Here is a 144,179-nt window from a genome sequence, read left to right as displayed (position 1 = left end):
GTTGTTACAAGTAATCCATTTCTTTTCCTGCAGCACGAAGAAAGTTAGATCAGGTTGAGAATGGAAGCTGTGATAAAGAAATCAGCAGCATGGGAAGTCGTTCTAGTTCATCAGGTAAAAACTAATGCTTTTATAGTTGTTTTTCAGTGATTGATTATCAAAAGAAATAGCATCTTTTGTTTTACAAGGTATCGATATGTTTTTCTGTCATTTTGAATTATATAAAACAGTGGTTATACACAATTACATTGTAAAAAATATTTCCAGTTAAAACATTTAAGTTCTAATCATTACACAGGATTTTAAATTTGTCATGGGGTTCTATGCCATCTGTCTCCTTACCTCCTTTTCCTTACCTGCTTTTTCATTCTGTGCAACAATTTCTTCTTCCATTTTTCAGTTCAGATTTGTATCCATCTCTATAGAAAGATATGGTATAGCACGTCTTCCATTTTCTTTTAATTTTATATTGCTTCTAACACCTGAGACCTGATGAGATGGGGTCATCATTATATTTCAGATTATATATATATGTATGTATTTCTGAATGTTTTTGCTTCTTCATGGTAAGTCTGCCTCTTGTTGTTGAGTCGCTCAGTCATGTCCAACTCTATTTGCGACCCCATGGACTGCAGCCCCTCCAGGCTCCTCTGTCTATGGAATTCTCGAGGCAAGAATACTGGTGTGGATTGCCATTTCTTTTTCTAAAATATGCCTCTAGTTTAAAGCAAAAATTAATAGTCTATAAAATTGATTGATAGCATTGTGAAAATGATAATTAGCAAAATATCAGCATATTTATCATATTTGGAATGCCAGGAACCATGCGGAATGCTTTAAACATATCATCTACTCACAGAATAGTCATGTGAGATAAGTGTTGTAATTCCCATTTTATAAATGGGGAAACTTAAAATTCAAAGTGGTTCCATCAGTTCAGTTCAGTCACTCAGTTGTGTCCAGCTCTTTGTGACCCCATGGACTGCAGCACGCCAGGCCTCCCTGTCCATCACCAACTCCCGGAATTTACTCAAATTTGTCCATTGAGTCGGTGATGCCATCCAACCATCTCATCCTCTGTCGTCCCCTTCTCCTCCCACCTTCACTCTTTCCCAGCATCAGGGTCTTTTCCAATGACTCAGTTCTTTGCATCAGGTGGCCAAAGTATTGGAGTTTCAGCTTCAGCATCAGTCCTTCCAATGACTATTCAGGACTGATTTCCTTTAGGATGGACTGGTTGACTGCAGCCATGAAATTAAAAGACATTTGCTTCTTGGAAGAAAAGCTAATGACCAGCTTAGACAGCATATTAGAAAACAGAGACATTACTTTGCCAACAAAGTTCTGTCTAGTCAAAGCTATGGTTTTTCCAGTAGTCATGTGTGAATGTGAGAGTTAGACTATAAAGAAAGCTGAGCGCCGAAGAATTGATACTTTTGAACTGTGGTGTTGGAGAAGACTCAGTCCTGACTTTCCCCAAATCCATAGTGACAGAACTCAAACTCTAGAAGCTGCATGCCAACGACATTTTCACTGCCTCCTAGGAGTTACACAGTAGGGGAAAAACATCATTAATTCTTATAATAGTGGAAAAATGGTATAGTAGAAAGAACATGGGTTTGAGATTACACATAGGTATTTAGATCTCAGCTCTACTATTTACTAATGTATAACCTTGGATAAGATAATATTACTTAAATCTATAAAATGAGATTGGAAAAAAAATGTCTTTGTAGTATTAAAAGAGATTAAAAATTCTTCTCTATGGATATTGGTAAAAAGAAATAGCTACCATTTACTTATTGCTTACTGTATGATGTATTAACTCATTTAAATGAGGATAGCAGTCCAATGAGGCAGATCATATTATGGTTCCCAGTTTTAAATGATGTGACTGTGATAGAGTCCAAAGTCACAAAGCTACTAGGAGGGCTAGCTCCAGAGCTTAACCTACTGGTTATATTCTGTCTTGTGACTTTTTTCTCTTTCTGTGTGTCTCTGTTTAATTTTGGTGTCTTGAGTTTCTCATTTCTCCATTGCCACTTCCTATGTCTGTTTTTAGAAACATACTAGACCCTTTATTCTATCATCAGTCTATTCAAAAACAAGAACTCAGGTTAGATATGGTCAGGTATGACTTGAGTTCTGTGCCCAACACTGTTAGATTGAATATTTGGAAATGATAGAAGAAATAATGCCTGAAATTAGAGTTGACTCCAGACTAAGTACAATAAGTTGTGTTTTTTCTTTTTTTTGGTCTTAAGGGTCCCTCAATGCTCGAAGCAGTGCAGAAGATCGATCTCCAGAAAATACTGGGTCGTCAGTAGCTGTAGATAACTTCCCAGAAGTAGACAAGGCCATGCTGATTGAGAGGATAGTAAGGCTGCAGAAGGCACATGCCCGGAAAAATGAGAAGATAGAATTTATGGAGGATCACATCAAACAGCTGGTGGAAGAAATTAGGAAAAAAACAAAGTATGTATTTTCTTTTCATTTCTGTTCCTTTGTTTATGGCTGTGCTGGGTTTTTGTTGTTGCGTGCCAGCTTTCTCTAGCTGGGGTGAGCCGCGGCTACTCTGGTTGTGGTACTTCGGCCCCTCATTGTGGAGGCTTCTCTTGTTGCAGACCACAGGCTCTAGGGCGCGCAGGCTTAGTTGCCCCTTGGCACGTGAAATCCTCCCAGACCAGGGATTGAACCTAGGTCCTCTACAGTTGGCAGGTGGATTCCGAACCACTGAACCACCAGGGAAGTCCCGAAGTGTGCGTTATGGTACTGGGATCTGTGTTCAAAATACCATTATTCATATGATAAAGTTACTGAGTTCAAATTTAATTATTTCAAGAGCCTTTCTTTCAAAAAAAATTTTTTTAACTATGATCATATAGTTCTCAATCTTATGGGTCACGTATTTTTGTTCTAGGTTTTGGAAATGAAAGAAAGCATAGGTTTTTCCTTTAAGGTGATACAGAGTTCTGTAGGTGGTGATTTTTTTTACTAGAATAACTTTGAACTTAAAAACAGATTGTGCTCTTCTTAGCTTCTTATTTTCAAGATGGTGGTTCTAAGAGATAATGGGGTTGTGGATTATCATTCCTGTTGAGCAGGACACAGTGAGGTATTTATTATAGATTTAGGGAAAAATTTGCCCATGAGTTTTATTTAAAATTTTTTTTTTTAAGTTACCAAAGCCATTCTTCTTTTTCCACACATTTATTTGTATTTCTTTATGTTTTTCTATGCTGGGTCTCTGTTGCAGCGTGTGGGATCTAGTTCCTTTACCAGGGATTGAACCTGTGCCCCCTACGTTGGGAGCATTGAATCTTAGCCACTGGACCACCAGGGACATCCCTGCTCATGACTTTTAAAAGAAGAAGAGGACAACACAAGTTTTAAGTTTAGTGACAAGAAAATAGAAAATATTAACTGAAACTGGAACAATAAATTGTTCACATATTTTGATTTACATAAGGAAAAATATAGAGCCATGTTTATATATCTTAAATCTAAATACCATGTTTTAACAAAAATGGGATCATTTGAGAAGCCATCTGAAGAAGAAAAATTCCCTTATTTTGTAATACTTGCTGAGTTGCTTCAGTCATGTCTGACTCTTTGCGACACTGTCAACTGTATGTAGCCCCCCAGGCTCCTCTGTCTACAGGATTCTCTAGGCAAGAATATTGGAGTGGGTTGCCATGCCCTTCTCCAGAGGATCTTCCCAACCCAGGGATTGAACCCGAGTCTTTTATGTCTCATTGACAGGCTGGTTCTTTACCACTAGCCCCACCTGAGAAGCCCCTGTGTTCTAATATAGTTCTGTTATTAACCTAATATGTAATTATTTCATGCATCATCTTTACACTTAGGATTAGTTCACTCTTGAAAATTGCAGTGTTTATAAATTCTGCGGGGACGTAATTGTAATAGTGTTTTATTTTACAGAATAATTCAGAGTTACATTTTACGAGAAGAATCAGGCACACTTTCTTCAGAGGCATCTGATTTTAACAAAGTGCATTTAAGTAGGCGGGGTGGCATCATGGCGTCTTTGTACACGTCCCATCCAGCCGATACTGGATTAACATTGGAACTCTCTTTGGAGATCAACCGGAAACTACAGGCTGTTTTGGAGGATACATTGCTGAAAAATATTACTTTGAAGGTATTTGTATTTCTCATTCACTTACCAACCAGGAAACATGGCAGAAATGGTACCTCTTATTCAGTCAAACACATGGATGGGCTGTTTCTGTAAGGAAGGGTAGCCATTGTTTCCATAGATGAAATTTTATGTTTTTCTCTTGTTGAAAAATGTAATTTTTAAAATTAACAAGGAAAGAAAGAAGCAAAAAAAAAAAATTAGTATAGCTATTGGATAGACTCCCTAAGATGAGTCATTTACTTTGCAATGGAAAGTCTTTAACATATATTACAATAGTTATAATTGATTACTGAGGCATTAAGATTGAGGTATTTTTTTTCTAATGTATTTTCCAGCTATATTTTATTTTTTGCAGCTGTTATCTGACCCACCTATTCTGTTTGTGCTGTTTGGGCATTAATGGTTAGTAATGGGTTAAAAAAAAATTTTGTTTTAATCTGATAATACTTTTGTGCACTAAAATTTGCTATAGCTTTAGTAAAAAGATTAAGTATGATTCTGAAGTATACACGATTGCTGCACTGAAAACATGTATATGCAAAGTTTATCTCACATGGCAGATATGACTGTGTATCAGTTTAGTTCAAAATTTAGGGAAAAACAGTTCAAATCGCATCTTTTTACTTATTACACTTAGTAGTTCTGTTTTCTTTTCCCTCTTTTTCCAACTGTTAAAGGAAAATCTGCAAACACTTGGAACAGAAATAGAACGTCTTATTAAACACCAGCATGAACTAGAACAGAGGACGAAGAAAACCTAACACAAAGCTCTTCCTCAGTGAACAGACGAAAGCTGCACCAAGCAGGTGCCACTGCCCAGCACTGCTGGAAACTCCTCCCTGTGTGTGTCAGCCAGTAAACAGTTTGTTTTGCTCCATCTGTATAAAAAAGTATCTTTTTACAATACAGATGCATTGCTGTGCATACTGTAAGAATGTAAGCTCTGATGAAACTTGTTCTTGTACAGTGACAGCCTGTCATTGAATCTGAACAACCGAATTTAATTCGCTGATAGTCATATGAAGTGCTGAACATTACAACAAGGGCTTTTGAAAACCCCTTCTCCGTATTTCTTCCCTTTAAAATATATAATGTCAAAAATGATTTCACTTTCTAAAATTATGCGTGAAAGGACAGGTGTTAATCATTCAGTAATACGCTATTTCTCCAACATGAATAAAACTAAAGAAATGAAAAAAGCTTTGGTTTTGACATTCTGATACAGCGTTTGCTTGTGTGTTAGGGACGCCAGTGAGTTCTTGAATCCTTTGGTCTTCATGGAAGCAGATAGGAAAGCTGCTCTTGGTGATTAGCAGGGACCGGCACTGTATGCTTCTTTCAGGTTTCCTTATTTGTGCCAGGAACATTGTTTTCAGGTTTGAATTGGGTTAATTGTTACGTTTTTAAAAATCTCTAGTTACATAAACTATGATTTGAAAATTCTTGTGGACTTCAGCTATATTTTAAAATGTGAAGTGAATTAGTCATTAGAACCAAGAGATGAGTAATGAATTCTTTGAAACAGAAATACTTTAGTTTTACTGACATCAAGTATAAAGATAAATATAAGATACTTATGAAGAACCAGTTCCCAAGAGAATCCAGCATAGGGCACTGTTAACCATTTTATCTGTGCACCATTCTTTACTGTTGGTTTAATTATATGTTATATTGGCGTGATCTTACAGCCTCTAAATGTGCTGTGTTTCGGTAAATAATTACATCCTTATAACCAAAGGAGTTTTAGAGCCAAATTTATGTATCCTGTTGGATTTTTACAATATTTATTTAAGATATGCACTCGTGTCACTGGTCATAGTATCAGTATTTCTGTCACTGAACTTTTTTCTCGTCTCTCATAATTTCTCACTGTGATTTTCTGCATTTCATTATATTCAGATCATTTCTGTAATGATACCTTGGCATATACACAGATGTTGCAGCAAACTTCATTTTTGTTTTGAATTTTTGCATCCTTCTTTTCCTCTCAAGAGAAGTAAGCATTGAGGTGATGGATTAAAAGCCTTTAAAGAATTGTATGGCTTTACCAGTTGGGCTAGGCTTTTGATGGCAATGTCCCTTTAATGTATTTTACCTTTTTTTTTAATTGACTTAGCATTGTGTGAAAAGATCATTTACTAAAGGTTAGATGACTCATTGTAGCAGTGTGTTTTTTCTGTATATTGAGTTAATAGGTTTCATCCAAAAACAAAATCTTTTCACTTCAAAATGGAAACATAAGTTCAGAAACACTTTATATTTAAAATAGCTGTAAGTTTTAGTCTTACCGAAATGTGTCTTTTTACCAGTAATAATTTATCAAAATAAAGAAATGAGGGTAAGTGCAATCACATCTGAATTATTTTCCTAGTTGTTTTTGATAATAGTATTGATGCTCCCAAAGACTGTTTAGTCGATGTAACTAAATTTTTACAGCCTCTTATGTGATATAGATTCATACACTACAGTATTTGTTTTTTTCCTTCCAAGACACATAATATGTTAATGGAGACCAAATAGTGGTCAGATCTACAGTATTCTATGTCTGTACACTTTAAAAATATATATGTACATACACACACACGTTTTTGCATACATATATTGCATATGAAAATGAAACATTCCAATATTAACATTTGTTCCAGCATTCATTCAAAGACATATAGTGTTTAAACAGTTTTAGAAGACTGCAATTATAAACCATATATTGACTTATTATTACTCCCCCCATAAACGTAAGGAACTGTGAAAAATTTGAAGAAAATGCTTTATTTTCCTTTTGTTCTTTAGTTTCTCCTATATCCTTTTGTATATAGATCATGACTGAGCAAAAGTGTGTACAGCAAGGTACATCTATCAGATCTCTGTCTAGACTGACCCACAGATCCTGATTAAGCATTTAGGAGGAAGTATATGGAAAGAAGAATGTGGTGTCCAGGAAAGGAAAATGGTGTGGATAAATGATAAACTTGACTTCTGGGAGAAATTTTGGTTTGTCTGTTTATTATTAATTAAACACATCAAAGGCTGTTTTTGTTAGCACTATTTTGATTTCTTTGAGGAGGAAATTATTTTTGTGTGTATGTATACATACATATGCACTTTACTAGGTTTTAATTTTAAAACAGGCTAACTTTTACAAGGCTAAAGTCTGAAGTGGTATGGGAAAAAGGCAGTCACAGTAAGTATACAATTTTTACTAGGTTTTAATTTTAAAGTGAATACTTAGTGACTGCCTTTTTCCCATACCACTTCAGACTTTATCCTGTTAAGCTCTAAGGATTGAAAATGGTGGATGTGAACAGTAGAATGAGTTTAAACTTCAGTTTGTTTTTTAAACTTTCTATTCATAACCATTTAAAGCAATTTATCTTGAAATTAAATTTTGTGAGGCTACCAACAAATGTTATTTATTCATATAATAAACACATTTATTGAAAACCCCTTTATTGCCAGGCACCATACAGGGTGTCAACATTATACTGTAGACAGGCTAGACAGGGCAGTTCGTGTCGGCATGGAGCTTATGGTCTAGTGAAAACCGCTGGGAGGCAGCCTTTGAGTCTCTGCAGCCCACAGCCAGCCCTTGTCAGTAAGAGGTTAATGGGCTTGCGCAAGTGGTGATCCAGAAGTCTCACTCTGGCATGAAGCTTTGGGAAATGAATCCTTGCTGAGGTACACTGAGAGCAGATCATTGTTTTTGTGGTGGTTCTGCACATTTCCTAACTTTTTTCCCAGTTTGATGTTTAATCATTGTTTTAAGAAGGGGAAAAAAAAATCCAATGACCATAAAATGGCACTTAATTTTTGCCATTTTAGTAAATTATTAATGTCCACTTGATGCTCATAAAGATGAATCTAATCATGGTGTCATATTTGTTTCTAAATTGTTTTGCAGTATATTATTTTCTAGATTTTGACATATAATTTCAGATGAGGATGTATCAGTAGAAGAAAAAAAGCACTAGAAACCATTAGTACTGTAAATGTTGTATATGTTACCCTGATGAAAATATTTTTATCATTCATGGTATTCCATTTGGTTAATTTGCCTTATGAATGCTGGATTCAGTGGTCTGTCTTCCAATAACCTTATTTTTAAAACGAAAGATTTCTTTTTTGACACTAAGATTGTTCATGTTTAATCCCGGTTGGTGGCACTAGAATCCTGAAAAATTTTCAAGACTGAACAGGAGAAGATAATCAAAAGAGAATCCAAATAGAATTTTTCAGGAAAATAAATGAAAAATATAATTGTATATTAAAGATGTATTTTCTTCTGAAATGAAATTCTTTTTTAAAATGCATATAGCTGTCCATTTTGACAATGATGAAACTTGTTTATCTTCCAAAGTTCATATATATATATGTGTGTATTGTACAGATAATCTTTAGTTTGATTACACTGTTCATTTTGTAAATATCTTTCTGTATAAAATGAAGCTTTTCAAGAGAATTTTATGTATATATTGTACTTATTAAATAGGAAATGCCTGTTTACCAGGTTGTATTTTACTGGCATCTTTGGTTATTTACACATACCACTACTAACAGACTGATTCTCCAGACTTCACAAGACTGAGTTGCTTTAATGTTCCTTTTTAAACCAGATTAATAGGAACTCTTGCTTTCCATCTTTGTCTTTATTCTACTAATTACAAGTCAGTGAACAATAGTAAACTAATTGAATGCCACGTTGTATTTTAAATTTTTGTCTAAATTATTGATAGCAAAATCTCGCCTTTTGTAAAAGGCTGCCTATGTGAAAATTTCTCATTGAACTTGACAAGCCAGGAATAAATTCAGATTTTCCACAAAACTGTGGAACTTACTTGCCCAAATTATCTAGGTTTAATAATAAAGATCTAATCGGTTCAATAAAAAGATATTGAAATGGCATGAGCTTCATACAGGTAACCTGTATAATGGATATTTCACATCATGATGTGTTGTTTTCCATTTCTCATAACAGTTCAGGTACACACAGATTATGCCACATTCCTTAAAGAGTTCAGTATTGGAAAGAATCCCCTGAAATCAGGATCCTTAAAATAAAGGTACAATTAATAGGACTGAGGAAGCTTTGCTGACTTACTTAGTAATCTGTTTTCAGCAGCTTATAGATGTGTTTGCAAGAGAAGTATATAAAGGAAGAGTGAATTTTTGGAAGAGAATAGCTTATGGTTCTTAACTGGTCAGTGTGACCTGCAGTTATGAAAGACCATTCCAATGAACTTAAATCCAAGTCTGCTTTTTTTTTTTTATTTCTTTTTTAAAGCCTTATGTCTCGGCTGCACTGGGTCTTGTTGCTGCCTGCAGGCATTCTCTGGTTGCAGTGGGCAGGTCCTACTCTTGATTGCGGTGCACGGCCTTCCCGGTGCACGGCCTTCCCACGGTGGCTTCTCTCGTTGCCGAGCACCGGCTGTAGTAGGTGCAGTACGCTGGCTCGGTAGCTCTGGTGCACGGGGTTAGTTGCTTCTTGGCCTGTGGAACCTTCCTGGACCAGGGATGGAACCTGTGTCCTCTGCGCTAGCAGGCGAATCCTTATCCACTGTGCCACCAGGGAAGTCCTGCTTTTTCTTACGAAAGTCTGCTTCAATCAGTGAGTATAGGATGAGTGCACACTTCTTCAAGAGGACCAGCTACTTGGGAGGATGTCTCTGGCTGACAAGGGCTAATGCTGAGAACAGTGTGACCAGACTAAATGTCCCTGCCCCTGCAGAGACGCACTATTCCTAAATTACATTTAGGAGACTTGATTCCAGTTTTTTAAAAGAAGCACCCACTTAAGTCATATTCTATTTCTGAGGGATTTTCAGCCTTTTGAATTGTCCGAAGGCTGTGCTGCTAGCCAGTCAGATGATCTACCCATAATTGCATTTCAGAAAAAAGGAGAAGAGGTAGGATGTTATATCTGAAAGAGGAATCTGCCATTTAACCCAATGCAAAAAGAGTTCTATTGAAATTTTAGAATTCACTGAAATAAAGAGTTAGCCAACTTTTAGTTACATTTACTTGGAAACTAAATACTGGAATGGCTTTCCATATCATCCATTTCACTGTTTTTATTTTTAATAATTAAAGACCCAAGGGCAAGATGTGTTTTCAGCATCCTTACATGTTACTTGTCCCAAAGCAGTTAAGTCTGCCATGGTATTTCTTAGGTTCTTTTTTTATGAAGTCTGACCAAATGCTGCCGTTGATCTAGTGTGCCCGCCAACACGACAGAAACAACTACCCCCCTAAAACCCAGCTCCCTAGGAGTTCATGCTAAAGGGCTGGCTATTGCTTTGGGCTCCAAACCAGCTTCTCCCTGGATTTTATGTTTTTGTGTTGTTTGTCATTATTGTGTTATCCAGGCAAGCCTGGAAGGATGGAGGGAGAACCTGCTTGGGACTCGCAGGCCAAGAACAGTCTCTTGCTTGCTGCCTAACTGGAATCCAGAATCCACTTTCTTACAGAAATGGTATTTTCAAACAGTGACTAACTCGCATCAAAATTTATGGGCCAGAAGGCTATGTTTGCCTGTAACATTTATTACATTTTTTTCTTTACTTTTATGTGGTTAAATGCTTTCTAAGCTCCAAGGCACCAACTTTCAAAAAAAAGTTAAAGCAGAGGCTTGGAAGCTTCAAGGCAGAATGGTGCTCCGCACACTCAAGCCCCAGATACCTCCTGAGAAATTTGATGATCCAATATTGGAGTCTCACAAAGGTGTCCTGAAGTCTCAGAAGTCAGTCCGAGTCACTTGTTTGCAAAGTCCGTCCTCTAAAGTGCAAATGTGGCTGATGATTTTTAAAGATGGCATTCTACCTACAGGCACAGTGTAGTTTCATTTCAGTAACAACTTTAGGATAAAGCGGAAGAGAATTTTTCCTTTTGTCTCTGTCCACACTCCCATCTCCCACACACAACTTCACACACACCCAAAACAACAACCAGAACACTACTTGCCCAGAGCTGGTTTGGCTGTCTCTTGAGTTTCCAACCTTCATCACTTCCTTCAAATTCTGCTTGGATAGGCTTTTTTTACAAGTCAGTCAAGTGAGGAAGAGATATAAGGGAAAAATGAGAAAGTTCAGCAAGATTCCTTGTCACATTCAGCTCCTTGTCAAATTGCTATTTTGATGGTGGAAGTGCTCTGTATCATGTTTGCCTGTGCTGTGGATGGTATGCCACAGGAGGCAGGACCCACATAACGTGACTGTTCGTAGAGGATGTTCCATAGTGATTCCTGATGTCATTTTGCACATTTTTGTAAGTTCAACTAGAGATGTACAGCTTAATATATATGTATTATTTTTTTAAAGGAGAGGATTTCCAGAATGAATAGAAAACACTGAACACTAGAAGAAATTACTTTGTCTGATTGTTGAGGGGGGATGGAGGAGGGGGTGCCGGGTTTAAGGACTGTTCCAGTTTTTTAAAGGATGGAAGTGAAAGTGAAAATCTGTCATGTCTGACTCTTTGAGACCCCTTGGATGTCCATGGAGTTCTCTAAGCCAGAATACTGGAGTGGGTAGCCTTTCCCTTCTCCAGGGGATCTTCCCAACCCAGCGATCGAACTCGGGTTTCCCGCATTGCAGGTGGACTCTACCAGCTGCGCCACGAGGGAAGCCCAAGAATGCGGGAGTGGGTAGCCTGTTGTTTCTTGAGCGAACCTTCCTGACCCAGGAATCAAACTGGGATCTCCTGCACTGCAGGTGGATTCTTTACCAACTGAGCTATCAGGGAAGCCCCTTTTAAAAGGATAAATTCATGTATTATATAATTTAAAGTTGATTCTATTAAAACTTCCCCTCTAAAAAGAAAAAAAGCCGATCAATCCTAAGAAACAATTAGAGTACACTGAAATGTTTTTCTAGATTAATTTTCTGCCTTAAATGCTCATTAACATATCAATAGGTGTCATAGAGTAGTGGGAATGAGAAGCAGAGACCTTATCAGGTTTTGGGGTGGGTAGGGTAGAGGTAAGGACCAAGTTCAAGTGAAGGTGAGGTCTGCAGAGATGGCTTGAGGGCCCTGAGTCTCACATTCTGACACAGCTGGTTGCATGATCCCTCCAACAATGAAGTTAAAAGCCCCTCTGATTGGTTTTGGACACTTGTCAGCATAAGAAAATAGTTTCCTATATGAGCATGGTTTGTCACGCAAGGTGTTCTTACGTCTTCTAGGGGTTTACCCAGTGCTGTACTTACTTAGCCCGATAGCATTTAGGACCTAGTGTCTCTGGTCAGAAATAAATATAATGTACTATATTGCTTTTGCATGTTAAGAATGTGTATTTTCCTTTTGAAATGATAAGGAACACAGTTAAAGCACAAATATATCCATGAGTGGGTTGAAGTCATAATTAGATTCTTTTTCTTTGTATTAATATGGTTTAAACAAAAAGACCAATCAACTGTTAAAGAAGATGGATGTGCGAGCTCAGGTGATTTAGCAAACTCTTAGCTGGAGACTTGGCACCCCTCTTTTCTTCCTCTTTCTGATTGTCTTTTGACTAAGCTCTTCTTCTAACTGCAATCAGAGAAGTAGAAAAATCAGTCATTTTGTTCTCTGAAACCTCAGTAATGGTTTTGCAGAGGACTCAATTAATGGATGATACTATAATTGTTTCAGTACTTTGGGTTCCTTAAGCTTCTGAATTACCTGTGGGTATATCTTTTCCTGCTGCCCTGTTGGTGACTGTAATGGAGCCTCCCTTTCCGGCCCCATCTTCATCTAAGGCAGCTGGAGAACACTGAGGGATGTACAATGATCTGGACACGGACTTGCATGACCCTGCCCTACCACTGATTGTGAAACCTTAAACACATGACTTAACCTCTTTGAGCTTCAGTTTTCTCACCTGTAAAATGGGGATGATAAAACGCACTTTGCAGAGCTGTTCTGAGGATTAAATTGGGCACTGAATGCGGAAGAACTGTGTAAACTGTGAAGCTCTGAGATGTGGCCAGATAAGCTAAATCTTTAAAAAGAAAGGGATAATTCCTGTTTTTGCAAATACTATTATTAAAACGTTGAAGGATGTATATATAATTGTATTATAAAGATTATTGCTTTAATAGAATAGCCTTTACAACAAAGTGAAAAAGCACTGTTAAATATACAACTATGTGTGTGTGTAAAGGCAAAGTTCTGATCAGATACATAGACTCAAGAGTGGCTTCCCCTGAGGCTTGCTACACTTTCTTTTAAAAAGACTTTTTTAATGTAAATGCTTCCCTGAGATTGCCATGTACACAGTGCTGTATTATTTGTTTCTTTATGGCAGTGCTGGGTCTCCATGGCTGTATGTGGGCTTTCTCTAGTTGCAGATAGTGGGGGCTACTCTCTCGTTGGAGTGCACGGGTTTCTCGTGGACCTGGCTCCTTTGTTGTGGAGCGTGCCTCTAAACACACAGGCTTCTGTCATCGCAGCACAGGGCTCATTAATTGTGACTCCTCGGCTCTAGAGCCATGCAGGCTTCAGAAGGCATGTAGAACCTTCCTGGACCAGGGCTCAAGCCCATGTCTCCTGTATTGACAGGTGGATTCTTAGCCACTGGACATGGACTTGCAAGCGTACCACCTGGGAAGTCCCTGGTATACTTTCATATTTCGCTTTAAATTCTTGTTTCCAAGATATTTTTCAATGTGTGCTCTTTTGCTATAGGTGGCTTGTAGAATTGTATTCTAAGAATCATATCACATGCCAGGCACCATAGGAGGTGCATAGTAAGAGAAGGGGGGCAGGGGTGGAGATTATATACATACACACACATACTTATTATCTAGAAAGACCATATTGTTCAATTTTCTAGTTCTCCTGAAAGAGATTGTTCAGCTTCCTCATATCGTTGGAAAGAGGTAAGAGAAGGTGATGTATTGCCAGTGTTCGTTTGAGCAGCCTTCCCTGAGAAGATCTATAATTCAAGCCTAGCTTCAGACCTCATGCTACCTGGAGACACCTGCAGCCTGATGCTGTTTCTGAAGGTGGAACAGCAGGTGCAGTGGCTGCAGGATGAGAATAAATAACAAGAAGGAGGCAGGTGCCTTTGAACTTACTCATTTTCCAGCCAAGCCCATCCTCTCATGCACAGCCGCTGAGGTGTCAGCAGGGAGAGTGCTTAGACGGCTGGACCTTTGAGATGTTTTTGACATGGTCACAGACTCTGTGCTAAAGGGCAGTTTCTACTGTGGACGTACTGTGGGTGTTTCACCTTTGCTAGGAAGGAGGAAGAAAAGGGAGGAAAAGCACTACAGGGCTTGGAATTTCACTAATACCAGCCCAAGGAAGGTGTTGGCAGCACTTGCCTGCTTTAGTCCTTGGGTCAGGGGGTTTAATCAGGGCTCCAATTTCAGCCACCCCAGCTTAACACCAGGCAATGGTGTGCCGTTGAAGACAGGAAGGCAGACAGGTGCTGGCAACTGACCATGTGCCCACCCCTGCCACAAGGTTGACATTCATTCTCTGAGTTTAAGAAAGCTCCATCATCAATATTTCATTTAGGTTCTGTAGTGCTTTTCAAAGCAATCTAGATAACTCAACCATGGCTCCTGAGTCAGTGCGTGTATGTTTAAACATTTTACAGTTTATTTTTTAATTAATCATTTAGGCGGTGCTGGGTTTTTGTTGCAGAGTAAGGGCTTTTCCTTTTCTCTAGTTGCCAGGCTTAGTAGTTGCTGCTCACAGGCTTAGTTGGGATGTGGGATCTTGGTTCCTCGACCAGGGATGGAAACTGCATCCCCTGCTGGGTGAATTCTTAACCCCTGGACCACCAGGGAAGTCCCTCAAGGTGTGTTTTGATAGAACTCAGGTTGTGTTTGCAGCCACTAAGATTCAATCCTTAAGCTAAGCCAGATACACATGTAAAATAAATTCTCCATCCTTTTCTAGATTTTCTGCCTGCTTTTGTAATATTTTGTACAATTCAATTATATCTCCATTATTGGCTTAAGAGTTAATCCTCTTTGTAAAATGTCTTAGTGGCTGCCCTGGGGTTTACAAAATATCTTAAAAATACAAAATGCTTTACTTATTCACGAGTCATCACTGTAGGGGCCACATGAATTCTGTGATGGGCCCAAAGTTATTATACGTGCTGCTGGAGAAAGCACCTTTGTTAGATTTTATTCTGCCCATTTTAGAGTTGGATGATGAGAAGCAAAGACTGCGAGGCCATGTGGACCACAGCTCTCAGAGATGGAGAAAGGCTTGAGAGAGCATCTAGGCTTAGGGTGTACAGACTTTCAGGTCTCACAGGCTAATAACATTTCAGAAACAAAATTCTGAGCTTGCAGACTTTTATTCTGCTAAGCAAGGGTCAAAAAGAATTGCCATTTATCACCATAATTTCATGAAAGAGGAAGCTTTAACACTTTTCAAAAGAGGCTGAAAGATTTAACTTTTAAATTGCATGAGTTTAGTACTGTGAAAAGCTCTATTTATTTTTCTCCCCTCAGTGGAGTCTGGTATTTGAAAATCAGAGATCCACTCCAGCCACTCAGTATAAGATGAGGGGAAAGGCCCATGGGAGGAAGTGATCTGCCTGAGATCACAGTTTGCCAGGTTTTCCTTGCTCCAGAGGCACTGATGACCCTGAAAGTGCCTGAATCACAGTTGATACCAATGCTTTATGTTTCTACATATTCAGTTCCAAGCACCAAATAAACTAAGGAAGCTCTGAAGATGGAAAGTATGTGGGTTATTGAATTATTGCCTCTCAGGTCCAAATGTAATGTGAAATATCTGCCCTGTGACCAACAGGAGAATTCCTTTAACCATTTCTCCTTCAAATTGAGCATGGTGTTAAGCTTCCTTAGCAGAGGGCAATGGAAGCACATTACAGGAGGAAGAACCTTCTAGAAATTGCTGGAAGGGACTGAGTAGCAGCCTTGTGAGTGAGAGGACATTTAGTGAGTCTGCCCCAGCCATTCCTCTGTAACTCTGCAGCACCTGATGACCTTTCCATAGCCTTCTCAGCATGGAAGGCAAAGCCCCTCCAGGGATACACACAGTTAACACGTGGTCCAGAGAGTTGTACAAAGGAGCCACTGCAGGGCCGTGCCGCTGATTGCTGACCACCTGCCGCTGATTGCTGACCACCTGCCCCCTCGCTGGCACTCCTACCTATTGTTTGCCAAACAATCCGGACCATCTCCCTGCTGGCCAAACCAGCCAACACCTCTGCTGCCCAGTGGGCTAGACCATACCTTCTGCAACGAGGTCTGAACCCCTGCCAAGTTTGTGTTTTCTTGGGTTCTCTCCATCAGCCAAAGGTACCATATAGAATTTCCTCATATCTTACAGTAAGTCTTTTCTCATAGTTAGTAATTCTTTGTATTTAAAATTTGTTTAACCTATTGCATTGTTTCTCTCTCCTGACTAGACCCAGACTACTGCTGAAAGTAAGAGTGAAGTACATCAGATGACCCGAAAAAGACTTCTTTCTTTTTTAATGTTGAATAACATTCCATTGAATATAAGCGCTACATTTTTTAATCCATTCATCTGTTGATGGATATTTAGGTCCCTTCCATATCTCAGCTTTGTGACTATTGCTGCAGTGAACATGGAATGCCGATTTCATTTCCTTTGGCTATGTACCTGGAAATGGGATTGCTGGATCCTATGGTAGGTCTACTTCTAATTTTTTAAGGAACTTCCATACTGTTTTCCATAGTAGCTGCACCAATTTACATGCTCACCAACAGTGTAAAATGGGTCCCTTTCATGCAGTACATCGTTGCCAACACTTCTCCTTTTCATAAAAGCCCTTCTAACAGGTGTGAGTTGATAGCTCATTGTTGTTTTGATTTGCATTTCCCTGATGATCAGTGAGGTTGAGCACCTTTTCACGTACCCACTGGCCGTTTGTATGGCTCCTCAAAGCCGTGATGTTCTTTCATTATGCCTGGTTCCTAAAAGTCTGGAGGCGGAACCTAACACCCACTGTGCGTGCTCATCCACTACAGTCGTGTCCAACTCTTTGTGACCCGATGGACCATAACCCTCCAGGCTCCTCTGTCCATGGGATTCTCCAGGCAAGAATACTGGAGTGGGTTGCCATGCCCTCCTCCAGGGATCTTCCCCACCCTGGCATCTAACCTGCATCTCCTGCATTGCAAGAAGATTCTTTACTGCTGAGACACCAGGGAAGCCCAACACCCAATGTAGGCTGTAGATAATAGACATTTCATTTGGAAAAATAAGTCTGGAAATCATTATAAATTACTTTGGGGGAAACTGGTGGTATTCAGACTAGATGACTATAGAGCTTTGCTCTCAGCAAGGACACCAGAGTCCTAGTTGCCAGAATCCTCAGCCTTAGCATAGCCCAGCACTGAGAGAATGCACAGTCACCACTTATCAAATAAGTGAATGAATTATAAATTATTCAGCGTTCTCTTAACTACCATTTATCTAAGCAGTTGCAAAACCAAATTACACAATGTCAAAGAAAAATTAACACAGGCATATAAACAATATCTCAATAGATCTCTGTACTGTCACATTTTCCTTGGATAATTCAGATTAATTTGTGCAGCCCAAGGTACAATTTGCTCTGCAGGTCATTGAGAAAGAGTATGGCATTCTTGGATTGTTATAATTTACAAAAATGGCATGTATTTCTTGCCAATGGGATAGAATATCTAGGAAAGATACACACTCTTTGCCAACTTTCTCTAGCAGGATATGCGAGAAGACGCTGACTTCAGGAAAGACAAAGAAGTGTCCTGGCCGTGGACTGTCTTTGGTATCTGGCCACATTTTAGTTGCAAGGAAGCAGAGCTTTGCCATTGCATTTTAACGTGTAGTAGACAACAACACATTTTTTGTTCTGGGACTGCTTCAAATTATACATATATTCGGCCACGCTGCATGGCTTGTGGGATCTTAGTTTAACAACCAGGAATGGAACCTGGCAGTGAAAGCCCGAGTCCTACCCACTGAATTGCCAGGGAATCCCTCACCTTATATTTTAAAATATATCTTCTACTTATAAATATGTATTTATATTCTAAAAATATTTGTTTTCTGTACTGAAAAGTTTCCTTGGTAGACATTTTGCCAAAAATCCAACAATGTATTAAAAAATGCTTTTGCCTTAATTACTTTGGTTGATTTGCCAACAGCCAAGGTAAAACTGTTGGAGTTCAGCGTTATTGGACGCGAAAGGGTTACAATATGTAAAATTCTATCATATATTGTAAAATAAAGCTATGGCCCAAATAGACCCAAGATTTCAAGGCCAAGTACAGCTGGTTGCCAGTTTCTGACTTATTGACATTTCTTTACTTTCTTTTTCTGTTTTTTGGTCAGGTAGCTTGCAGGATCTTAGTTCCCCACCCAGGGATCGAGCCTAGGTCCCAGCAGTGAAAGCACAGAGTCTTAACCACCGGATTCCGTTATTGACATTTCTTACATTAATTGACATATTATTAATTGTTAATTATTATTTAAATATTAAATTAAACTTAACATTTAATTTAATAAAAATGTAACTCAGTTCAGTTCAGTTCAGTTGCTCAGTCGTGTCCGACTCTGCGACCCCATGAATCACAGCACGCCAGGCCTCCCTGTCCATCACCAACTCCCGGAGTTCACTCAGACTCACATCCATCGAGTCAGTGATGCCATCCAGCCATCTCATCCTCTGTCGTACCTGTCTCCTCCTGCCCCCAATCTCTCCCAGCATCAGAGTTTTTTCCAATGACTCAACTCTTTGTATGAGGTGGCCAAAGTACTGGAGTTTCAGCTTTAGCATCATTCCTTCCAAAGAAATCCCAGGGCTGATCTCCTTCAGAATGGATTGGTTGATTTAACTAAAATAATTAAATGTCATTATTAATTGATTATTAATATATTAACAACAAGATTATTAATTGATCTTATAATTGGCATGAGTCAAATGCCTGTTGTAAAAGATGCAGCAAAGGTAGAAATACACAATAGAGATCAACAAAATTAATCATATAGGTGCAATCAGTTACTGCCCTGTACATCATTGTTCAAAAGGAAAATTGAAAAAAAAAAAAAAAACTTTAAACAACCTCAAATGACATGAGTATCAGTTTTTCTGGAGTCTGTTCCCTTTAATATTACTAATTTTGACTCTTCTCATTGCTCTATCCTCAGCAGAGTACCCTTTCTCTAAATGAAAATGAATTTTAAAAGATTTAGGAGCACCCTGAGGCAACAAGACCATCTAACAGAGTTAGCGACACTTGGCCTTAAAACCTCAAGTGGCTTTAAAAATTGAAAAGCACAAAACTGAATGATTTCATTCATGTCAAAGCACTAAAGACACTCTATGCTTGCCTGAAAGTGTGGAAACTGAAGCATGTTTTTTTCCGCTGTCATGTTTTATTTGAGATTTTAAATTTCAATGTTTATTTTCCTTTTTAGCTTTGTCAAAAGAATGATTTTTAGCAATTGATGAAAGTAGGTTCTGAATTCATTTGACTGCATAGGAGGCCTCGGCGTCTGACTTTGGATCTGGGCTCATTTCATTCCTTCACACCATCTACAAGGTCTTCCTTTGAAATGGCTCCGGGAAATCTTCCCTGAGATTTGCTAGTCTGAAATATGCTACAAATTTTTCACATGTGTAATTCACTTCCAGGCCTCTGCTTCAGTGCTAAGAAGTCCTTGATATAATGTGATATGCATTGCCAATATGGCACCCACCTCCTGGAATCAGGCTGTGGTTTTTTATGCTGCATACTAAGTAGCTTCAGTCGTGTCCAACTCTTTGTGATCCAATGGATCATAGCCCTCCAGGCTCCTCTGTCCATGAGATTCTCCAGGCAAGAATACTGGAGTGGGTTGCTGTGCCCTCCTCCAGGGGATCTTCCTGACCCAGGGATCGAACCCAGGTCTCTTATGTCTCCTGCTGAGACCTTATATTTTGCACAGTGATGAGCTTGGACTATTAATCAAGCAATTTGATCAACTTGAAAAATTCTGTGTTTCATATCATCAAAAAGTCCAACAGTGGAGATATGATAGGAACATGAAGGCAGTTTTGGCAAAATAGCAAAAGAATGTACATTTTGGAATCTGACCAAATGGGTTGGATCAGTTGATCAAACCTCTATATCATTTTTTAACAATTTATTTATTTTTACATTGAAGGATAATTGCTTTACAGAATTTTTTGTTTTATGTCAAACAACCTCTGCACCTTTTCATGCTTCAGTTTCCTCGTAGGTACAATGATGGTGAGGGTAGGTACCTTCCTTCCAGTATTGCTGTGAGATTCAAATGAGATGACGAGTCTATACTACATACTCTGTCACGCAGCATGAGCACTGAATAAGTGTTAGCCATTGTCATGGCTGAGAGTTCAGAACACCAGGACTGAACATGGCTCTTCCAGGCTTAGAACAATGCAAGGTCACAGGCCCCAGGCAAAGACTACAGGCATGTAAATGGCATGATGTCATTAAAAATTGGCCTGATCCTTATAAAAGAATCCCCAAAGCAGTACGTATGGTAGAGGCTAGTCAAGGAATTATGGTGGACCTCCTTGTCTCCAGTGATGAAGAGAGCAAGGACTGTGTGTGTGTGTGTGTGCGCGTGCGCGCACGCATGCGTGCACACATGCACGTGTGTATGTAGCTTTTGTGCTGTGGATCACATTATTATGATGGAAAAAGTTGTCACTTGGTACAAGTTCTCAGGCAAAGCGTCCACATGGCAAAGTGGTCATCACCCCACACAGCAACATAGACCCGAAGTCAATTCTCATTGATCACCTCTCTGATAAGCCCCAGGAAGGATGTTTTGAAAACTGATTGAGTAAAATAAAGCTAATTCATAAAAGTCTTGCAGTTAATCCTCCCTGACATAGGAATCCCTAGAAAGTTCTGTGGAATTTACATGTAGACTCTGCCACTAGGTGGCAGAGGAACGTTATGAAACCCGCCAATCATCACAGACTAGGAAAAGTAGGCGTCTCCCTTTCCTGATCTCCTGGAGGGAGCCCTGTCGGAAGGAAGGATCCTGAGAGACCTTTCCTGTCACTTGGACTTTTAGTCCTTGTGGTTCCACATACTCACCCGCCTCCCTGCCCAGAGGAGTCTGTGGCCCTGGATGGCTGGTACTAGCATAACCTAGTGTGTGTGTTGCCCAAATCCCTAAAAAGAAAATACCAAAAGTTTTCCAACATTTGAAAAATTGTCGAGTCTCCTAGAGCTGGACATTTGGAAGAAAAGCAACATTCCTGCAGCGCTCTGCAGACACTTTTTAGAGAGAATGAGCCCAATACACTGCCCAGCTGTCTCGCTCCCTTTCTGTGGTCAGATCCATTTCTCAACCTGCCCACTCCCAGGAGGAGCCAGCAACACTACTGCTGTGAAAACCTTTAACTTTTTAATCTCAGAAATCATTCATTTTGGCTGCTGAGCATAGTTTCTAACACTCCAAAGTTTGAGAGGCTGCTGCTGCTGCTGTCACTTCAGTCGTGTCTGACTGTGCGACCCCATAGGCGGCAGCCCACCAGGCTCCTCTGTCCTTGGTTCATCAATGGGCCTTTCTTTTTTAAATTTTCTTTCTTTTCTTTTTCTTCCTTTAAAAATAAGGTTCTGAGTCTGAGCTAGCAAGCACTGTTTTTATTTCTGAGCGCTGGCTCAGTTATATTCTATCTGGAGAGAGTTCAGGATGGGATTGATCAAGCAACGTTGTAAGCAGAGAAGAAATGCTTTCTTGGAGAATGTTCTGCTTTAATGTCATGTCACCACCCTGTGAAGAAAAAATCCAGCAGCCTCTGCTTTATGACTCAGAATTTTATTATATTCAACATAGATTGCTAAGAGTTACAAAACTTTCTCCTATCATTTATAACCATTCAATTAATTGTTCCAATTTCTGGAGGAAAGCCAAAGGATAGCTGAGGCCCTTGGTTTAGGAATCAAGTCCTCCTCTTCTATTTCCACACGACAGATGTGACTGGGGGTTGGCACAGGGCCAGCTGAGATGGCAGCAGAGTATGTGATAAAGAGACAGAATGGAGACCTCACAGTGTGAAAGGACGCCTTGTCCAGGTGATAGTGGCGGGGGGGGGGGGTTTGGAGGTGGCTCCCAGGAGTGTGCCCGCTCTCCTCTGTCTGTGCCCTACTTGTGCTAAGAGGACTGCTTCAGTCATGTCCGACTCTGTGACCCCATGGACTGTAGGCCACCAGGCTCCTCTGTCCATGGGATTCTCCAGGCAAGAGTACTGCAGTGGACAGCCATTCCCTTCTCCATGGGATCTTCCCAATCCTGGGATCGAACCCGTGACTCTCACATCCCCTGGATTGGCAGGTGGGTTCTTTAGCACTAGTGCCACCTGGGAAGCCCACCTGTGCCCTAAGCCACCATCAATTAAAGCCTCAGTGTGTCCCGGATCTGTTCAGGGCCTCCGCGTCCTGCTTGGGCAGTGCTTTCTTACTGAGGAGCTCCTAGCTTCTGGTGTCAGCTGAGATATTGCCAGAGCATTTTTTTTCTACCCATCGTGCCCTTCCTCCTGCAAGTGATTGCTGCGGCGGCCATAGGCTCCCTCCTGGGCTGGAGCTTTCCAGCAAAAGGATTTGTTTCTCAGCTTTGGGAAGAAAGTAAGAGAGAAATCCAGCTTTCAAATTAAGGGCACATGAAGTTCAGGGGCTTCCAAGTTAAGTCAAGACAATCATTCCCTTCTTTGAAGGAACCCTACTGCCCTTGCCCGTGCGAGCCAAGCCGGGGGCTGGAAGTTCCCCTCCTCTCGCTGTCTATCAAGGTTATTGGAAGCTCAGCCAGCTGTGAATTGAAGGAAGCCCAGGGAGGGAGCAGAGTGCCCATCCATGGTCAGGGGCGGCTGGAGGTGGAAGGCATTGTAGAGGGGAGAAGCCTCAGGCAGCCTCATTTCTAAGCTGGCTCATCTGTTGGCAGGTGTCTGGAAAGAGCTTTGAAAAATGCCCTGGGGGTGGGGAGCGAACTGGAAACTGCCCCCCTTCCAGACACTTTGCTCACCACTGTAGGTCCCCATTCACTTCCCAAATCCTCATCACTTGAGGATTTCCCATGGCTCGAAACCATGGCCCAGGCCTTCTTTTCTTTCCAGAGCCCCAGCCCCACCTCCAGCAGTGCATCTGCTGCCCCCCTCCCCACCCCCCAATCTGGGTGTATGGCTGGTTTCTCCGCCTTTTGCATAGGGTCCCTCACAGCCCACGGGGAGGCTGATCCCTGCTGCCAGTAACCTTCTCTGTGGTTTTCAACCTAGGAAGGAAAACCGTACTCATTTCGTCTTTCTCGTTCTAAGTGGTTCCTGGCTTGACCTGCAGGGAATTTTTTTTTTCAGGGAGCTATTTTCATTTAATGTAGGATCATATTTGCTTTAGTAGTGGGGTGCGTTTCTTGAGCTTTGGTCATAATGCTGAAGTATTCTTAGACATTTCCAAACTGGCTTTAATGGGGAATGTAAAATACGGTTTTCCTCAATAAAGTCTTGAATAAAGGACTGTTGTGCTGCATTGGGAACCAGCAGTACATCCTCCGTGGTGGCTGTTTAGGTGAACAATTACCCACCGCCTGGGGCTTCCTGTGCCTCATTTTATCGTGCTTGGGGACCAGTAGGCTTAGTTTTGCCTTTACTTCAAAGGCCACTGGAAGAGAGGAGGGCGCTGCGTTACTTAGAGCCTACAGGGTCTAAAAATTCACCCATTTCCCAATCCTTGTTGTCACCCCTATGTCACAGCCTGGGTGGGATGCCAACTTCCCCACTCTTCATGAAGATCAGAGATTTTGAGATTGGCCTTTACTGGCATGACTGGCGTCTTTGCCAGTTGTGCATATATTGATAACGATCTAATGACCATCCCGAAAGCTACAAAGATGATACTGAAGACAGAGGCACATTTTTAAGGAATCCAGTTAATGTTTTTGTTTTTCAGTCGCTAAGTTGTGTGCGACTCTTTGCGGCCCCAAGGACTGCAGCACACAAATTGATGTTTAGCACTTACCTTAAAGAACAGGAATGCAAATTCTCAAAGCACTTAGGTTTTAGTCCTGGAGCCGGGCAGGATACAAAATGATCCAGGGCGGTCCTCAGCCAGAATGCGGCTGGAGAACTCGGATGGTGCCTGCTGCACGCATGGATTATGTCACTGTCACTCTCAGCAGTTACTATTTTAACCAGGTCGCACCTGATCTCTGCCTCCTGGGAAAGTCAGCTGTGTCCTTCCTTGGGCCCCCCTCCTGCCGCAGCATAACACAGGCCTTTCTAGCCCTTTCGGCAGGGGGCATGTCCTGCCCAGAATAGAGCTTGTCTCCTGGGCCACCTTGGGCTTCCCTTGTGGCTCAGCTGGTAAAGAATCCTCCTGGAATGCAGGAGACTTGGGCTCAATCCCTGAGTTGGGAAGATCCCCTGGAGAAGGGAAAGGCTACCCACTCCAGTATTCTGGCTTGGAGAATTCCATGGACTATATAGTCCATGGGGTCGCAAAGAGTCAGACACAACTGAGCGATTTGCACTCACTCACTTACCTGGGCCACCTGCTACAGAGCTGTCTTAGGGACTGAGGGGGCCTCTTGGCTTCAGAAAGCCAACCCCAGAGGTCAGACCCACGTGAAACGGTGAGCCTTCCTCCAGAGGGTGGGAGGAAAAGGGGAAATGGGTTTCTAATGTAAATCATTGCTCACACCCAAGTTTCAGTTTCATTTCAGAATGCAAAGGGGGCTTCCCAGGCAGGTGCAAAGAACATGCCTGCCAATGCTGGATACGTGAGAGACACAGGTTCAATACCTGGGTCGGGAAGATCCCCTGGAGAAGGAAATGGCAACCCACTCCAGTTTTCTTGCCTAGGAAATCCTATAAATCTCATGGACAGAGGAGCCTGGCGGGCTACAGTCCATGGGATTGCACAAAGTCGGACACGACTGAAGCGACTTTGCACACACGCCTGCAAAGAGTTCTGCTCTGCTCTACTTCTGAGAAAGTAAGCTGGAGACAGGGAAAGTGTTGACATAGAGTTAAAACGCTGGGCCCTTCACAGTGACCAGCCACTTCTGGCCTGAGGGGAGGAGCTGTGCACTCCACATTTCCCCAAAGAAGACAAGTCAGGATGCAAAAGCTGGTTTATTATTATTATTATTATTGGAGCTTAATTGCTTTACAATTTTGTGTTAGCTTCTGCTGTACCATGCAGTGTATGAGCTATATGTATACATATTTCCCTTCCTTCTTGGACCTCCTCCTCCTTCCCCCCACCCCCATCCCCCCTCTCTAGGTCATCACAGAGCCCAGGGCCCAGCTTCCTGCGCTGTACAGCAGCTTCCCACTAGCTATCTCTTTCACATATAGCAGTGTGTATGTGTCAATCCTCGTCTCCAAATTCCTTTCACCCTCCCCTTCCCCACCGTGTCCACAGTCCAAGGGCTGCTTTAATTGGAATTAGGCCTCCCTGAAGAAGTCTATTTTTTCTCAAGATCTTTGTGATTCTCTGTGTGTTGCTCAAGTAGGAAATGTGAATATTGGATAAATAGGGAATATAGGAGGGAGGTTTTAGCTTTCCTGTGGGGGAAGCGGGGCCGGTGGCCTGAGTTATTTTCCAGCACTGCTAAATACTAATTGAATTTTAGCTCTAAATACTAATTGAACGAAAAGTCACCTGAAATGAAAGGAACATTGGAATTGGTGTCTGTGTGTGTACAACCCCTCAGGGAATTAAACACTGAGAAAGCAGTGAGTAAATTAGAGACCCATGACTCATTAGCAGCCATGAAGCAAGGGTTTTCCCCTTAAGTCAATTGTTTTATTTGATGAAGAATTTTCGAATTGGGGCACATGTTCATGTCTTTGAGCCTGTGCTAGTCTGTTAGGGCTGCCGTAACAAAAGACCACAGACTGGGTGACTTAAACAACAGACATTTATTTTCTCACAGTCCCAGAGGCTAGACGTCAAAGATCAAGGTGTCAGGAGGTTTTCTTCTTCCTGAGGCCTCGCTCCTTGGCTTGCAGAAGGCTGCCGTCTTGCCATGTCCTCGCTCAGTCATCTCTCTGTGCTCCCATAATGTTCTGATGTCTTCTTTCTGTGCCCTAATATCCTTTTATTATAAGGACACTAATCAGATTAGGACCACCCTAACAACCCCATTTTAGCTTAATTACCTCTTTTTTAAATTGATTATTTTTGTCTGCACTGGGTCTTGCTGCTACGCAGGATTTCTCTAGTTGCGCCAAGTGGGGGCTATTCTCTAATTGCAGTGCACAGGCTTCTCATTGCAGGCAGTGGCTTCTCTCTTTGCAGAGCACGGGCTCCAGGTTGCAAGGGCTCAGTAGTCGTAACACTCCAGCTTACTTGCCGCACAGCATATGGAGTCTTCCTAGACCAGGCATCAAACCTGTATCCCTGGTATTGGCAGGCAGTTTCTTAACCACTGGACTACCAGGGAAGTCCCCTAATTATCTCTTTAATGACACTGTCCCCAGTAGAGTCACATTATGAGGACCTGGGGGGTAAGGCTTCCACACATGAGTTTGGAGGGGACACAATTCAGCCCATTCCCTGGTAGCTCACATGGTAAAGAATCCACCTGCAATGCAGGAAACCCTGTTCAATTCCTGGGGTGGGTAGATCCCCTGAAGAAGGGAAAGGCTACCCACTCCAGTATTCCGGCCTGGAGAATTCCACGGACAGAGGAACCTGCAGGCTATAGTCCGTGGGGTCTCAAAGAGTCGGACACAACTGAATGACTTTCACTTTTTAGTTTCAACTCAGCCCATAATAGAGTCCCAGTTTCCTCCCTGGGAAAACTGGAGTAAAACAGCCCCTCCTTTCCTGTGTTGAAGCTCAAATGAGATGAAGTAAGTAAAAAAAAGTGACTTTGAAGGGCATCAGATTCTACAGAAAGGAAAATTGTTATCTTACAAGGATGAGATAAGCTGCTTAGGACTGGAGGTCTTATAGTGAAGTGATGTCATGTCTGACTCTTTGCGACCCCATGGACTGCAGCCTACCAGGCCTCTCAGTCCATGGGATCTTCCAGGCAAGAGTACTGGAGACCAATATAAAAGCTGTGTCCTCTATATATACCCGAGCTTTGGAGGACAAGTTTGCCAGGAAAAGATGCATTGGGAAAGGTGCTACTAAATATCATGCTTTCTTGGCTCTTTGAGCTTAAATGCCAATCATGTTTCCATTCGTTCATTCCTCACCATTGATTTCACACCTACTCTGCTGGGCACTGGGTCAGTGTGATCCATTATCTGCAGATGATGCAGAATGGCATGTTGGCTAGATGAATTTTGTAGGAAATGTCATTAAGCAGGAGAAGGCTTCTAATTTGTCTTCCTGTGCAGCTTATGGGGAGCTCTGCTAAAAATATCTCTTGCTTTCAACAACTTCCCCTGACTCTTCCTTCCTCAATCACAGGAGCCTGCTCAGGATCTGGAGGCTCAGAAGAACTCAGAGGAGGTCACCCTGGGGCGGGGAATGGAACCACATAGGTTAAACTCGGGGTGGAAAAATTCAGAGTCTGTCACTCTTAGAGACTGAATGTCTCCTACAGTTAGGCAAACCTGGGTTCTATGAAAAATAAGGGTCAGTTACACACACACACACACACACACACACACACACACACACAGGAGTGTAGAGAAGCCAGAAGAGTTTGCACTTGTCCTTAAGTAAAGTGCATGGCACAGGTATTTTTTACTGTTTGGGCTTCCCAAGCTGTGCAGAAGCAAGGCACAAGTTCATAGAGAGTAAAACAACACCATGATGCACCCTGGATCTCCTTCTTGAATTTTGGAACTTTGAAGTTAAATGAGCATACAACCAAGCTCTGATCTCAGCCATGGGAACCCGGTCTCTGTGAGGTTCTAGTCACCTGATGGGGTATGGGCAGGATGGGAAAAAGAGCCACACCCTCCTCAGGAATCCAAGAGCAAAGTGGGGATGGCCTTGATTTCTTTTATTTTTTTGATGATTATTCTTTTATTTATATTCTCTATATCTTCCTGGCTCAAACTGGTATTTTAAACAAAATTTTCTAGAAAAATTGTTTATATTATCTGTGTTGAAATTTATAAACCTAAACACATTTATAGTATTTTTCTGATATTTTTTATATCCCTACTGTATGCATACCTACATATTCTTTTTTATTCCTTTGCATTTTTTATGATTTCCTTTTTTAAAAAAAGTTTATTTATTTATTTGGCTGCATTGGGTCTTAGCTGTGGCATGCTGGATCATGACCACAGCTGATCCAGCTGACCAGTTTCCTGACCAGAGATCAAAGCTCGGCCCCAGCACTGGGAGCGCAGAGTCAGCCATGGACCACCGGCAAAGTCTTCTGGTGCCCAGTCCTGAATCTGAAGTCTCACTGTCCAGGAGGAGTTCCAAGAAGAGAAAAGTCCACAGCCACAAAATAGATGTTGCAATAAACCGAGGCAGAAAGGAGACTCACAGTAAGCACTAAGGAGGAAAGCACAAAAGGGCATCAGATTATGAGGCTGACGCATGGCTCACTGCACTAAGAAGGTGCTCAGGAGAACGTCAGAAAGCCCATGCTACATGACAAAAGAAACCCTGAAAAAATGGGAAGAAGAGAGAGACCTCAGGAATTTAACTTTTTGGCTTGGGCCGACCGACCATTTTGTGGTTCTGAAACTCCTTCGGACTTCAATCTTGCTTTATTTCCAAAACAGGACTGGAAATCAGAATGAGGAAGCCAAGAATATCAAACAGCCTTAGATCCTTGGTTAAAAACATTAGCAGCAACAAGCAGCAGAGCTCACCTCCCCCATGCTTCGCATTTCATTGTAAGAGGAAAACCACAAGCCGAATCCTGCAGAGGCTGTTATAATTAACTCACAAGCCCTCCTTTGCTTCCTAGTGGTTTCTGAGTCTCTGAGGTGCAGAAAGTAATGTGAGAAGGGGTTATTTAATATGCATTGTGGGAGGAGGAAGCAAAAACACATTTTTAGTCCCTTTTGCTAAAAGAGTCCATCAAGTCCATTTAATTGACTGTTTTACTGTTTCCAGGCTCCAGGGAATCTTCTCTGTGGGATATTTATCTGTCAATTTGGAATAAGAGGAGTTAACATGTGTTGATTAAGGTTGTTTTTTTTTAATCAAGGTTTTAATAGCAAATAACAAGAGACCAAGTCCGGCCCCTCGAAGCAGAGAAAGCATTTATTAAAGTGTATTAGATGATGTCTAGAATCCCAGGGGATGGAGAATAAAGCTTGGAGACTGTGTAATCAGCCCCAATCCCTGACATCAATTCTGGGACTATCCTCAAGGATGCTCCGCTGACTTCACTTTGGTCAAAGAGGCTACAGTTTGTCCTGGACCAGATCTCACACGGAACAGACTGCTAGGTCCTCTGTTGTTAAGCTGGCTGTACTGGAGAAGGCGATGGCCCCCCATTCTGTAGTCTTGCCTGGAGAATCCCATGGACGGAGGAGCCTGGCGGGCTGCAGTCCACGGGGTCGCTAGGAGTCGGACACGACTGAGCGACTTCACTTTCACTTTCCACTTTCGTGCATTGGAGAAGGAAATGGCAGCCCACTCCAGGGTTCTTGCCTGGAGAATCCCAGGGACGGGGGAGCCTGGTGGGCTGCCGTCTATGGGGTTGCACAGAGTCGGACACGACTGAAGCAACTTAGCAGCAGCAGCAGTAGTGGTCATCACATCACACCCCCAAACCCGAACCAGGATCTCTGGTTCTCAGACTGTTCCTCCCTCTCCAAAGACCTGTATGAGGCTCTCCCCCCCCCACCCATCTTTTATGGGAAACTCAACTTGGGCCAATAGGAGGGGGCTCATGCTCTGAAACTATGCCCACATCCCTTGCTGTAGATACCCCTATTGCTTTTGCTCAGGTCAGAGTCTTTCTGTTGAGAATGACACCTGGGGCTTCAGCTTGATGGTCAATAATGTTTGAAGAAGTGGTCCACTCCCCTTGCTAACTGAGCCCTCTTCTTGTTCTGCTGTGGGGCTGGCAGGCACTCCTGTTTCTTTGACTGCTTGGCCTGTTAGAGCAAGCTGGTGCACGTCTAAAGGAGGGACAGGTATGAAGCCTCAAGCGGCAGTGTAATCTAGACCCATATCAGCAAAGAAAATTCTCACCTGCAGTGGGAGGCTCTTTTCCTGCAGGGACAGCCAGGCTTATTTTTAGGCAGAGTGGTCACCTTGGAAGCCCCCGAGACAGTAAAGGACCCCTGCATGCGTGCTAAGTCATTTCAGTCGCATCTGACTCTTTGTGACCCTGTGGACTGTAGCCCACCAGGCTCCTATATCCAGGAGATTCTCCGGGCAAGAATACTGGAGTGGGTTGCCATGCCCTTCTCCAGGGGATCTTCCTGACCCAGGAACTGAATGCATCTCCTACATTGCAGGTGGATTCTTTACCTGCTAAGCCACTGGGGACGCCTCAAAGATCCCCTACTACTCTCTATTGGCTCCTGCTGTTGACACTCTTGACAAAAGTTGTTGGGTCATTTATGGAAAGGACTGCCCCATCCTTTTCTTTTTCTCCATCTCCCTCTGGGGGTTGGAGTATGGTACAGGGCCTGGTGCTACTTCTTCCCATGACTGGGTTATGGGTCACCCCTCACAGGTTGTGGTACGAGGCTATATATTGAACATTTAACCTGGTAGAATAATCAGCTCAGAACTAACTATGCCTATTTTTGCCCAGCTGTAAGCTCATCAGGAAAAAATGAGAATCATTTTTCCCCTCTTCTCCCAAGAGAGGGACCAGGGACAGGGGAACATTAGACGCCTGTGTTTTCAACAGTCTAGATTCCTGCACGAGGTAGGATCCATTGGAATGATGAGGGCTCTGTGGGTTGAAGGGGAGGGTGCAGGGGATGGAGGCCAGATGCAAGAAGGGAGGTTCTGAGATGGTGAAGACCCACCATAACTTGCAGGTACTACTTCGTGAAAGGGGACACCTTGGATAAAGGCTAGTTACCTGCACATCAGGTACTGATGTCAGATGCCCTAACAGCCAAGGCAAGTGCCCCCTGATCCCCAGCCTGGCAGGTGAGGGGTGGAGCACTCACCATTAACTGCCGCCCAATTACTGGACCAGGCTGGCCTGGGCTCACGGAGCTAGTGAGGCTGGCTTCCAGTGCATGCACAGCAGTGAACAGATGGCCGTGGACCGCACCCATAAAGGGATCAGCTGAGCACTGCCCTTACATTTACACTTCGAGAATCATTTACAGCCCTACTAAGTTCCCTGGGTCCGTTACAACCCAAGACTGGTGGTGGGAGTGCCAAAGAATAAAACAGATTCTGGATTTCTCCCTGATCCTTAAAATACCTTATTTTGGAAAAGTTTAAATGTACAGAAATGTTGCAGAGATAGTTCAGAGAGTTCCTGTTACCCTTCACTCAATTTGCCCCAAACAGGCAAAGTGGTACACTCTATTAAATAAACTCCAAACTTAATTTGAATGTAACTAGTTTTTCCCACTAATGTCCTCTTTCTGTTCCAGAATCGAATCCAGGGTCTCCTAGTCTCCTCTCTGATCTATGGCAGTTTCTCAGCCTTCCCTAGTTTTTCATGACCTTGATATCCTTAAGGAGGGCTAGCTATCCTATAGAATGTCCCTGGGTTTCACATGTTTTTCTTATGTTAGACTGGGGTGAGGGAACTTGGGGACTTGCCCTTTTCATCCCATTACATCATACCAGAGGGATCCTGACACCCACATAACATCACCAGTCAGGTCAGCTCTCATCACTTGTTGAAGGAGGTATCTGCAAAGTTTCACCACCGTCAAGTCACTATTTCCATTGCCATATTCTATTCTTTAAAAGCCATCCAACCCTGTTTTATTTGCAATAGAAAAATAAAGAAATGAGATGCTGCTTGCAGCTGAGTGTGGTAGAACAATTCCTGCCTGGTATATTTATACTTGAACAAGGGTTTTCTTGAAGCCCTCTGCCTCAACCAAAAGTAGCAACTCTAATGGTAGGAATTTCAGGCTCTGTGACAGTTGGGCGTGGGTGTATGGGCTTGGGCGATAAATGTAAGCAGTGTTCTCAATCCTACCACTCAGGCAGTGCCCTGCTCCTCCGCCTATGGATAGAGCCAGAGCACGGAGGATCCTGTTCATAAAATCTTAGCACAGATTTGAAAACTTAACACACCTACCTATATCTGAGGGACTATCCTTCTACTTAGTCTCTAATACAGGGTGTAAGTGCAGATTTAGAAGGGATGATGATTGTTTACCCAGGACAAGCTGAGCCTATTCGATTGAAGATGTAATAGAGAGGAATATGGCTCCCTTTCTATTTCAAGCCCACTGTGCAGTTGTCAATGAGACAGTCATTCCCTTGCAAGAGCAAGACCTTCCCTACATCTTAGAGACTAGAAGCGACATAAGATGAAAATAGGTATGCAACCCTCACCTGTGTTTCTGCTCATCAAGTAGAAAGATGCTGCTCTCCAAGTCTTGTTGTGGCCACTTCCAGCTCCAGGTATCACTTTCAGTGCCTCTTATTTTCCCAGTTGTTCCGAGGACCCTGTGAGTTATGGATTTTCAGGCTTACTGCTTTAGACAGAAAGTACTTCTGTGGTTGGAATCAGCAGGAAGACTCTATGAATCATTCAGAGTATCTGAAATGACAAAGCAGTTATTGGAACATTGCAGGAGTTGTTTATTGGGCTGCTAACTCAAAGAGAAACAAGAGATTTAGCAGCAGATTTACAGCAATAAAGCATGGCAATGTTTATTCACACTTTGTACTGCTAGCATTAAAATTCAGTTCCATAAGTCTTTGACTTGGGCCTTTAGCAGAAATCATCTCAGAATATCCCTCTGACGTGGGTTGTGTGACAACAGTTCGGCAGAAGGCTGGAGTGAGGCATAGATGTGAGAGGAATCTTGAAGAGACCTTGGAGATTAGGGTGGGGCCTCAGGGGGCTTCTGAAATCAGGAAGGCCCAGCTGAGCATCCTGAGCCTCCTCAAGATCGAGGCTGAAACTCACCTCACACATTCATCCCCACTTGGCTCTACCTTGATCTTTTATTTAAACACCTTTTGCTGAAAGTCAGACTCTGGGGCAGAGGACTAGAACCAGATTTCACCTCTGCTCCTAAGAGGTTCACAGCTTGGTGGGGGTGCAAGCAGGAGGAGGGTGATGCGAAAGAGACATAAACAACCAGGCAGTTAAACCAGTGCCTGGAGTTGCCTAGGTGACGATGTGGGGTAGGAGACAAGGGAGGGATTCTAGGCAAAGACGGAGCAAAGACCCAAGAGCCAGACTGGGAGAGCTGCAGGTTAACTATCCCAACCCGTATAACTATCCCTACGTTATATCCCAACGTAAATAGCAATGAGATGTTGCTTCTCTTTAAGAAAAAATAAATGAGGTAGCGATTAAACTTCATTTGGAAAAATAAACACAACGACTGAGTTAAGAAGGTTTGGGGAAAGCATAATGAGCAGAGAAGAAGCCTTAAATAGTAAAGGAGATCTCTATGAGTGCAGTCATTGAGTCATGCCTGATTCCATGTGGCCCCATAGACAGTAGCCTGCCAGGCTCTTCTGTCCATTAGATTCTCCAGGCAAGAATACTGGAGTGGGTTACCACTTTCTATGCCAGGGGATCTTTCTGACCTAAGGATTGAACCTCCATGTCCTGTGTCTCCCGTATTGGCAGGTAGATTCTTTATGACTACTGCCACCTGGGAAGCCCAGGGAGTTCTGAAAACTACTTTAAAACTCTATGCTATGGGCAAAAGAATTGATAAGTGGCTGGACAGAACACAACAAGCAACCTAAAGAGACCCCAGAATATTTAAGTACCTACCCACTCCAGTGTTCTTGCCTGGAGAATCCCAGGGGACAGGGGGGCCTGGTGGGCTGCCGTCTAGGGGGTGGCACAGAGTCGGACACGACTGAAGCAACTTAGCAGCAGCAGCAGTAGAGCATTAAAGGGGCCAATGGAGAAAATTTGGATTCGTCCAAAACTGGTGGAAATTTTGTAAAAGATTAAAATTACATCCTCACCTGATAGGTAAGAATATATCACAGGTGGATTAGCTTGAAAGTAAAACACAAAGCTTTTTAAAATCAGAAGGAAATATCAGGATTGAGCACTTTCTACATGCTGCATCAATACAATTAACTATTTTCCAAAAAATGAGATTTTTCCAACAAAATAAAAGAAGTTCTTAAGTGTCTAAAGCAATAATAAGCAACCAAAAAGGCAAATGACAAAAATAATTGAATGCTGTGATAAAAGGTATATAGCCTTATTTTACAAGCAAACTTCACAAAATGTTAAGAAAAAAGTGCACCAAAAAATAGACAAAGGACATGAACAGAAGCGCAGATACTCAAACATGAAAGAATGTTCAGTCTTAGAGATAAAGAAAGAATGCACAATAAGATTAAAAGGTAGCTTGTTTTCACCTACCAACATAGCAAAGATTTTAAAATAGGGAACTTGGGCAATGTTTACTATAAGCCTTGAGATTATGTATATTACCTTTGACTCCAAATTCCACCTTTAGGAATCTGTCTGAAGGCGTGAATTTTGAAAATAATTATTTTAGTCATAAAAATAATGTAAATTCACATGTACATTTTATATTGTTATATTGAGTCCTATTTGTCAAGATAGAAAGCTATAGTGTATTTTAGTTAACAGGCTAACACTTTATAACACTGAGTATTTGGACATTGCTAACTAATTAGCTATGTTATTTATGAAATTGCTTTTCAGTATTATCACATTAAATATTATATTTTCTATCCAAAGAATCACAAGTTAATCTCTTTGGAAATTTTTCAACTCATTAAGTATTGTGAAAATAACCTCATTTTTTAAAAAGCAAACTCTCCTTTCAAAATTTATGCTGTGCCCCAAACCCACAAAATTATATTTGATAGTCTCCTCTTTTATGTCATTTTATAAACTGTAAAAACAGAAAGGTTTGTTAAGTGCAGCTGAATTGTTAAGTCGCTAGTACTATGACAATAGGCAAGTTACTTAACCTCTGTGAACCTGTTTCTTTTACATTTTTAAAAATTTTGTAATTTTAATTACAAAGTTATTTTATATTGGAGTATAGTTGATTAACAGTGTTGTCTTATTTCAGGTGTACAGCAAAGTGATAAGTTAAACATATACATGTATCTATTCTTTTTCAAATTCTTTTCTCAGGTTATTAGAGTATTGAGTAGAGTTCCCTGTGCTATACAGAAGAACCTCAGTTTCTTTATCTTTAAAATGGGATTTTGCGTTCAATTAATTCCCTAACGAATCAGAGTGTGTTAGTCGCTCAGTTGTGTCTGACTCTTTGCAACCCCATGGTCTGTAGCCCGCCAGACTCCTCAGTCCATAGAATTCTCCGGGCAAGGACACTGGTGCATGCTAAATCGCTTCAGCTGTGTCCAGCTCTTTTTGACACCATGGACTATAGCCCGCCAGGCTCCTCTGTCCATGGGACTCTCCAGGCAAGAATATTGGAGTGGGTTGCCTTTTCCTTCTCCAGAGTGGATAACCATTCCTTTCTCTAGGGGATCTTTCTAACCTAGGGATTGAACCTGGGTCTCTTGCATTGCAGGCAGATTCTTTATTGTCTGAACCACCAGGGCAGAGGGCACATGAAAATTGCTTAATAAATGGTGTCCATGTTTCTGGGAGATCATTCTGTTCCAACTCCTCAGCATGTATTTGCTGATTGAGTTGAATTAACAGGTAAACCACCATTTCGTGTTTAGGAAATTGGCAGAAGAGGAAAGAAGGAAAGGATTTTGGAAGCTTCTAAGGATCTTGATGCTTGCTATAGAAAAACAGGTGGGCACCATATAAAATAAACTAGTCCAAGCACTCACATGGGAGAAGAAAGCAGGTGCTCATGGGAAATGGTGAAGCATCGATCAGCCTAGGCAAAAAAATGAAAAACAAAAAAACTCAACTGGCCATGCCAGTTTTCAGGATACATCAGGAAGCTTCTGAAAATATTGCTCCCCTTGAGCTTGAAAAAAACTGTTCTGAGGTCTTAGTATGTGCCTGTCAGAAATGCCTGTCGTTCTTTGTGTCAACATAAACGTACCCACTGGTGCTTCTGCTTGATGCAAAAGACAAAGCAGGTGCAGAGACTAGGTGAATGGGACAGCTTCTGGGTGGGGTGACCTCTAGCTGGCTCCTGGATTCCCACTGAAGAAATGGAAACAGCCTGTCTTAGAGCTGGCAAGTAAGGGCAACTGACTGCCGTGTGCTAAAAACAGGGAGGAATCTCTGTCATCTACAGCTTACATCCGGCCATATTCAAGGATGAGGGACCAAGTCTGTACTGCAGGCATCAAGAGTCTGCCCCCCAGAGACCACAGCTCGTGAAACTTCAAAGCCTGACTCACCACATCCACAAATTCTCACGGTCCCCTCTGCCTTTGACCCCTCTGACCCTCACACTGCTACCCTGGCTTGGCCCCCATTTCAGCCTGATCAGAAACTCAAACCCTTCAACCCTCTCCACAAAGAATTCACTCAGCCCAGGCACTTCATGAGTTTAGCTGTCTTAACTCAAGTTGTCCTCCACTGTGGACTCTTTGGCACCCCCAAGAGACATTTGGTAGTGTCTGGAGACATCTCTGGTTGTCACAACTGGAGGAGATGCAGTAGTGGCATCTCCTGGGTAGAGGCCAGGGATGCAGCCCCCATAACAAAGAATGACCCAGCCCCCAGTGTCAACAGTGGTGACATTGAGAAACTCTACTTTAACTGAAGATGTAAATGTCACGGGCCTGGTGGCATTGCACTGTCCATGGGTTTCTGCCATCTCTATGACTTCCCCTTTTCCTCTTTTTCCACCTCTCTCTTTCTTTCTCTTCTGCTTCTCAGGAGCCAAATTCCTCTCCCTGTCTCAGGGTCCACAATTCAACAATTATCTTTAGTAGTAAAATCATCTTTAGTAATACAAATCCTTTGGAGTCTCATCCCCTCTATCAAGCAGCTGATCAACTTATTTCTTCCAAATACAGTGCTCTCCTGAATAGGAATTCTGGTAAATACAATTCCATTCTCTTATTAAATACATGTATTAAGGAACTCAAGCTACCGCACAATTGCACTCATCTCACACGCTAGTAAAGTAATGCTCAAAATTCTCCAAGCCAGGCTTCAGCAATACATGAACCGTGAACTTCCAGATGTTCAAGCTGGTTTTAGAAAAGACAGAGGAAACAGAGATGAAATTTCCAACATCCGCTGGATCATGGAAAAAGCAAGAGAGTTCCAGAAAAACATCTATTTCTGCTTTATTGACTATGCCAAAGCCTTTGACTGTGTGGATCACAATAAACTGTGGAAAATTCTGAAAGAGATGGGAGTACTAGAGCACCTGACCTGCCTCTTGAGAAATCTGTATGCAGGTCAGGAAGCAACAGTTAGAACTGGACATGGAACAACAGACTGGTTCCAAATAGGAAAAGGAGTACGTCAAGGCTGTATATTGTCACCCTGCTTATTTAACTTCTGTGCAGAGTACATCATGAGAAACGCTGGGCTGGAAGAAGCACAAGGTGGAATCAACATTGCCGGGAGAAATATCAATAACCTCAGATATGCAGACGACACCACCTTTATGGCAGAAAGTGAAGAGGAACTAAAAAGCCTCTTGATGAAAGTGAAAGAAGAGAGCAAAAATGTTGGCTTAAAGCTCAACATTCAGAAAACGAAGATCATGGCATCTGGTCCCATCACTTCATGGGAAATAGGTGCGGAAACAGTGGAAACAGTGTCAGACTTTTTTGGGGAGGGCTCCGAAATCACTGTAGATGGTGACTGCAGCCATGAAATTAAAAGATGCTTACTCCTTGGAAGAAAAGTTATGACCAACCTAGATAGTATATTCAAAAGCAGAGACCTTACTTTGCCAACAAAGGTCTGTCTAGTCAAGGCTATGGTTTTTCCGGTGGTCATGTATGGATGTGAGATTTGGACTGTGAAGAAAGCTGAGTGCCGAAGAACTGATGCTTTTGAACTGTGGTGTTGTAGAAGACTCTTGAGAGTCCCTTGGACTGCAAGGAGATCCAACCAGTCCATTCTGAAGATCAGTCCTGGGATTTCTTTGGAGGGAATGATGCTGAAGCTGAAACTCCAGTACTTTGACCACCTCGTGCGAAGCGTTGACTCATTGTAAAAGACTCTGATGCTGGGAGGGATTGGGGGCAGGAGGAGAAGGGGACGACAGAGGATGAGATGGTTGGATGGCATCGCTGACTCGATGGACATGAGTCTGAGTGAACTCCGGGAGTTGGTGATGAACAGGGAGGCTTGGTGTGCTGCGATTCATGGGGTCACAAAGAGTCGGACACTTCTGAGTGACTGAACTGATCTGATAAAGGAACTACTTACCTGGGAAGTGGAAGAGGCTTAGAACCCCCTCCCCCCACCAGGATCCACCAAATCTAAGTATGAGGGCTGGATAAACTCCAGCAGCTCTTTAGCATCTTTGGGGTGCAGTTGTTTCCAGCTCCAGCTCTTGGAATGGACTATGGTCTCAGGCAGAGACAGGAAACAAGGAGCTGCTTGCTCAGAGCACAGTTGCCTCAGGCAGAACATCTCTGTCACTGTAAATGTGAGAGGGTGTCTCTGGTATGTGGGTGAAGTCCTCTGCCCAGGAGCCTAGGGTGCTGCCTTTGCCCCTGCTTTTTTCTCCCCAACCTCCACTGTCTACTCTGCCAAAGCAGCTGGATCCAGTCTGATCTAGCAAAGAGAAGCTAGAGTCAATCTCTTGTGTGAAAAATTCAAACGGGTGACCCCATCATTTGGGATGATTGTACCTCAGCTCCCAACTCTCCTCTCTCTGGAAGGCTTGACTCAGACAGAATGCATGAGACCCAGAGGGACTCCAAGCTTCTGAAGAAGGGGCCCTGTCAGAGGAATCAAGTAAATATGCAAAATAAACTATGAAATCAACTCAGTGCAAAAAAAAAAAAAATCTGATTTGTGTTCTCAGTAAGATCCAAGAGGACATGGCTGCTGGGAAAACAGTCAGAGCAAATTTGAGGAGGAGATATCTGAGAGCGGGAGAGGCAGCCCAGAGATGAAAAATGTGATTGCCAAATTACAAACCCCAGTGGAGGCACTGGACGCCACAGCAATGTAAATCAAGGAAGGGGAAGATAAGGTTAGGAAACTCTCCCAGAACCCAGAGGAAAAATAAAAAAGATGATGGGGCAAGTTTAATAACAATAAATATTATTTCAAAAAGTGATTGGGGACTAGAAGAAGGTGGAATGGAAACAAAAAGCTACCCTGAAAAGAGCCGGTCTGAAAGAATGAAGATCTGCATAGAAACAGTGAATTCAGGTCTTACAAGGAAGTACGACGTAGCCCAAGAACAGGTGGAAATAAGCCTCGTGAAATTAAGATTCAGCAAAGGGCGAGGCTTGTCTGGGCCCTGCCACTCTGGCCACCAGCATTTTGACAGTCGTATTTAGATAGAGTCTGTACAGACCACACATTCTCCTTTAACAAAACCTGCAAGAGTTCTCTAATCCAGGGTTTGAGGTAGACAATTTAAAAGATCTGATAAGAATGACTAGAAGCCACTGTTATTAAATGAGAATTGCAGTTTAGTGCAGCTAATTGAAGAATAATTTATATTGTGAAGAAGCATTTCATGGAAATACATATTCTGAACTTCTGGTGTAGATGATTAGTGTATTAATTTCCTGGGCATGGGGAGGTAGGTGAAAAACCTCAGATTAGTGTGACTGAGAAAACAGTGCTTTTTTCCCTCTGGTCTGGCTTCCTCTTCTGCCTATGTCCAGACACAGCTACGCCTTTTCTGTAGGTCCTACCCTGGGCTGAGAACCAGAGTCATCATTTTAGTTTCAGTTTCTGCTGATGCTCTTGTTCACAGGATTTTGTTGTGGTTGTTTTGTTTGTGGTGCAGTCTTATCATCTAGCCTGGTGTTGAGTCCACCGGCTTGTCCTTGCTCCCTTTCCACCTGTGTGTGCTCTCGGTTCTCTGTCCCATGTCTGCCTGCTCTAGGGTGCAATGTTTAGTTCTTCCGAGTGTGCATATAGTTTGCCAATGAAAGGGCTTAACTTTTATTTGATGGGGGAAAATCAATTCTTAAGTGGAATGTGAAATGAAGATGTATCCTGGACTCTGTGATACTCCTCCATGGAGCACCTTAAAACACCCTCCCCAGCTGTTCCTCAAGCTTTCCCATCAAGTAACACATGCCTGTTCTCACATGGACATAGAAGCCCCGCTCAGTGCTGTATCAGCACCCAAGTCTTGTTACCAGTCTTATTCCCATGAGGAATAAGCTGCTGGGTAGTGGAGGAAACTCTCTGCTCCAGAGCTCTGAAATTAACAAATGTGAACTTAACAGCCAGTTAGGAGAGACGGGCCAGGAGATTGCAGGTCATCTGTAGAGGCTGGAAAACCTCCTTGATCCCTGCCCACTTTGGCAGAGCCAAAGAGTTCTTGTGGCTTTGAAGTCCTGAGTGGGAAATGAAATGGACTTGGGAGCTCAGATAGTGCTGGAATGCCTTCAGAAGAAGAATCGAGAGGTATAGTTTATGTAGATAGGCTTGAAGGATCGCTTCTTTTCGTTTTTATTCGTATGTACTATTTGGCTTATTTTACCAGGTGTATATTTTGTTTTTCTGTAGAGTTAAGCTAGTTAAAAGACAAATAAAACAAAGAGGAACTGCTGGCCAGGATTGAAGTAGTGGTGGGCTCAAAGCCTAGGAGCCTAGGAGGTCTCTTAAATTGTGTAGATCCGAGTCCACCACAGCCTGGCATGAATGACACATTAACCAGGAAATAGGAGCTAGACTGGGGAGGACAGAGAGAGTGTGGGCTGGGGAAAGAGCCCTAGCTTGGAGCCTTGAGCAGCCCAAAGAAGCCTTGACTGTGGTTTGATGGTAAAGCATATAGCTGTGGCCTTGCAAGACCGAGTGTGGTAGATTAGCATGGCAGTTGTCCTCAGAGAATTCCACCTCCATGCCCTTGGGAAGCTCCTCTCCTGGTGACTCTGGTTTTGACGAAATGCCTTGCTTTGGCCAAATGGGATATCCACAAACAGGATATAAGAAGCCTGAAAAGTTTATACTGAGGTTTGCATTATTGGAATGTTGCCTGCCTGTTAGAGACACATGACCCAGTTGGCAGCTAACATCAACCTCTAGACATTGCATGTGAGGGCACATTAGAGCACTCAGCCCAAGCTGAGTTGCAGGTGGATGGCTTCAACTGGACAAGGCACCCTAGGCAAGCCCAGCACAAGAACCACTAGCTAAAAGTGAAAGTGAAAGCCGCTCAGTCGTGTCCAACTCTTTGCGACCCCATGGACTATACAGTCTATGGAATTCACCAGGCAAGAACACTGGAGTGGGTAGCCTTTTTCTTCTCGAGGGGATCTTCCCAACCCAGGGATGGAACTCAGGTCTCCCTAACTGCAGGCAGATTCTTTACCGGCTGAGCCACAGGGAAGCCCAAGAACATTGGAGTGGGTAGCCTATCCCTTCTCCAGAGGATCCTCCCAACCCAGGAATCAGACCAGGGTCTCTTGTATTGCAAGTGGATTCTTTACCAACTGAGCTATCAGGGAACCAGCCCAAACTTCTGACACATAGAATAAATAGAACAGTTGTTGTTTTAAGCTCTAGATCTTATGTGTCCATCAGCAACTCCCAGAGTTCACCGAAACTCATGTTCATTGAGTTGGTGATGCCATCCAACCACCTCATCCTCTGTCGTCCCCTTCTCCTCTTGCTCTCAATCTTTCCCAGCATGAGGGTCTTCTCAAATGAGTCAGCTCTTCGCATGAGGTGGCCAAAGTACTGGAGTTTCAGCTTTAGCATCATTCCTTCCAAAGAAATCCCAGGGTTGATCTCCTTCAGAATGGACTGGTTGGATCTCCTTGCTGTCCAAGGGACTCTCAAAGTCTTCTCCAACACCACAGTTCAAAAGCATTAATTCTTCGATGCTCAGCTTTCTTTATAGTCCAACTCTCACATCCATACATGACCACTGGAAAAACCATAGCCTTGACTAGATGGACCTTTGTTTAGGTAAAATTGAATGATATCAATAAATTCTATTTTCTCTCTGACTGTCAAAAATGTGTTTTCAACAATTGAAGGAGAGAATTTTACCCAGTTCTCTATCTGCATTCTTCTCTCCAGTGAGGTGGTTTGAGGGCATTAGGAAGAAACCTGGGTAAAGGGCTCATGTCACAGGAGCCCCAAGGCTCCTGGGCTGAATTTCTCCTCATTCCAGGAGCCCAGTAGGTTCTGCTGGAATGAATCACACTCCTTTAGATGCTACCAATGACCTTCACTGGGAGAGGAAAATCATGCTTAATGCATAGTACTGAAGCTGAATATTTTTCATGAAAATTTTCATGAGAAAAAAAGGGATTTTGTAATTTCAAAGGATAGTTTTGGGAACTCCCAAGCAAGTAGTTTGTCTTTTTGGCTCCCTGTTTGCACAGCCAATTATTTAAATAATTTGTTAATGATTACATTTATTGTGATTGATAAGTCTAATTGAAAAGTGAAACAGATTTCTATATTAACTAGAGCCCTTCTTCTCAGCTGTATTTAATGAATCATATGTTTCTTATCTCTTCTTCATGGAGAGGCCAATCTGGCTCTAATTCATGTTTCTCAAATATGGGCACTCTATTTGTACCCAAAGGAACGCAGTGCACACACTGATCTGTCTAAACCTCTGAGGAAGGTTAACCTTTTTTTTCTTTCCTGTACCTTGACCACAGCGGAAGAAGCAGCAGTCACGTGAGGAAATTTACTGTGCAGGTGCTACTTCAAAACATCTTTCAACAGCCACTGCGACATCAAGGACAAACCCCAGGACAGGCTTGCCCAGGGTACTACTCAATGGCATTCCAGATGGAGTCCCTTCCTGTGGGGCATCCCAGGCTTCCAACTGGGTGTCTGCCCTTCTTTAGCTTGAGACTGCAGGGGCACATCTGACTTTGTTATGACTGGACATCAAAGACTTGGGCTTATAGTTGAATGCTGTACTCTGGAGGTTCAACAGAAAACCTCCTCAGTAATAGGTATCTCTGATTGATATATACAATATCTTACTATCTATTTATTCAGTAATGAGTCAACCAAAAAGCAACTGCCTATTTTGAATGATCCAATTTGCTAGATATAGTATGCTACCCGAGAAACATAATGTTTCTGGTCAAGCAGATGTGTGTTCTACATATTAGAAAACTAAAGTCAAATCAAGAAAGATAAGAGGGGATGTGGAAGCAGCCTAGATGTCCATCGACCAGTGAATGGATACAGAAACTGTGGTACATATATACAATGGAATATTACTCAGCTATAAAAAAGAATGTATTCAAGTCAGTCCTAATGAGGTGGATGAATCTAGAACCTATTATATAGAGTGAAGTAAGTCAGAAAAAGACAAATACTGTGTATTAATGCATATGTGTGGACTCTGGAAAGATGGCACCGAGGAACTTACTTGCAGTGCGGCGATGGAGGCTGGCACTGGTGGTAAAGAACCTGCCTGTCACTGCAAGAGACTAGAGACCTGGGTTCGATCCCTGGGTTGGGGAGATCCCCTGGAGGAGGGCATGGCAACCCACTCCAGTGTTCTTGCCTGGGAATGCCCAAGAACAGAGGAGCCTGGTGGGCTATGGGCCATAGGCTCACAAAGAGCTGGATGTGGCTGAAGTGACTTGGCACACACGCACAGTGGAGATGCAGACGTAGAGCACAGACTTGTGGACACGGGGGGGAGGGGAGGGGGGGCACGAATCGAGAGCCTAGTATGGAAGCTTATGCGGTACCATTTGTAAAGCAGATAGCAAGTGGGGATGTGTTGTGTGACACAGCGGGGTCAGCTCAGTGCTCTGCGACCACCTAGAGCGGTGGGGCGGGGTGGGAGGCGAGAAGGGGGTTCAGGATGGGGGAGACCTGTGTACACCTGTGGCTGATTCATGTAACGTATAGCAGGAAACAATACAACATTGTAAAGCTATCATTCTCAAATTAAAAGAAAGAAAGACAAGAGGAAAAAACTCTACACTGCATGCACATAGAAACAAATGAGCCCCACTAGATTTCAAAGGAATAACACAATAGTGCTAAAGAGGCCTGGGGGCGGGGAGAACGAATCCAAGAGAGGGGGGAAAAGAATTGCCAATAAACCTTGAACTTTTTTCAGTAGGTTTGTTTTGTGAGGTGACATGGGTGTGTCAATGAGTGTCACCGAATTGAGCAAGTGAGTAAATGGGGGAGCTGGGGGAGCTGAAGCCATTTCTGTGGAGGGAGGGATGGGCAAATGTGAACTGGAGGAAAACAGGGAAGCACCCGATAAGACCGGTCTGGAATCAGGTGTCAGTGCAACGGACGAGGTCTGCTCTTAACCTCTGAGCTTGTTTTGAGTCTTTGATTTCTTGCCTCTGTATCTCTGCATATGCTTTTGCCATCACAAAGAACTCCCTTCCTATCACTTCAGTGTATTCAAGCCATGTCCTTTCTCCACCATATCTTCTATCTTCTCTCTCACTGTTTGGGAGCGATTTCCTCTTCTCTGAACTTCCATGTTTTTATAACTGAAATTTGTGAAAAGCACATTAATGTCTACCTTAGAACAAATTATTTATGGGTGTATAATCTTACACCCATAAGGAGAGTGAAAAAGTTGGCTTAAAGCTCAACATTCAGAAAACTAAGATCATGGCATCCGGTCCCATCACTTCATGGCAAATAGATGGGGAAACAGTGAAACAGTGGCTGACTTTATTTTTTGGGGCTCCAAAATCACTGCAGATGGTGATGCAGCCATGAAATTAAAAGATGCTTACTAGTTGGAAGGAAAGTTATGACCAACCTAAACAGCATATTAAAAAGCAGAGACATTACTTTGTCAGCAAAGGTCCATCTAGTCAAGGCTATGGATTTTCTAGTGGTCATGTATGGATGTGAGAGTTGGACTATAAAGAAAGCTGAGCGTCGAAGAATTAATGCTTTTGAACTGTGGTGTTGGAGAAGACTCTTGAGAATCCCTTGGACAGTAAGGAGATCCAACCAGTCCGTCCTAAAGGAGATCAGTCCTGGGTCTTCATTGGAAGGACTGATGTTGAAGCTGAAACTCCAATATTTTGGCCACCTGACGTGAAGAACTGACTTGTTTGAAATGACCCTGATGTTGGGAAAGATTGAAGGCAGGAGGAGAAGGGGATGACAGAGGATGAGATGGTTGGATGGCATCACCAACTCAATAAATATGAGTTTGGGTAAACTCTGGGAGTTGGCGATGGACAGGGAGGTCTGGCATGCTGCGATTCATGGGGTCGCAAAGAGTCAGACATGATTGAGCGACTGAACTGAACTGAACTGAATCTCACCTGGGTTTCCCAAGTGGCTCAGTGAATAAAGAATCCATCTGCAATGCAGGAGACATGGATTCAATCCCTGGGTTGGGAAGATTCCCCTGGAGGAGGAAATGACAACCCACTACAGTATTCCTGACTGGAGAATCCCATGGACAGAGGAACCTGGTGGCTACAGTCCAGAGGGTCGCAAAGAGTCAGACATGACTGAAATGACTGAGATATGCATATACAACCTCAACTATGATAAGCACTTTTAAAAAATATTTTTATTTCTTTATTTGGCTACACTAGTCTTAGTCACAGTGCGTGTGGTCTAATTCCCTGACCAGGGATTGAACTCAGGCCTCCTGCATTGGGAACATGGAGTCTTAACCACTGGACCATCATGAAGGTCCCTATGAGCCATTTTTGATGGACTACTGACTGATTCTTTTTTGTTTCTCCCAGGTGCCAAGGAATTCAATCATGATTTGTTCAACAAAAGAAGGAAGGAATTATTTTAAGGAGAATAGATGCAACACCCTGCAAAGATCTGAAAATGTCATCACACATAGTCTAGAGAGAGAAGATATACCCTGATGATGATGATAAGTTTTGGTTTTAACAAGCTCATGGTGGATCCACAGTGTGATACGGCATTCAGAAAGCGAGGGAGGTTCCAGGACACAATGGCAGAGGTATAATTTTAGAACAAGGGAGGTGATTGGGCCATCAGCAGCCTACTTTCTGGTGTTTGATTTTATATTTTTGGTATTGTGTTCAACTTTTTAAAAGCATGATTTAAGAGCCTTCTGAATGGCATATTCAAAACCATGTCACAGGGAGAATGTAATGAATGAACTATTTGGGCTGGAAGTGAGATTCCTGAGGCAGGGAAGGGAGCAAAGAAAGGGAGGATGCACAAAAGTTGTCTTTAAATATCTGGACAGATGATGCATGGAAGAGAGAGTCAGTTCACTCTGTGTCATCCTGACAAACAGCCATAAAGTCAATTTTAGTGGAGATTGGTGGAAGGAGATTTTTGTCTCAGCAAAAGGAAGAACTCTGACAAGTAATGCTGTCTCACTTAGAATGCGCAGCTGGGGGTCAGGTGTTAACCTTCTCCTTCTTGGGAGTGGTCTGGGAGAGCTAGTCAGCAATGGGGTATAGGTTGAGACTGAACTGGATGACTTCCCTTCCACCTCCAAGGTCCTATGACTCTGTGATGCTAATGAAGAAGAAACCCAAGAAACACTGACTGAATAAGACTATGTGACTGAATGCTCAATCACCACACATACAGCCAAAGAGAAGGAGCGGAACGAAGAAAGGAGTAGAGGATCCTTGGGCTGGGGAGTGCAGGGTTGGAGGGAGAGGACCTTCCTGTTAAAGGTCTGAGGAGGTAGAACTGGGGACTCTGGCTGAGAAACAATGCTCTAATTAAATGTTAGATTAAGTTGTGCTTTGAAGGTTTATCAGAGGAATTAAGGCCAAAAAAAAAAAAAAATACAACCATGCTTTGGATTCAGAGCTCTAGCTTCTTGTTTCTGTCAATTATTAGTCCATCACCTTTTCTGGACTCTGACTTCATCACTTTGCAAATAAGGAGTCTGGATGAAATGGCTGAGATTCCTTCTGCTCTACAAGGCACTGACTCTGAGATAAATTATTGGCTGCCATTGTAGATTCATGACTAAAAGAGGGATGTGAGAGGAGTATTTTAGGAAGATGAATTTCATATGCAGTGGAGATTGAAGGCGGAAGAGGCTGAGGTGGGAAATACTGCTGAGAGGCAATTCCAGTCACTGTTTCTCAAAATAATATCATTCAACTTTAATATTGTTTACTCAGTTTTATGTCAAAGTGTCAAGACGCATGTAGTTTGGTTCCTCTATACCACAACTTGGTTTCTGGGTCAGATTAATTTCCTGTCCTCTTGAGTGATTTAAAAAACACGACATTGGTATGATTGCATCAGAGACCTGAGAAGTCCGCTGAGCATCTCCTTTTCCTATTCTTTTAAGAGCACAGTGTCAACAATGACTCGCATAGCAGAGTGTTTCTCTGTTACCATGTCCTGCAAAATATTCAGCACCATCCATGAAAGTATTAAGGCAGACAGAGGAATTTTCCCACGTCATTTTTTCTCAGCATTTTGGTGGAGACATGGCCTGATCCAAATCTGGCTGGCCATCAAACTAAGAATACAGAGCTCTTCTCCCCATTGCTTTTTCAGCAGGCACTTTGGGGATGAAGTTTCATCTTGAGTTGTAGAAGACTTATTGCCATGACAGTTTGCTCTGGTTCTTAAAATATAATGCTTTCCACAGGGAGCAGAACGCCCAGGTCTGCTCGTGGGAGGCGGAGTTTCCTCTCTGGGTCGCTGGCTTGCAGTTGGACAGACTGAGAGGGAAGGAAAGTCAAGGCTGCCTTATGGTGACTGTAGCTGGCCAGGGCCATGGGTGGGATGGACGAGGAGAGGAGTCTTTGATTGCTGTGACTGGATGCTTCAGGGAGCTAGAAAAGCTAATGACAGAACCATTAGGTGGTAGGTCAGTGGCTTGAAGGTCTTCAGAGCGTGATGGATACTGCCCAGTGACTAATCAGGGAAGTGAGAGAAGCCCGAAATGACCTAATAAGCTCAAGAGGAGAGCCTGAGAGGGCTGCTGGGAACACCCTCTGTCAATCACTCAGGTTGGGTAGCAGCGTCAGTCTCATCTGCGTTTCTTTTCTGCCTTGGGTTTTTTCCCTCCCATCCAATGCTTGAACAGAAAACAGATTTGGGGGGACTTACCTGGTGGTCCAGTGGTTAAGAACCACCTTCCAATGCAGTGGACACTGGCTTGATTCCTGGTTAGGGAACTAAGATCCCACAAGCTTCGCGGCAACCAAGCCTGTGCTCCACAACCAAGCCTGTGTGCTCTGGAGCCCACATGCCACAACTAGAGAGAAGCCCACGTGCCATAATGAAGAGCCTGTGTGCTGCAACTAAGACCCAATACAGCCAAAAAACATAAATAAACATTTTTAAAAAGACAAGAAAATCGATTTGGGAGAAAGAGGATCTGGGAAGTAAAGTGAAGTCCAGGTGGGGTTTGAGGATGGGGAGTCTTTCTGTTTCAATTTCTTACTTGCATCAAGGCCCAGATCTGGTGGGTAAAATCAGTGTGAATCGTAGATTCCAGCCTCACTATCACTTTAGGCACAATATATCCCCTTTTTCCTTTTTCTTTTATTACCAGTGTGGTCCCCAGACCAGTGCTGGTCTGTGGGTGTTTCTGTTTGTTATTTTACTACTCTACAATGAGATAACCACAGCAATTAGGATGAAGCTTTTAGAAAATTGTCTAACCACTGGGCATTGTTGTGATGGCCACATGTGCTTTTGTTGTGTTTTACCAAGGCATTGGTCTCCAATCGATTGGTCTCCAGTGGGTTAGAAATTTTTTAAAAGGTCCTTTACTGTAAAAAGCACTGGTTGGTGCTCTATTACTTCATAAAAAAAAAAAGTTCACAAGCAAATGTCTTCTCTAGGGCACAAGTCTCCAAGGAGCTGATAGTCCTAGCTTTGTGTGGCTGGCTAACGATTTAGGGCGGGAGATGGGCTAGTCCTTCCCTGTGTCGAGGGACACTGGGAGGAAATGTCCAATATGTTGATCTTCTTTGGTGTCTACCTAAGTCTCGGGCACAGCTTTGAGAGTACAGTAGACACACAATACGGACTTCTTGAATGAAGTTGTTGCTTTGAGTTAGTGGCAAGAAAAGTGAGATAAAAATTTCAGAGCAGTCTTTGTCTATAGCAGGTAGGTGATGGCTTGCCCTTCTGCCTCACTGCTCTTTATACACACATTCTAAAGAATAACATCAGGGCTCACAAGCATGGACTAGAAATGACTTTACTTCTGACCGGAAATAAAGACCCCAATCTAAAAATGACTGGAATCCTGGTATCCCAATTCCAGTCATTTTTAGAATAAATAACTGATGAGGACCTCCTAGATAGCACAGTAAACTCTACTTACTTCTCTACGGTGACCTCAGTGGTAAGGAAATCCAGAGAATAAGGGATATATGCATATGTGTGGCTGATTTACTTTGCTGTACAGTAGAAACTGACACAGCTGTATAAACTATACTCCAATTAAAAAAAAATTTTTTTTAATGGCTGGAATCAACTCTTGCTGGGTAAATCACATAGCTTTGTTTATCTGTTAATTATTTTTAAAAATTTGGGATGGGGTGATTGGAGGCATGGGCTCCCAAATAGTTGTATGCCTTTGGTGCCAAGAAATGGTACATGAATGATTTCATCATGCTTCTAGATGGCAGTAGCACCCAAGAGTCTTGATAGGAATCAAAGCACAGGAGAGCATCAGAGGGACCTGGGCAATCAACTGCCCCTCTGATTCTCTTATTTCACACCAGGGGAACTGAGATGCACAGAGAGTAGGTGACTTGCCTTTTGGCAATAAATTGTAACCGTTTTCAAGGATTTATGATGCAAACGTAACTTACTTTGAGCTAAAGTTTGATAATACAGAGTCTCACCATTAAAAGGAACTCAGACGCAAAGAAAAAAACTCAGTGATTTGACATTTACTCAGGTCAGAAAAGGCCAAATACGCAAGTTAGCAAGAGCATGCATCTAAACCCGAGGGAGCTTGTCATGGGAAGTATCGAGCTGAGGACATGCGAACCCTAGGGCAGACTGAAAAAAATTAAGGGTTTAAAATCAACTGAAAATTGTTTTTTCAGTCTATTTAATTTAGTGTAAATGTAACATAGCATGAAGGTTTCCCTGGTGGCTCAGTGGTAAAGAATCCACCTGCCTCAGTTTCCACCCCTGGGTGGGGAAGATTCCCTGGAGGAGAGAATGGCAACCCACTCCAGTATTCTTGCTTGGGGAATCCAATGACCAGAGGAGCCTGGTGGGCTACAATCCATGGGGTCATAAAGAGTCAGACACAGCTAAGCAGCTGAACACCAACAGTGTGGCATGAAGACCTCGCCTGATCTTCAGAGCGGCCTGTGTTTGAATCTGACCACCTCTAGAGCAGAGTTTCTCGGCCTGGGCGCTCCTGACATTTTGAGATGAATGACTTTTTTGTTGGGGGCTGTCTTGTGCATTGCAGGAGGTGTACCAGCATCTCTGGCCTCTACCCATCTCTACCCTAGATGCTACTAGCACGCCCCCATCAGGACACCTGAAAACATCTCCAGACATTGCCAAGTGTCCCCCAGAACCACCGAGCAGTGGTGCCGTTGTGGTAGAACTAAAACCTCCCCAGTGTGATGGTGCTCAGCATCTTTAGTCATTCAGTTCAGTCGCTCAGTCGTGTCCAACTCTTTGCGACCCCATGAATCGCAGCACGCCAGGCCTCCCTGTCCATCACCATCTCCCGGAGTTCACTCAGATTCACGTCCATCGAGTCAGTGATGCCATCCAGCCATCTCATCCTGTCGTCCCCTTTATTAGTCATTAGGGAAGTACAGACTGAAGCTATCACCCCACACCTATAAGAATGGCTACCTATAAGAAAAAAAAATGACCATACCACGTACTAGCAAGGGTGCAGGGAAACTGGAAGCCAGTAGGAATGCAAAATAGTGAAGCTACTTTGGAAAATGGCTTGGCAGTTTCTTATGAAACTAAGTATACTAACAACTAATAAAACTAAAAAAAAAAAAACTAGAGAAAAAATAAAGTGAAATGTTGAGGAGTGTTGATAAATGCTGAGCTGCTGTTATCACTTATTGTGTAACTTTACTGGCAAGAACAAAAGGGCTCTTTAGCTATTCCCCTCCATACTATGTTAAATTACATTTTAAAAATGTGGAAAAGTCAAGGGAACATAAGGTAGTGAACCTTTTCAGACTTCTTCCCCTACACAAACATTCAATGTGCCTATGAGGACTTAAGCAGCAAATAACCTAAACATGTACTTATTGTACATGTTGGAGAAGGAAATGGCAACCCACTCCAGTGTTCTTGCCTGGAGAATCCCAAGGACAGGGAAGCCTGGTGGGCTGCCGTCTATGGGGTCACACAGAGTCGGGCACGACTGAAGTGACTTAGCAGTACTTACTGTATGAGCCAGAGGTTTCACTCTGAAGTATTTATGCAAGTAAGTGAAAACTTACATTCAAAGAAAAAGTTGTTTGTGAATGTTGATAGCAGCTTTATTTGTAATTGCCAAAAAAAGTAGAAGCAACTCGGATATCCTTCAACTTTTGTATGGTAAACATTCTGGAACATCTATACAGTGGAATACTATTCAGGAACAAAAAATAATAAACTGCTGATATATGCAAGACATGGATGAATTGCAAACACATTATGCTAATTGAGAGAAGCTGGGTTCTAAAGCCACAGAATATGTGATTCTATTTGTAGACATCCCCTTGTGGCTCAGCTAGTAAAGAATCCTCCTGCAATGCAGGAGATCAGGGTTTGATCCCTAGGTTGGGAAGATCCCCTAGAGAAGGGAATGGCTACCCATTCCAGTATTCTGGCCTGGAGAATTCCATGGACTGTACAGTACATGGAGTCACAAAGAGTCGGACACAACTGAGCGACCTTCACTGGGAAACGCAAAATTGCAGGAACAGAAAGTAGATCATGGTTTTCAGAGGTTGGATATGAAAGAGACAGTTGCCTACAAAGGGCCCAGGGGAATTTTTTTGGGTGGTGGAACTCTTTGATGTCTTGATTGTGGTTGCGGTTACCCAGCTGCATGCGTTTATCAAAACTCAAAGGTCTGTCTACTAAAATGTTTCAATTTCCTGCCTGTAATTCATATGTTCTACTACGTGTATTAATTGTAAAGCATGAAAAAGTGTGCTGGGGTTAACAGAATTAAGTAAGCTGAAACAAACGCAGTTCTCAATCTTTTCTCAGCTGAAAACTCCCACCATTCTTAGCAAACCAAGTAGGACACAAACAGCCACATGTTGCTTCTGTAGCAAAGGCCCAGACACTGTGCTGTAGCATCCCCCAGGTGCACCAAATGGCCTGGACAGGTTGTAGCACACCTAGAAAAGAGGCCAGCCCTGTCCTGAAGGTGGGTAGAACAAAACTTCAGTACCAAGCTCCGGCCCATTAAAGGACCTCAGGCAGGTCTGTCTCCTTTCTGTTTTTATGTCTTTGTTCACACATTTCTCCTTGGAAGAAAGAATGCCCTTCTCTCTCATCATCTCAAAACTGTATTTCCCAAGTCCCACCTCTTCACTGAGATCATTTTAAAAATATAGTCAGCTGCAGTCTTCTCCCCCTTTCCCAAACTCTTGCAGTATTTATTGCCTGCATGGTTGAGCGGTTTTCTCCCATATCATTTTCCTTAAACCTATTTATTTTTCCATCCTATGCAAATATATGCAAGTCCTGTAGTCACATGCTATTAGAGACATCCCTGGAGGCAGAAGCTACATCTTACACTTCCTTGTATTTTGGGGGTCTGGAGCAGGTGTCTGACAAATGTTTTGCAATGATGAGGATGGTGATAGTTTCAAAGCACTGGATGGTCTGGTCCTTTTCTGGTTTAAAGATATGTTTTTGCCTACATGGGTTTTGTTTTTTGTTTTTAGGCCAGATTTGCCTGGGAGAAGCCATGGAAAGTGGATCTAGAGGGACAGAAGGAGACTATCCAACATTCCTCTTAATCACCTCAGTGTGAGAAAGTTATGCAGATGAGAAATCAAGAATTTTAATTGGTAAACTTACTCATCTTGAGATAAGAGAGTATGTTTCCAGCCCCACTAAGCCAACTTTAGGGCTGGGATTACAGTTCCCCAGAGGGAATAGTTTAGCCTGTATCCTCCACTGAACTGCCAAGAATAATGATTTTAGGTGTAAGACTAAGGAGTTCTCCCAGAAAGCTGTCTTCAAGGTCAAGGGGACCATATGGAGCTGAAATGAGAGCTGTGCTGACAGTCAGGGAAGGGCCGAGTGAGGCGGAGCTCACTCAGAGATAACCAGCATCTGGTCCCTGTGTCTGAAACTCTTTCCCTTATTCTTACTGCTCTCCATCTTATTTTCCTAAAGATGAAAATGCAAAGAAAGTATCAGGAAAGCAAACTGCAATAACAGAAGCTATAAAAAAAGAGAATGTACCCCAAAGTAATTTTATTATAGTAAAAAATGAGGTCTACCAAGGGACAAGAATTCTGTGGTGTTGGACAGTCTGGAAGATACCAACGACCGATCTTGGTTGGTGAAACCAAAAATCCAAAAGGATTCTTGGGAGAAACATATAGAGGGGCTGGTAAAAGGTCCGGTCAAGGCCTAGCAGAGGGCTTGGTCCAGAGGACCTCCAGCCATCTTTGCTCTTTGATTTCAGGTACAGGTGGGCAGATGAGGCTGGAAACACCTATGGGATTGTGTTCAGACCATGGTTCAGCCACTCTAGCTCTCTGTCCATCCCCTGGACCAAGGAGGTCCTGTTTCATTTACAGGACTATCCAACTCTTAATTATAGGACTTAATTAGTCCCTGGTAACTGACGAGCTCATCTGTAGTCAATTCCCCTATAAATGGGAGCCTCCTTCTCCCTCAACGTAGCAGACTGCGGCCTCATCCTTCCTGCTGTCTGCTCTACACAGTGGGGTGTTGCTCCAGGATGTTTTGTGTAGGACTCCCCTGTCCAAAAATAAATGATGTCTCTGTTGCTTTCTACAGGCTCTTTCTTTGCTCTCACGGCTAGGCAACTACAAGGCTTGTCGGCCTGTGCAGTGCAGTCCAACAAGGTGTTTTCCCCAGTAAGCCAAAAATCAGGAAAACTCTATTGAAACTGTTACCAGGCCTCTCTAAGTAGCTCTGCCCCCAAGCCAGGGTAGACCAAGTCCACGCAAAACCTCTCATACATAGGAAATACCCCTCGGATTTCCAACAGGCCATGTATTGTCTTTGTTATCTTCCATGGACTTGGTCAGCAGTCTGGGGGCAAAATAGAAAGTGGACCCCAGGAGGAATTGCAGAATGTTACCTAGAAGGATGAATTTGAATGCTGACAAGTGTTTTATTTCCGTTCCCTCTGGTGTAATTCCACAGAGGTCAAGTTTATCAAAACCCAGGAGTCTTCTTCCCTTCAGCATGAAAGACATGCTGAGGATGTTTTCCTAAAGCCAGATGGGGTAAGTCTGTCCTCTTGAGTTCCAACTCTCATGAAATTTGAAAATGATAAAGTGATACGCTGGAATTCAAGCCTGCAGATCCCACACTCACTAGCTACTAATAGATAATAGCGCTGGAAGGATTGCGGCTTCAAAGAACATGTTTTGGAAATTATCTAAGTATGTATATTTATACAATGGATTATGAAAACCTTTTAAAAACAAACTTGGGTATTTACATCACAGACCTTCAGACTCCAAAAGAGTTGTTATGCTCTGCTATGTCAATTGCCATTCGCTAGCATGAGGTCTTTCAAAAACTATTGCCTTGCAATGAAATAATGAGAGAAAACCACAAGGAAAGTAAGGTTCAAGAACCCTCCCTCCAGACCACTACTCTGTATAATTTAAGGGGTAGGAAAAGAATATCTATCAGTGTAGGGAAATTACAAACTGTGACAAGAAATCAGGATAGAAAATTGAAGCAAGCTCTAACACAAGTAAACTGAAAAAGGGAAAAACATAAGTATTTACTTTTTCCCACTTTAATAAACTTTGTGGGATGAGGGACGGAGTGATTTAATTCTGGGGGGAAAAACATGCGCTTTTCATCTTCAAAGCACTTTCATTTGAATAAAACAGCTCCATGAAATTTGAAAAAGTATCTGGTCTGATTAGTACTCACTGCAATTTTTTAAAAATGTTGTGCTTTTTAATTTGATAGATCAAAGACCCTCATGATACCCTTGGAGGTGCAATTGAGTGCTTTTAATGTCTTTTGTCCAAAATAATCATTGCTTTAATCCTTCATTATTATCTAATAGGAACATTTGCCTACGGGAATCATTCTTTTTTCTTTTCTTTTTAAAGTAGTTCTCTAAACTAGTGGTCACTGAGACTTTGTAAGATGTAAAATGCTGGGTCCCAAACACGTTGGCTGGAAAATAGCAAACTGTAGGTTAAGACCAATAATATAATGCCTGTAATATTCAAAATGTAACTAGACAGTATTCTATGAAGTATCTACACATGGTACAGGCACGAATCCTTGGGAATAAATTCTTATTAGATTCATGATAGATCTTGCCTCTGGGGAAGGAGAGGGGAGAATGGTGTTGATTTGGAAACCAAACGGCTTCAATTTATTTTATTTTCTTGGTATTTTTAAAAGCACTTGGAACATGGACCAGTATTAGTATTAATAAATTCTAGTAGCTAGTGCTATATAGATGTCTGCTGCCAATTATCTATACGTCCCCATTTTCTTTATCCTCCTGTTTAATAAAGTGTAAACGTTTAAGGAAATGGAAAAAGCCCAGTTGAGTTCAATTGAACTCAATTATAGATTTGTCAGCCGTAAATGAAGCAGCTGTTGTGGAGATGGAAACAAATATAAACTCCAAATGATAGAAAAATCAAATCTGACCCTTTGCATAAGGTCCTTCTGTTTAATTCTTGGGTGAGAATGAGACAGAAACCTCCCGGGCTGCTGTTACTAACGGTGCTTTCTGCTGGTTGCACCTCTGTGGACCACTTTTCTTTCTTTGCTCTTATACTCCTTTCCCCTTTCTGGAATCCCTTCTCCGTGTTGACAAGAGGTGTGAAGTGTGTGTGCTTAGTCGTGTCCGACTGTTTGCGACCCCATGGACTGTAACCCGCCAGGCTCCTCTGTCCATGGGATTTCCCAGGCAAGAATATTGGAGTGGGTTGCCATTTCTTCAAGGGATCTTCCCCACCCAGGGATCAAACCAGAGTCTCTTGCATCTCCTCCACTGGCAGGTGGGTTCTTTACCACCAGCACCAGCTGCGAAGCCCATGTTGGCTTAATCGACATAACCATTTGTAGTAAAACTTTTTACTGCACTATCATATAAGTTTTGGGAATACAGACTAAATACACCAAGGTTGTTACAAGTAATTCTATCCCATTTAGTCAACTTATCTCTTCTCAGCTGAATTTGCTAATCAGGCCTATAGTCTAACAACAGGTTTCTTTCTTTGGCTCCTATGTCTGGAAATGAAGTCAGGACTCTTAATTCTCTTGGTCACTGGACAGGTTAGAGCTTCCTGTATGGCAAGACTCTCTACTAAACAGTTCTCAGAAACTCTGGTCTCCTGTCCCCACAATCCATCGATTGAGCCGCCCCCAGTTTGTGAGCATGTGTCTGCGACGACACTCTCCCAGCTACTGTCCTTGGGTTTTTCATCTCTTGTGTCTCTGCCAGTCCATGTATTTGTTCTGTTCTGGTCAGTTTTGCAGGCCTTCAACTTCGAACAACTCATCCTGTTTCATGGGTGACTGATAAAGTTTTCAAAACTGCATCTATTTAGAGGAGATTCATAATAAAATGACAAGCATGCCAGAGTTTTCAGAGTACAGATATTTCTGTAAAGAAAAGAAAAATAGAAATACAGAGGTGTACCTTAGCCATTGGGGTGAGCAAAAAAGAAAAATCAATTTCTAGTTCAACCTGTTAGCAATCCATTTGAAACCTATCCCTTGCGATCTATCCATACCACCCAGCAAAAATAATCACTAATGAGATGATGTTCACACTGAATTTCCTTAATGGGACAGAGATGAGCAGGATATCTGATTCTGGGACTTCAGCTCAGCCACTCTGGAAAACAGATTTCTTTAGAAAAGAGCAATTCCAGCATGAGGTGGGTGTTTGGACTGGGTGACTGTTAAGGTCCTTTCAGCTATGGGATTCCATGATTCTATGGATATAAATTGTTTTCTAGAAAGAAATTAACATGTCAAGTTATATTTGCACCCATTTATACAGAGTCACTAGACTTGACAGAAGTTCCAGTTGGTTTACCGACTTATTGAAAAAAAAAAAAAAAAACAGGTCTTGCAGGAACAGGGGTTGGACTGCTTCATGGAAAAACTTATCTGCAGCACTAGAAACTGGAAAAGGAATTTAGAAGGCCTCTGTGTATGGTCCTCTCCCAGCCGCGCTTGTCTTCTCTTCTCCAGTCTGATGTTGGCTGTAAAGTTTATCAGGTATTTTCTCTCGGAGAGCTTGAGAATCCTTTCTGTGGCATCAGGGTTCCCAGCAGATGAATTTCGGGAGATGGAGGGAGAAAGGGCTATCGTTACTTAGATCCCCAAAATAAAATTTTAAGAAAAGTATTATCTTAGAGAGTACATTTTCGAAACAACTTCTAAGGAACAAGTAGGTAATGAGAAAATAATTTTGATATGCAATGAAAAACCCTGTTTGTGGTTATAGTGACTGCATTTCCTATTAAATAATTCAAGGATATTAAAATGAAGTTCAAATAAAAGGAAAGCCTAAATACCAGGAAGAAAGACATTAGGCTAAAACTGATGTTTAGCCTGCTGTCTTTAGCCTGACCTCAAAGCTTCCCATAGAAAATTATGAACTTCTGTATAATTTTTAACCAAGAAAATGATGGCTCACTTTGTATTGTAGATGTGTATCTGAAATGTGATTGCACAATAGACTTTGATCACTTGAATCACCTTCTGCACATTGTAACACTTGATTATGTATCACATTTTCCTCTAATTATTCATTTGAGTGTAATCAGACAATAAGTTCTTTGGAAATGTTTTTTGTATTCAGCACAGGCATATAGATAGGTTTCAAAAAACACTTAACAATTTGCATTTCAGAGATGCTTTGTATTAATTTTTGAGTGATTGTCAATTAGTCAGGACTTTATTGCCTCCACCCCCTCCCCACCCCACCCCTGCTGTGGTTGTTAACGACATGTAGTGCAGTGTTCCAGGGGCTGCTATTTAAAGGTCTTCTGCTCAACTGAATTCAATAGCCTATTCTGTCCTAGGGTTCCATATATGGAGGTTTCAATTTCCAAAAATCAGGGAAATGGTAGAAAAATACTGTGGGGGCAAGACCATGGACGTGAGTTACATAGGGTATAGCTCAGAAAGAAAAGCACATATTCCGTTGTGCGTGGGAACAGAAAAAAAATGTGTTGGCCTGAGAAAGGAAACTGGATGAAACAAAAGAAGCTACTAAAATTAAAAATGTGATCTTTAATGAAGAAGTGTAGATGTGTCCTTGGATTTGTATCTTTGGACATCTTGAGTATCTGTGATGACCCAGGTCATCATGGTACCATGTTGAGGTAGGGAGAACGGGGCCATGGAATAAACCCCACCCTCCGCTCCCCAGCTGAAGAGGACTGGGAGAGTCAATCACTTGACGGAAAGCCAAGTCTCTACCCATCTGAAAAAGTGCAGCAGGAATAAAAGCCCAATGGGATGGGGGTAGGGAGGTAGTGTGCCCATTTTAGTACCCTTAAAAGGGCATTTTGGTGTTCTAGGTAGGGCAGTTGAATGAAAAAGAGAGGGAAGGCTCTGGAGAAAAGTGCTTGGATCCCCAGAGCTCTGGCAGCCACTCCCCAGCTCTGGATTCTGGGGCAAAGTCATTCGACCTCACTAAGCCTCAGTTTCCTCATCAGTCAAATGGGTTGACACAGGACCTGTATCACAGTATTCTTTCAGACCAAGCAATGTGATCCATAGGACCATTTAGTGTAGTGTTACATAAAATAAGAAACACTAAAAAAAAATTATTGTTTCAAAGTATTCTCCCGAGTTACATACTGTTCTTGAGATACTACCCTATTTTTCCAATTCCTAGTCTAAGCGCCCCCTCCATGAAAGCATAGCTAGTTACTAATATGAACAGGATGTCCCCAGGGATGTATTAATAGTTTCTCATGGGCCAGCAGAACTGCTTCCGTTAAGGACCACAACCCTCCATTTCCTTATGATTTGCTTCTGGGTCTGGCCCTCCCTTTCCCAGCTGAGGTGTGGTGATGAATTCAGATAATTAACACCTCCTGCTGTCACTGGCTTTTGCTATCGTTTATGGTTTTGTGTCGTCTAATGACTATGGGTCTGGGACTCTCTTTTTAACAAACATTTAAAACCTGACAGATGACAGCTCTGAGGTTCTAATTGTTCATTAAAAATAGGAGTCTCAACAGGTAGCTGTTAAAGACAGAAGGGAGACTGACTTCTTAGGGGAGGTCAGTTGGGAACAGTGACACAGTGGAGAAAACAGTATAGCAGAGAAACAGCAAATGCCCAGTCAACACCAGCGCTCTCTCAATCAGGGGAGCTAAGAGCCATGAGTTTTGCAACCAACTGACGAAGCAGGGGCAGTGCCAAGACTCTGCTTCAATCTGCCTGCACCCTGTTCTGAAGCTGGGTGACCTTCTTGGAAGTGGGTGAATTGACCCGGCTATTTCTGGCAACAGTTCCGGTTCTCAGGCTCTTTATTCTAACAGTGCCACTTCTAAAGTAAGAAATATGCTGTCTGCCTGATACCAAGTCCTTGGGGCCAAACACATTCTTTCAGTGATGGAGGGCAAAGTCCTACATACACTGGACAACAAACTAAAATAGAAAGAAGTGAATATAATTTTTTTCCTAGCTATTCTTGGGCAACTCACCTGGCTTAAAGCTGATGTACCATCTTTCCTTAGAATGAGGAAGGAGACACCTACACAAATGCCAAACACACATTTGCATGCGTATATATATATATATATTTAATAATTCCAGAAACTTTCCTTTTTCTTTTTTTTTTACATTTATTGTATACTTTATTTCTATTATTACTACTTTGTGATAAATAGTGAAGTAATTATACAATTCACCATAATGTAAAATCAGTGGGAGCCCTGATTTTTCTGTAACTGGGTGGTCCCATCTGGGGTGGCGGGAGACAGCGACATCCGAAGTGTGTTGCGTATGTCCAGTCTGTTCTGTAATCTTGTTGTGAATCTATACTTCTCTTACTTGCTATTATCTAATGTCAGAATTGGCTATAAAGAAGAAAGGCTTATCTGTGAAGACATAGGAGATAGCCTAAGGAAAACTGTAGAAATTGTTTGTGCCTTCCCTACCATTATTTTCTTATGTATTTTGTTGTAGTTTTGTTTACAGTATTAGAAAGTTTTCACTTTCAACTTCTCCCCGGAGGTGCTCCAACAATTCCCACACCTCTGTATCTAGCCTTAGTGAACCTCTCACTCTGTGTGTCCAAATGAGACTCAAGAACCTCCAGCTACACATCTGACTCTGTTTCCTTGAGTGTCCCCCCAACAAAACCTGCTACTGGTCCTGCCGTCCTTTCTGTAATTTATGGCCTCCTCTCATCGTCTTGACTCATTTCACCCATCTCCCCCTTTCCAGTGCTATTCACTGGTCCATTCCTCCTGTTCTTGTTCAGTACGTGTGATGGAACTCAAATCTAACTTGGGGCTTCTTTTACTTAACACCTTCAGTGACTCTCTCTGCCCTTCAGAATGAACTTCAAAATTCCTGGTAAGAATTATAAACTCTTTCCCTGTCTAGCCTTTGCCTGTTTATCCAGAGTCTCTTTCCCACTGCACTAGCCTTGGCAGCCTTATGCTCCAGCCATGCAAATGTTCTTGCTGTCTTCAGAATCCAGCCTATTCTTTCTTGCATCTGTGCTTTTGAAAAATTCTCTCCTCTGCTTGGAATGCCCTTTTCATCTTGGCAAAAACTACAGAATCAACCAAGTTCCAGCTCCCTTGATAGCTTGTGGGAGACGCTCTCCCTAATTGTCCCTGTCTATTTTCCAGTCTGTTCCCTCTTTGGGGGCCTCAGAGTAAACCCTGCATAATTCAATTTGGGGCTTTCACTGGCTGCTCATCCACCAGGCTGTGAGCTCTCCTTGGGGGTCAGAATTAGCAACTGTCTGTTTCCATTACCTGTGGTGATACCTGGCTTCTAGTTAGAGTGCAATAAATGTTTCTGGACAGAAAGATATAAATTAACCCGTTAACTTTAATCTCTTATAAAACCCATGAGAATGTTGTTGAGTTTGCCTTGAAGGAGATCATGAACTTTCAGGAAAACATCCCTGGTTAAAGTAGGTAGTTACAGCTCATCAGAGATAGAAAAAGATCTTAGCTGTTAACCTATTCAACCAGCAGCCTTTTTCAGATTCAACATTGTGGTTAAAAGATATAAAATTATTCCCCCAAACTTATCAGGGGCAGAGGGCATTAGAACCCGTGGCATTCCCAATACCTAGTTTGAAGGCCTTCTTTTCTGATGCCTCCATTGGAAGTGTGCAGAATAGGAATTATTTATAATACTCTTGTGTCATAGATTTAACCTGCCATGTGTATGTGGTTAGTTCTACAGGTCAGACAGACTGCTAGTTTATATAAATAAATACAAAAACAAAAACTGTTGTATTCGACCCATAGGCAGTAAATCATGTTGAAAGGTAGCAGCTAAAAATGTCAACAGTGGGGAATTCTCTGGTGGTCTAGTGGTTAGGACTCTGTGCTTTCACTGCCAAGGGCCCAGTTCAATCCCTGGTTGGGGAACTAAAATCCCACAGGCCACAGAATGTGGCCAAAAAAATAAAATAAAAATGTCAACAGTTTTGCTCATGAAGGGTGTTGAACGTTACAGGAAAGGAGAAGAGGCAAGTATTCAGAAAGAGAATTTAAGCTTAATGAAAGTCATCACTGGAAGGACTGATACTGAAGCTGAAGCTCCAATACTTTGGCCACCTGGTGCAAAGAGCCAACTCACTGGAAAAGACCCTGATGCTGGGAAAGATTGAGGGCAGGAGGAGAAGCGAGTAACAGAAGATAAGATGATTGGATGGCATTACTGACTCAATGGACATGGGTTTGAGCAAACTTTCAGAGATGGTGAAGGACAGGGAAGCCTGATGAACTGTAGTCCATAGGGTCACAAAGAGTTGGACATGACTGAGCAATTGAACAGCAACAAAATCAGATCATCAAACTTTGGGGCTGCCCGCTTAAACAGTGTGAACTTTTTCGGTTTAAACTCTGTGGGTCCCTCATGTCCCAAGGGATTCTGTGTCATTCTCTTGAGCAGGCCAGGCTCCGGATGCCACTGGAAAGATTGCTTTCTCAGCATCCTGAGAGCCACACCCAGGTCCTCCCAGAAGATCAGGAATATGTGCAAAACCAAACCAAAGTCTTGTCTGTCAAACCTTAGAAAGGGAATTGAAACTAGAATTTGGGTGTATGGGCTTATTAATTTAAAAAATTAGTGGAATATATACTGAATGCTAAGCATAACCATCCTTATTCTCCACCTGAGGAAGGGAGGCTTGAAGAGGCGAACAATTAGCCTAGGGTCACAGATTCAGTGACAGAAAGCCTAGGACCCAGGCATCGTAACCATTTTGCTCTGTGGCTTCTTCATTCGGTGTGGCAAAAATGTTTTTACTGTGGTTGAATTAACTTGCTTTTGCCAGGAGAAGTGGTACCCAACTCAATCATGGTGAGGGTTCTAGAATGCAAGGTGGAAGACTTGGTTCTAGTTCTGGCTGAGATTCATCATCTAGGAGTAAGTGTTTAGTGGGAGTGGTGGTGAGATTTCGGGAGCAAATAAATGATTTATTGAATGTAGGTGCTGGTTATATGCTTGACATGTAACTATAGTGCCTCTGAGACCCCCTACGTCACACACGACAGAACTCTTAGAGCCTGAAATTGAGACTACGCAAGTCGACATGAGTTGCTTGTTTGTTCCAGGAACCCTGCCCTCAGGAACAACAAGGCTGTAAACCAATAATAATAAACCAAATAATAAACCAAAAAACTTCACACTTTGCTTCTTACAGGTCAATTTATCCAAAGCAACAGGTGAACAGCCGGCTATCCAGACAATAGTTAGTCAAGACTTGTTTCAGTCTCCTGGCCCTGCTGTCTTCACTGCTCCTCTGATGCTATGAACTCCACCCAGTCTCAGTCAGCTCCACATGGAAGACTGGCTATAAGTTGCTTGAGTGAGTGTGTGCTCAATCGCTCAGTCTTGTCTGACTCTTTGCTACCCCATGGACTGTAGCCCACCAGGCTCCTCTGTCCATGGGAGTTTTCAGGCACGGATACTAGAGTGAGTTGCCATTTCCTCCTCCAGGGGATCTTTCCAGCCCACGGGCTGAACTTGCGTCCCCTGCACTGGCAAGCAGATTCTTTACCTGCTGAGCTACCAGGGAAGCCAAGTCACTTGAGACCAGATCCTAAAATCCTATAAATATTCATTTTGACTTTCTCTTCTGAGAAATTAAGATTTGTCAAGATGGCATCCCACCATGTAGACCAGTAGGCCAGAATCTGGCAGAACCAGATTCAAAGCTGGATGTCTGCTCCCAAAGCCAGGTTACCACAAAAGCCTTAACTTCTTAGCGCTATGCATGCTCAGTCACTTCAGTCATATCCGACTCTTTGCAACCCTATGGACTGTAGCCTACCAGGCTCCTTTGTCCATGGGATTCTCCAGGCAAGAGTACCAGAGTGGGTTGCTGTGCCCTCTTCCAGGGAATCTTCCTCACCCAGGGATCGAAACTGCGTCTCTTACATCTCCTTCGCTGGCAGGTGAATTCTTTACCACTAGCGCTACCTGGGAAACCCCTTAGCATTGTGAGATGAGGGAATTGCATTGGCTCATGAAGACTAAGATTCTTCCTTGCTTGCTTCCAAAAATAAATTTGATAAAAATAAATGACTATTTTTGAAGCTAGAATAAAAATTTAATAAAAAGAAATAAAAATGAATTTAACTATTTGATAAAAATAAATCCATTTTTGAAGCTAAAATAAATTCTCTCCCTTTTGTCTTTTGTTGAAGAATTCTTCCCCAATCTTTACCTTATATGTTTTTGTCTACAGAAATGAAATTGCAAGAAAAGGACCCTTTCACATTTCTCTTTATTGTGGTAAAAGACACATACCATAAATTCACCATCTTAACCATTTGAAAGCTCAAAATTCAGTTATTTTTAGCACATGTTAAAAGAGGTAATCATCATCACTCTTAAGTTCCAGAACATTTTCATCATTTCAAAGGAAACTACACATCCATTAAATGTTCTCTATGACCCCTCCTCCCAGCCTCTGGCATCCATTCATCTGCATGCTGTCTTTATGGACTGGCTTATTCTGGACATTTCATACAAATGGAATCATGGAATATATGGCGTTTGTGTCTGATTCTTTAAGCGAGCATGAAGTTTTCAGGATATATCAGATTCTATCTTTTGTAAGATATGTATATCCTTTGTAAGATATATCAGATTCTATCTTTTGTAATGTTCATGGTATGTCTCAGACACGGAAGAGCAGCACAGGAACAAGTCAAACACGAGAATTATTACGACTGAGAGTTTTTCTCCTATTGGGAGAGGTGAAGCAGTGGTCCTGAAGGATAACAACGGGAAGGAAAATCCTCCACATCCCTTGGCCACTTGACCTAAGGATGGCTTTGCATCACTTTCCCCAGACCCTGGGCTGAGCCTGATGATGAGATTATGTGTAGGAAGGGCGAGGAGCCTGTCATCTGACTTGGCTGTGATCCTATTGACCTGCCTGGTTTTTCCCTTGCATAGTCCTTGGGTGGACATGAAGATGGTGTGGCAAGCTAGTGGAAGATGCCTAGTAACAGGGTGGGATTTCAGCTAAGATCCACCTTGCCCTTAGAACAGTATGTTCAATTCACCAGACTAGCTGGAAAGAGGCTGCAGGGCAATTTTTCTGTCCACGTCTGGCAGGAACCACTGCTTTCTTAATTTCTTGCAAAAAGAGAAATCCGTCTTTTCTATGTGATTGTGGAGTTCATGCACTCCTTTTGTGGATGTGCCTGGGTACTGGTGTTGGTGAGTCAGAGTCTTTGAGATGCTAAAATTGAGAAGGATGCTCTTGATGAGCTGTTTGGATAACTGCATAGAAAGAAGTGTTCGCTGCAACATATGCAGAATCCTTTCCCATGGGATGTCTAAAAACATCAAAGAAAACACATGGTGTACCTAATATTGACAAATCTAAATCATGATCTGATGCCAGAGACCAATTCCTTTCTTCCATGACAGCTTCCCACTTAGAAAATTTATGCCATTTCCCATCCCAGTTAATGTCAAATTGAAAATTGATGCTTGATAAATTTGTTAGTAGGAAAATTACGTCTTTTCCTTAGGGGATTTCTTTTTCTTCTTCTCCCCCCTATGAGTTATGCATGCTATGGGATATAAAAAACGTAAAAAGAAAAGCCAAAAAATTGTCATGCTTCCTCTTTTCAACCTTTACAATAAAGGGTCACAGGGAGTTCAAAACTATTTATCTTATAAATATTGCATAGAAAATCGTAAGCTGAGATAAATGTCATGGAAGCCACTAACACATAGGACCACAGTAAATTTATGAGCAACTTAAAATGTAGAGGCTCTCCAGAGTATTAAGACTGCTGTGAAATTATAAAACATTAGCTTTCTTTTCAAATATGGCAAGCATCTAAGGCAGGGATTCTTATCTCAGGGTCGATAGATCCCTTGGAAAAGATTGTGACACTTATCCTGTGGGTGCATCTTTCTGAAGATTGTAACCTTTCCCCCTCTTTTTTTTTTTTCCTTTTGTAATCTTTAAGGGCTTGGTGAGCTAAGGATAAGAAGATTCTTTGCTCTAAGAGGTGGTTGGATTACAGTTATATTAAAGTGATGCCAATCCTGAGATTATCTGAAATTAGCCTTGTACTAATCAAGAGTATTTTCATAGCTGATATGTTGCCTCTGACAAGCAGTGGGTTGGCTGTGTAACATATTGGCTCTTGTTAACTGTTTCCAAAAATGTTGCTCACCAGTCACTATCAAGACTTCCACCATTCTTAAAGTCTGGTAACAGGATATAGCCTATTATATCAAATCTCCCTGTAATTGCCATTTTTAAATACCTGTTTTTATTCAAATAACTGTGTTTATTCCTCATTGGACAGTATTTGCTAAATAATACTACTTGTAAATTAATTGACTTAACTTATTTGGTAGGTTTAATTGTTTCCTTGCCTTCCTAATGAGTAGATGACATTTTACAAAAGAATAGTCCATAATACAGGTCCACTCTTAGTCCCCAAATCTAGAGAGCTCTGAAGATGGAGATTTTTCTGTAACTCATTTGAGAGTAAATGTGACCTGACTTGAACTCATTTGGCAGCAAGAATCTGACCTGAAGTGGCGTGAGACTATTTATAGTTATTATTTATCTACTCAGTATGAATAATCATACATTTCACTGCAGAGACATTCATGTTTGATAATGGAATGCTGACCTGTACCCTGCTTAGGACGTTCTGTAATATGCAGTCTATGCACTGGATTGTCTTCTTAGAAGCCCACAAATTCTGAATTCCAAAACACATCTTCCCCCATGGGACCCTAGGTAAAAGTTTGTGGACCTGAACCATATATTTTGCCTAAAAAGTCTTTTGTAAGTTTGTGTGTCGGTATCTGTGTGGTCAGTCTTAAAAGAAGAACAAAGTACTCATCTCTCCAAACTGGACTGGCACACAGTAAGTTATTTCTGATCTTTGAGGAAGAATTTTAAAAAGCGCTTGTTCACCCTGTCTCTACTAATGCTCTGAAGGTATGTATAGGAGAAACACGATATAGAGTAGCTGCTTCATTTTGAGGCCTGTGTGTCTGTCTCGCTCCATGTTGACCTACTATGCCTAGTGCATAGTAGATAAATATTTGTATTTGCAGTCTAAGCAAATGACAATGTATTATCGCATTGGTTGAAAACAGAAAGCCTAACAATATAATCATCTTTCATGCAAATTGCAAAGTTTGCATCTTCCATGCTCTAAAATTATAATCTAAAATGAGTTAGGCCATGAATCTAATCCCTCAGTGCCATTGCAAAAATCACCATTTTTCTCTCCTAGATTCAACTCTTAGACATCTGTTCAGAGTTCCAGGCTAAGATGACCTAAGAAAGCAGCATTTTCAGGGTCAAGTGCAGCTAAGAGGTTTCTACCATATGGATCAGGAACATGCAGTTAGAGTTCAAATTCATCTAATAGGCAAATCAGAGAGAGGAAGCTTGACTGGCTAGATGGACATACATCTAATGTATTTTAAGAAAGAGATCATATCCTTGAGTGAAAGAGAAATAATGCGATCTTTGTTAGCAAGATTGAGAGAATCCCCTTGTACAGTGTGTGTGGGAATGTAAATTGGTGCAACCACTATGGAAAATAGTATGGAGGTGTCACAGCAAACTAAAAATAGAAGTACCGTATGACCCAGCAATTCTGCTCCTCAGGACATATTTGAGTAAACAAAAGCACTAATTTGAAAATATACCTGCACCTCAATATTCACAGCAGCATGACTTACAATAGCCGAGATACAGAAGCAAGCTAAGTGTCCCTCAACAGATGAATCGATAAAGAGGTAGGATATCTATACATAATGGAATGTTCTTCAGCCAAAGAATAGAATGAAAACTTTTGCACCAATGCAAAAACTTTTGCCATTTGCACCAATGTGAATGGACTTGGAGGGCATTATACTAAGTGAAATAAAACAGAGGAAGACATATTCTGTATAATATCTCTTCTATGTCGAATTTAAAAAGTACAGCTGCTGAATACAACAGAAAAGAAGCAGATTAACACCTACAGAGAGCAAACTAGTGGTTACCAGCGGGGAGGCAGAGAGGCACAAAGGACTGTGTGGGAGATAGGCTCAAGGATATATCTTACAATACAGGGAATATAGCTGATATTTTGTAATAACTGTGAATGGAAAGCAGCCCTTAAAAATAGTACCGAAATTTTAAAAATTGGATAAAACAACCACCCTGGGTTCCCATAATGTGCAGATGGAACCAGGAGCTTTTCTATGGGGAATATGCTTTAATTTCAGTGTTGTGGGGAAGCCAGCAAAATATTCTCCCCACTCCCACCCTCCATTAATCCCGAAAAATGGATGAGAGTAGAGATATGCTGTCCTTACCTAAATCAACAGGACTTGATGATGACCTGCTCACCTGTCCTAACTTCTATAAAGAAAGAAGGTATCTACTGGGGTAAGGAGGAGTGCAGTGGCTATTGGTGATAGGAAAAAGAGAGACAGGGAGTGCCCATCCATGCCCTATCTAGGGGAGAAAAGAGAGTTGGTCTTAAAGTCAGCAGACTTCTGGTATTCCAGCACATGGTAGAAGTGAATATATGGACAAATCTTAGCCGGATGCCCTTAATGTTAAGTTTTGCAAGCAGATTTCCTCGTTCTGACCCCACGCTTGCTAAGCAACCTTGTGATTATAATTTTCTTCTCTGGGTATAGATAGAAGATCTGATCATGTTCAAGGGAGTGTAATAGGTTTATGACAGTTATAATAAACTGGCTCTCTACTGTTATATATATTCTCAGGAGATGCTCCAGAGAAATGCATTCTTACCAAATAAGTCTCTGAGTGTTCAAGGCTGAGGACCTGTAAATGCTGGAAGGTCATGACCCCCCTGGGTGTGTTCCTCATATCTGACTCCACATTACTGCCCTCTCCCCCAACTTTTCAGGTGTATGTTACAAACAATAATCTGGGCCAGATAATGAAAATGAAAGGCTATTTAAAATGAACTCTACCTTGTTGAGTACACACATACATTAAAAAATGTATACCAGCAAAGTCCTACTGCATTGTCAAAAGACAAGAATCCATACAATTTCTCTCAAATCAGCTGAAGAGTCAACATGAACTCTTTCTTGTGTTAAGATAGGAAGACAATATTATGAATCTGTTTCAAGTGGAAAAGACTTACATGGGATATGCAAACTTTGAGAGGGCTCTGATGTTTGTTTACTACAAATACATTTTTAACAGATATATTGTTATTTCTTATAGGACAGGAATGCAGAAATAAAATTTAAGACTGAAATCTATAAGTCAGTGAAACAGAATTTGATTCTCTTAGCTGTGTTGACTGATGGGGGTCCGGGAATAAAAGTTGGGGTGGGGAAAGGGGCTTTTTCCTTGTAAAGCCTAGTAAGATAAATGGCTATAAATCTTTCAGTTTGCAAGGAAAAACCCCATTTAAAATAGAATACAATATATAACAAATAAATCAAGTATTATATACATTGACAACTGAACCTAGAGCCTAGAACATATAGTTCTTATTTAACAATGTTAGGGAAATGCCTATTTTTAAAGAATAATTATGGACATTTTCATACAGGTATACTGCCTTCACATTCATTGAATTTATGTTGCTGAAATACATTCCAGTAATCTATGTGCCATTTCTAGAAATAAATCCATTTCTTGGAAATATTTGGGAAATCATCTCATTGTGTCCTGTAACATTAGCAAAGAATGCCCCATATATGTTGCAATTTGAGGCTTAGAACCTTTTTGAGAGAAACTATTATTTTTGTCTGATGGTGAAAATCTGAATTTCAGTCTCAGTACCAAAGACCCTGTGTACTCAAGAATCTTCACAACTTCTGCTGGACATATTTTCTTTTTAGGAATGAAGGAGAATTCTCCCACTTTTGAGTGAGTCATTCTTTTATGTCAGTTCTACAAAATTGCATGTAACTTTATAAATACTTTTAAAAGATATAGCTTTGTAAATATTTAATATTCTGCTAATGTGATTTTCAATTGTAAATGTCAAGTATTCTGTTTTGGGGGGTTTTACATTTTATTATACTTTGTTAAAAATGAAAAACTGTACATTTTTAGAATGTTTTCATGAGTAATTTTATTTTAAAAAATAAGTTTTTTTAAAAATCTGAATTTCAAAGGAAATGGAGGGTTCCATCACATCTTCTCATAGTGAACTGCTCTAGCAAGACCTGTTGTCCCTCTGTGCTTAGATTGCTGCAGAAGTCAGAGACCTTGGTTCTCTGCCTCCGGCTAAATTCAGTCAACGAAAATTCAGAGTTCATACCTTGTGCCCGGCAATATATCAGGTATAAGAGAGTCAAAGATAAAAAGATGAGGCCTTTATCCTAAGGGAGCTTCCAGTCTTATTGGGAACAGACATGTGGTTGGTGACATGAAGAACAGATGGACTTAGGAGTCAGACACCTAGACTTGTTCAAGACTGGTTACCTGTTTTCTCGAAAAAATCACCTGAGTTCATATACCTTACCTTCAAAGGAGGGCAGAACCTTCTGGCTTGAACAGGCCCTCAGCCTTATGCTCTCAGAAACTTGCTTGGGGGGCTTCCCTGGTAGTCCAGTGGTTAAGGATCCACCTTCCAATGCAGAGAACATAGGTTTGATCCCTGGTCAGGGAACTAAGATTCCCACGTGCCACGGGGCAACTAAACCCATGAGATATAAGGAAGAGCCTGTGTGCCACATAAAAGGAAAAAAAAAAAAGGAAGAAATATGCTTGTTAAGGATGCATTTCTCTGAGTCAGCCCCTGGGGTTGATATATGAAAATCAGAAAGCCAATTTAATAATGAGCTCATATTTACTATATGAGATTATATAAATATTAGTCTTTTGATTTATAAAATATGGTTATTGAATTTACTTAACTCAGAATTATTTTGAAGTTGAAGATGTGAGAGCCAGCTGTCCTGCCTCTGATGCCAAGTCAGTCTCTCTCAAATGCTGCTTGTGTCATGACACTCTTGCTCATCAATCTGCAGGCTTCAGGGAAGTTTAGAGATCAATACTTTTATATTAACATTCTGATCTGCTCTGGAATTACTTTTCCAATTTCATCTTCCAATTGCTTCATCAATGCATATACTGTCTGCAATTGGCTATTCATTGTCTAAAAATTCATCTCAACTATCTACACCTCTATGCTGTTGTTTAAGCAGTTTTCTTCCCCTTGTGGCTTCTTGTAGAATGGCTGTTCACAACATTTAATCACTTTATCCAAGATCTACTACATCACTAAGATTCTAGTTCATGCCACCCTATCCATCCACTCCCTGCTCTGAACTCTAGGCTGAAATGTCAGGGCAGGAGCTTGAAATGTGGTCAGTCTCAACTGAGAAGGCTACAAGTGTAAGATGAACGTGAGATTTCAAAGATTTACTATAAAAGACAGCATCTACTCATATGGCTTTATATTAATTTCATGTTGAAATGATAATGCTAGCTTCATCTGTTTATTTTTCACTTAAAAAAATTAGAGCACAGGGAAATCTGCTCTATTTTATGTGGCAGCCTGGATGGGAGGGGAGTTTGGGGGAGGATCAGTTCAGTTCAGTCACTCAGTCATGACCCACTCTTTGCGACCCCATGAATTGCAGCACGCCAGGCCTCCCTGTTCATCACCAACTCCCGGAGTTCACTCAAACTCACGTCCATCGAGTCGGTGATGCCATCCAGCCGTCTCATCCTCGGTCGTCCCCTTCTCCTCCTGCCCCCAATCCCTCCCAGCATCACAGTCTTTTCCAATGAGTCAACTCTTCACATGAGGTGGCCAAAGTATTGGGAGTTTCAGCTTCAGCATCATTCCCTCCAAAGAAATCCCAGGGCTGATCTCCTTTAGAATGGATTGGTTGGATCTCCTTGCAGACCAAGGGACTCTCAAGAGTCTTCTCCAACACCACAGTTCAAAAGCATCAATTCTTCTGCGCTCAGCTTTCTTCACAGGCCAACTCTCACATCCATACATGACTACTGGAAAAACCATAGCCTTAACTAGACGGACCTTTGTTGGCAAAGCAATGTCTCTGCTTTTGAATATGCTGTCTAGGTTGGTCATAACTTTCCTTCCGAGGAGTAAGTGTATTTTAATTTCATGGCTGCAATCACCATCTGCAGTGATTTTGGAGCCCAAAAAAATAAAGTCTGACACTGTTTCCACTGTTTCCCCATCTATTTCCCATGAAGTGATGGGACTAGATGCCATGATCTTCATTTTCTGAATGTTGAGCTTTAAGCCAACTTTTTCACTCTCCTCTTTCACTTTCATCAAGAGGCTTTTTAGTTCCTCTTCACTTTCTGCCATAAGGGTGGTGTCATCTGCATATCTGAGGTTATTGATAAGATGCATGTAAATGTATGGCTGGGTCACTTTGCTGTGTACCTGAAACTATCACAACTTTGTTAACTAGGTATACTCCAGTATAAAATAAAAAGTTTCAAATAAAGTGGCTGCTAGGATATACAAAATCAATCATACAGCTTGCATTGTTTGTGCTTTCCAAGAGTCTCTGTTTCTTCCAGTCCTATGGAATTCCTGTAATCAAACCCCACTGGCCTTCAAAGTCAGATTCCCTGGGGATCTCAGTGCCTTTGCAGGATCCTCAGGCTGGGAAGCCTGACACAAAGCTCAGAATCTTCACAACTGTGGGAGAACTTCTTTGGTATCACTGTTCTCCAGTTTGTGGGTTGCCAGATATGGGATTTGATTTTATTAAGTTTGCATCCCTCCAAACTAGATAGCATATTAAAAAGCAGAGACATTACTTTGTCAACAAAGGTCCATCTAGTCAAGGCTATGGTTTTTCCAGTGGTCATGTACGGATGTGAGAGTTGGACTATAAAGAAAGCTGAGCGCAGAAGAATTGATGCTTTTAAACTGTGGTGCTGGAGAAGACTCTGAGAGTCCCTTGCACTGCAAGGAAATCCAACCAGTCCGTCCTAAAGGAGATCAGTCCTGGGTGTTCATTGGAGGAACAGATGTTGAAGTGGAAGCTCCAATACTTTGGCCACCTGATGCGAAGAGCTGACTCATTTGAGAAGACCCTGATGCTGGGAAAGATTGAGGGCAGGAGGAGAAGGGGACGACAGAGGATGAGACGGTTGGATGGCATCACCGACTCAATGGACATGGGTTTGGGTAGACTCCAGCAGTTGGTGATTTATAGGGAGGCCTGGCGTGCTTCGGTTCATGGGGTCGCAAAGAGTCGGACACGACTCAGCGACTGAACTGAACTGAACTGCGCCCCTCCTACCATCTTGTTGCTGCTTTTTCTTTGTCTTTGGACACGGGGAATCTTTTTTTGGTGGGTTCCAGTATCCTCCTATCAATGGTTGTTCAATCAATTGCGATTTTGGTATTCTTGCAGGCGGAAAAGGAGTGCGTGTCCTACTCCTCCATCTTGGACCGGAACTCTACAGCTTGCATTGTTTTCTACTAGAGCGAGCTGGTCTAGAGCCCTTATTTTTGGCCACGTGTCTGGCACGTAGCCACATCTGCCTCATTCTTTGTCACTTGTGAGTGTCTGATCCCCTTAGCCAGAGTGTGATTGCCCTGGGATTAGGCCCAGTGTTTTCAGGGGATGTAACCCATATAGCACAGTCACTGAGGACATAGTACCCTCAATCTTTTAGGAACAGGTAAACATATGAATCACAACTCAAAAACTAATCACAGAAATCCTTCAAATAGTTAAGTTGCCCAGGGGTCTTCTGAGCACCTCTATTGTGAAAAAAATTATTTCTCCATATAGATATATTAACACTCCAAAAGTTTGAAGAGACTTGTAAATGTTTGCTGTTTGGGGAGGGAGTTCTACTGGTTGCCTGGTTTGAGTAAAGTTTATATTGTCCTGTGCTTTTAAGAATGCTTTTGCAGTACTATAAGCACTTACAATTTTCATATTGCCCTTTGTCACTCGGTACAGTATTTTTTCAGATCCTTGGAGTTTTGTGACCTGGTGATGTTAAAAAAAATTAGCAGCACAGTTACTGAAGGATGCTGCACTGAACACTGCCCTGTGCTATAATTCATCCCAGTCTCCAGCCAGGAAAAATCCCTGTAACTGGGAGGTAGTTGGATTCCCATTTGAACAACAGGAGGGATGAAAGGATTTGAAGTTGGTTATAATAGGAAGTGGAATTAACACATAGAAAGCTGAGGGGGAGGGCCCTGTTGTTCATATGTATTAATATCATGGCACTTGTGTTTAGTTGCTCAGTTGTGTCCAACTCTTTACAACTCCATGGACTGTAGCCCACCAGGCTCCTCTCATAGGATCTCTGGGCAGAATACTGAAATGGGTAGCCATTCTCTTCTCCAGGGGATCTTCCCGACTCAGCAATCGAACCAGGGTCTCCTGCACTGAAGGCAGATTCTTTACCAGCTGAGTTACCAGGGAAGTCCCCAGGTCTTTATACTTCAAATTCAATCACATCAGTCTTGGTCTGCGCTGATCTCTAGGTATTCTTGAGTATGGGGGTGTTTTGGGTTTTATTTGACCATATCTTTTATTGTTTGAAAAAGCTAATTTTTATTTTATATTGTAATATATTTGACTTACAATGTGTTGTTTTCAGGTGTAGAGCAAAGTGATTCAGTTACACAAACACATACACATAAATATATGCATTCTTTTTAGGTTCTTTTCCCATATAGGTTATTACAAAATACTGAGTAGGGTTCCCTGTGCTATACAGTAGGTCCTTGTTGATTATTTGTTTTATATATAGTATGGTGTTGTTTACCCAGCAAGGTCCTTCCCATGCCCAAGTTTCTTCAATTTATTTTACTTAGTTATGCCTTTTCTAAGAAAAAAAAAAAACCAATCCTACACATTATTTCAAGATTGACCATAGAATCATTTAAGCACAAGAAATTCCTTATAAAGAGCATCTTACTAAACCGTTACCTTGAAAGGCTTTAGAAAATAATCTCTGCAGTGCAGAAAATGTCATTGGGACATTAATGTTTACTGTTTAAAAGCATTTTTAACTAGGACCTCAAGATTGCAGATGAGTTTCGATAGTTAGCGTAACATATTTTAAGTCAGTGAAGTTCCTGTAGGTTTGTCACTGTTTATTAAGTTGGGAACAAAGAAATTCAATGCTCTGCAAGTCACAAAAGAGGTAAACAAAAACACAGACTGCCATGCTTCTCAGCACTGTTCATCTCTGAATTGCTCTTCCAGGAAAAGAAGAACCATCTAGAGAGTTGCTTTCACCATTTACGACTCAATGCAAAATTGTAGAGTTGAGTAACTTTCCAAATTGACTTACATTTCTCAAAGTGGCTGTGGGTTCAGAATCATTATAAACAGCCACTTTTCCTTAGCACAGAGCAAACAGGTTTTTTAATCCGATGTTTGGGAAGATTATTTTATTAAGTTGTGGTTTTTGTGGACTTTTAAGTATAATAATAAGTGAAGGACTGTTTGTTGGGATGCATGGGGTATTATGTGTATTTTTGCTATTCTTAGTTGTTCTTTTCACTTAAAGAAAAACAGAGATTTTGTGGGTGGAGTTGCAGGGAAAGGGAAAAGAAGGTCAGGAGGAAGTATTAGAAATGATAGACTTTGCAAATCTATGAACTCCTTCTATCAGAGCTTCTCAAAGGGATTTACAAACAAAGGTTACTAGTCAGGCTTTGTGGGAAGTGAACTTGAGCAGCAGGGAAACCAACTAACTTCCCCAAGGTCACTGGGCATAGCAGTTAAGTACAGAGGAGCCAGAGCAGCCAGTCTTTAGAATGTCTGCTTGAACAAGTTTTCTGCGCTCCTATGGTAGAAATTTACCCACAATTCCCTCAAGTCAGCTAGCCTAATAATGATTAGGAAAACTAATTTACAAAATAATTGAAGGTGGAACAGCTCATGTTATCTTTTGCAATCAGGATGCCGAAAAACTGACAAGGTCATAAGTTAACTGAAAAATAGAGATAAACAGAAAAATAAAGCCTGTTAAGAAAGCCCCACATCCCAAATATTAAACTCAACATGAAGACTTTTTATAGGAAAGGTACAGACAAGAGTTTAAATTTTTTTCTACTCGTAATTATGAGCAACTCTGAAATTCTCAGGAAGAAATCCAAACTTCAGACATTTAAAATGCATCACAGGTAAGTTCTATGTCATAAACAGGAAGAAAACAGTGTACTCTTGCTGATACTAAAAAAAGCTATGAGCCAGGGAATGTTGAGAGGAAAGAAAACAACAATTCTAAGTATTGAGGGATGTTGAAAATCAAGAGTTTTAGGAAACCGTTCATGAGATTTTAATGCTTCTAGGAAGACAAATTTATCTAGAACTAAATGTTCTAGATGGTTCTAGTTCATTCAAGAGGAAATGAAGACATGCTCAAGAGACGGGCTGATGAGTATATGGTTGGTCCAAGGCTAGAACTCTCTTCAGGTACAGAAGATAGAGATACGTTCAGAATGAAGGCAACGTGAAAGTGAAGACAAAAGTGTAAGGGGTGCAGACAGTGACTTTCCATGTTTTCTTGGGTACTGCTAAGATGACTGCTGAGATCATGCTCTAATATTGCCAGAATAGTGTCAGCTTCTCCTTGGAGCTGCTGTTTTCCAGTCTAACATTAGAGCAATTGCATTTGAAAGCTTATTAACTGCTCCATCAAATGCCCAAGTCTTACTGATTCAGAAACCCTCTCCCTCCTCCCACGAAATGTTAAAAAGACAATCGGAAGGTAAATTAATCCACAAAGTATCTATTCATAGTATTCATACTTCTTTGATTATATTATATGGACTATTTAGTAGAGACTGTTTAAATGAGAGCAGGGTAGAAACTGGAATTTCAGGAGAGGCGTACTTCTTGAAAAGTAGTTTGATAGAATTTGCTTTAAAATAATTGCAATGTAGCAGTGCAATTTGGGACACGTTCAGAGACTATGAGATTCAAAAGCAGTATTCTAGATGGAAATTTAAATAATGTGGAGGGTGTGTGTGCAGGAGAAGAAAGCGAAATTAATTTAATTCCATTTGCTGATGTGACTGCAGCACAACTATTTTTAGGTATAATCCAAACAGTGCATATCTTCTCCATTTTGATTAGTAGCAAACTGGCAGGGAGTCAAAAGAATTAGTATTTCTCAGCACATTATACCAGAAATGTACAAATAAAACTAAATTATCTGTGCCAATGTGTTTAATTTGAATTACAGCTAAGGTTAAATTTTTTTCCTTCCAGAGAACTAATAGATCCAGCTTTGTTAAAAAAAAAAACCTTTTTTTTTTCAAGTCTTTCACCAACGATAGCAAAACTTAACAATTTTCGTTTTGACCCTTGCTTAGAAGCTCTTGCTCAAAATCTGACTGCTAATATCATCCTGAGGCTTTGCATGCAGAATTTCCGCCTGGCAATTTTACATATTGCCAGAGGAAGTCAGCACGTTCAACAAAATGCGAAATTAAAATAAGCTAGGAAAATGTGCTTAACAAGGAAAGGTTTCACAATAGCCGCTTAGAAGTTATTAATAATTCCAGTTCCAAAGAAAGCCTAGACTGAAAAAATAAGCTCTATTTGCAAAGTTTTATATTGGCAAGTTCACCAAAGGATGAAGCTATCTGCTGTACTAAGTATACATTCCTACACTGGAGGGAGAATTTATAGAAGCTGGAATATTGTCATGTTATATCTGGAGAACTTTACAGTGTGCAACCAAAGCATAATCTCAAATGCAGCAAGTCAGTGAATCTTGGTCACACGTTCACCGTTTTAATTTTAAGGTTTATGCCTTTGGTACTGTTACACACAAACCTAGGGGATAAGCTTGATTTTTCTGCCTGTTCACTAACTCCCTCCTGTCACTTCTGTTGAGCATGATCTCAACAGATTAAACAGGACGGACAGTTTTCTCTTCTAAATGCCATAGCTATGGGGATTGGCAGCCCAGGTTCCTACATTTCTAGGACAAGTCAATGTCTTCTTCAAAACAACATTGGTTGGTAGGGTGGCTCAGTGGTAAAGAATCTGCCTGCCAACGCAGGAGATATGGGTTCAGTCCCTGGGTTGAGAAGATTCCCTGGAGAAGGAAATGGCAACTGACTCCAATATTCTTGCCTTGGGAGATCCCATGGACAGAAGAGCCTGGTGGGCTACAGTCCATGGGGTCGCAGAGTCAGATACGACTTAGCAACTAAACAACAACATATATAAACAACATATAAGTTGGCCCCAAAATTATAGTGGTTTCCTCTAACTCACTAAAGAGTTTAGATCTGTATGCTAAACAGTTACTTATATATATATATATTTATTTATATTTGTTATTAAAGTTTATAGGACTTTCGTGATTTTGAGACCTAAGGTTTGACAGATCTATATGTAAGTTTGGGGCTGGAAAAATTTATTTAAACGTAAAGACTTATCTAGACAAAACAGGAAAGTGAAGCATTACCTGGTATTTGAGTGTTTCTTCAGATGAAACCAGACATTGTCTATTAATCTTGTGTGATTTAAAATAAAGAGGAACAAAATCCCTAACAAAATGTGACTTACATACTCTGGGGGAAGGGAGGATAGAAATGGACTGTATTTGTTCCTTGGGGAAAGGATAGTGAGATGTCATCCTAAAATTGATTTTTACATTCTCCAAAATACAATTCTTCAAGTATTTATCTTTCTATTTTTTCGTAAGTCTTGCCATCTCCTGCTCCACCCCTTCCGCCCTTTTTTTTGTTGAAATGGCTACTGTTCATGCAACTTTCAGCTGGTCTCTTAAAACATCAGCAACATTAACCCTTCTCAGAAGACTCTCCTCTCTCCTGGTCCTTAGAATATCTCATTGCAGAAAAAGGATAACTGGTCTTGACTTTCCTTGGTAGAGAAGAGTTTGTTCATGTTTCATCTCGGTATAAGCCAGAACTTTGTACTCTTCACTTTGGTTTCCTTACTATACGATCATGAAATGAAAAGCTTGTTTAAAAATACAAAGAGAAATACTTGAAGTTATTTTGGAGAATGCAGAATTAATCCCGATAGAATTTCACTATACTTCCTTAGGAACTAATTTTAGGAAAACTATCCATTGAGGGTGTCATAATCTTGTTAGGAAAATTTTAAACTTCAGATTTACTTCTCCCTGTTACCTGCCCAACCAGAACTTTCGCTGAAATGGTCTGTTTAATCACACAATAGAAAAATCTTTACTTAAAGGCTCTTTTATGAATTTTCACTTAACCAGTAAAGCATTTTGCGTTCTAAACAGTCACTGGATACACGTGCATGTGCTGCAGGCTGCAATTTTCTGTTGGAAAACCAACTGTGAATGCCACTTACCGAATTCTAAGTAGACAGTGATGGTTCCACAGTCTAGTCTCCTTTCCTGCGTTGTGTGTACAACGTTGCAGCTGAGCTACCTGACTCCACTTTTTTTTTTTAAGAAGATGCACAAGCTCAAATGTTACTTCTTAAGTCAAGTGTGGCAGATGGGATCTTGAAAACACCTCCAATTAGTCTAGAATATTCTGGAACCGGCTATGAAAATGTAGGGCAAGTCTGCAGCTCTCTCTCAGTAGGTGCACGCCTTATTTGGTTTAGAGGCATTTTGCTATGCTCTTGAGTCATGAAAAGCTATTAAAAGAGCTCTATGGGAAATCCAGTCTATATTTCGAACAAAACAAACTGTCTTTTCCATTATCACTGACCCCCCTTACAGACACACAGTACATAATCTTTTTTTGTGCTTCATTGGTATTTATTGCACATGGACAAATTCCTCACATAGTAGTTAGTTGCACCAGAGTATAAATACTTGGTAAAGCACACAGAGGAAATAGTATTTACACACAAGTGCTAAATTTCACCAGCAGATTCACGTGTGCCCTTGGACATAAAAAAATAATAAAAAAAAATCCTTAAGATAATTTTTTATAATATGGATACAGTACCATGATAAAAGAGTATAAAAAGGTATTTTTCAATAAATCGCTAGCTCAATAACATAACAGACAACAGAGATAGAATCTGAATTTTATTTTAGTTTTTAAGATCTGCCCCACCCCACCCCCATTAAAAAATATTTAATTTCTTTTTGTGCAAATAACATTTTCTGTGGACTTTACAGTTCCTAATACTGTGCAAAAAAAAAATGCCACTTTGAATCACGGCTTTTTTGTTTTGATTTTTTGTTTATACCACGTGTGCAGTAATCTGAATTGTTTCCTTTTTTCTTTTTCCTTTTTCTGTCCTGTCTTCAATGGACAGAGTCACATGTCACGAAGGCTCAGCGCCTGGTCCTTCCAACTAGTATTGATACATAAATAAGCTGTTTAATATAAACAAGTCTCTCTATCTGGCTGTGCAATGTGCACAGTGTGAGTGAGGTAGGAACCCCTCAGCCTGACCACCGAGGAGGCGTTCAGGGACAGCCCGCTTGCCCTCCGAAAGGGAAGCAAGGTGAGGCTTGTTCCAAGAAGAGCATAAAACTTCCTGAAACGCGATTTTTGCATCCATCCTTGCCCTCGGCTTTCAGAACAGGAGAAAGAATTCCTCAGAAATTAAAATGGAATTTCTCTGAAAAGCAAAAGGAAACAACGTCCTGATAAAGTGTCATTCTCTCTCCTCTCTCTCTGGCTGACCGCTTCTGTTCCCGGGAATGGGATGGAAGGTAGTAAGTCGAGAGATTTATCTCCTAACGCTTCCCCCTTCCCTTCCCAGTCATCGCAGAAAGTGTTAAAAGCCACGTGGCGGGGGGGCGGGGGGAGGAGGGAATCTAAAGATGCATCACACGCACACACCGAAGGCTGGACCAGAAACAGGGAAAAGAACCCCAAGAACAATCAGCAAGCCACTCTTCCACCCCTCCCCAAACTTCTCCCACCTCTCCCCAAACTTTCCTTTCTGTGCGACGGTCCGTGGCTTTCCTATTTGCCCTTGGATGATGCAGACGAGGTTCGCGGGCTTCGAGTTCACCTGCTTTCGGTCTCGAGTAAACACAGACCTCTTTCGCGGGGAAGCGGTTCAGGGGCGCCCGGGTTCTCTTGCTCCTGGAGCGCACAGCCCGCGCCCGGACTGGGGAAGCCGGGGAAGGCGGGGAGGGGCGCCCGGCCCTACACCTTGGATTCCGAGGCGCAGCCCGGGCGGCTTGGTTCGTCCGGGCTCGAGTCGCTGTTCGCCGCCGCCCCGCCGTTGTAGCCAGCCCAGGGCTCCAGCAGGCGCACGGGCGGCGCGGCCCCGACGTCGTCGTCGTCGTCGTCGTCGTCGTCGTCCGAGGCGGCCCCGGGAGACGGCGACGGCCGGGCCACCGCCAGGCAGCCCGAGGCGCGCGGCGGGTCCCCGGCGGCCGCGTGGCTCCCGCAGGCGGCCTGGCGCGCGCAGCAGAGCAGGCGCTGGAAGGCCTTGCGGAAGTCGGGGCTGCGGCAGTAGATGATAGGGTTGAAGGCCGAGTTGGCGTAGCCCAGCCAGTTGAAGAAGACGAAGAGGCGGTCGGGCACCAGGTCGCGGTGGAAGGCCTTCACCACGTTGGCTAGGAAGAAGGGCAGCCAGCAGAGCGTGAACACGCCCATGATGATGCCCAGCGTCTTGAGTGCCTTCTGCTCGCGCAGGGCCACGAGGCGCGAGGGCCGCCGCTTGTTGGCGCGCCCGTTGGCCACCGCGGCGGCAGGGAGCGGGGGCCCGGGCGAGGGCGCGGGCGAGGGCAGCCGCGCGGGGCCGCTGAGGAAGCGGCGCTCGCAGCTGTCGATCTTCTTCACCTGCTTCTGGGCCTCGCGGAACACCCGCAGGTACACGAAGGCCATGATGCACAGGGGCACGTAGAAGGAGACGACGGAAGAGGTGATCGCGTAGCCCTCGTTGCTGATGAAGTCGCAGCACTCGGGGTCGTTGTAGCATCGGCTCGCCTTGGCGTCCTTGTCCCGCCACCACTGCATGAAGATGGGCAGGAAGGACACCAGCGCCGAGATGGCCCACACGGTGCACACGAGGGCCCGCGCCCGCGCGCGGGTCAGCAGGCTCTGGTAGCGGAAGGGCGACGTGATGGCGAGGTAGCGGTCCAGGGCGATGACACACAGGGTCTCGATGCTGGCCGTCACGCACAGTACGTCCACCGAGGTCCAGAGCTCGCAGAAGAAGGAGCCGTACTCCCAGCGGCCCCACACCACGATTGTGGCTCCAAACGGCACTACCAGGAGACCCATGACCAGATCTGCGCTGGCCAGCGACATGATGAAGAGGTTGGTGAGCGTCTGCAGCCGCGGTGTCTTGGCGATGGCCACGATCACCAGCACGTTGCCCGCCACGATGAGGAGCACAATGAATGCCATCAGCAGGCCCATGCCGACCGTCCACTGCTGCGACAGCAGCGGGGGCCCCTCGCTGGCCGAGGTCAGCAGCGAGGCGGGCGGCGACGCGGGAACTAGCAGCCGCGCCGCCGTGGCCGCGCCGTCGGGGACCGGCGCGGCCGATGACAGGTTGCAGGGCTCGGAGGCGCCCAGGGCGAGCGCCCCCGCGCCCATGCCGAGCTGCGGAGGCCGGGGGAGAGGGGTGTGGCGGAGTTGGGCCGCGGTGGGGGAACCCCCCCAGAGGCCCGAACGGCGGGGCGCGCGGAGGGAGGTCGCGGCCAGGTCAGCGCAGCCGCGGCGCGGGGCCGGAGGCATGGGCGCCGGGCGCCTTCCCCGCCGGAGCCGTGCGCTGTCGCCGCCGCCGCCGCCGCCGCTGCTGCTGGAGCCGCTGTCGCTGCTGGAACAGCTGCCGGGACCTCAGCATGTTTCTGAGCTCGCGGAGCCCGCAGCCCCGGCACCCAGCACCCACCCCACCCGGCTCCCACTCCCCCGAGCCAACCCCCGGGGCCTCGCGTCAGGCTCCTGCAACCAATCCTGGCGAAGGCACGCCCCTCTCTGGTTCCCCCCCACCCCCACCCGGCCCCGCCAACTCCTAGCACCCCGCCTCCACCGGCGGTTCTGCGGCTCTAGGGAGTCCGGGGCAGATCGCCAAGCAAGCGCCTCCCCGGCACTCGCGGGTTCCTGCCCGCGCGTCCCTTCCAGAGCCCGCTTGGCTCCAGTGCCCAGTTTCCCTCGGCTCCCAGTCGCGCCCGGCTTCCACCCTGCCCCCTCCCGCGGTCCCCAATCTCCCCCCTCCTGCGCCCCGTTTGCCTCCGGCGTTTGCTTTCCGCTGCGCCCCGGCTCTACCCGCCGCCACCCATCCCATCTACCTCCACTGCCCAGGTTTCCTGCAGAGCAGAGCGCACGTTCCCTTTAGCAGGGAGGGGACTTCGGTGTTCTCGAAACACCAGAGCGCCTTAGACGGTCTGTTCGCTGGGGGTGGAGGAGTCTGGCTGCAAGATTGTTTCTTGTATTCGGCAGCCTAGGAGGGTGTGTGTAAAACCCTTCCTCTGTCAAGAGGAGTCCCAGCCAGCTCGCGTCCTGCCAGCTCGGGGATCGGATCGGAGGCGGGTGTGAGCGGTCAGAAGAAACTTTCCAGCGAGCGCCTTGCTAGAGCAGAGCGCGCATCTGTCAGGAACGCTCCCCGGGAGCTATTCTTGCAAGAAGCTTCTGTCGTTCCAGGGCAGCAGATGCAGAAAGGAAAGGAAGGTTTGTGCAGCTGACAGCTAATGCTGAGGACCAGTTGGAAAAATACACACTCCCAGGTCCCAGCTGATGGATGTGTGAGTATGATGCAACGGTGTGTGCCGGTAATGTAAAGAGAGACGCTTAAGGACATAGGCATGTTAGAGTAAATGACACGGCCACGGAAGCTAGAACACGTTTAATTACTTTTCAGACTTTTCATGTTCAGTAATAACACCTGGATTTTGTGTTCTGTTACTCACGTGATTGTATGACTTGAGCTGGGTCAGTGCAAACAAAAAAGGTACATTGGCTTTGGGTGACACAGTAGTGAACTGAGATTTCAAATTTCTTGGTCTGCTGCGTTGCCTTCTCTTTTGCCCAAGTTCCCAGATTCTCAAAACTCTAGGATTAATTTTGGAGGGATGAGAGAAGAAAAAATATATAAATACTCAAGAAGATTAAAACCCAATAGCATGTAAAGTTATATCAAAGGCTGTTGGGTTGGCAACTGAATACGTTTAAAATTAGTGAGTCGTTAGCTCTGCAGTGGTGTGACTATATGTGGGGACGTACCTACAGGAAGGTGGCCATCAACACACAATGTAGCCAAAGGTGTGCAAGCCCCTTGTCTAATTCCATCTCAGTACTGGTCCTCAACTCAGCCTTGAAAATAAAAAGCTTTTAATTGAATCCTGAGAAGTAAACAGCTTCTAATTACCCACTTAAGGGTGCATGAAAATGTTACATAATGCTCACACATCCTTCTAGCATTGGAATAAAAAGAATACTTCTGAAAAGAACAAACTCATATTCTTACCTTGGAGAGAGCTCCCTAAGTCGAGAGCTAACAGCAATGTGTATTCAGTTTATAAAGCCAAACAGTTTTAAGCCATGGTGGTGGTTTAGTAGCTAAGTTGTGTCTGACTCTTGCGACCCCATGGACTGTAGCCCACCAGGCTCTTCTGCCTATGGGATTTTCCAGGCAAGAATACTAGAGTGGGTTGCCATTTCCTTCTCTAGGGGATCTTCCCCATCCAAGGATTGAAGACGGGTCTCTGAGCTACTAGGGAAGCCCAACTTTTCTTTATCCAAACATATAAATTTGCTTTAGGCCCAAACTTGATGATCAGTGGGTGGGTGTGGGTGAATTACTTGTTTCTTCATCCCTGGCCTAGGACTTGTCAGCTTAGTTCTGCCAGCTGGGGAGCCTGAGAAGGGGAAAAGAGGGAAGGAGAGGGCTAGAAAGAGGGGGTTGGAGATCTGCACCCTAAATTCAGTGTAGGTGCCCAGAGAGTGCTAGTTACCCAAGTCTCTGCAAACTTGTGTCCCCTTCTGACTTTATTCTGTTCCCACCCTCAAGGGTCAGTCTCAAAATAGCCAAGGGGTTAGAAAAAGCAGAATTTAAGGTGGCAGGATTCTGAATGCTGGGCCATGCAGTGAAATGTAGGGAATGTGGGGAAGGCCACTTTCTATCGGGCACCATCTTTCTGGCAAGTGGTGTTACCGGAATATTGTGTGCCAATTTCAAGGGCCCCTGAAGGGCAAAGGGATTGCATTTCTGTGAGTGATAAGGCCTGAACTTGGCTGCAGAGATTCAGTGCAGAAGCCTGGATGCCACTAGCATTCCCATATGTACCAATACACACATATTGGTATATGTATATATGCATATGTGTTAGTCCCTCAGTCGTGTCTGACTCTTTGCGACCCCATGGATTATGTAACCTACCAGGCTCCTTTGTCCATGGGATTCTCCAGGCAAGAATACTGGAGTGGGTTGCCATTTCCTTCTCCAGGGGATCTTCCCAACCCAGGGGATCTTCCTGACCCAGGGTCTCCTGTATTGCAGGCAGATTCTTTACCATCTGAGCCACCAGGGAAGCTCACCAACACACCAGAAATATCAGGACATGAGATGTGAATTGGTGAAAAACTCTCCTGAATTTTTTCCCCTGCTTACTTAGAGACAAATCAAATTTCCTTGACTTTCTGGATAATAAATGCATTAAATCACAAATATCCAAAATCAGAAAGTTATTTTGATAGGAATTCCAGTGTAGGGCTGCAGGAATAAAGGGATTCCTGGGGTTCTGGAGGTTGTCCTTCAGTTGTACTGATGGAAACATTTGAAATACTTTGGATTCAAGTAGAGTTCACTTTCTTTTAAAATAAAATATTCTCGGATTTCCTTTAATCCCTACACTTCATGACACTCTTTTTAAAAAAAAGTTTTTGAGCTGACATCTTTTTTTGGCCTTAGATAAGGATACAGGACTTCCCTCATAGCTCAGTCAGTAAAGAATCTGCCTGTAATGCAGGAGACCCGGGTTCGATTCCTGGGTCAGGAAGATCCCCTGGAGAAGGAAATGGCAACCCACTCTAGTATTCTTGCCTGGAGAATCCCATGGACAGATGAGCCCGGTGGGCTACAGTCCACGGGGTTGCAAGAGTTGGACACAACTTAGTGACTAAAGAGAGAGAGAGAAGGATATAAGATTAAGAAGAAAACCTATCTACTTATCCAGGTATTACTGCTGCTAAGTTGCTTCAATCATGTCCGACTCTGTGCGACCCCATAGACAGCAGCCCACCAGGCTCCCCCGTCCCTGGCATTCTCCAGGCAAGAACACTGGAGTGGGTTGCCATTTCCTTCTCCAGTGCATGAAAGTGAAAAGTGAAAGAGAAGTCGCTCAGTCGTGTCCAACTCTTAGCGACCCCATGGACTGCAGCCTACCAGGCTCCTCTGTCCATGGTATTAGATGTTGCAAATTTAACAGGAGGAACTCCTCCATTTCCCCATTCCCTACTCCCAACTGTTAAAATGATTCAGTTCTTGGGAACCCACAGATTTGATGATACTTTAGAAAGGAACAGAGCTGCAACACTATATGCTAATCACCACATTGAAAACCAGTGGTCTTCGTCCTCAGTATTTCTTGCTCTCACCTCTCCCATTCCCATCCCACTGCCTCCCTCTCACTCCTGAACTTGGTTTGGGTTCTTCTTGATCTCCCCACCTCCAGTCCTTCCCAGTCCATTTAATCTAGAGTGAAAGTGAAAAAGTCGCTCAGTCGTGTCCAACTCTTTGCAACCCTATGGACTGTACAGTCCATGGAATTCTCCAGGCCAGAATTCTGGAGTGGGTACCCTTTCCCTTCTCCAGGGGATCTTCCCAACCCAGGGATCAAACCCAGGTCTCCCGCATTGCAGGCAGATTCTTTACCAGCTGAGCCACAAGGGAAGCCCAAGAATCCTGGAATGGGTAGCTGATCCCTTCTCCAGCAGATCTTCCTGACCCAGGAGTTGGACCGGAGTCTCCAGCATTGCAGGCAAATTTTTCACCAACTGAGCTAGATTAAGGAAAGCCTTTAATCTAGCATACCACAACCAAATTAATTTTTCTAAAGTGCTACTTTGACCAAGATGCTTCTCTGTTCAGAAACCTCAGCTCCTCAACAAGGCCTTCAACGCCCTCCACAGTCCAGTTCCAAAGAGCCTTTCCAGCACTGTTGCATACTAGAGCTCTCTCTGTCACCCTAGCTTGCAATTCTGTAAGTTAGTTTTTGAATTTATACTCTTTTCTGTTTTTGTCATCTGTACTCTTTCTCACTGGAATCTTTCCACCACGAATCCCCTCCTCCATCTCTGTCTTATTGGATTCAGCTTTCAAGATCTGGCTGATACATTTTTTACATGACAGTCATCCCTGCCCACTGTTTCTAGAAATGATCTCTCCTTCCTCTACTTATAGTAGTTACTTTGCTAATTGCATTTCATGTGTTAATTAAAAGTATGTTGCCTTTTGATGTCTCTTATATTGTGATTTAATTTTTATAACTTTTTAATTTTTCTCTTTTCTTCCCATGTGGATTGTAAGCCCACTGAGAGTGAAAGCCATCCTATACATCTTTATATTTTCCATGTTTTCTAATATTACTTAACATTAATTAGCATTAAGCTTTGATTCATAGAGATTCACTGTTTAATTTATTAAAATATTCTCATATTTACTAGTATGAGAAATAATCAAGTGCTTTTGGAGTTACGATCCTTCCTTGTGCTTCAAGTTTAGAGTAATAATTCATGCTCCTATAGACGGTTGGGTGGCATCACTGACTCAATGGATATGAGTCTGAGCAAACTCCAGGAGACAGTGAAGGACTGGGAAGCCTGGAGTGCTTCAGTACATGGGATTGCAGAGTTGCACATGACTTAGTGACTGAACAACAACAAATACCCTAGTCGATATTTTCATATAAATGTGTCAAAATATAAGCTTTACAAATATAAGGTAGGCTAATGAGATAAATAAATTTATATCATGTGCTGTGCTGTGCTTAATCACTCAGTCATATCCAACTAACTTTAGGACCCCATGGACTGCAGCTTGCAAGGCTCCTCTGTCCATGGAGATTCTCCAGGCAAGAATACTGGAATGGGTTGCCATGCCCTCCTCCAGGGGATCTTCCCAACCCAGGAATTGAACCCAGGTCTCCCACATTGCAGGTAGATTCTTTACTGTCTGAGCCACCAGCGAAGCCCAAATTTATACCATACTTAGTAATAAATAAAGTGGGGCAGACATAGCTTAAGAGTTTTTCCAAAGGAATCATATAAGTCCATATAATAAAAACGCTACCTAATCTTTATAAACATTCATGGTAAATTACCTTTTCCCTTCATTTATGAAATTCTGTATCCAGGCATTTCAAGCTAGTGACTTGAATCTGGATTCAAATTCTAGTTCCAATTAAAAGTCTGTATAGCAGTGACTAATGAGTGTCCCACCCAACCATGGTTGTAAGTCACAAGCTTGGTGAAGACTTTGTTCTTCAGCTGACTTTGCTGGAAAATGAGATTAAAATAATAGTGAGTAGCCTAACTGGGCAGCTTCTGGAAGGTTGGCCAGAAAGTCTGGGGGCAATTTCCAAGTAAATACCCAAGAAGTGTATCGAATCAGTTAAGTTAGCATAATTTGCCTTGAGGATGATAATAGGTGGTAGAAATCATTGATCAGAGCTCTAGTGGCTGTTTCTGAGAAAAGATATACAAGTTTTCACATAAAGCAATGTTACTGCTGAAACATTCTCTTAGCACTAAGCAAAGAACAGTTTGTGCCTGTGGCTGGCTTAAGGTCATATACTGATTTTGAAGCCACAGTTTACACAGGGACAAGCAGTTGCATCCACTGTGATAAGAAGAAGCGCAGAAGACAGTGGTATAATCACAGCAAAGCAGGGACTACTTGGAGAATTCAGAAGTTCTCCTCTCTCCCACTTCCTGCCTCTTTGCCTCTTCCCCTCTTCCTGGTATGTCTAAAGAGTACACTGAAAAGTGCAAGGGCCAATAATAATATTTTTCAAAATTTGGGTGTATTGGAAAGTGTTCAGACCTGCTAGGCAGAAGATCCAATTTTGTGTCTGGTGTCACTTTTAAGTTTCACCTTCAGTACTGGCTTCATCTTTAAAATGGACTCACTGTTTGCTCCCTCACAGGGTTATAAATGTATGAAATGAGATGATGTATGTGAAAGCTTCTTGAGATCTCATATAGCACCGTATATTTGTAATGCATCAAATGCTGTCTCATCCCATCATCATGATATTTCAGATCACGAAAGGTGTCAGGATTTGCTTGTATGAGAAGACTCAATTCACTTATATAAGCTTCTCTATATCAACGGACTCCTTTCTTTCTCCCTCTAGGTATTAATACAACCCACAGGCTTGGTTGGTTTGTGCCCAGCTCTTTTCAACCCCATGGACTGTAGCCCGCCAGGCTCCTCTGTCCACGGAATTTCCCAGGCAATACTGGAGTGGGTTGCCGTATCCTACTCCAGGGGATCTTTCCAGCCCAGGGGATTGAACCCACATCTTGCATCTTCTGCATTGCAGATGGATTCTTTACGACTGCGTCACTTGGGAAGCCCCAGAGGCTCAGTAACAGTAAGCAATTTTTAAATGCCTTTACCTTTGGGAAATCACCTTTAAAAAAAGTCTTCCCCCCATTTTGGTGCCCTTTCTTATTAGATGGGTGCATGCATGTAAGCTAAGTCACTTCTGCCATGTCCAACTCTGTGTGACCCCATGGACTGTAGCCCACCAGGCTCCTCTGTCGGTGGGATTCTCTAGGCAAGAATACTGGAATGGGTTGCCATGTCCTCCTCCAGGGGATTTTCCTGACCCAGGGATTGAACCAGAGTCTCCTTCACTGGCAGGTGAGTTCTTCACCACTAGCACCACCTGGGAAGCCCCTCCTTAGTAGGTACACTATTCCTAAAAGAGTATTTGTTTATGTGATTCTTTGACATGAACTCCTTTAAAGGATTTCAGTGGTGAAATATTAGCAGCAGAGAAAGAATTTTTTTTTTTCTCAGTTAGTGCCAGTAAATAGTAGCTTTTTTAAAAAGGAAGGTAATCCAATGTAAAGTTTAGCCAACTTTCATAACTTCTGTTCTTATTCAGCTGTAAGATCTTACCTTGAAGTGCTGGCGGCGATGAGAGTGTTATCTGTATACATGAAAGCATTTGGCTAAGAGCTGTACTTCAGTTTGCCCAAGTCTAGAGCTTGTAATGATAACAAGCTATGCTAATTGTTGAAAACTCTAGATTTTATTTTAACAGAGTCTTACTGTGCTCCTGATAAAATGATTATGTTGTAAAAGCTGAGAAATTTGTAGCAACAAGAATCCCCTAAGCCCTGATTTTAAGTTTCTAAAGGGTAGAAATGATACCTTTTAAACATGTTAGCTCCCATTTATTTGGGTCATATGTTGACAGCTGGTATTTTGTAGATTCCTGTGCAATAAAGGAAACATTTAAAAGTTTATGTGGTGATCGTGCTCAGTTGTGTCAGACTCTTGGCGACCCCATGGACTGTAACCCACCAGGATCCCCTGTCCCTGGGATGTTCCAGACAAGAATACTGGAGTGGGTTGCCACTTGCTTCTCCAGGGGACCTTCCCGACCCAGGGATGAACCTGCATCTCCAGTACTGGCAGGCAGATTCTTTACCACTGAACTTTTAGGGAAGCCCCAAAGCTTATGTACACTCTCTACATACACCAGGCTTCCCTGGTGGCTCAGATGGTAAAGAAACCACCTGCAATGAGAGAGACCTGGGTTGGATCCCTGGGTTGGGAAGATCCCCTGGAGGAGCCCCGTGGACAGAGGACCCTAGCAAACTGCAGTCCGTGGGGTCGCAAAGAGTTGGACATGACTGAGCAACTAAGCACAGCACACAGCACACTCTCTAAAATAAAAGAAGACATTGTGTTTTCCATTCACCCAAGAAAGATGGATCTGGGCCACCCAACTGCAGGGAACTGCCAACAGGAACCAGTGAAAGAAACAGGTTGCCATGCCTTTGAGTAGCAGACGAAATCATTTACCTTGCTTCCTTTTCACTCACTACTTTGAGTAGACCAAACAGGTATCTCTTTCCATACGTTTTTCCTCTTCTTTGTATTGGATATATATTTTTGTAGGTAACTGACATTATTTACTTACTGTATAAATGCTTATCCAGATCCATTCAATAAATAGAGGCAAGGCAAGTCCTTTGGCTTAGAAGGGTAGAGTTCCACACTAGCTGGACACTATTGCTGCTACTTTAAGTTTTTTTATTTATTTATGGCTGTGCTGGTTCTTTGTTGTTGCATGCAGGCTTTCTCCAATTGCAGCGAGTGAGGGGGGCTTCTCCTCGTTTGGTACATGGGCTTCTCATTGTGGGGGCTTCTCTTGTTGAGGAGCACAGGTTCTAGGCACACTGGCTTTGTTGTCCTGTGGGATCGATCCTTCCGAACCAGGGATCGAACCTGTGTCCCCTGCACTGGCAGGCAGATTCTTAACCACTGGACCACCAGGGAAGTCCCGCTACTTTAGTTTTGATAACCACTGTGGTCAGGGTTTGAAAGTAAATATCAAACCTTCGACATGACATTTATTTCCACAATGTCCCATCTTTGCAGCTCCTTGAATAATACCTGTTAGAAATCTTTATCCCATGATAGCTTTCTGTTTCCAGAGCTTTATCCCTTAATTAAATGTTAGAGGGGCAATGACCTTCTTTGTAGATGTCTTCTAAATATAAATTACTTTTCACACTGGTGAGAAATAGTTGAGTTTTTCCCTTCCTGTTTTAATATGAAGACATTGAAACAGAAGGAGAGAGGCATGCTTAAGGTTTAAAAGAAAGGGAAAGAGAGTTTTTTATTTTCCTGTCTCCTGAGCTAATCTTTAATTACCAGAGCCTTCATCCTTCACAGATTATGACCCACCTATTACTACTTGTCAGTGTAATTAAATTGCGTGTTCTATTTGGGGGCCTGGAGCAAGTCATAGAGTAGTTTTCTAAATAAACAGCTCTGAATCAGTGAAGAGATTCCATCATGCTATGTTTATTTGTATTTTTCACTCAGTTTAAATATAATAGATCTGAAAGAATAGTCATATTTATCCACACAAATTAAAGTTGCTTTGTTGCATTTCAGTGTGGGTTTGTGAAAGTGCCACATGAATACTAACTCTGAAGACAAAAACAAAAAACCAAAAATCCAAAAAGCAAAGCAAAGCAATTAAGTGATTTGGTTTTTTGTTTTAAGTCTGTAACTAGTAAAAAAAAAAATTCACAGGAGACTCTTACTGAGACTCAAATGCCCCAGACTTGTGACAACCTTGGGGATTTTATTGAAAAGTCAAAATGAAGCTGTTTGGGAGCTTGGAACAGAAAATTAAAAAGCAAGCTCTCCTTGTTGGGTCATTTCCTCGCACTAATACCTTTTCCAAACCAGGTAGCTATGTCATGGGCATGTTGAACGTTTAGGCTCTCGGAAAAGCCTGGAAAATGCACTAAAATGGTATTGACATTTTAGTCCTGAAAAATTTTTTTTTTCTTATTCTGGAAATATCTAAAGTGATGATTTTACTCCAACTTGTCACTATTTCCATCCCACTCCTTACCTTTCCTCCTTCTGCTGCCAGTCACACTGTAGGCATTTTGACCTCTCCCCCATTACTAATTAATGGAGATTATGTACATTTTCATAGATCTCTCTTGAGGATAATAATCTTGGTTTAAAAAATTCCCGCACATACATACTGGTATGTATAGTTTTCATAAGTTCTTACCTTGGAGTTGACTTAGACTAGTAATTTATTAAGCAAGCTAAAAATCCACATTTCACCTCACAGAAAATAATCAGTGTGTTATAGCATAACCAGTCTTGATGGGAGATTTTGAAACTATCCCTGGCTTATGCATTTTTGTTTTGCAGGCTTTTTATTACATAATTTCAAATTGTGGCATTTTAGTAAGATGAGACTAATTTTTGAAATTAGTTGTGACATTTACCTCTCTCTGTATACCATCATGATTAAGCATGCAGCCTGTGGAATCACACTGCCTGAGTTAAAATTCAGGTTTTTGCCAGTTAGTAGCTGGATAAATTATCTGAACATCTCAGGCCTCTATTTCATCATCTGTTAAGTGGGAATAATAATAACTGTACCTACCTCTAAGGTGTTTGGAGGGTTTGATGAGACACACAAAGCCTTTGGTATAGTGCTTGGCTCATTGTTAAGTACTTAATAAAAGTTACTTTTTCTTTTTTTCCATTCTCCCGCTCCCTCCTGCCCCCACTGCCACCAATGAGAAATATCATGGCAGAAAAATCCTCATTCTGCCCAAAACCAAGGGTGACAAAGGAGGCGGCATCTAGTCCATGGAAATTGAATAATTGCATTTTCCTTTTAAGTGAGAGGATGCAGTAAAGAATCTAATTTGGTAAGTACTCTTTTGCTTTCAAAGGCAAGTTTATTCCTCTGTGGTTGTTTAACTTGATTATCATTCCGTTTGGGGAATTAGAATTTCTCAAACTAATTTTACATTATGGAAAGGTCATTGTAGAGATTTCCATCCTGTGATATAAACCATCTTCCAAATATATGAAACAACAGCAATGACCGAACAAAGCCCCACTTGGACTCTTAATAGAGAGGCTTATTTCCTAAGCTCTAATTGATTCAAGCTGCTTCTTTTTATGGTATAAATTCATAAGATCTCAAGGAGACCAGAAGGTTCTCTTGTGACTTGTTTTGTGTCAATGGAAGACATTTCGGTTGTCCTGAGGACAAGGGGTCTAGCCAGCCCACACCCTAAGAACAGAGAGTAAAGAAAGAAGCAGGCAACAAAAGGTTTTCCCAAGACCATGTGGCTTAAACCCTCAGAGAGTCTTTCAGACTCCAACTCAGAACTATTAATTCCCAAAACAGATTCAATATCTTGTTTGGTCTCAGATTTTTCATAACAGATCAGGAGAAGCAAATTAAAGTGAAGGCACAAGGATGGTGAAGGGAGCAAAGGGGCTTCTGGGAACTTTACATTAGAGGAGAAAACAGGAAACAGGTGATGCCGTTTACTGCAGAGACCAGTAGTGTTCTGGGCTCTGCAGCTTGAAGTCACTGATAGACCTGGGTCACTAAAAAAGTTGTGTGCGTGCGTGCTAAGTCGCTTCAGTCCTGTCCAACTCTTTATGACCTTATAGACCGCTGTCCAAGGAGTTCTCCAGGCAAGAATACTGGAGAGGGCCACTGTGCCCTCCTTCTTGACCCAGGGACCGAACTCTCGTCTCTTGCATCTCCTGCATTAGCACGCAGATTCTTTACCGCTGGCTCAAATGGGTAAAGACAGTTGTAGATTACATGAAATCATCCTCAGTTTAAGAATATGGAAGATGTGTTTTAGAAACATTTTTATTGAACAATAGTGGTGTGAAAATTGGGGAACTTACTTTCTAGAACACTTTGTTTATCTAGAAAGAGAATAGATATAGGCTATTTTTATCCTCCCATGGTACTAGATCAATGAGGTATATAGTAGTTTGCTAAGAGTTCAAAATCAAGATGGTGGCCAAGTTGGCTTCTTCTGAGGGCTGTGAGCAAATGACCTGCTCCAAGCTTCTCTCTTTGGCTTGGAGATGGCTGTTTTCCCCTCTATGTCTGTTTCTGTGTCCAAAGTTCCATATTAGATTAGGAACCACCTTCATGACCTCATTTTGCCTTGATTGTTTCTATTGCCTGTATCTCATACATGCTTTATCTGTTATGTCTAGTAGAACAGAGGGCAAGTATAATGTCTTCTCAAAGCTCATATTAAAAACAGCTCTGCAAATAAATAGTACTCGGACCCTGATGCAAACTGTCAAGTTTGTTGTGGAGTTGCAGGCTGTCACAAAGTCGTGAATGCCACAGGCTGATGGTGCTCAGATCCAGTCCTCAAGTTTGCTGAGTAGCCTGGTTCTTAGGGTTGGGGGGGGCGGTGTATGCCCTATCCCTTTTAGGTACACGTTTCCCTGGTGGCTCAGAGGTTAAAGCATCTGCCTGCAATGGGGGAGACCTGGGTTTGATCCCTGGGTTGGGAAGATCCCCTGGAGAAGGAAATGGCATCCCACTCCAGTATTCTTGCCTGGAGAATCCCATGGACGGAGGAGCCTGGTGGGCTACAGTCCACGGGGTCACAAAGAGTCGGACAGGGCTGAGCGACTTCACTTTCACTTTCACTTAAAGGTAGGAAGGAGCTGATATACTGCTCCTTTATACTTTTCATTAGGCACCAATGGTAAATGGTGCCAATCAACCTGCCAATACAGGAGACACAAGAGACGTGGGCTCAATTCCTAGGTCAGGAAGACACCCTGGAGGAGGAAATGGGAACCCACTCCAGTATTCTTGCCTGGAAAATTCCATGGACACAGGAGCCTAGCGAGTACAGTCCATGGGTTGACAGAGTCAGATACAACTGAGCATGCATGCACGCACAAACCAAGAAACTACTGTTCTCCTGCAAATGGAGTAGAATAATTCAAACTCACTTTAGTAATTCAAATTCAAGGAGAAGAACCAACCAATCCACTTGGTTGTTGTATAAACCACTTTCAGCAGGTTGTTTTGACACTGTGTGGACACATTCAGAGTTGTCCATAGCTGCAACACACCTGTTATTTTTTTCCTGAGCTAAAATTAAAATAACAGACAGCAAATAACTGAGTAGGTGAGATATAACAAAGCTTTATAACAGAAGAACAAAGCTAGCCTTTGAGGTGAGATAAACCAGGTACTTACTCATATGGAATCCATTGAAAAACAGGATTTTTATGACCTTGAAGTAAAGATTTTGATTGAGAGAGTGATTCAGATCTTACAATACTGGCTAGCAGAGGTTTGACCTAAGAAATAACTGCCTTCAGTATGTCGATTTAGATTTATTATGGAATCTGAAGTTCACAAAGAGCCTGATTGTATGTGTCCCTAAGTTGTATATCTAATTGGCTTTTATTGATACTGATGATCAAGCTAATAATATATACATAATAATCTATACATGCCCGCGGACCAAATCAACCTGACCTTCATGCCCCCAAAACAATCCCTGCCTAATTAAGATCTAAAAACTCAATCTGATAACTTGCTTGCCATTTGGTATTAAGAATGACTCACAGCTGTCCTAAATACCTCTGCCACCAGAGCTGAATGAGAACTGGATGCCCAAGTAGGAAATTCTGAGAATCCTTCTAACATAGCACTGCATTCTCCATGCAGTGATGCCAGCTCCTCCTTATAGTGTGTCTGCTCTGTGTGTGCTACAGTAAAAGGTAAACAGCATGGATTTGGATGCATATGAAACTGTCTTTTTTTTTCTTTCGAAACTCTATCTTTTTAAATGTCACATCTATATTCGTTTAATGGTGAGATTAGTTCAGTAGAACAAGCTTATATAAGATGGTACTTAAAAGCTCAGTTCTGTGGATCTTAGTATTATTTAGTCATCTGTTTGTGCAACTGTATTTTTAACCTGATTTATGATGAGCAAATAGTTTTTCTGAACTCCCAAGCTGTGTTTCCATACTTCAGTTTGGTTTATTTTCCTCTCAGTTTCCTTCAGAACATATTACAGGGAATTTTCTTTGGAAATTTCATAATGCTTCCCTGAAAGTAGGTAGCATCCATCAGAAAGGACCAAACTGAATGATGAAAATTAAAGAATTGAAATAGAATCATAGAATATATGTATTCTTTCCAGTGCGGTGCAATAGAAACAGATTTATATCACATTCTCTTTAGTTTGTCCCTTTTTTGGTTTCTTTATATTTTTATTGAAAATATTTTCTGTGGTCATGTAAAACCTGTGCCAACACTTCTGACTGACAAAGATTCTTGAAAATTTTAATTGAAGTATTGTTGTCATAGTATTAATAGTAAGATCCAGCTGTAAAAATTCACTTGGTATGAAATGTAGGGTAGTAAGTCTGTATGAAAGATTTGGACCCATTCCTCAAGAAGTTTATCTTTGGAGAGTTTCTTTCTTTTTTAAACTTAGGAATAATTGACAAATCTAATTGTGCATATTTAAAGTGTACAGTGTGATGATTTGATATACATATGTGCCATAGAATGATCAAGATCAGATCACGAGCACATCATCACCTCATATTGTTAGCATGGATAACTCGGTATGTATGTGTTGGGGGAGTGGTAAGGATGCCAGAGTGCTCTCAGCAACTTTCAAGTCTGTGATACCATATCATTAACTATAACCACCATGTTGCACGTTAGATCCTTAGAACTTGTTCTCATAATCGAAGATTTGTACCTTCTCATGTGTATCATGGAGAAGGCAATGGCAACCCACTCCAGTATTCTTGCCTGGAGAATCCCAGGGATGGAGGAGCCTGGTGGGCTGCCGTCTGTGGGGTCGCACAGAGTTGGACACGACTTAGCAACATGTGTATCTCCCTGTCTCTGCCTCCCTCCAGCCCCCTGGCAACCACCATTTCTCCATTCTTTGTTTCTGTGAAATTGGTTTTGATTGTTTGTTTGTTTTGATTCAACATGTAAATGACACCATACAGTATTTGTCTTTCTCTGTCTGGCTTATTTCACTTGTCATAATGGCCTCCAGGTTTATTCATGTTGTTATAAGAAGCAAGATTTCCCTTTATTTTTTTATGACTGAGTGATGTTCTACTGTGTGTATATGTATGCATGCCCTCTCAGTTACTCAGCTGTGTCCTACTCTTTGTGACCCCATGGGCTATAGCCTGCCAAGGCTCCTCTGTCCATGGGATTTCCCAGGCAAGAATACTGGAGTGGGTTGCCATTTCCTTTTCCAAAGGATCTTCAAGACCCAGGGATTGAACCTACATCTCCTGAGTCTCCTGCATTGGTGGGTGGATTCTTCACCACTGAGCCATCCGGGAATTCCCTGTGTAGTATATATACATTCTGCTGCTGCTGCTAAGTCGCTTCAGTCGTGGCTGACTCTGTGCGACCCCATAGATGGCAGCCCACCAGGCTCCTGCGTCCCTGGGATTCTCCAGGCAAGAACACTGCAGTGGGTTGCCATTTCCTTCTCCAACGCGTGAAAGTGAAGTCGCTCAGTCCTGTCCGACTCTGTGCGACCCCATGGACTGCAGCCCAGCAGGCTCCTCCGTCCATGGGGTTTTCCAGGCAAGAGGATTGCAGTGGGGTGCCATCGCCTTCTCCGATATATACATTCTATATAGACATATATATAGACATACACCTATGTCTAAATTTATAATTTTCTTCATTCATTTGGACATTTAGGTTATTTCCATATCCTGGTTAATGTGAATAATGCTGCAAAGAACACAGGTAGGTAGATATCTCTTCAAGATACTAACTAGATACTAACTAGTTCCTTCGGATGCATACTTAGGAGTGGCATTGCTGGATCCTATGGTAGTTCAATTTTAAACTTTCTGAGGTGCCATCGAACTGGTTTCCATAGTGACTGTGCCATTTTACATTTCCACCAATGGCGCACGAGCGTTCCCTCTTCTCCACATCCCTGCTAACACTTGTTATCTCTAACAGCCGTCCAGCAGGTGTGAGGTGGTGTTTTACTGTGGTTTCGATCTGCATTTCCCTGATTATTAGTGGCGATGTCACATTCTCTCTCAAAACCAATGACTAAACACCAGACACTTTGCAAAGGGTATCACTTATAATAGCCCATTTACTTCTTGTAATGGTCTTGTCAGGTATTACTTTCCCTCTGATGGAGTGAATTGAGGCTTGGAGAAGTTGAGTGATTTACCCAAAGTTTCACAGCTAGTAAATAGCAAAGCAGGACTTCCAACCCAAGTCTGTGTGGCTCCAAAGGGAGCCCTCTTTACAGCTCTAAAATAAGACCTCGTTTTATTTTCCTCTTGTTTTGAAACAGCTTATTATTTTGAAACTAAGGTCCAAATTCAATTGATATCAAAAAGTCTTAAGTGAATGCTACACGATGTCATAAGAGTTTGTTTGTTTTTTCTTCTGTGCTTGTCTTTTGTAAAAACTTCATTTGTAAGGATGTTTTCTGTGAACCTTAGGGCTGGTCCTCTGTGACTTACTGAATTCTGTCTATTTGGCATTTTTTTCTCTTCTGCTGCTGCATTGGCTGCCTTCTGACTTCCCACACAAATCAACAATTACACCCTTATAAAGCCTTCAAGATTTTTCCTAACTTTCTGTGACCAGTAGAGAGAAAATAGCCACTAACTAGGGGTCACACCACCTGAAACAGCATTGGTGACAGTTGACCTTGGTCCCTTCTCTTTCCTCACTTGGGGCCCAGGCCAGAACCCAGCCTCTCACTATTAGAGTTTTTCAAGCGTGAGTCAGGTGCAAATTCTCTGTCTCCCCAGTTCCATAAGGCACAGGCCACACTCTCCAAAAGACTTTCTTAAAGCCCCCTACTTGGTTTGAGGGGCTGGGCGAGAGCCACAGCAGCCCCCCAACTCTGCAGAAAACCCAGGAGCCACACCCAAGCCTCCAGTAAAGATCCTCACGATGAGGCAGGGCCCCTGTGCAGTGTTTTGGGTCACCCTACCAGGGTCTGCATGGATGGCCTAACCCCTCTATTTAGAAGGCATGGCTGCCTCACAATCCTTGCCCTCAGCTTTGGGGTCTCAACCCACATGGGAGCATCAGAAAAGTCCTATTTTAATATCTGATTCCCTATACATTTGACAGTGTATTTAAAAAGCAAAGACATCACTTTGCTGACAAAGGTCCATATGGTCAGGAAGTGAAGTCGCTCAGTCGTGTCCGACTCTTTGCGACCCCGTGGACTGTAGCCCATAAGGCTCCTCCATCCATGGGATTCTCCAGGCAAGAATACTGGAGTGGGTTGCCATTTCCTTCTCCAGGGGATCTTCCCAAACCAGGGATCGAACCGAGGTCTCCCGCATTGCAGGCAGATGCTTTAACCTCTGAGCCACCAGGAAAGCCTTCCATATGGTCAAAGCTATGGTTTTTCCAGTAGTCATGTACGGATGTGGGAGTTGGACCATAAGGAAGGCTGAGCACTGAAGAACTTATGCTTTCAGGCTGTGGTGCTGGAGAAGACTCTTGAGAGTCCCTTTGACAGCAAGGAGATCAAACCAATCAGTCCTAAAAATCAACCCTGAATGTTCTTTGGAAGGACTAATGCTGAAGCTGAAGCTCCAATATTTTGGCCTCCTGATGAGAAGAGCTGATTCACTGGAAAAGACCCTAATGCTGGGAAAGATTGAGGGCAGGAGGAGAAGGGGAAAACAGAGGATGAGATGGTTGGATGGTGTCATCAACTCCTTGGACATGAGTTTGAGCAAACTCTGGGAGATACTGAAGGACAGGGAAGCCTGGAGTGCTGCAGTCCATGGGGTTGCAAAGAGTAGGACACGACTGAGCAACTGAACAAGAAGAATACATTTGGGCATTTTTAGCACATAGTTGTAATTAGAATCCTGATGGAGAGAGAGGAGGCAGGGAAGAGCTGCTTTAGAAAAATACACAGAGGAGTGAGGCTGTGAAGATGAGGAGGACTACCATGTAAAAGGCACCAAGGGGAAGAGTAACCCACACACAGAGGGGGAAGAAAGAAACCAAATGTGGAGATGAGATCCTAGAAGGTGAGAGAAGACCCAGGAGACAGTCCTGTTGTGGAAACAAAGAGAAGAGAGTTTCAGGAAAAGGGGATGCTAAAAAGGACCAAACTCTGTGATATTTACACAGCTCCTAGAAATCAGAAATAAAAGACTCACAGCTCCACAGAAAAATGGGCAAAGACCACGAACAGATAGCTCTCCAGAAAGAAAGTCAAATGGCCCTCGAACATTTGGCAAAATGCTCAACTTCACTGTCAGTAAGGGAATCGCAAGTGAAAACTACCCCGAGATCCAGTTCTCACCTTCCAGATTGGCAAACGTTCTGACAACGCGTGGCGCTGGCAAGACGGAAAAGAGCACATCAGTGCTGAGCACGGTGCACACTGGCTCCACACGGGTGTAGGCGGATCTGGCAACCTCTATCCAAACCACATTTCTTGATACAGATGGCCACTGTACTTTCTGGAAGCACTTTCTCTTTTGGGTTCTAAACAGCAACTCCCGTAGTTTTCCTCCAGTATCACAGTTGGCTCCTTTTGAACCTCTGTGTTTGGCCAACCAACTTCTGCTTGGCCTCTAAATATCGGCGTGCTCCAGGGCTCAGTCTGAGGTCCTTTTTTCCATCAACACCCTCTCCTTAGATTGTCTTCTCCAATCCCCTTGCTTATTTTTTTTGAGTGTGACAAAATACCATTAACATACATTTTATCCTTTCAAGCGTGCAATTTAGTGGCATTTGGTACATTCATGTTGTTGTGCAACCATTACTTCTATCTCATTCCAGAACATTCCCATCACCCCCCAAAAAATAATGCCATCCCCATTAAGCAGGCTCTCCCTACTTCGCCCTCCCTCCAGCCCCTGGCAACCATGAATCTGCCTTATGTCTCTGCATGCTGCTGTTATGCGTGCGTGCTCAGTCGTGTCTGACTCTTCGCAACCCCATGGACTGTAGCCCACCAGGCTCCTCTGTCCATGGGATTCTCCAGGCAAGAGTACTGGAGTGGGTTGCCATTTCCTCCTCCAGGGGGTCTTCCCAACCCAGGGATTGAGCTTGTGTCTCCTGCATTGAAGGCAGATTCTTTACCACTGAGTCACCTGGGAAGCCTGTGGTTCTGTTTTTTCTGGATGTTCCAAATGAACAGAATAATTCACTTAGCATAATGTTTTCAAGGGTCATCCATGTAGCATGTGTCAGCACTTCATTCTTTTTCATGGCTGAATAATATTCCACAGAATGGTTAAACGACGTTTTGTTTATCTGTTCCTCTGTCGATGGACATGTGTATCGCTTCTACCATTTGGCTATTTTAAATAGTGCTGCTGTGAATATTTGTGTACAAGGTTTTTTTGAACATCTGTTCTCAATTCTTTGGGGTCTATACCCAGAATGGAATTGCTTGGTCATGTGGTAACTCTATTTTTAACTAATCTGACTTCTTTTTTAAAAATCTGTGTTCTGATAACTCCAAAATTTGTATTGCTGTCCTAGCTTCTCCTAACCATCTCCTTCAGATCTCCCCTGGCATGCTGGCATCTCAAAGTTGACTTGTCCAATATTCTCAGCTCTCCTCAAGCTCCTGCTCCTGTCTTCCCATCTCAGGAAGGAGCACCAACATTCAGCCAAGGTGCTGGGACTCATCTTCAATTCTTTTCTGCCCAGCTCTCCCCACAGGCAGTTCATCAGTGAGTGTTATCAACCCTGCATCCACAAGATTCTCACCTTTCCCACTCTTGTTTCCTCGGTGGCAGTATCTCCTATCCAGGCTCGTGCACAGATGCCAGCAATTTCTGCTGCCTCTAGAATTCAGTTTCCACTCTGTAGGCAAGGTCATCTTTCAAAAATACATACATGATTACTTAGCTTTCCTGCTTCAACCCTCCCAGTGGTTTCATCTTGCAATCAGAATTAAACCCAGACTCACTGCTGTGGCCTGAAGTGGTCGGCGATCTGTTGCTGCCTCTCCTCCCCCACCTCCTGTGCTTCCTGTGTTTCACCACACTGGTCCTTTTGTCCCTTGAACTGGTACCTGCCACAGGGCTTCTGAACTCCCCGTTGACTGACCTGCACAGCCAGTTCCTTCTCACTCCTGAGGCTTTCCACTCAAATGTCACCCCTTTATGGAAGCCCTGTCCGACCACCCTTCCCCCAGCCTCCATCTCATTATACCAAACTCTTACGTCACTGCTCTATTATTGACATTGGCACGTCGTCTAAAAGTACCTTATTTATATTTATGTGTTTATTTTTATACTTGGTGTGTCTTTCCACCCGTCCCCTTTCCTATTCCCTCCCCGGAGCATAAGCTGCTGAAGGTAGGAATTTTGCTGGTTTGTATTCGTGGCTGTATCTCTGGGATCTAGGACAGTGCCTGGCACATACAAGTCACAGAAAACATGTTTGAATGCTGTTGAAAAAGGAAAGTTCCTATCACCTCTGGACTTAAATTCTCCCCATCCAACCACCACTTCTCATCTCTCTCCTCCTCCTTGTCAATATACTTCTCAAAGAAGTAGACCATATCTAATGTATTTATTTTGCTATTGTTCCTTCCCTCTGTAGTTCTGAGCAGTCCAGTTTTGCGCCTCTAACATTCAAAAGTGCTTGCTCAGAGGTTCTCGGAAACTCCTTGGATGTTAGAACTGGTCCCTTTGTGCACCGTGCCCTTTCTGTAGCTTCTGACACTCATAATCTTATTCACACTCATAAATCTTCCTTTGAAATCTTGTCCTTTCTTGGCATGAGGCCTGGGTCTACCAGGAGCTTGGGGAGCCTGGGAATGGATCTTATAGCCTTAGGAATCTGTGCTGGGGGTTCCATCCCCTCACACCCGCTGAGCAGGCTGGCTCTTAGCCAGATGGTCCAGAATATCTGTTGGAATGGGTCAGTGACACAGATTCCTAATACAGAGTGCAAAGGGAGATGCTCAAAGCACCGGAAGGGATCCAGACTGCATTCAGGTGGTACCTTGGCAGTGTTGTGCCATGCTGTGCTCCTGAGGGTAAAGGAAGCTGTACCTGCTCTATGTGGCTTCTCGGGGCTCTAAATTGGTCTTTTATCTGTCAAGGGAGTTGGATCCTTTTCCTGAGCCTATAGAATTTTTTGATCCATTCCATTGGGTCAAAGGTATATCTGCTGGGGCTAGACTTTTGATGTTCTTTTCTTTTAATTGAAGTATAGTTGATTTACAATGTTGTGTCAATTTCTGCTGTCCAGCAGAGTGAATCAGTTATCCATAATATACATTCTTTTTTCATATTTTTTCCATTATTGTTTATCACAGAATATTGAATGTAATTCCTTGTGCTGTACAGTAGGAACTTGTTGTTTATACATCCTAATATAACAGCTTACATCAGCCAACTCCAGTCTCCCACTCCATCCCTCCCCCTTCTATCTGTCCGTGTAGACTCTTAATGTTCTAAAGCACAGACCTGTCTTGTCCCACACTCGATTCCCACTAGGTTGGGCAAGTTAACTGCACGTCTTAAATCCTCCCGCTCTCCATCTGAAAATTGAGCAGAACCCCTGCAATCTCACAAGACTGTGGTGAGGATGGAAGGAGTCCACACCCAGAACATTCAACCATCAATGGCTCCCCATTACCCTCCTAATTAGGTCTGGCACTCAAGTCCCCACCCCACCTTCCTCCATTATTTCTCAGGCTCCCCAAAAGGTCCTGCTATCCCTCCTCATGCCAGATCCCACACCTTCTGCTGCTTATTCGAGACCATTTTCTTCTTGGATTTTTCTTTGTTTTCTGTATTAAAAAAAAAAAACACAAAAAAATGCATTAATTTTATAATCAGGAACAAAATCTCACCATTAATGGCCTTTGGAGCACTCACCCTAATTTCAAAACCCTTGTTTCTATAAACTTTTGCCCTGATTGTCATCATCTGTGGTTGCTTGAGCCTTTGAATCATCACTGGATGTTTTAACCTTTCCTAGAATTCATAGTATTAGAACTTAAAGTGTACAGAGTCAAGTGTGTACAGAGATATTATACAAATATACAATGAATTGTTATAGAAATCAAAATCGTAAACACTCTGAGGGCAGAACCTTATTTTTTAACTCATTGAGTATTTCCACTGCAGTGACTGGTGACTATCAGATCGCCTCATTTGTGGTTTCAATAAATATTTGTTTAATTGAATGGTTAACTAATGCATGTGAGAACAAGCAGGACCTCCATGCTTTTTGTCTCTTATGAATAGAAGTTAAAAATAGCCCATGTAATTCATCAGATTAACTGATACAGGTTTTGTTCTTTTGCCTAGAGAGAGGGCTCTTAAAAGATCATTTAGAAGCTTTTCTTTTACAAATCCAGCAGTTTCATGCCGCTTGAATGGATGACTAACAGCAGCAGTTATAATGACATATCAGTTCATATCTATCTTTTGCTTTCTCACCCATGAAAGATACTCGAAGTACTTTACAAGGGCCAGATCAATTCCACTGAGGGAATGGGGGCCGCCTTCATTGCCTACCTCACAGAACAGTAATTGCAAAGGAATGTTTGTCCTGGCTCACACTCCTCACTCTGAGGGTTGGGATCATTCACGGTTGTGGGCGATTTCAGTTTACCTGCCTCTTACCTTATCTTGTGGGAGCAATTTCACTTTGAAGTGATGGACCCTTTTCTTACAGATTTTCGGTTCCTCTGTGTGGTTAATACATGACAGCTGATTGTTGTTTTAATCTTATTGATTTGAACGGAAGGCTGAATAAGACAAATCATCCAGTGTTTACTTGATCATCTGTTTAAATGTTCCGTTTTCTTTAGATGTGAGCCAAAAATTCTTGTTACATTTTTAGTGATAGTGATCATCACTAAACAGTCTCTCTGAGCACCTTCCTGTTGTGAAGTCTGTACAAATTAGGTTAGTTCCGGTCCAAAAGGAGCTTGTAATTTAAAACTGCATAAGGGCCAGTGTTTCTCAACTGGGGACATTTTTGCCTCCCTGGAGGACATTTGGCAATGTCTAGAGATAGTTTTGGGTGGCGTCACTTTGGAGGGAGTACTACCAACATGGAGTATGTTGGCCAGGGATGTTGCTAACCATCCCATTGTGTTTAAACAGCCCTACAACAAATGTTCTGGCCCCAAATTTCAATAGTGCTGAGTTTCTGAAGCCTTGATATAAACATATGACCTAAAAGGCACAATTAATTTAAAAATGGGTTAAGAAATGCCTACGGGCTTCCCAGGAGAAGGAAATGGCAACCTGCTACCGTATTCTTGCTGGGAAAATTCCAGGGACAGAGGAGCCTGGCGGGCTTCAGTGCCTGGGGTTGCAAAGAGTCAGACACAACTGAGCGCGCGCGCGCGCACACACACACACACACACACGTGGAAATAGCCCCAGTGACAGAGTTAACTACCTTTCTATTGAAATTGGAAAGGGTTTTGGGAAAGGGATTAAAGAGGATGTCAGATATCTCTGGGGGAGTCGAGAGATCTTCCTGAGATTGCGTGATGACTTGAAATCATTCTGAGTATTAACCCTGAGGTCTACATCTAAGAAAAATGCCAGTCCTTTAGGAAAAGGATCCCTACTCGTCAACTCTTTAAATTGTAAGACGTGGACTTTATCTTGGGATTACAAAATAATTCACGAAAGCCAGAAACAAAGCTCAGAATCATATTAATTCAAAGACCAAAAAAAGAGGAGCCATTCAGCCATCTCAAAGAAATTCTTTCATCATTTCCTTGTGTGCGGTTCAGGTTAAAAATAACCTTTAATCCTCACCAGGAGTAAGCTGTCTTGTCAAAGAGAAATAGGAAAGTATCTCAGAGCGTGCTTTAAAGGGTGAGGGAGAGAAGGAGCAGTTCATCAGGGAAGAAATTATCTGCCGTATCTTAAGATGAAAGTTTCTGAATGGCTAAAGAAGTGTGGGGCTGAGGGGTTAGGGACTCTGATGGAGCAGGGCCAGAAGGTGCTTGGGAAGGGTTTGCATGTTTGCGTGTGGAGGTGGGCAGGAGACACGTGAACCCTGGCGCTGGTGGCTGACCCTGGTGGCTGGCTACGGTGTCTGGAACTGTTGGGCAGCTGGGTGTCCTTTTGCTGCCAGTCTTGGGCAGTCTGCCTTGCCCTTGAGTGCTGCCAGAGACAGAGGTTGAGCCACAAGCTTGGTGCCTATTGGGCCATGAAATGACACGTGGGAAAGGCTGACCTTAGACTGAGCCCCAGAGCCATATCAGCACGCCCTGCATCACCACAACACACTGGGGACAAGAGCAGGCACGTCCCCGGCAGGGTCACCACTGCTGAATAGCCTGCAAACGAATGGGGAGGGATGGCATATGTGAAACAAAGGCTTTTTTGACCTTTCGGATTAACTATAGATTTCAGCCAGTTGGCAGTCACCTCCAGTTTGCCACTGTTGTTAAAAATTCTATAAAGCAAAAACCAAGTGGAGGTGCTGCCATTATGTCCTGGATTTTGAGTGAGCACTCACAAATAGGCAGGTTGCAATGTCCTCTCACTCTGGCCCTCCAGCCTTGTAATTTGGGCCAAGGCTTATCACTCTGGAGGTAATCAACCAGACTCATTCTACCCAGTCATTTCAGAGTACATGTGAATATGCATATTGTGGAAACCGGTACTTGAAAGATTAAAGGGTGTTTTTTTTTTGTTTTTTTTTTTTTGAGGTCACACTGTACTGAAGTCAAAGGAAATCTACACATCTGATCTTGTTTTTTCTTTTTTTTAATAACTCAAAACCACAATAACTCTGAACATGGTTTTAGTACATGAGCAGTAGCATGGGGTCCTATGTAACAAGCAAAAGAGATGTGTTTTTTCTTATAACTACAGTATCTAAGCCAGGTGATGGAGTAGAAAGAACACAGGCTGATCTAGGTGTAAGCCTTACTTTGCCAGGGGCTATATGTCTTTGAGCAGTACCTTTCATTTTTTCTGAACTTCAGTTATTTCACCAACAGAATGAGAATAATATCCCTTATTCTCTAGGACTCTGGTGCGAAATGACTAAGCAAATAGGTGTGAGAGCCCTGAATAGTACTTAGTAAATAGTATTTATTATTTATTTTCATAACTTTTGTGTCAGAATACAGTACCTCTAAGAGATATCTTTTCATCAGTGATTAAATGTCACATTATATAATATGCCACAAAACCATACCATCATCAACAGTGCATTGAACAAATAACAACACATTTTTCGTTTGCTTTATCATCAAACCCCCCATGAAGTACTCACTATGTAGAATTAAAACTTGCTTAACTGCTTGAAATTCCTGTAAATAGTGGGAAATCAAAGATAATGAGTGCATGTTGATGTAAGTCCACTGTTAGAAAAATGCATGATAAAGAATATGATGTCATTTGGTTTGACGGCTGAGGAGGTTTGGTCAGCAGGAGGCTGCAGAAGAGGCTCCAGGGAGATGCCGGGACTCCAGCCAGTAACTTCTGACCTACAGAGAAGAGACTCTGGGAACTGAAAGGTCACTTATCACATTTTAATTCAAAAAATAAAATCTTATGCTCTAGAGTCAGAATCTATAAATGGAATAAGACATGAGGAAGAGTAGTTTTCAGGTGATAAATAGTGCATTTGGCAAAGATTCCACATGTGGCATCAGTGAATCATGGAACTCTTTTTCTGTCTATTCTCACCATTCTTATCATCAAAACAGACGAATGTCTGGAACTTAATGATAATACCATGCATTTATTTAACAGGTGAAATCTGGGACACCTTGACCTATAGGACGTTGAAAGTGGGGAAGCTTATTGACTGATTGGTCTATTTGTTCATCCATCCATCCTTCCATCCATCAACCCATCATCCATCCATCAAAGCATCCATCCACCTACCCGCCTACCTACCTACCCACCCATCCATGTCTGTCTACCCATCACCCATCCATCTATTCAACCAGCATTAATTGAATGCACACTCTTTGCCAGGCCCTGGGGTAGAGGCCAAGGCTACAAAGACAGAAAGGCTCAGTCCTACTCCTCAAAAATCTTTCAAAGCACTGAGAGTCAGGCATAGTCAAAAAGCAAAAATGTTCAAAATTCACTGAGTTAACCACGGGTTGGGCCCAGTGTAGACTTTCAGTAAATACTGAATGAAAACAATGGAAATGAACCACCAGTTCTCTTGGCCATATTTAATTTGAGAACAAGGGATTTTGAGCCTGAATTTTGGCAGTTTGGGTGGAGTAACTGGACCAGGTACATGGCTCTTGCTTCTCTTTCGAGTCCATGTTCTTCCTCTCTAGAGAGTGGCTGCTGTGGCTTGAAGCCTTTAATAGAGCCAGCTCTCCCTCACGGGCTGTCGGCACATCAGGCGAGGCAGGGCTGTTTACTGCGTGCTTCATCACTGACGATCCCAGTGGAGAGGATTCAGAATCAGAGTCACTTTCAGCCGCTGAGTGGGCTGGATTGGAGCCATCTCCCTTTATCTGTGTGTATTCGGCAGCTAGGAATATATTTTTATAAGAAATACTCAGAAAAGTTAAAAAATGGCACAAAATGCCATCCTTAGTTCAGTATCCAATTGTGATTTAGTGTTCATTTTTGTTTTGTTTTGTGTGTTTTGCCAAAGACCTAGCCATGTATATTTTGGCTTTTCTGAGTTAGAATTTCCCACCACATGGAAACTCTGGTTTTAAACAAACAAACAAAACTTGAGTGCCACGCTTGTCTGTTTTAAACATTAGCAAAGCTGAAATTGATTTTCATATAATTGTGAGTTATAATAACTTTCACCTACTTGGATTTGGTTTGCAGTTTTGGCAAGCACTGGTGAGAGCTAAAATAATGTTAAGCTTTAAAAAAAAAAAAAAGAAAAAACAACTTCTGGTTTGGATTTGAAAGATTCTGGAGGTTTGAGATGTGAAAGTAATCATTGTAAACCATATGATCATCAATCAAATGACTGAGACCACAGTGTACATGGTGTTCCAGTCCACCCTGGGGAAAATCATCCCATCATTCTAATCTAGCCATTGCCACCGAGGAAGACAAAGAATCAATCAAACCAACAAGTATTTATCTGGGACTTGTTATACACGTAGCACAGTTCCAGGGTACCATTTGCAAGAAGAGCAGGAAGACATGAAAGATGAGTAAAAAACACATTCCTTCATTCTGTGAACAAGAGAGGAGGAACTGATTCCTCAAAATGCTGTCTGCTTTGATCGTTAGCTTTGAATAGCTGTATGATTTTAGGTTATAAGGTTGAAAATATTATAACTGCTTTGTACTTTCAATGTGACTTGAGTTAATATCTGGGGAAGAAAAAGCCCGTACTTTCATTATATTGGTCTGCTTCCCCTCCCCCCTCTCTTTACAATTGCTGCTGATTTGGGCAGTGTAGAAAGGACCCTACATCCTGTCTGCTGTAAAGCTCCACAGTACAGAGAGGGCTTCGGGGGCCTTCTTTCCTCCCTGGCATTCTCATTGTTGAGTGAATGGGCATGGGACCAGCTGGGCCCTGTTTGTCAGTTGGTGTCAGGCTGTCTTGAAGTCCCACAGAACTGACCAGCAAGCAGATAGACAGATGCTGATGTTCTGTCCATAGTCCCTGAAAAGGGGGAAGTGTCCAGGTTATGTAACAGTCTGACTTTAAGAGACATCCACTCCCTTTTCCAATAAAGAAAGCCACAGCTGAGAAGTACAAGGGAAAATTTCTCCTGTATTAGGCCCAGCTAGGGAGGCTTTTCAAAACACCTGTGATTTTTCTAACAGCTTCAGGAGGTATAATTTACATAGATAATTTGCCTGTTGTAAGTACACAATCCAATGAGTCTTTATAAATGTATACAGAACTAGAATCCAGCTTTAGACTTCTAAGAGTCCCTAAGGTCCCCTTGGGCCCATTTGCAGTCAGCCCATGCTCCCCTACCAGCACCCCAGGCCCAGGCAATCTCTTATCTGCTTTTTGTCTACAAATTTCAGATAAATGGAATCACATCATATGCCGTCTTTTGTGTCTGGCTTCTTTCAGTTATCATCATGCTTTTAAGGTTGGTTTGTGTCGTTTCGTGTGCGTGCGTGTACGCGCTCAGTCACTCGGTTGTGTCCAACTCTTTGCAAGCCCATGGACTGTAGCTCACCAGGCTCCTCTGTCCATGGAATTTTCCAGGCAAGAATACTGAAGCAGGTTGTCATTTCCTACTCCAAGGGATCTTCCTGACGAGGGATCAAACCCTCGTTTCCTGTGTCTCCTTCATTGGCAGGCAGATTCTTTATAACACTGTGCCTTATTTCATGTATCCATAATTTATTCTTTCTTATTTCTGAGTAGTATCCCACTGTATGGAGAGATCAGTTTGTTAAAAGCCTCCATCTGCTGATGGACTTTAAGATCTTTTCCGGTTTTGCTGTGGTATCACTTGGTCACTGACCATTTGAAGTGACATGACACTAATGTTGAAACGGCAGTTTGATCCAGGGCTGATTTTGAGTTATTCATAACACAGCGTCTGTTCGGAAGTGTGCTTCTAGTAGATCCACACAGCATCAAGCACATTGGAAAGTAGGAAGTTGTCAGATGAATATTTTGTACAACTAAGACTTCAGTGGAAAACTCTGAAAGAGATGGGAATCCCAGACCCCCTGACCTGCCTCTTGAGAAACCTATATGCAGGTCAGGAAGCAACAGTTAGAACTGGACATGGAACAGACTGGTTCCCAATAGAAAAAGGAGTACGTCAAGGCTGTATACTGTCACCCTGCTTATTTAACCTCTATGCGGAGTACATCATGAGAAACACTGGGCTGGAAGAAGCACAAGCTGGAATCAAGATTGCTGGGAGAAATATCAATAACCTCAGATATACAGATGACACCACTCTTATGGCAGAAAGTGAAGAGGAACTAAAAAGCCTCTTGATGAAAGTGAAAGTGGAGAGTGAAAAAGTTGGCTTAAAGTTCAACATTCAGAAAACTAAGATCATGGCATCTGGTCCCATCACTTCATGGGAAATAGATGGGGAAACAGTGGAAATAGTGTCAGACTTTATTTTTTTGGGCTCCAAAATCACTGCAGATGGTGATTGCAGCCATGAAATTAAAAGACATTTACTCCTTGGAAGGAAAGTTATGACCAACCTAGATAACATATTGAAAAGCAAAGACATTACTTTGCCAACAAAGGTCCATTTGGTCAAGGCTATGGTTTTTCCTGTGGTCATGTATGGATGTGAGAGTTGGACTGTGAAGAAAGCTGAGCACCAAAGAATTGATGCTATTGAACTGTGGTGTTGTAGAAGACTCTTGAGAGTCCCTTGGACTGCAAGGAGATCCAACCAGTCCATCCTAAAAGAGATCAGTCCTGGGTGTTCATTGGAAGGACTGATGCTGAAGCTGAAACTCCAATACTTTGGCCACCTCATATGAACAGTTGACTCACTGGAAAAGACCCTGATGCTGGGAGGGATTGGGGGCAGGCGGAGAAGGGGATGACAGAGGATGAGATGGCTGGATGGCATCACCGACTCGATGGACGTGAGTTTGAGTGAACTCCGGGAGTTGGTGATGGACAGGGAGGCCTGGCGTGCTGTGATTCATGGGGTCGCCCAGAGTCGGACACGACTGAGCGACTGAACTGAACTGAACTGAAGACTCCAGTTTAAAGGAAAAAGGCTTAAGTTGTGCCTCATGAACCAGATCCTAGCAGCTTGAAATAAGCCAGTTATTTCCCAAAGGGAATAAAAAACTTCCCTAAAACCCTCTTACATTTTTTTCTCTTACCTGTTTTCTTACCCTTCAAGTAGTTCCTCATCCTAGCTACTTGCACTTCATTATTCATGCATGCTCTTATTCATTCTTTGGACAATAAGGAGATCAAACCAGTCCATCCTAAAGGTAATCAACCCTGAATATTCGTTGGAAGGACTGATGCTGAAGCTCCAATACTATGGTCACCTGATGTGATCAAGGTGCCGACTCATTGGAAAAGACCCTGATACTGGGAAAGATAGAGGGCAAGAGGAGAAGAGGGCAGCAGAGGATGAGATGGTTAGATAGCCTCACCAACTCAATGGATGTGAATTTGAGCAAATTCGGGGAGACAGTGAAGGACAGGATAGCTTGGTGTGCTGCAGTCCGTGGGGTCACAAAGAGTTGGATACGACTTAGTGACTGAGCAATAACTGATTCATTCATCCCTACGTATTCCATACATGTTTAGTAGACATCCCCTTTGTGTTAGGGCATGGTGCTTGGTGCTAAACTAGATAAAAACAGGAATCAAACATGAAGATTATAGCCAGTTCTAAAACAGATACCCAAGTCAGATATTTGAACATTTTTGACTGGGACCCACAGTATGAAGTACATTTAACTCCTATGTACATATCTGAGATAAAACTGTCATAAAAGAATACTTTACCATGTGTGATGCACTATGTCACTTTCTGTTTAATTTTTAAAAAGTGGCTGATGGCAACCCACAGGACTGACCTTAGCAACACTAATGGACTGCAGCTTGCAAGTTTTAGGTGCTGCACTGAAATATTAACACTTTCTGATGGAGAAGGAGAGGACAGTGCTTGCCATGTAGAAGAGGCAAGGGGAGAATTGTGTGGAAGCTGATGGATGGTTGTGGGAGGGTGCACAGAATATAGAGGGAGGGCCCGAGTGCCATAACGGTGCCATAACGCTGCTCAGAGCGTTAGTCACTCTAGTTTCCACCACAACCTGGACCACAACCACACCAGCAGTGAATCCTGGGGAATGGAGAAGCCCAGCCTCTGTGGGCTTAGCAGAGGTCGGCGGCAGCGGCGATCAGCTTCCTTCCCAGCTAGTAGAACCAGCCCAGCTTCACAAAGCACATGTGCCCTCATTTATTCTAAATTTACTGCCCTTGGATTTGATAATACTTCTCTCAGGGAAGCTAAAACTCGCAAGAATGGAACAGACTTGATGACCTTCCTGGAAGATGGAATACTTCGGCTGTATTTCTCTCTCTTTCCGGAATCAATAATTATCTTCGGCTTGTTTGTCTTTCCTCTTGGTCCAGTCCTTTAAAAATTCCTTCTCTAGCCTGTTTTCTCTCAGCTGTCTGTCTCATGAGCTAACTAAAACTGGGCACTGTAACAAAACAGCTCCTTTTAATAAATGCCACCCGACTCCTTTATCCGGTGGTACTTCTCTCCTTTCCTGAGGCTAGAGGGGGGCAAGCACTGCAGCACAGGTGACTGTCAGAGATGCTGCTGCTGCTGCTGTTAAGTCGCTTCAGTCATGTCCAACTCTGTGCGACCCCAGAGACAGCAGCCCACCAGGCTCCCCTGTCCCTGGGATTTTCCAGCCAAGAACACTGGAGTGGTTGCCATTTCCTTCTCCAATGCATGAAAGTGAAAAGTGAAAGTGAAGTTGCTCAGTCCTGTCCAACTCCTAGCAACCCCATGGACTGGAGCCCACCAGGCTCCTCCGCCCATGGGATTTTCCAGGCAAGAGTACTGGAGTGGGGTGCCGTCGCCTTCGACAGAGATGCAGGGGAGACCTAATTATCTAAAAAGCATTTACAAAGAGTTTGTTATTAATGAAAAAAATTTAAAGCATCTGTTGAGAGTTTATTGTTGACTAAATTAAAAAAAATTATTGGTAGTTTATTATCGACTAAGGATTTTAAATATTTTGCCCCATTTAGTTCTCAAAATAAGCTAATGATGTAGACACCCTGACCCCCATTTCAGATGTAGAGAATGAGGCTCAGCGAGGTCAGTTCACTTACCCAAGCCAGTAAGTGGTAGAACCGAAATTCCAACTCACATCTTCTGACTTGAAAGCATGTGAAATCGACAGTGCTGATGCAACAGACATAATGGAGAGTCTGTCTGGACAGACATGATCCCTGTCCTGAGGAAGTCATGACGGTGTAGTCAGGACCTGGAAACAGAGTGACCTGGCAGCTGTGGGTGGGTAGGTGGGGAGATGAGTGCAGGGGGTGAGTAAACTGAGGAGTTGGAGGTTTGCTGTATAGCAGGTGAGGAGCTCCTGGAGATTTCTGAGCAGGGGAGTCACGTGCCAGGTGTGAACACCGTCTGGCAGCAGGCGAGAGGTGATGGGCCTCTGGCTCAGGAAGGCGGCCGTGGGAGGCAAAGGAGAGCATCAGGAGTGTGGAAGGGAGAGGAGCAGACTTCACGGCTGATTCTGTGCAGGCATCGAAGCATCAGCAGCCACCGGGGCTGACCAGAGTGACTCCCTTCCGGAGCCATCCAAGATAACCCCTCTGGAAAGAGCCCTGAGCACTGCTGCTCCTGAATTCTGCCTTTTGAGAAGCCCTGTTGCGTTTTGACTCTGGCTGCTATCGGGTTTGGCTAGTGGTCCATTTCCTCGGGTATCCTGAACTCATTAGCGTGTGCGACACGTTTAACTGCTCTTGACCACAACAAATTAGTTCACATTTTCCCCAGTCACATCCGAGCGATTTTGGAGCCTGTGATTTTCCTCGCCTTGGTCCAAGTTCCCCGGTGTCAGCAGTTAACTCAGCCCCATTCCTGCAATATGCTCCCCCAGCTGCCGCTGCTTCCCACAGTGTTTAAGTTTAAAAATCTTGAGTAAAGATTTCCTTCCACGTTGGTGGATTCTCATTTTCAACATTTTCCTCCAGCTTCATAGTTTCCTCCACCCCAGGCAGAATCTCATGTTTCAGAAACTCAGGGCTCAGACCAGAACTGCCCGTCACTTTGACCTTGGTCATTTTGACCTCTCCCTGAATCTGGCTGCTGAGCCCTTCCAGCCCTAGTTGCTTATTAGTCTCTTGGTTTGGGGGAAAGAGGTGAAATGGTCAAAGAACCACACAATTAGGAAGTGTCAGGATCTATAGCTCAGTCGATAAAGAATCTGCCTGCAATGCAGGACACTCAGGTTCAGTTCCTGGGTTGAGAAGATACCTTGGATAAGGAAATGGCAACTTACTCCAGTATTCCTGCCTAGAGAATCCCATGGACAGAGAAGCCTGGCAGGCTACAGTCCATGGGGTCGCAAGAGTTGAACACGACTTAGTGACTAAATCACCAGGATCTAAAAGTTTTTAAAAAATTAGAGAACAACTCTAGCAACCTGGACCAATTCTGCCTCTGAGAAATGACAAAATATGGAGAAACCTCTATTTTCCAACCACAGCAATAACTGGGACTGGTGAGTCTGAATGGGATTCACTGGCTGGGGGATTTGGGGAAACTGGTCTAAATCTCTGCCCCCCAGGTACCTTGACTGGGAATAGAAATGGTGACCATGTCCTAGAATTGGGTACCATAGTTGAAAGAGCTAAACTTTGCCCCTGGTAAGGCTGGGCAAACCCTCATGTTCTTGTCTCTTATTTGCATCCATGTCTTTGGTTTCTTGGCCCCTAACCTCCTCTGGGGCAGAATAGTAAGTGGTCAAGAATGTAGCCTCTTTCGTCGGACCATCTGGGTTTGGATCCTAACCCTGCTTCTCAGACATGTGTGACTTGGGGCAATTGACTTCACAGTGCCTGTGCCTCAATTGGCCAGTAGGTAAAATGGGGCTGTTGTGAGCTGATCTCTATGATTCTTTGAATCTTGGGAGCTACCAATTGGTCAAGGAAGCAGGCCTTTGCTCACCTTCCCTTTGCTTCCGGTTGCTTATTCCTTCTCTCTGATGAAATGTCTAACACAACCTGGAATTTAATGACAGTGAGATCTGCCATCAGTCTTGGATTCTACATATGATTTCTAAGAAAGCCACAGGGCAACAGTCTCCAGCTTAAGCTGCTTTCCTCCTGGACACATTTCCTATGGCAGCTAAGCTTTCTGAACAAAAGAAGAAAAGTTAGGCAACTTCATTCTTTTCCTATTTAAAAGAATTGTGGCAATATATATATATTCCCCAGTGGCTCAGTGGGTAAAAGAATCTGTCTGCCAATACAGGAGACCCAGGAGATGTAGGTTCGATCCCTGAGTTGGGACGATCCCCTGGAGGAGGAAATGGCAACCCACTCCAGTGTTCTTGCCTGGAAAACCCATGGACAGAGGAGCCTGGGCTACAGTCCATGGAGTTGCAAAGAGTCAGACACGACTGAGTAACTAAGCATGCAAGCTTACACATTTATAACAGATTTTGCCATTTTAACTGTATTTATTATAAATGGGCAGCTCAAGGACATTAAGTACACTCACAATTTTGTGCGACCATCACCGCCATTCATCTCCAGAACTTTTTCATCCTGCTAAACTGAAACTCTGTCCCCAGTGGACACAACTACCCCTCCCCACAGGCCCCCAACCCCTGGCAGTCACCATCTATTTTCTGTCCCTACTCTAGGCACCTCATATAAGTGAAAGCAGGCAGTATCTGTCCTTTTGTGTCTAGTTTCTTTCACTAGGCTTCATTTTTTTAAGGTTCATCCATTTTATAGCACATGTCAGAATTTCAGTCCTTTTTAAGACTAAATAAATATGCCATCGCATGGCTGTACCACATTTTCTCTATCCTTTTACGAGCTGCTGATCATTTGGGCTGTTTTCACCTTTTGGCTATTATGAATAATGCTGCTATGAACACTAGTATACATATACCTGTTTGAGTTACTTAGGTAACTTCATTTAAACATTATGGTAAAAAAAATACACACTGTATTATCTTTTTTCACCTCTTTTATACTTTTATTGGAAAATAATTGCTTTTCACTGTTGTGTTAGTTTCTGCTGTACAACAAAGTGAATCATCTCTATGTGTACACTCATCCCCTCCCTCTTGAACATCCCTGTTTAACTCTATCCTATCCATCTAGATCATCACAGAGCACCAAGCTGAGCTCTTTGTGCTACACAGTAGGCTCTTATATATTAACACATGTATGTGGAATAAAAATATATTGTCTTAACCATTTTTGAGTATATAGTTCAGTAGTGGTAAGTATATTCAAATTGCTCTGAAACAGTTCCAGGACTTTTTCATCTCGCATATCTGTAATTTTATACCTACTAAATAGTAATTCCCCTTTCTTCTTCCCTAGTCTCTAGTAATCTCCATTTTACTTTCTATTTCTATGAATGTCTACCTTAGTTGCCTCATGTAAGTGGAATCATACAGTACTAGTCTTTTTGTGACTAACTTATTTCACATATAATACTGTCCCGGGGGTTCATCCATGTTGTAGCCTGTGATAGGATTTCCTTCCTTTTTAAGGCTGTATAATATTCCATTGGATGTACATGCCACAGTTTGTTTATCTACTCGTCTGTTGATGGATATTTGGGTTGCTTCCACATCTTGGCTATTGTGTATAATGTGGCTATGAACATAGGTATGAAAATATCTTTTGAGACCTTGCTTTCAACCCTTTTAGGTATATACCCATAAATAGAATTGCTGGATCATATGGTGGTTCTGTTTTCAATTTTTTGAGCAGCTGCACCATTTTGAAATCCTACCAATAGTGCCCAAGTGTTCCTATTTCTCAACATTCTTGCCAACAGTTGTTATTTTTTTATTTTTTGATAGTAGCTATCCAAATGGGTGTGAGGTGATATCTCATTGTGGCTTTGATTTGCATTTCTTTGCTGATTCATGATGTTGAGCTGTCTGCTCCATTTTCCCACCAACCTGAAGCTGCTCTAAAAAAATAAAGTCTATTACATCTTTTAAACACATGCTAATAAAAAATACAGTATGCCGTCCCACCTGACTCCCCCCTGCCTCTGATCCCAGGGGAAACGTCCTCCAAGGTTACCTTCCAAGACATATTGTCTTGCATTTCTCTCATCCTCTGATTGTCCACCTCCCCCATTTTATCCTATACAAGGTCTCCCTCCTAAGGTGCTAATGGGAAAAGGGTTTTGATTGGATCTGTCATCATCTAACAAAGAAAGATAGGACTATCCTTTGGAGAAGGAAATGGCAATCCACTCCAGTATTCTTGCCTGGAGAATACCATGGACGGAGAAGCCTAGTAGGTTACAGTCCATGGGGTCGCAAAGAGTCGGACACGACTGAGCGACTTCACCTTCACCTTCCTTTGGGAAGGGGCATCCCTAGTGGCTCAGTGGTAAAGAACCTGCCTACCCAATGCAGGATACATGGGTTCCATCCCTGGATCAGGAAGATCCCCTGGAAAAGAAAATGGCAACCTACTCTAGTATTCTTGCCAGGAAGATACCACGGAGGAAGGAGCCTGGTGGGCCCCAGTCCAGGGGGTTACAAAGAGTCAGACAAGACTGAATTTGAATGACTGAGCACACAGCCTCCTTTGGGAAATATCTGCTTTTACGGGGAGTAATAAGGATAGCCTGTAAGCAGAGGCTCCATCCAAAGATGAAGGGGCAGGAACAAGCAATGAGAACACTCACAACTTACCTTTGGTTTACATTTCAAACAGATGGAGTCATCTGTCATAGGATCTTGCCCTAATTACAAGACCTCATCTCTTATTAGCTGCTACTAGTCGGTGGTAAATTATAAGTAATGTTAAGACTTCCTGTTTCACCAGGGTATTTGGGTCCCACCTGTGCTGACTTCAGAGCTGCTCCCACAGGCTGCCCTGTTTGAATTCTGCATGTTCTAACTACTCTCAAGTAACACGATTGCCATCTTCCCCTTTTGAAGCAAATGAAAAGATGGAGAAAGAATATAGCTTGCATTTAACACCAGGGAGATCAGCTGACGGCACATTCATATAGAAATATTCTGGACAGAACAAGTTTGCCTTGCTGAGATCAATATTCAGCCTCTGGAACTGAAATGCCATCACAGGCTTATTAATTGTTCTCAGCATTGGACGTGCTGCTGCCACACCAACCCTGAAGTGTGCCTTTGGAATATTACAGCTGCGTTCCCTGGAAGGCCTGTATATCAGGCTGAAGGCAAATAATATAAAGTGCAGAAAACTCTTGGGTGATTAAGAAGGGCATAATAAATGATGTGATATGAGTTGTCGAAAATCTTTGAAACTCTCCTCTGGGTACTAAGTGTGGCCTTTGCCGCAACCCCCAGATGCCCTTCCTTGGAGTTGCTTTCCATCCACTCTCCTCCATGAAAGCAGGAGCTGAGTTGACAGTGTTTGCCAAAGCTGACTGGGCCACAGGGGCCCCTGCCCCCAGAGGAGAAATGCTGAATGAGGGGATAGAGAAGTTGGAGTCGACTGGGGGCCCCTGGAGCTCTGAGGTCATGTGAAGATGAAGCTTGGGCGTGTATCCTGGGAAGTCAGCCACATAGGCTGGGGGTGGGAAGCAGAGGGTAAGTGCCTCACATAGGGACAAGCGGATGAGCAAGGAGAGGCAGAGACAGGACTGCACCATCCCCAGAGAGAGAGAGGAACAGGGTAGTTGTCTGACGCCTTTCCCAGCCCCGGAGGTCCACTGAACTTCCTGTACCAGGATCCCAAGAGGGTTCCCCTTTGCCTCATAATAACTCCCTTCTAAATGGTGACTTTTGGGGAATCTGTATCTGTTCCTTGCCATCAAATGCTCTGTGTGGAAAGCACTCTGATGCTGAGTGTCTGCCTGTCCCAGCTTTTTGCAGATTCCTCTAGCAACCCTTTTCAAAAATAGGCAAAAGTCTTGAATAGGCATTTCTCCAAAGAAGATAAACCAATGACCAATGAGCACACGAAAAGATGCTCAATGTCACTACTCATTAGGGAAATGTACATGAAACCCATGTTATATCCATTAGAGTGGCTACTGGAAAAAAAAAAAAAAAACACAGAAGGAAAATAACAAGTGTTGATGAAGATGTGAAGAAATGGGAACCCTTGTGTGCTGTTGGTAGGAATGTGAAATGGTGCATTGTGGTGGAAAACAGTTTGGTGGTTCCTGAAAAAGTCAATATAGAATTACCAATATGACCCAGAAATTCCATTCCAAGTTATGTACTCAAAAGAATCAAAAGCAGAGGCTCAAGCAGACACTCACACACAAACATTCAATTATGTGAATCATTACAGCACTGTTTATAATCCTCAAAAGGTAAAAACAATCTAGATGTCCATCAGCATTTTGGGGTAAATCAACAAAATGCAATCTATCCATTCAGTGGAATAAGATTCCGACGACATGGGTGAGCCTTGAAAACCTTATGTCAAGTGAAAAGAGCCAGACACCAAAGGAAAAGTACTGTCTGATTCCATTGATATGAGGTGCCTAGAGCAGGTGCCCAGGGCTTGGAGGAGAGGGGAATAGGAAGCTACTGTTTAATGAGAGCAGAGTTTAAGTTTTGCAAGATGGAATTGTTCTGTAAGAGGATCATGATGATGGTTGCATGACAACGTGAATGTACTTAATGCTCCTGGAATTAAAACTGATTAAATGGTAAATTTTAATCTGATTTAATGGTAAAATTTAAATGGTAGATTTTTAATGTGAAAGTGAAAGTCGCTCAGTCGTGTCTGATTCTTTGCAACCCCATGAACCCATGGAATTCTCCAGGCCAGAATACTGGAGTGGGTGGCCCTTCCCTTCTCCAGGGGATCTTCCCAGCCCAGGGATCAAACCCAGGTCCCCCCGCATTGCAGGCAGATTCTTTACTAGCTGAGCCACAAGGGAAGCCCAAAAATACTGGCATGGGTAGCCTATCCCTTCTCCAGGAGATCTTCCTGACCCAGGAATCAAACCAGGGTCTCCTGCATTGCAGACAGATTCTTTACCAACTGAGCTATCAAGGAAGTCTTACCTGTTTTGCCACAATAAAAACAGACAAATGAGTAAATAGGTGAAGGGCAGTGGAGAGCAGCCTCCTTTCGCTCCTTCGTCATTCTGTCGCTGCCACTGGGCATTTGGCAAATGCTACCTGGTTTTCCCTCATCAGAAAGTTCTTGCTGCTGCATGTGGGTGAGACTTGGCCACCTGATAGGAGGGAGATAATTGCTGACTGACCTGTGTTGCAAACCAAAGTGCTTTTCGAGAGCAGTTGGAGTCTTAAGTCCTAAAATGGAGAGCAACTGAGGTCTGATTTTGTACATGTTTTGTGGAACTGCTCCATCAGGAGCACACATCTCATTGTCTCTAATGGATCATCTTTGAAACTTCTTCCAAGCTATGTGGTGTCATTTTTTTTCTTATCGTGTTAGTAATTCTACCTGCACAGAACACAAAGATTCTCCCTAGGTTGTTAAAAATAAGTTAGGAGGAGTGTTCATCGCGGAGTGATTGATAATAATGAAAAGTTGAAAGCAATGTAAATGTCTAAGGTAGGGAAATGGTTAGTTCTTGTGTATCCATATGATAGAACAATATGCAGCCATTTAAAAAAAATCCCATTTCTAAGGCTGTTGAATGATGTGGGAAAATGCTCACAGTATAAGGGAGAAAGCGGGATATAAAACTGGATATTCATCATGGTATTTTGTTATAACCTATCACCATATCTATATAGAAAACCATTTTAAAGAAAAACTCTAAAATGTTAAAAGTGATCAGGGCAGAAAGATTATAGACTTTTTTTTCTTTATACTTTTCTGAGTTTGGTTTTCTATAAGGCATAATTTAACTTATTTTTTAAGGCTTCCCAGGTGGTGCAGTGGTAAACAATCTACCTGGCAAGCAGGAGACTCACGTTCAATCCCTGAGTCTGGAAGATCCCCTGGAATGGCAGTCCACTCCAGTATTCTTGCCTGGGAAATACCATGGACAGAGGAGCCTGGCAGGCTACAGTCCACGGGGTTGCAAAAGAGTCGGACATGACTTAGTGACTAAACGACACTGGTATTAGGAAAATTAAACTTTGCTAGTTTTTCTTTTTTTAAAAGAAAATGAGGTGGGCTCATTTTAGTGCACAGGAGGAGTCCAACATCGTACTCTTAGGACACTCTTGAAGGCCCTCAGGCCATTGACCCTTGGCCTTTGAACTCTGGCTTGGTCTGCAGCTGTTGTGTGTATTAAGGGCATTGATGAGCAATGGTTTCTTACCCAGTATTCCTCCCGGAGACCTCAGCTCAGTGCCTCATTTGTTTTGTTTGTCAATGATTGGAGGTGGAAACAAGGCCATCGGCTTATTCTGTTAGAATCTGTGACTGAGTTTAATCACTCACTGTCCTGTGGACACTTTTCCTATTTCTGAAGCGTTCACTACCTGTCTGCTGCATGGCCCCTGAAGCTACACAGCCCCGCCTTCTGCTCCAGGGTTTCCGGTGGACCCCGTTCTCCAGGGCTCTTGAGTTCCTGCTTGCTTACTCAGAGAGATGAGCGATTTATGTTTGGAATTCCAGTGCTTGTTTATAACCTACCAAACAATTATTTGGGGGAACTTCGAATTCATCTTGATTTCAGTTTTGCGGAAAAGAATAGATTACTCTTCTTCCCCAATAAAATATGTTCCCAGCTGGCTATTTATGGAATAAGTAAACTACAAACAAAACAAAGCTAATGACACACTTCCTGGTGTTAGCATCATAGACTTTATTACAATTAGGAAAGGAAAATTAAATCAGCAATTTAATCTAAGGGGCATTTTATACCACTTATTATTGGCATTTTTGATGAGCCCAGTATTTATGGTTCTGTGGGAATTAATACTTTTGTGTTTCCTAAGTCCTGTAAGCCCTGACACTGGCCTAAGCATCTTCTCTTTTGGAATATTTAAAACAGTCAGTGAGATGTGTGCCTTTTTTACTACATGGGTCAGTGTGGGATTACGTAATGATAATAAGTTTACTCAAAGTTAATAAAATCTATAATCGTGAAGTGAAATACACCCTTTAAGGAACACTGGAGTTTTGTTTTGTTTTATTTTAAAATAATAGCAGCAGTATATTCTTTGGCATCCTTTTAAAAAGCCACCATGTCTAGGCCAAAGCACCATATTCTTTGAAGCCTTTGAAAACAAATCACTTTCCTTAGCCAAAATGGAAGCAATCTGGCCATTAAAATGATTATCTACTTTGAAAACAGAGACTCTGGGAGATCATAGAAGATACTCCTACACTTAAAAGAGCAAAACCTTATAATAAAAACTAATCTAGAACACTTGCTAAAAAGAGCAGCCAAAGTCATCAAATTCAGTTACACCAGCACAATGCACCCTTGAGAATCTTGTTTGACATTGTTGAATATTAAGACTGTTTGGACACAATTATGGCTATTGTTGGTCACAACTCTGGCATGACATTAAGCTAACAGCATGCTGCGGCTGTCATTGTCTCAAGGTCAAGTTCATACCATACCTAGGGATCTTAGAGCCATAGCTGAGAGGGTGACAAGAGGCAAATTCAAGAGCAAGACCACTTTCTATGGTGATTGAACGCCACCATAATGAGAACATTATTTTTAATTGAAGTGACATTTTTATCCATAAGTGAGGAATATATCTAGATGTTAAAAAACTTAAAAGGATACACAGTGGGGAAAGGCTGTGAAATTCCTGTAACAAGCGGTGCTCCGTCTTCTGAAGGGCACAACCAGGGAGGAGTCCTAAGCACAGAAAATGTCTCGCTTTGCAATGGCAGACTCCTTGACTGGTATTAAAAAGCCCATCCCAGAGGCTGGCCAATGAAGGTATTTACAAATGAACACATGAATAAAAGTCTCTGGAGTGTAATCTGTCAGCTTATAAGCATCAACTCTTGAGTCAGCTTTTGTTAACTGATTTTCATGCTATTAAAAATATCTAAATAGATGACACATTTAATGAGACAATATTGATTTATTGAGGCTAACTTAACATGCTGAATACTCCTCTAAAGATGGGATAAAGAAATGATTTAGGGAAAATAGCGTATGATTTTTGCTATTAATAACTATTGAGATATAATTCACATAGCATCTGATTCATCCAAAGTGTGCTATCCAATGGCTTTTTGAATTAGTTTTTATTCTATGGGCTTCTCTTGTGGCTCAGCTGGTAAAGAATCTGCCTGCAATGCGGGAGACCTGGGTTTTGATCCCTGGGTTGGAGACCTGGGTTTGATCCCTGGGCTGGGAAGATCCTCTGTAGAAGGGAAAGGCTACCCACTCCAGTATTCTGGCCTAGAGAATTCCATGGACAGTCCATGGGGTCGTGAAGAGTAGGACATGACTGAGTGACTTTCACATTCACAATTCACATTTGTCTTTTAGCATATTCAGTTATGCAACCATCACCACAGTCAATTATAGAATATTTTCATCACTCCCAAAAGAAACACTTTATCCCTTAGCCATCAGTCCTTAATTTCCCCCACCCTCAACAGCTTCAGCCTTAAGCAGCCACCAGTCTATTTCCATGTTTATAGATTTGCTTATTCTGTATGTTTTATATAAATAGGAATGATACATTATGTGATCCTTTGTTATTGGCTTCTTGCACTTGGCATAATGCTTTCAAGTATCATCCATGTTATAGCCTGTATCAGTATTTCATTTCTTTTTATGCCAAAATATTCCCCATTTGTTAGTTGGTGGACATGTGGTCCTTTTGACATGTTTCCACTTTTTGACTATTATGAATAATGCTGCTATAGACATTGGCATACAAATCTTTGAAAATTTATTTTCAGTTCTCTTGGTATACACCTAGGAGGGAAAAGTGTTAGGTCATATGCTAACTCTATATTTAATCTTTTGAGTTATAGTAACCCACCATTATGACATTATATTTTCTGAAATATTTGATCCAGCATATATTTTTTAATAACTCAAACAGATAACTTTTAGAATCTCACTATATCCATGGTTCAGCTTATTAAGGCAATTGATCCAGACACTCCTAGGACATGCAAATCTCTCATTGCTCCAAATGAATGTGGTACTGAAGTTTTCTCTACTTCAGTATAGATTTGGATTTACATATGTGATACCTCTCTTCAAAATAACCTAATACATCTTAGAAATTATCTTGCTAATTGTAATAACAGTCTGAGAGAAGGAGAAACAAAATTAGAGGCACTGAGATATTGAGCTGCTTTTGAAAAATCAGAGTAAGTTTGTGGTGGTCTGAAATAAGGTCTTGGACCACCTGTTCACGATGCCTATGCCTAAAAGATGCAATACATGATTACCTTCTAACTTATGAGAAAGAGCTTTCTCTTTATGGGCATAAATCCCTCTCACTTTTCCTTCCTAAAAATATTGGCAATGTTTTCAGGTGTTTGTGTGTGTGTGTCTGTGAACAAATTGAAGATAGGTGTGAATTCTCTCCTTAGGTAGGGCAGTATGAATACTTTATCAAATAAGGAGTTCTGCAATTTTCAGAAATGGGTGTGTGTGTAACCCAAGCACCTTTGAAGAAACTTTAAACAAATACTTTTCATGAATTCTGGGATTACACTCTTATTTTTATATGTATTTCTTTGAAAAGACCTTAATTCTTCTAATGACTTTTTATCTGAAAACCTTGTATTACTTTTCTATAAGTTTTGGGCATTTTATTCATCCATCCATCCATCCATTCATTCATTCAAAGTTGTTCACTTATTGAAAGCCAGTGGGAGTTTCAAGGTAGTAGGAGAGAAATCCAGAGAGAGACATATGATAGGATTGGAGAGGTGGGCGGAGGTGGGTCTAGTAGGGTTCTGTAGGTTTGATAGTAAGAGTCTGAGTTTCATTCTGTGTTTAGTGGGAAGCCACAGATGGGTTTCAAGGGAGGAAGTGACGTGTATTTAAAGATGCCTTTGGAGTATTGGAAATGGAGAGCCATTGCAATAATCCGGAAAAGAGATGATGGTGGCTTGGATTAGGAAGGTGACAGTGCGGATGGGGAGAAGAAGATGGATGGGGGATATATTTGGGGAGTAGCCCTAAGCCTAGAACTGAGAGAGGTGAGAAAGGGAGAGAGAGAATCAAGAATTACCTCCAGATTTCTAGTTCAGGCCATGGGATAGATGGTGGGGCCCTTTGAAACGAGAAAGGCTAGGGAACGGGACGAATCACAAGTTCATTTTGGATATATAAGGTTGAAGACGCTTGTAAGACATCCAAATGGAGATTGCAAATGAGCATCTGTGGATGCCAGGGAGAGGACAAAGGTGTGACTCAGGCCTGAGAGACAATTTCAGGCATTTAGAGCCTGTGAATGATACAGCTGTGGGATTATGAAGGCCCCCTTGGGAGAGCATGTGGAGGGAGGAGAGGAGAGCTGGAGGCCAAGCCCTGGCAGACAGTGAGAGGTTGGATAGAGGAAGAAGGTCTTGCAAAGGAGACTCAGAAGAATCAGACACAGAGTAAAAGGCAAGCCAAGAATGTAGGTGTCATGGAAACCAAGGAAGAATGCCTTGGGAGGGAGGGACAGAGTAAGAAGGTGGAGGTCTTGACTCATGCAATTTTAGTGTGATGACAGGGAGATGAAAGTTAGAGTTGGATTATGGTAGGTTAAGGAATGAAAAGGAGGTGGATCCAGTGGGTGTGTGGACCATTCCTTTGAGAATCTGAGATGCAAGAAAGAACAGTGAAATGGGGAAACAGCTGGAGGTGGATGAACAGGGAGGTTTCCTTTAAGATTAGAGATGTGAGGGTAATTATTCACTAAAAGGGATTCTCTTCCAGTTAACCAAGAAGAAAGCCTCAGTGTGGTGCCAGTCCATCTAAAGTACTTCTCTGACTTCTGTTGATGTCCCTTTTGAATCCAGAGAGAGCAGGCTTGAGACCTGGAGCTGTCCATCAGAAATTACAAGTAGGAATTGAACCACACTGCTTTGCTTTCATTGTACTTAATTTTTATGTTATAGTTATATCAAGTGATATCAGTTTTCCATTTATGTTCAGTTCAGTTCAGTTTAGTCTCTCAGTCATGTCCAACTCTTTGTGACCTCATGGGGACTGCAGCACACCAGACTTCCCTGTCCATCACCAACTTCTGAGCTTGCTCAAATTCACATCCATTGAGCTGATGATGCCATCCAACCATCTCATCCTCTGTCGTCCCCTTCTCCTCCTGCCTTCAATCTTTCCCAGTATCAGGGTCTTTTCCAATGAGTCAGTTTTTCGCATCAGGTGGCCAAAGTATTGCCATTTATGTTGGTGATATGCAATTTCCTTTGAAGATAGAATTGAGTTTAAAAAGGGAGGCCATATCAAGGAAAATCCATGGTAAAGAATAGCACAGGAAGCACGGGATGTAACCAAACTGGCAACAGTGGCCTGGGAAAGACAGAAGCGGGAAACAGTGCGTGCTCTCATGTGGCCTGACCTGCCGTCAGGCGAGAGCTGTCCACTCCTGTAAGGTCATGTCAAAGAGACACGTCTCAAGATCCTGGAGGGGAGGTGGGCAGCGCCGCGCGACGGGAACCAGCCCAACATCCCAGGAACCATGCCTCAAGAGTTTGTGAGTCAGCAGAGCGGCGGGAACCCCCAGGGCAGAGGAACAGGTGAGTTGTGTTGTGCCGCCAAGCGCGGTGTGTCCCCCTCCCGCTCCTTGGCCCTTGCTGCCATCAGCACCCACCTCCCCTCGGTGTTATCATTCTGCTTCAGGACTGTTCTCGCCGCATTTAGTGTCAGCTGCCTGCCCTGCTGTGTAAGAAAGAACACAAGGTAAGTCGAGGACACGTTATTCCCAAATGACCTAATTTCAGCATTGGCCCTTGGCTTTTGCGAGGGCATGGGCATGACCATTGGATGAGTCAGAGTCTCTGGAATTTTCCCGGTCAGTGGTGCCTTAAAGGAAAACATCTTTTCCTCAATTGAGAGTATGCCCTTCTGGGTAGGAGGGAAAAAGTCCCTTTTCTTTGTTCTTCTATTCTGGATTTCCAGTTGTATGTTTAGACTTGCTTCTAGCAAAATAGTATCCTGTAAGGTTATCAACTCTTCTCAGTTAGTCTGAGACTGTCCTGATTTAAAACTGAAAGTCCCATATACCAGGGATTCCCTCTGTCTCAGGTAAACTGGGGTGGTTAGTCCCCCTAATCTTAGGCCCAGAGATGAGCGTACACTTGTAGGGTGATGATTCTCTTGGACATTAAAGAATGTTTGAATGGTTGTGTCCAGAAAATTGTGTTTTGACAAAGTCAAAGGGTATTAAGTGATTTGCTTATTCAGGTTTAGACTACAGTGAAAATATTAAAACCATGATGTTTTTGTTAATACTAGTTATGTAATGTGCAGCAGCAATGCATTAAGAGAAGGGCTTGTTGCATCAGCAGTGGCTTTAATTGGGCTGAGCCAGGAGAACCTGAAAAGAACTATTCTTCAAGGCATGTTTATAAAACCTTCTGTGTTCATAGTGACACATAAGCCCCAATCAGCTTCTTACAGTTGGCATTGATCCCTTGGTGTGCCTGTCTGCAAAATAGACTGTGCTTAACCTAAAATATCTGAGATTTGCTTTGTATTTCCTTACAGTTATGCTAGCTGCTATGATAAACAACCCTCCAAGTGTATAATTACTCAGTGCAATAAAAGCGAATTTCTTATTTACATAAAGTCCAAAACAAATGTTCCGGATTGGCTGGTAACTCTCCTCCAGGGGGTGATTCAGGGACCCAGTCTCCATCCGTGGTATGGTATATACGACATATTGCTTCCAAGGTTGTCATGATTATCTGCATCAACCCAGTGGAAGGGTAGAGAACATACAATAACATGCATGGCGGGGTATTGTTGGAGGAGGGCAAGCTTGGGTGTGACACTTATCATCCACTCACATTGGCTAGACCTCAGTCACAGGCCACACCCAGCTTCCAGGGTGGTTTGAGGAATGCTATCTACCTAGTGACAGGAACTCCCACAAGGGAACTGTCTTGTGGAAAAACTGGTCTCTAGCAGCATTTGACCTCACATGAAACATCTGCTGCTCTGTTGTAAAAAAGGGGGGGATACAGTGAAAAAAGTTTTAAAAAATTTTTATTGGAATATAGTTCATTTATGATGTTGCATTAGTTTCAGGTATAGTAATGTGAATCAGTTACACACATATATACATCCATGCTCTTTTGGATTCTTTTCCCATAGAGGCAAGTTTTGTTGTTTAGTTGCTAAGTTGTGTCTGACTTTTTGTGACCCCCATGGACAGTATGCCAGGCTTCTCTGCCCTTCATCATCTGGAGTTTGCACAAATTCATGTCCATTGACTCGGTGATGCTCTCTAACCATCTCAAACTCTGCTGCCCTCTTCTCCTTTTGCCTTCAATCTTTCCCAGCATCAGGGTCTTTTCCAAAGAGTCAATTCTTTGCATCAGGTGGCCAAAGTATTAGAGCTTCAGCATCAGTCTTTCCAATGAATATTCAAGATTGATTTTCTTCAGGATTGACTGGTCTGATTTCCTTGCAGTCCAAGGGACTCTCAAGAGTCTTCTCCAGTACCACAATTCAAAAGCATCAGTTCTTCAGCTATCTGCCTTCTTTATGGTCCAACTCTCACATCCATACATGACTACTGGAAAAACCATAGCTTTGACTATACAAACTTTTGTAATCAAAGTGACATCTCTGCTTAGTATTGAGTTCCCTGTGCTGTACAATAGGTCCTTATTATCTATTTTATGTGCTGCTGCTGCTGCTGCTAAGTCGCTTCAGTCATGTCCAACTCTGTGCAACCCCATAGACAGCCCACCAGGTACCCCCGTCCCTGGGATTCTCCAGGCAAGAACACTGGAGTGGGTTGCCATTTCCTTCTCCAGTGCCTAAAAGTGAAAAGTGAAAGTGAAGCTACTCAGTTGTGTCCAACTCTGAGCAACCCCATGGACTGCAGCCCACCAGGCTCCTCCATCCATGGGACCTTCCAGGCAAGAGTATGCAGTAGTGTGTATATGTCAATCCCAGTCTTACAATTTATCTCCTCTTCCCATTCCCCCCTGGTAACCATAGCTTGTTTTTTACATCTGTGACTCTATTTCTGTTTTGTAAATAAGTTCATTTGTACCTTTATTATAGATTCCACATATAAGTGATATAATATTTGTTTTTCCCGATCTGACTTCATTCAGCATGACAGTCTCTCTAGATCCATCCTTTTTGCTGCAAATGGCATTCTTTTGTCCTTTTTAATGGCTTAGTCATATTCCATTGTTTAGATGTACCAGATCTTCTTTATCCATTCCTCTGTCAATGGATGGACATTTAAGTTGCTTTTATGTCTTGGCATTTATTTATTTCTGTATAGAAAATTTCCCCCAAATTTAGTGGCTTTAAACAATAACAGTCATCTATTACTATCATCCCTTATTGTTCTGAAGGTTGGCTGGGTTCATCTAGGGGTTTGTCTTGGGGTATCTGCATGTTTGCAGGTAAACTATAACTATGGCAGGAATGATCCTGAAGGCTTCTTTGTACATATGTCTGATGCCTGAACTGGGAACATTCAAACACCAAGAAACTGGGAGAGCTAGTAGCTTCTGGGCAGCCAAACTTCTTACATGGCGCCTCTGGGCTCCAAAGTGGAGTTCCCGTATAAAATATAGGATTCAGTTAAACTTTTAATTTATAGAAACTGTCAATAACTTTTTAGTATATGTCCTTTGTAGTATTTGGGATATACTTACACTAAAAAAACATTTTTTATTTTTCCAAAATTCAAATTTAAGTGGATATCCTGTATATTTAGACTTGCTAAATTTGGCAACCCTATTCCAAAAGCATGTGTTCTGAGATTGGGAGAGCCAGGCAGCGGCTCTGTTGCCTGTTTTGACTTTGTCTCGGAAGTTGCATAGTATTCTTTTGCCTGCCCAGATGAGGGGATGTCTACAGCGCATGTAAGAAAAGCACACGGGATGGGGCATAATCCTTACAGTAGTCATCTTTTGTCCAGATTAGGAAACTTTGGTTCAGGCAAATGCCATGACTTGGTTAGGTGATGTTGCCAGTAAGGGGTAGACCCAGGATTCGAATTTTTGACTGCCTGGTTCAAAATCCATTTTTGAGCTCCTGAGCGTCAAGGACAGGGGAAGTTTTGCAGTAAAAACACACAATCAGACTTTAGGGAAGCAGATTTCCCGAAGGTCAGAAGAGAGATAACCCAGATATCACGGTCAGAGATTTTTAGATGAATCCCGTCTCAAGAGGGTTGGGACACTCTGAGAAATGTCACTCTAAATCTGCGATTGAAAGTGCTCCTCTTTCAGAAGGAAAGGGAAGGGAGCTAGTAAAACCAGAGGCTGCACAGGACATCCTCTGATGCTCTCAGACTTTAAAGGGCTGGAACAAAAATGGGAAGGAAGAGCACTTAGCCAAGGACAAATAAGAATCAGTTGCGGAGAATTGTAGGAATAGCAGCAGGAAGTGTTACACCCCAAATGATTTCAGGGAGAATGTTTGGGAAAACAAGGCAGGCTAACAGTTGCTGCTGTAGGTCAATGGCACAACATTTCTGGGTCAGAAAAAGAAGGGACTCCTCCAAAACAATCACCTTGAAACTAAAACAGCCTCTGAGAAACAGGAGATGATCAATTCATATTGGTTCAACGGATGAATGAACATGCACATATGTTTAGAAGGAATGAGAAGTTATGCCACAACTGACCCCAGGAAGAAAGCACCAAATTCTTTTACATGGAGCTTCGGTGCAGAAGATCTACAGCCAGGTGGGATGCTAAGAGTAGAGACTCTAAAGGGATAAAAAGTCAGACGAGCAAACATCAGTCTAATGCCTACAAAGAGTAGTTAATAACAATTAAAATGAGCTACTTGCCAAAAATCACGACCACTGTTCCATTGAAGGGTTTCCCTGGTGGCTCAGATGGTTAAGAATACACCTGCAATGCCAGAGATCTGGGTTTGATCCCTGGGTTGGGAAGATCCCCTGGAGGAGGACATGGCAACCCACTCTAGTATTCTTGCCTGGAGAATTCCCATGGAGAGAGGAGCCTGGGGGGCTACAGTCCATGGGGTCGCAAAGAGTTGGATATGACCGAGCAACTCAGCACAGCACAGCATAGCATTCCATTGAAGAACTGGCAAAAGAAGTTTTGATTCAGAAGTACTTTTGGCTGTAGAGGTTACAATTCTAAACATAGATATTTGTTTTAAAAGATTTTCCTGTTTTAGTATACTATAATTTAAAAAATCTTCTAATTCTGTATTTTCTTGCTAGGGAGAAACTTTGAATTCAATTTCTTGCTAGAGAGGTATCAAATCCTCAGGTTTGAGTATGTGTGTGAGGGCTTAGTTGCTTCAGTCATGTCTCTTTGTGACTCCATGGACTATAGTCTTCCAGGCTCCTCTGTCCATGGGATTCTCCAGGCATGAATATTGGAGTTGGTTGCTATGCCCTCCTCCAGGGGATCTTGCCAACCCCGGGATCAAACCCAGATCCCTTTTGTCTCCTGAATTGGCAGGCGGGTTCTTTACTGCTAGCACCACCTGAGAAGCCCCCAAACTCCTGTAGGTGAAACCATTATAGCTTAATTTGGTATTCAGAAATTTGTTGACAGACACCAAGAATAAAAGACATCAGACACATTTATTCAATCATGTTTAAAAAAATTCCTACCATGTGCAGTCTGGGTTCTAGGCACCGGAGACAGAGTGATGAATAGGGTGAGTCCTGGTAAGTAAGTAATCAAATAAATTTCTAAGAAAAAGTCCAGAGTTATATATGCCATAAAAGAACAGGTGAGAGGATATGGAGTGAGTACAGAAACTCCTATCTTAGATGCTTAGGTAAGATTTGTATAAGGTGGTGACATAGCATAGATTAAAGATAAGGAGCCAGCCATTGTGTATAAATTAATAATAAGCATAATAAAATGTATTATCCTTGTAATAAATCCTATAAAAACATCTTTAGTTCATTCATTTGTTATTGAGGGATTTAGCCTCACAGAACCCTGGCAGCCAGTAACTAGCTGGTGTGAGGTTGTTGCTCCTATATCCTTTGACCCATCCTAAAGTCAGTGAGGCAGGCAGCTGGGAATGGTGTGGTGTGAAGGGAGGGAAGGAAGGACCAGCAGAGAGTGCAAGGATGGGTTGGAATCTGACTGGCCTCTCAATGCCTTTAAGCCTCCATCCTCAGTGCCCTTGGTCACAGGGCTAGGTGTCCCCCTGGCCAGGAGCTGGAGTTGCTGAAGGGAGAGACCCTGTGGGAACTGAAGGAACTAGGGCTCAGCCTCTGGCTAACAAAGCAGAGCCAGCAGACAAGCATCGTCTGCAGCTAGCTGCACCTGTGCCTGGCAGCCTACTTTCCAAGCAAAAACTACCGCTGCCTCCAAACCACACTTATGACTGTGCGCCGTGCTAACCTGGAACTATGCATGCAACTGTGCTCATCTAAGATAGACATTCAGCTTAACTGAATTGACGCAATACAAACCCACCTCCTGCTCCTGCTGGAAACACAAGATGACCAAGTGGTTTGTCTTCCTCATCTTTGTTTAGGTCCTGTCCCATCAGTGAAGACCTACCTAACACTGCAGCCAGTTCCTGCTGGGCCAAACACAACCCTTCTAAATCCTCTCTAATGTCTCTTTACTTTCCATAGCACTCATCACCTTCTTCTTTTTTTTTTTTTTTCACCTCACTCTACAGCATGCAGGATCTTAGTTCCCTGACCAGGGATTGAACCCATGCCCTTGAAGTGGAAGTGCAGAGTCCCAACTATGGGACTACCAGGGAATTCCCATTCATCACCTTCTTATATGTGTGTGTGTTTAGTTGCTCAACTGTGGCTGACTCTTTGCCACACGCCTGCCAGGATCCTTTGTCCATGGGATTCTTCAGGCAAGAATACTGGAGTGGGTAGTCATTCCTTTCTCCAGGGGATCTTCCTGACCCAGGGTTCAAACCTGGGTCTCCTGCATTGCAGGCAGATTCTTTACCGTCTGAACCACCAGGGAAGTCCCACCTTATTATATGAAAGTGAAAGTCACTCAGTCATGTCTGATTATTTTCGACCCCATGGACTACACATTCTGTGAAATTCTCTAGGCCAGAATACTGGAGTGGGAAGCCTTTCCTCTCTCCAGGGGATCATCCCAATTCAGGGATCGAACCCAGTTCTCCTGAATTGCAGGCAGATTCTTTACCAGCTGAGCCACAAGGGGAGCCCAAGAATACTGGAGTGGGTAGCCTATCCCTTCTCCAGCAGATCTTCCCGACCCAGAATCGAACCAGAGTCTCCTGCATTGCAGGCGGATTCTTTACCAACTGAGCCATCAGGGAAACCCCTGCTCAATTATTATTATTACCATGCTTATTGCTTGCTTTTTATTTCCCATCAGTAGAACAGAAGTTCCACAAGAGCATAAGTATTTTTCTAACCACGATGTGTCCCAAACACCATGAACAGCTCCATCCCTGAGCAGGCCCTTAGGACTTGCTGTTGAAGGAAGGAGAATAATTGAGAGGGTCAGAGATGAGTCTGGAAAAGTCAGCAGTGGCCAGGTCCGGTAGAATGAATTGTGTTTTAAATGTGGTGAGAAGCCTTTGGGAGTTCTCAGTGGAGGAGTGAGGTGTTCTATTGGACATGTTTTAAAGATCACACTGGCAAAGTGTGTGTGTGTGAAGGGGTGGGCATGAAGACTATGGGAAGTGGGAAGCCCAGGTAGAAAGTGGTCGCCGTTGTCTAGCTGAGGACAGTTTGGACTATGACTTTTGCAAAGAAGTGGGGGCAAGTTGTCAGACTCAAAACGTATTTTGAGGGTCAAGCTGTTAGCACTTATCAGTCGGTTGGATGTGGAAGATGAGGGTGGCTCAGGGTTTTAACCTGAAATATGGAGTGAAATGGTGGGGGCCCCCTGGCAGAGGGGAGACAGGGAGAGGAGCAGGGTTGAACAGAGAGGCCCAGATTTTCATTTATTTATTCAGCAAGTGTCTACTGAGCCCCTGCCATGTGCTGGGCACTGTCTTAGGAATACAACACTGGACAAACTGGACTAAAAGCCTTGCGCTCAGGGAGCTTACATTCTAGTGGGAGAGAGTGAGTGAGTGAGTGAAGTCGCTCAGTCGTGTCCGACTCTTTGTGACCCCATGGACTGTAGCCTATCAGGCTCCTCTGTCCATGGGATTTTCCAGGCAAGAGTACTGGAGTGGATTGCCATTTCCTTCTCCAGGTGGGAGAGAAAAAACAGCAAACAGGCGAGTCAGTAAGATATAGTGTGTTGAGAAGTGATGGGAAGTAGGGATTGGTGAGGGGATTGGGAGTGTGAAGGATGTAAAATTAGGAGGCTTGCTTAACATGGGGCCTTTGGTAAAGATTTGAGGAAGTGAGGGAGAGAGTCATGTGGACATCCCATGAAACAACTTTTCAGGCAGATGGAATAGCAAGTTCTCCTAAGGTTGAGCCTGTCTGCCGTGTTTCAGAAACAGCAAAGAGACCAGCATGGCAGTGGGGAGAGCAGGGAGAGAGGAGAACAGGAAAGTGATTGGCTGGGCACATAGATCAGACTGTTTTGGGGATTTCTACTTGGCATGAGATGAGAAGCCATCAGAGCAGAGAAGTGACATGAACCAGTCTAACCTCTAACCTAAGGTTTGAGACACCCATTGGACTTCCTAGTGGAGATGTCAAGGAGAGAGTTGGATGTGAGTCTGGAGCTCAGGGAAGAGATCATAGCTGGATTCGGGTGTGATCAGAGTACAACAGTATTGAATGCCAGGGATGCCAGCCAGAGAAACATTAATTACAGAGGAGAGCAAATAACAGCAGCAAATGTCCAAGAAGAAAGTGTCATGTGAGGAGACTCAGGCCACCTGTAGTTACTCTGGTTCTGCTTGTTTCAAGTTAGGGGACCACTAATAGGAACCACAAGGCTTCCCAAGTGGTGCTAGTTGTAAAGAACCCACCTGCCAATGCAGGAGACTGGTAGAGATGAGAGTTCGAGCCCTGGGTCGGGAAGGCATGGAGGAGGGCATGGCAACCCACTCCAGTATTCTTGCCTGGAGAATCCCATGGATAGAGGAGCCTGGCGGGCTACAGTCCATGGGGTCGCAGGACGTGACTGGAAGTGACTTAACAGCATCACCGGTAGGAACCACAGCTGATCTAATTCATAGGCAGTGCTCTGTGGGTTCATATTAAAAGAAGTTTATAAATTCAACATTCAGATTATACGTGCGTGCCTATTGCTGTGAATCTTAAGTGTTTTCAGGTGGACAGATATAGGTAACAAGAACCCAGAAGTGACCAGGATTCTCAGCTACAGGTAATTTCCAACCTTTGGTCTGAGAACCATAGGGGCTGCTTTTGGCAGAGGTTGGTGCTTTGTATAATAAGTCCTGTCAAGGTCACAGTCAATTTGAAGCTTTTTCTAAAAACTTACTCTTGCCTGTTGACAAATGGTCAGGCTCGCAGCCGTGTTCTGGTGAAGCCGCTCTTCTGCACGGGATGGGAGGAATCTGACTTGTTGTGTTTGCTGATTTGCATGATGTATATACTCTTACCACAGCCAGTCTTAAGGTACCAGTCATTTAACAACTGACTCTCAAAATCCTGCAACTTTGCTGAGTATATAACAGCTGGCTCCCGTGTATCAATATTTTCCTTTCCATAACCCATGGATAGGCTATACTTCTGCAGCCCCAATTCCTGTGGCTTCTCAGATTTTCTCCACTCCCTGTATGCATGCCTATGGGTCACACTGAAGACAGTCAAGTGGCCAGTACAATGGCCTTTACCTCTGGAATTAGGAATTCCTTTTAGAAGGCTGTCCTGGTGGCTCAGATGGTAAAGAATCTGCCTGCAGTGCAAGAGGCCCTGAATTGGGAAGATCCCCTGGAGAAGGGAATGGCAATCCACTCCCGTATTCTTGCCTGGAGAATTTCATGGACAGAGGAGCCTGGCAGGCTATAGTCTATGGGGTTGCAAAGAGTCAAAAATGACTGAGTGACTTTCACTTTTCTGTGACAGTTGCTTTTAGCCATGACCCCAGGAAGACATCAGCAAGTGTTTTCTGAACTGAACTGCTGTCCTTGTCATTTCCTTGTCCTCAGTTCCTTACATAAATGGAACTTTCTACATTATTAAGTTATTTTGAGATCTTCTGCAGGGAGGACCCTGAATTTGATGCTGGAGTTACAACAGGCACATATCTGCCCTTATTGTTTTTTTTTTTATCAGAATATAATTGCTTTATCGTGTGTTAGTTTCTACTGTACAATGAAATTAATCAGCTATATGTATACATATATCCCCTCGCTCTTGGATCCCTCTCCCACCCCCACCCCCACCCCAGCCATCTAGGTCATTACAGAGCACCAAGCTGAGCTCCCTGTGCTACACAGCAGCTTCCCACTAGGTATCTATTTTACACTTCGCAGTGCAATATGTCAATCCCAATCTCCCAGTTCACCTCATCCTCACTCCCGCCACGTCTGCAGTGTCTGCACCACTATTCCTGTCCAAAGTCTTATTGGAGAATTGAGAAAAATGGAAAGAATACCTAGGAAGGTTATTAGCATTACTCTATGTGCTGTGCACGTGCTAAGCTGCTTCAGTTGTGTCTGACTGTTTGAGAGAGCATGGACTGTAGCCCGCCAGGGTCCTCTGTCCATGGGATTTTCCAGGCGAGAATACTGGAGTGGGTTGCCATGCCCTGCTCCAGAGAATCTTCCCCACCCAGGGATCAAACCCACACCTCTTAAATCTCCTGCATTGGCACCCAGATTCTTTACTGCTGTGCCAACTGAGAAGCCCATGTCCCCCATGAAAGCTTGCCTGAATTTGCCTACAATGAACATCCACCATCTGTGGCCCTCATTTTGCATGGAACATTTGCTAACTCTATAATAATATATAATATTATTTAATATTAATAACATTATTATCATATATTATTATTGTTTCCCCAGAGCACCTTAATGATCAGCCAAAGACTGTGGATCTCAGGATTGTCCATTGGAACAAATACAACCATTGTATATGTGCTGTGCTTAGTCGCTTCAGTCGTGTCCGACACTTTTCGACTCCATGAACTGCAGCCCTCCAGGCTTCTCTGTCTATGGGAATTCTCCAGGCAAGAATACTAGAGTGGGTTGCCATGCTCTTCTCCGGGGGTTCTTCCCAACCCAGTGATTGAACCCAGGTCTCCCGCATTGCTGGTGGATTACCATCAGAGCTACCAGGGAAACCCCAAATTCAATAATTTAATTCTATGCATTGCTCTCCCTACCCCCACCCAAAATTCCATCCCATTTCTAAAAGTCATGTGTGGACAGTTGAACATCCTTTGGACCTCAGCACTACTTAAAAGCAGGAAGAGGACTCTTTACTAAGCCAATTCACCACATTTAGAGACCAGCGACATTTCTCTCATATGCCTATTATTTGGAGAAACGATTCAAGCTCAGGTAGCCGGTCAGCTGGTTCCCTACCAGTCACTGCAACCTCCTGTTGCACGCTCATCAGCAGACCTGGCGTAAAGCGTCCCAGGGGGGTCACGTGGCTGGGAGAAGAAGGAAGACACAGCTACCCCAAAGAGACACCCCATCCAGGTCTACAGGACAAGGAGGCATTTTGTGACCAGTGGAAGACACAAATCTCCCACCACCTCCTTTGTATACGTGATGGTGAAAACGGGAGAAAACGCACAGACCAGAAGACATCCAGACAGTGGGCTGTTCTCACTGACGACATTTGTGCCGCATTCCTCCTCGCCCCTGGAGTGCATTGCGACACTCAGACTGGTGGTTCTGGGAGCCAAGCAGCTGATCGGGGAGCCTCAGGAGGCAGCAGACAAATTAATCTTCAGATCCACCAGTTCCCCTGAAACACACCACTTGCTAAACTGAATTTCAAGCCAAGAGCAGCAATTTTCCACAGCCCAAGTCTGGAAAAGTCTGTGAAACCACATTGGGTCCGAAAACCAAAGTTGGTTTTTTGCTGTTTTTCATGGAGCACCAGAGGGACAACTCCAGAATTCCAGATGTGAGGCAGCTGGATGGACGTGTGTGTCCAGGCATCTGCACAGCAGCTTCAGAAAGGCGACCACGGACAGCTGCGAAAAACCACCACTGACAACCTTCTTTCTCTTTTCTTATGTGAACCTCTGGACTTACTTGTCTGAAAAGAAAGAGGAAAAAAAAAAAAAAAAAGCTGGCACTCATTGTTTTGTTTTCTCAATTTTCTTGTCAACTGACTCATGATAAAAGAATGTCCTTTTCAATCAATTTCAATTCCGCAGAACAGAAAAATAGAGAATTTATAGGCAACTATTGGAAACAAAGGAACCATCTGTTTTTTTAAGTATAATTTTTCTCTGAAATAGTCCTCTCCAAACACTTGGATCATTTATTTTCCCTCACTGCACCACTCTTTAGTGAACCAGAGAACCCCATTGTCCAACCCAGGTAGGTTTCTTTGAAAAGAACCCCTCCTCCCCAGAGTGGGTGGGCTTCCGGAACAGAAGTCTAGTGGGGTAACCGGGACCTCTCTCTCGTACATGGGGAGAGCTTCGTTATCATGGGAAGCAGCCTGGGCGGCTGGTGGAGGTCATCCAACCCTGGTTATTCCGGTTCATTTGTCATTTTCTAGTGACAGTTTTCACTTTTCAGCCAGGAATCTTCCAGGGGTGTTTGACAACATTATGACTAAAATTCAGTCATGTGCTGGTAGCTGCCACGGACTAAAAATTTACTTATCCGAAAGCCAGAGTTGACTCTGTCAATGGAGATGAGTCTTATGTAAGCCAGGGAATGACAACAATTTGTCTCTGAACCTCCCAGCCTCTGGGGTCTGTCCTTCCAACTTTTCAGTATATGATGCTGTCAGTCCCACCGCACATTCAGGAACCATTTTGCATCCACTCCAAGGCTGCTGTAGGTCCCTGCTGGAGCCTTGCAATCTGCTCACCAGCCCCTGCCTCAGAGACTTCCCCGGTTCAGACCTGCCCAACTCAGCAGCCACCTTCCTGGACCGTCTCTCGTCTCGGCCTCTCTCCCTCACCCACCCAAAAGTTGACTGCAGCTCCCTTCCCGTGAGACACGCTATCACAAGATTGTGGCAGTTGGCCGACTTTCCTGCAGGCTGAAGAGCGGTGGGGTGGAGTTCCGATAGAATGTTTCACAGTCTTGACCTATGCCCGACTTTCCTTTTCAGGCTCTTGGTCTCCTGCTCTGCTGCTGGATCCCTTGCGTTCCCCAGAACTGGTCTTATCGCTCCCAGCTTCTCTCCCATGACTCCTGTTTCCAGCCCAGCCTCTCCCTCCTTTGGCTCCCCTGAAATCTTCCTGTCGCACTCACTTTATTTTGTCTCAGAGTTTTAGTCCCCCTTTCCAGGAAGACTATGGCTGGGGGTTGGGGGGGGGGTGCCCTCCTCCCATGACCAAAAGGCCCATCAAACTCATGAGGGTATTTCCATCCTCATGGATGAAAGAAAGAAGAAATAGTGAACAGCACAGTGGACTGTGGGGGCTCTCCTATAAAGGCCTGACCAGGAATTTGGGTATTGGGCAAAGTAGAAGTAGGCTGAGGTGGCCTCAACCAAGCCGTTGCCTGGCTCCCGTGGAATTAGCTGCATGGGAAACCACTGGTCTTTATTCTACATTTAAAACTTCTATATACCTCACTTTCATTTCTTCTAAAACTGTCTGCTAGGCTTTCATTTCTATTTTAAAAAGGCATGAAAATAAAATCACTGGTTAGTGACGAAGAAGCCACCCAGATCTTCAGTTCTAAAAGGAAAAAATAAGGCAGATCAGAGAAATACACCTCAAAGCATACACAGCTTTTGTCTCTAAACAAAATAGTGGAATTATGAGTTATTTTATTGTCTTATTGGGTTTTTTGCAAGTTTTCTATGATAAACATGAATTATTTTATAATATAAAGATGAAAGCTACAAAATTATTATAAGAAAGATTTGCTCCTTAAAAAAACACAACAACTGTACGTGCATCCAATAAACCGTTTTTACACAGTTCATCACAACTGACAACCACACTAACTGGGTTTTTCTCTTTTTAATCATTTGTAGTCCCAGTATGAAATTTATCTGTTTCAGTCTCAGATATGGGAATAAATAGCTGATATGCCTAGAGCCTTCTATGAATATATTAGATGAACTTTGCTTTTGTAAACAGCATCCGATGAAGGGAAAAGTCAGTTATCTGACATTGAGAGCTGTGGTCCCTCAACCACCCAGGCAGAACCTTCTCTTTTTAGCACTTCATTTTTAGCTGGTTGAAAGTCATAATTTTTGCCATCACTGTTACCACTACTACACCATCACCATTGTTACCATCATCACCATCATCATTATCCTTTCTTTAACTGAGTACCTACTGTGTGCCAGGCTAGATACCTGATATGTTACATACACAATCTCGTATGAATGTGAATTCTCATTCAGACTCTATAAAGTAAGATCCTGTCCCTTCCTTATAGCTGAGGAAATAGGCTCAGAGAAATTAAGTTGCTTACCTGATCATTCATGACCAACCCAGCATGAACTATAGTGATTTTTAAAAATTACATAAATATTTTACTTGAATAATAAAATAGATATTACAAAGATTTCTCTTTTTATTTTTTAAATTATGAAATATGATAACACATTTACAGGTGACTTGGAAAATACAAAACAAATTACATGTAGTTCCACTGTATATTACAATTATTTTTTTTAAATTCATTCCTAGTTGAAGAATAATGATATTCTTTATGATATTGTATTGGTTTCTGCCACACATCATCATGAACAATTATCTTTTTAAGTAGATACTTTAAGATTTTTAGTTGGAGTTTTAATAACAAACTCTCAAAAATTAATAGAATGGATAGAAAAGTCAAAAGGTGTAGTAGGCCTGAAAAGCACTATGAACCGACTCAGCACAATTAAAATTTATACATTTTTCACACAACAGCAGGATACGAATCCTATTCAAGTTCTCATAGATTTGAGGAAAGAACGACAATGTTTAATTCTGCCAACCTCACCCAACAATATAACATAGCAGCTAGCTATATTACTGCAATTCAGTCATTCATCCACCCACTGGGATAGTCAACAGATGCATGGTATCCCATCTGTGGAAGGCATAGCCCTAGGAATTAGGAGATCTGCACAAGCATAAAGGCAAGTTCCCTGGACAAATTTAGGAAAGGAAATGAGCCAAGCAGAACTATAACCCAAGTGCAGAGGTGGCAGATGTCCTGGCAAGGACAAATGCAAAACGGTACGAGAATCCAAAGAAGAAATTACCAGGTGGGAGGGAGTCTGTTTAAGGGAGATCTTCATGGAAGATAACTGGCTACTCATTGAACTGCGTAGCAGCAACTCAGTGTGTTTCAAATGGAATGAACGACAGGGGCTAGGGAATTCACATAGCGTGCAAAGGGAATTGCAAGGAATCCAATGTAGCTGGAACAAGGGGTAGCCCTGTGTGGGTGAGCAGGGAATGGCTGATTGTGGAGGGGACCCTAAATGATTCACCTGAGGCTTTAAACCTTATTTCAGGGGTGCTTGGGCCAGGCTGTGCAGGAGGACATGACGACAGCTGTGCTTTGGGGAGAGTAACCTACCAAGGGCAGGGTGGTGGGGTCTGGATAAAATGAAGAGTGGGGTGGATCAAGAGAGTCAGCCTCCCCAGCACTGTAAATCAACTGTATTCCACTAAAAATCTTTAAAAGTTAATTAAACACACACACAAAATAAAACATGAACCAACAACCATGAAAAAGAGGGTCAGTCCCAGAGACTGGGAGAATGGAGAGACAAAGAAGAGAGATCAGACCTACATTCCAAGCCTGGTGACCAAAGCCCTCACTGTGGCCTGGGCAGCCTGTCATTCTAGACTCTCCTCTCCTTCTGATTTCATTTCCTTCTTATCTCCCGCCTTGTTCACTTGCTCTAGCCTTTGTGGTTTCTCTACACATCAAATACTGGACACACTCAGCCATGAGGACTTCTCTCTTGGCTTGGAAACTCCTCCCCAGATATATGCATGTTTCACTCTCTCTCCTCCTCCAAGGCTTTGTCCCAAGGTCACCTCTTTGCTGGGCCCCCCACCCCCCTTATTTTACTATGTTCTTCTCCGTACCCAAATATTACTTTCTGACATTATGTACTTTACTTATTGATTATGTTTGATTGTTTATCTTCATCTGGCTTGTTCACTGCTGTATCCCTGCAGCTGGAACAGAGTAAATGCTCATTAAATATTTGTTCAATGGTAATGCTGACTTGGGCAAAAACTGGGATGTCAGGAAAGAAAGCTAGCATGGGTAAGAAGAGAAATTAAGGCTGGTCTTGAACATTTGGTCTTAGGTGCTGAGGGATGCTAGGTGGAGAAGTCTTTCTGGCAGCTGGGAATATGTGTCTTGAATGGAGGAGCCAGGTCTGGCCTGGGAGCCTGGGAGAAGAAGCTGTCCAAATAGAGACGACAAAAATGAGTTTATTGGAGGGCTCTTTTGGTTTTTTACTTTTTAAAGATGATTACTGCTGCTGCTGCTGCTAAGTCGTTTCAGTCATATCCGACTCTGTGTGACCCCATAGACAGCAGCCCACCAGGCTCCCCCATCCCTGGGATTCTCTAGGCAAGAACACTGGAGTGGGCTGCCATTTCCTCCTCCAATGCATGAAAGTGAAAAGTGAAAGTGAAGTCACTCAGTCGTGTCCGATTCCTAGCCACCCCATGGACTGCAGCCTACCAGGCTCCTCCATCCATGGGATTTTCCAGGCAAGAGTACCAGAGTGGGGTGCCATTAGATACTTTCAAATTACACATGTGACTCACATTATATTTCTCTTTTTTTTTTCCTGAACAGTATTATTTTGAATACAAGCATTTCTTATGATTTTGTGTATGTTGGTTGCTATCTCTTTTTCTTCTGCAGATTCTCAGATATTCTGAAGGGATGATGAAATGTGTCAACAAAGACTCCATCTGCTGTTATATAAGCATCTCTATGCTCAATAAAAGAGAATGATCCTAAGC

The 144,179-nt window shown here is 42.8% G+C and overlaps 2 protein-coding genes and 1 long non-coding RNA gene across 3 annotated transcripts in view; 2 read left to right on the top strand and 1 right to left on the bottom strand.

Annotated features, from left to right (window-relative positions):
• CCDC186 (coiled-coil domain containing 186) overlaps positions 1-8,672 on the top strand; it is a 42,854-nt gene extending 34,182 nt beyond the window's left edge. The window contains exons 13-16 of the mRNA XM_040255039.1: positions 34-114; positions 2,265-2,475; positions 3,943-4,162; positions 4,840-8,672. Of these exons, the coding sequence (XP_040110973.1) occupies positions 34-114; positions 2,265-2,475; positions 3,943-4,162; positions 4,840-4,923 (596 nt within the window). The 3' untranslated portion in view covers positions 4,924-8,672. The remainder of the gene's footprint in view (positions 1-33; positions 115-2,264; positions 2,476-3,942; positions 4,163-4,839) is intronic.
• Positions 8,673-81,132: 72,460 nt separating this feature from the next.
• Positions 81,133-82,536, bottom strand: ADRB1 (adrenoceptor beta 1). The gene has a single exon (XM_040255037.1). The coding sequence runs from the start codon at positions 82,534-82,536 to the stop codon at positions 81,133-81,135; it is 1,404 nt and encodes a 467-aa protein (XP_040110971.1).
• A 9,714-nt stretch (positions 82,537-92,250) lies between these two features.
• Positions 92,251-141,294, top strand: LOC120873912. Its single transcript, XR_005723559.1, has 4 exons — positions 92,251-93,372; positions 96,111-96,238; positions 138,097-139,593; positions 140,342-141,294. It is a non-coding gene; the product is annotated as an uncharacterized LOC120873912 (long non-coding RNA).
• Positions 141,295-144,179: the final 2,885 nt, after the last annotated feature.

The sequence above is a fragment of the Oryx dammah genome, unplaced genomic scaffold (genome assembly GCF_014754425.2).
Source record: "Oryx dammah isolate SB20612 unplaced genomic scaffold, SCBI_Odam_1.1 HiC_scaffold_14, whole genome shotgun sequence".
NCBI lineage: Eukaryota > Metazoa > Chordata > Mammalia > Artiodactyla > Bovidae > Oryx > Oryx dammah.
Note: the sequence above shows the minus strand (reverse complement) of the source record. Positions and strands in the feature narration are given on the sequence as shown.

Excerpts from the sequence above, each read along its gene's own strand:
- ADRB1 (XM_040255037.1), bottom strand. The coding sequence starts at position 82,536 with ATGGGCGCGGGGGCGCTCGCCCTGGGCGCCTCCGAGCCCTGCAACCTG.